Here is a 132,738-nt window from a genome sequence, read left to right as displayed (position 1 = left end):
GTATGTTATGTCAGCATGCAAAAAGAACAATGATGACCCAACTCTCAGATATGCCTGTACTTATGGACGTAAACGCAGTTCGTCAGAATCAGCTGCTTATCTTCAGGACATAGATTCAGTTTCAGTTTGTAAAGGACAAGAGGCTTGACGGCCTGTGTTAGTCCTGGAAATGGTGGTATCTCAGTTGATCCAAGTTTATTTTGAAAGGGTCGACGGATGGAGCCTCAACCACGTGCTGAAATAATGAATTCCACTCGTTGATGATTCGATCAGAAAGTCGATAGTCAATTGATAAGTAGCTTGTCCTGGGCTTATGAACATTTCTGGAGTGTCCTCGTAAATTCTCTGTGAGAGTGATCAGCATTCTTCCGAAGAACATAAAACTTCTAACTCACCACTACAACCTAGACAAAGAAGACGATGTCGGTTATCTACGTATACTTTATTTCAAGTGAATTCATTGCCACTGTCAATCTGGATTTTGGGTTCGTGCAATAAATGTTGAGCTAAAAATCACCTCTGTTAGAACCGCGCACAAACATCCTTGCACAGAAGGATATATTTCTTTAGATCCGCAAGACGACAGTTGACGTCAAGTGAACGATTATATTAAGGACCGTTTCTACCGAGTAATACACCAACTTGTAGCTTACGATATCTGGATTCTTCAAGGCTTCACAAAGAGCTTACCAAGAACGATATAGCCAAAATGCGATCACCGCCGTACCAAGGTTGTTGAATTCACATACTGATTAGTTGATTCTAGACACTAAAATAATTGCTAGTCTGCGATGCAAATATGGAGGAACTATTATAGCAGCACCTGGTTAATGAATTGCCATAGGACAAACATTGACCAAACTTGTGCCCGTTTTCGTGAACTAAATCGCAACTCCTCAATGAATTATCTGCATAACCTTGAGTATGCACTAGGTTGGGATGACGTAATGTGGTGGAATTCTTTATATCCTCATGAATCATTTTACGAAATCTTCCTCCTTTACCACATTCGAAATTTGTATACTTAACATAGTCTAGCAGTAGATCCTTGAGAGTTGCGTAAGAAATCAAAATGGACTTTTCCAGTAAAGCCAGAGTTTCTAATAAGCTACATGCTTCTTTTCCGATGAATGTGAGAAAATGTGCCACAATATTAACATCCTCAACATCTTCCTTGGTCATAGCCCAGATTTCGAACCTTTCAAAGTAATCCTCAAAAGCATCGAAATCCGAATGTATATCCAACAATTCCATCACATGCTCCATCGCGACGTCAATGTGATCATTAGAAGTATTTGAATTATATTATAAAGTAAAAATTCCAGATAAAATGTATTTGGATCAAGAAGTACTAGATAAGCACCAACGAATGGACTGTATTGGGGATTCCAAATCAAGCATTCAACAAGTACAAAGGTATCATTAGTTCATTCAGACACCACAGATACACATGACGTGCGCCATATAGTGTTAGGAGTGCATACCGGACTCGACTGCAAGCCATCATTCAACTCTATGTAAGGAGTTCAGTTCTGGCGTTCAACGAGAAGGTTTCGCAACCACCATATCTTGAAGAGGCTGGTACCATGTCGAGCCCATATGGGTTATTCTAGCCTCTGTAGATAAAAGTCTTCTCAAGTCATCATATGACTGCAACTTATTTTTGTCTGAGTACAAATATTAAGTGACGCTTGATAAGGACGAATTGGCTCACTCGCCTTCTACACTATGCGTCATTTCGTTTCGCCTCACTCTCTGCTCTCCACTTTTTTCAATTCACTTCTCTGATCGTCTGCCTGGACCAACGATCGTGTGAAATAAACTTATTCGAAACCCACACTCGTATTCGACTTAATTAATTCAGTTATTCGCTAACGCGATTCAAGCCGATAATTATACACGAGGATAGCTTGAACTCGTATTTTAGTAGCGATCATCACATAATCTAATTGGAGTCAGATATCAGGTCATTAAATCCTTAACAGATTATTACGAAACTACGTGCCATTTTCTCCTGCGTACTTGTCTATCATTCATTTTTTAAGACTAGCAGTTAGAAATGTTGTTTGAAAACTGTCAATGCAAAGTAGCCCACACAGACTGAATAATGAATGTCACGAAAAAGATACTCATGGAAAACTGCCCATCCCTTGCTTATTACCATTTACACAGAAGCAGATATGTGACACAACCTGGCTTTTCTTGAGGTAGTTGATGGTAACTAGATACAAACAAGACATAACAGACATGGTTCAGTAGTGGTGCCGTCACATTTTGAACACGGAGAAGAATGTTCCCTCCATACACAAATAGTCTCACTAATGCTTTCTAAAGAAACATGAAAGTATTCATACAATCCGCATCTCATGGACCCAGGATCAAAAGAATCCCCAACAAAGAAGAGACTGCCTTGAATGAGACTCACGGTATGCACTCACCAACAGCGGCAGTGAAGATGATCAGAAGCGAAGGAGCGAGCGACAGGTTAGCTCGAAGTTTTTTTTAATAGACCAGCTCTATTTAGTCCGTTCAACATCAAGACGGCACACGAAAACCTACCCACATATGATGACCAACAGATGATTAAAAAAATTGCCAGGGCCGGCAGACAAATCAAAAATGACAAAGTAAAAGGACCACATAACAAATTAGCCAAGACACTGAAGTCAGACATAGAAGTAACTGCAGTGTCGTACCATATTTTGATAGAAAGAACAAGCACCAGTAGGTTGGAAAGAGGGATACTTCACTAAGATGCCGGAGAAACGAGACAATAGTAATTGTGAAAACTATAGAGGGATCATTATACTTCCAGTCCAATGCAAATTTTTAAACAGAGTATTATCAAATCGAACACGAGATTCAGTGAATGCCGAACTTAGCTATCAACAAAACATACTTTGTTAAAACCAGTCACGTAACAACCCAATTGTGAAACTTCTTATAGATGCTGAACAGCGAACTGAATTTAATGCATCTCTGCATTCCGAATTCCTTGGTCACAAGTAACACTTAGATACCTGGATAGGCGAAACTTGTGGAGTCATACTCGATTTTAAAGAGTTCTCGATATCATCCAAACCCAAAGGAACTCATATATGGGTCTGAACTTCAAAGTTATTCATAGGCTTCAGATCACAAATCCAATCCGGATGAGGACCAGCGTCAACTAAATATGCATTCTTTCATATTTTCCATCTTATATGGTTGTGGCTGGCTGGATAAAACCTCCACAGCTAAGTAGAAGCCTGAATTACAATTAACACCTTGGTGACACCCAGATGAGTTAGACTTTGGAGATGATCGCACCCTTCTGTTCGCTTAGCTAATTAATTACATGAGCTTGATTTCCGCAGTGTGTCTCTAACCCACGTCTGGCGTCTTTTCCTAGTTTCCTCTTCAACTGAAAGTTGATTTGAACTCTCTCACATTAGGTTGTTGTGGATGGTAGCTGGCCAACGCATATTGAGTATCTTGAGTCGACAGTTGTTTATAAGTAATTGTACTCTCTTGATATTGTTACTAGATGTTCTCCAAGTTTCAGCTCCAATCAGTTTCGGTGTTCGTATTGAAGATTCTTCGAAGTTGTATGACAATTATTTTGAGCTCCATATGTTCTTCAACTGCAAGAATGCTGCTCTTGCTTTGGCAATTCGTGTCTTTGCATCTGCATCATATCCTGCTTGTTTATCGATGATGCCCTCCAGGTACGAGGAAGTGTCCACCCGTTCCCCACAAAGTGTGATTGGATTGGTGCCTGCTGTGTTGCACTTCAGGATCCTGCTTTTCCCCTTGTGTATGTTGTGGTCTACTACTGTATAGGTTGACGCCACACAGACTGGCTTCATCTGCATTTGCTGGTGTGCATGCGATAAACGAAGTAGGTCACCTGCGAGCTCTAAATAGTCTAGTTGCATTCAAGAAGTCCATTGCATTTCGTGCTTCCTCTCAGATGTGGATTTGGCTGTCTTGCCTACTTTCTCTTTGACCGGCCTCCCGGGTTTGCAGAATTTGTCTGCTAGTTTCTTCGATTCGTCATATTATTGTTTCATACTTCCATTTAGTGTCTCTTTGACCCCTTTCCAATTGTCGTCCATAGTAGTTTCTTTTTTCAGTAGCCTTGTAGGAGATGAAACCTGTTATCGAGAGCTATCTTGAATTTGATGAGTTTGCCAATATCTCTAAAGAAGGCTGAATTGAACCTTTGTAGTACTGTTTACCCAGTTTTCAAGTGTTCCTTTAACTTCACTTTCATCTTAGCAACCACCAGGTAGATGGTGATCTGATATTATGCCAACTCTTCACCTTGTTCTCACGCCTTCCATTGACATTCTGAATTTTTTACCAATGTAAATATGGTCGAACTGATTCTCTGTACTGTGATCTGGTGAGATCTATGTATTATAGTTTTAATTACATTTACCATAAACCATCTAGCAACTATTCCTGTGCTGTATACTACTTATGTCTGCCGACATAAGAAGTGTAGATGTTTTGATTCCACCGGGTGGGTACGATTCAATAATAGGTGTTATCAAACTACAAATACTTGTGACATACTCAGAAGTATATAACATAAATCGAAAGTGGAAAATTCGGCAGAAAAAGGTCGGGAAAATCGAATCGACGAGAATGAAAACAGAGACTAATTGTCATGGCAATGAAGGAACAATGAAGTTTGAGACTAGTGATGGAGGATTTGCACATGAAGTACTGGACGTACGGTTTTCACATGTGTTGAAAGAACTCTGTAGTTCTCTGTTGAAATATATTTGGTTTTCTCCCATTGTGTTTTTGTCTACCACATCCCTTGGTCTCAGTAATTGCGCTCGTTTTTGTAGTGTCTTTGTATGTACATATAAATCTTGGAAAAACATTTTCCTGTTACTATTTCTGTCTGACACACACAATTGAATTGACTATTCTAATACGATAACTGCAACTTTCACCTAATACTTTACCGAATACGGCCATTGGGAAAAGTCAATCCGTAGAAAGAACTTGTTATCCAACTGCGGATAAACGGATGAATTTGAAAAGTTTCAACTGAGTATTTGCTGCAACAAAAATCTAACCTCCATATATACATAAAATTGGCAGTCGGAAACTAGTGATACCCAGTCGAGAAGATCGTAATTCACTTGAAAGACAGTAAATAATTACTTACGGTTATCTTTTCTAGCAGGTTTTTATCTATCTGGATAGTAAATTAAGTAATCCCAAGGTTAACCCAGTAATATTTTACAGCTTTGGGTTTTTTTTAGTTGGTGGAGAAGAATTGTAGCTCAGCTGGATTATTTGGGTGGGGTTTTATTCTCTGAGTTAGATGGTTTTATCGTGGAGCATTCACTGTTCTTCTGAACAACACCATCAGCACAAACGTCTACGGAAAATTGGCAGGTACTTGAAAACTTATTCTTTGAAGGAAATTAAAAACCCTAAAATATTTGGTACATCAATCGGATTCCAAATAATTGTTTTGTCTAAGATTATGGAGATATGAAGCAACAAAAATGAACTCGTGTATCTCATTCACCTCAGTCGAACTGAAAGTGAAGGATGTCACAGGTATTCAGTGTTTGACAACGCTTCTACCAGTGACACCTTCTAATATGATTTGTACCCACCGAGAGAAATCAAAAGACAGAGTCGAGGAGATCGGAAGAGTGTATTTGGCGATTACTAATATATCGGAATTCTCTGATCCAATCTGGCTAGCGATTGCGGTTGATGTTGAGCACGGCGTTGCCACACGTGATCTGGTGCGGATGCCTGACCGAGCGCCTTCAGCTAGATGAGTCCACTAAAACATATGGTCAGCATCCAATGTCGAAAACTTACAGGGCTATTTATTTTGGGGATTTATTTACCGCTACAAAAGACTGTAAGCTCCGGTATTAAAATTGCTTGAGTCAAGAAAATTAATACATCGTGTGAACGAAACCTTCGTCATCATCAAAATGAATGAATTGAAGAGTATCGTAATTTGATCAGTTTTGTCTAATTCAGTGTATTATTAACAACAAAACATGAGCTGGACGGCATTCTGTTACTCTCAGTTTTGTTAATCGCTAGAAGTGGCTAAGTAAAACTTGAGAATCAAATGTGTCAGAGAACAAGCTCCACAGATGAAATTATTAACTACAACAGCAAAGATTCTGAAAGTCAGCTGCTCATAGACTTTATTCAAAAGGCGGAGACATACTTTAGCACGTCAGCAATATGGTGATATGAAGAACATGTTTTTCAGAAAACCAGCCCTTCATGCAACTTCATCAATAAACTTCTTTCATGCTTGTAAGGCGAAATTAGATCAAATGTGAAAACCAACAAGCGAATCGCCATACCATGTATGAAGGACATACCAGAAGTTGCAACATGATTACTCCAAACATTAGAAATAGGGGTAGTATATAAATAAACAAATCACTCAATCAAAATAAGTCATGAACAGTTGGTAGGTTTACTGAATATCTTGAAGTTCCAGATAAATCAATGATGGTGGACATATCTTCTAATACAATGACAGGTAGAGACGAATTCATATTTTGTAAATGAGGAGCTTGTGTTTAACCTGTAATCAAAGTTTTGTTACTATATTCTGTTATTCATTTCTGAACTCGAAGTTGGATCTAACACTCAGTCCGTAGAAACAAAATGATTCGTAAAACTAAAGCGCTTAACTGATTATGGGGATCCAACACTCTTTTTTTCAACCCTATGAAAGTTGTATTGCACTGCAATATATAGAAATAAAGAAAACAATTTCTTCTCTATAATCATAGTGGGAAGTGATGAAAAACTTAACACTAGCGGTCAAGTGGCTATGAATATAGAATTAAAATAATCGTAGTACTAAGATTGTTCCTATAGTACGTCGGAGGATAAAAACATTCTGCTCACTCGTTGGAAACAGTCTTGCGTAATTACATGTTTTTAGACTTTGTGAGGAAAGTCACATTCACTGTTTTCATGTGATATGATGTTTTTACAGAAGTGTAGGACTGAAAGCATTGCACCCTGCAATTCGTGCATAGAAGAATGAATAGAGTGCAGAAATGATCTGATCACCGGCTTTTACGGGAAGCTATCTTCTAACATTGTCCTCATTTTTTGTCGATTAAACATTTAGGCCAGTGGGTTAACGACTGAAGTTCTATGAAAGTTACCTAGTTAAATTTTAAAGTCCAATGAACATCATATTTTACAGACAAATACAATAGTGATAATTACAGGCCCCCAGTTCTTATAGTTTTCAAGAATATTTTCCTATTGTTAATATTCAAATAGTTTGCGTGGTAAAACTAAAACTGAAAGGTGCAGTAATGTACTGGAATAACTAATTTTGGTTATTACTGTTTTCCACAAGTGAAATAGTCGTTGTAGCTCTTAATGTCTTGATTAGGTCCTTGATAGTGAATATCATCTCCCCTCAAACGACAGTTGTCTGCTTCAGACTATGGACGAAGAGTTGAGCAAGATCATAAATTGATTGAGGACAGACACTAAAACCGTTGATTGCTGGCTCGGTGGTCTATGGGATAAACGTCCACGTGCTAGACCGAAGATCCCGGGTCCGAGTCCTGCGTGCAGACCGTGGGGGCACACTGCTGAGGAGTCGTGCACTATGACCGAAACCTCGTATTTTGAAAATAGTGGTGGAGAGAATACCAAAAATGTATGATAATATTGATAAATATCGATGTTTCTGCACTTTAGATCAGTGCTACTGTCTAATAGTTTTATCGTAAAGAAGAGAGTAAAGTTTGTAACTTCTGTTGCCACTATATTTGCAAACAAGGTGGTTGTCTGTTACTTTTGGTGCCAGCAGTCTGTGTAAGAAAAAATAAACTGTTTATCGTTTTCAGTGTTATCCGAGTGTCTTGGAAGGAGGTCTAAACATTTATACGTTTCAATGTATGGGCTAACAAAAGTTTTGACTAGTGTTGAGAGGAGCTCATGAGTCAGCTTGAACAGTCATCTTAGAAGGGAATGAGAAATATCATTGCCTTAGACTTTAGTTTCTTATTTGTCGAGTTTAGTCTTCAGTAATAAGGATAGGAGGTCTATCGACCTATATTAATCCTTGCAGTTTGTAATACTGTGGAGGTCCAAACTCGTTTTGAATATATTAACAGACGGTGCTGATATAACGTGTTCCGGTAGAGAATTCCAGTAATTCACTACTCGGTGCGAGAGACGGAACTCCAGACGTAAACGGTTTGCTCTCGGTTTTCGAAATTTCTTCGAAAGTCCTCTCAAATGATCGGTCTAATCTCAGTCTTCAGTAATAAGGATAGGAGGTCTATCGACCTCACAGGCTTTCTACCAAATAGGCACTAAGAATACATTATGCTAACGTTCAAGAGATTTGTCGGCATTATAGGAAGAAGACACTACACGCCGTTCTAGAATGCAAAAAATATCGTTTGGCACTTTAGGATATTGAGCTTCATTACCATTGTTGTTAAGTTAGAGACAATCTAGTGTGTTGAATTAGATTCCTTGTTCGGCCAAATAGGTTTTCTGCACATTCCCCCAGTATATTTCCAGGTATTTTATCGCAGCGCAACAACTCTTCAGAAATAAGTTTCTCTTGCCTACCCAACGCCTGCTCAGTTGTTTCTTGACTTATCTGCTTACTATCGTTATTAGTGCAGTTCATAGAACCTGTGGAACTCCTGACGTCTGGAACAAACTTGACGTACGCCCCCCCCTCAAGGTCATAGTTTACAGCAAGCGCTCTACGAGTCTACTTTATAACAACCATAAACTTAATAATTTGGGAAGCATACTGTGAGCCAACAAATGTTGTAATTTGTAGATCATGCCTGTAAAAATGGCTTGTACCTGCTCATGCAGAAATATATTATTATACTATATTATATATCTACAACTGAAGAACATCTAGAAGCCAAAACAACTGTCAAACATCACGAAAGTCAGAATTTCCAATACAAATGTCAAAACAGTTCTACTATATGGGGTGGAAACCTGAAGAACTACGAAAGCCATCATCCAGAAGATACAAGTTTTGATTAACAGTTGTCTACGCAAAATACTTAGGATCCGCTGACCAGACACTATCAGCAACCACTTACTATGGGAGAGAACAAACAAGATCCCAGTGGAGGAAGAAATCAGGAAGAAGCATTGGAAGTGGATGGGACACACATTGAGGAAATTACCGAACTGTGTCACAAGACAAGCTCTCATCACTTGGAATCCTAGGGCCAAAGGAGAAGAGGAATACCAAAGAACACATTAGATCGAGAAATGGAGACAGACATGAGAGGGATGAACAAAAATTGGATAGAACTGGAAAGGAAGTCCCAGTGCCGAGTGGGTTGGAGAATGCTGGTCGGCGGCCTATGCTCCATTGGGAGTAACAGGCGTAAGTAAGTAATTACGTAATATGGTAATGCGGATAAATTTACGTCAAGTTCAGAACTGGGAAACTGTGATGGCTATTACTGTTAGTACATGCACACCATTGAAGTAAAATTTTGGTATATATGCACATAATTATGCAGTGTGAACTCTATTTAGAGAATTGCATTAGGTTGTGACAATGATTTGTATTCGGGTAAAAGATCAGCTCGTAAATTCTAATAATTCTAAATCGATAACAGAATTTAAATGACTTTCTAACTAGAAAACTTGGGATATTGAGGAAACTACATGTATTGTCCTAAAGTTAATTAAAATGTAGTAAGCTAATATTAAGAATTAAATGCACAACTTCTAGTTTATTTTTCTGAGTTTAGTACTCCATTTAGTTTCATATTGAATCGGATACTAAACAGTTAACCGGTTGGAAAGTCATAAAACATGGAATACTATTCAAAAGACGGCTTGCAATCTTCTAAAACAGTACCACTTCCAAGTGTATGAACTAATGAAATATGTGAAGTGCATACGATAGGTCTATTTTATACACCAACAGTGTCTAAATGGTGAACAGGTTAGGATTAAGTATTATATGGATGATGGACTAGCATGCAAATTCCATTGCTAAAAGATAACCAGACAATCTGAACTTTAAATGTAATGATTAAGACTCATTGTTCAAATTCTACCCAACTCAAAGACATGATCGAGCAATCGCTGTCGAAAACCAGCGTGCAGGTATACAGAAGTCTTATTGAAACTAATTGGTGCAATAGTATCACTGTTAGCCATAGGTAGGAAACAATAAAGCAATACAGGAACTATTACGATATAGAAAAAAAAACGTCAGAAATAAAGTAACCCATCAATAATAATGTTTTGAAAACTATCCAGCGGTTACAAGTGCATGTATATTAGAGAATCAAGACAACATATAATCCACCTGACTCATTCATGTTAATGATGTAGGGAAAAGTCCGCCATCACCTCTGGCATTCAAGGGCAGTGATTTTAAACAGTGGTGACTTCTAATTTATCCCTGCCTTCATCTAGTTCTATCTGTCTTAGGTTGGACTATTCTGTGTTTTCTTAGTTAGCATATCAACACGATTTCTAATTATCACAGAATTTTAGTGCTCTATACAAAACCTATTTAGCTTCATGCTACACTCTATATTACAATATAGAGTGACACCGCACACTTAAAAGCATCCTATTTAGCATGTTAAACATAGTACGAGTTACTAAGTAAAGTTCATTTCATAGTCTTTTATATTGTTATTCATAGTTTAAAAAAACGAAAAAAAAATCAATCTTGTGAATTTAATCAAGCGTCCAGATATACAACTGGTTCAATTTTATGAATATCTAATTGCACTGATTTCCAATGATTGAAAGATGTAACTTCTAGGTTTTAAACATAACACGTCATTACTCACATAATAATATAGCTTAACTTAGTTATAAATCACCGTAAATGTGTTAACATTGTAAATATTTCTGCAAACTAAAAGAAACTGTGGATCTGATGTACCACCTTTATGTTTTGAACCATTTCGAAAGCGTCTAGCTGGTACCAAATAAAAAAATGTTCACCTAGATGGTTCCTTTATGTTCCTATGATCTACCGAAACATAAAGAAATCTTAGAACAATGGCATCGTCCGTAAATCTGGATGTGATATATGTGAATAACATTTGCAACATTGTAAGTAAGCATTACAAAAACATCGACCTTGTGAATTACCTTTAACAAGACCTTACTTTACCATCTAGGAAATCATATCATTTATAACTTTATCCCTGTTTATTACAAATATTACTAGGATTCAATTAATATTCACCAACTGAAGTGATAAGTATCAGCTTAGTGACATTTATTTGACCATCTTTCTCAACGATTTTGTTGCATTGAATATTATTAGTTATATAAAAGGAGGTTAGGATTAGGAGTTACAGTTAAAGCGGGAGAACGTTTTGTAGTTATATACCAATGAATATTTAAGTAGATAGTTCTTTGAAGTTTAAATCTTAAAAACTTTTAAGTCACTTGGAAGATTCATGATCATGTAAAAGTGCTATGCAGATTTTAATCCTAAATTTCTCCTAAAATTTTTTCTACGAAAAATTAATCATCAATAAATGTAGTATATACAAGCACATTTACATGCTAAGATTCGAATATATTTCACATACAAAAACCAGATTCACACAGAAGCCCAAATACGAACATGATTAGACAGATGTTTAGTTAAGAATTGTATTTACGTTTGCAAATTTTAGTGTTTACTTGAAGAAGCTCGGTTTATGTTTCGAATAGAAACGTCACAACAATAACAAGTTAATTTTGATCAATCAGATTTCAAAAGGTCAGGTTTCATATAGGCATTATAGAAAATATGTAGTTACTAAATATGTATTATATGAATTATTCGTGTATTTCCAGATTTGTTCAGTTCGGCCTAATTATGAACGATCGAGATTATTTAAGTTCGAACGAAACCTATTAAGAACACGATAGAGGCAGCCAGTATACACGACTCTTCAATAATAATCCTTAACGATGGTACCCAAAAAGAAGGCAGCAACGCCAAACACTTGATATTTGCGAAGACAAATTAGAAAAGAACAACCACACGTTCTTGAAGTACATGGGAAATCACGTGGTGACAACTAACCAGAATATTATTTATTTTTAACACATAGATATTGGTACAATGAGGCACCAAATACATATACACCACACAGATTTCATTTTATATGTGTGAGGACTGTGATACTGCCCTGGTGCCCAAAACGAAGCAAGCACCGGTTCTCGTCCGAACCAGAATATAGCAAATATCATGTAAAAAGATGTGTTAGAAGAAATTGTACTCGGGTTATCATTACGTCACATTTGCTAGCAAAACTGGATAACCCGTAAACACCTCAGCAGTTATACAGTCAACACAAAGATATGGTAGTACAACATTGAAACATATCAAGGGATGACTAGCCGAATAATTATATTTGGCAATGACAAAAGTCATTTGCCGTTTATTTTTTCTTAAAGATAAGCATCCTTCGTACATAGTTGAGATTAATGAGTTTTGACAATCAGTCTTTCAGCATCACTACTATATTATTACTTTTAAAACATTACTAGTTTGTATACTATAATGAAAAGAATTTGAACTTTCGACTTTCTTTGTCTACAGTGTGATGAAATTTAGACGTGTACTATTCTAAATAATTAGATGTACAACCAACTGTTCTTTTCGAGAAACCAATGTAACCCGACTGGATATGTTAACAATAGTCTTTACTTAGATTCTTAATTCAAAGTCAAATGATAAAACTAGCAATTGTAGGTTGACTTTTATTAGACTTACTATTCCTTTTGAGAGAAATATAGCTGTGCAGAAAATTGACTGGAATACACATTTAGATATTTCTTAACTACAGTATTATTAATTTTTGAAGTAGCACATCCAATTAATGAATAAAACCGGATAATTTGCGTTGTCTAACAAATTAAAACCACTTTATAGTGTTACTTTATGAAGTTTACACTGAAAGACAAATCACTTAAACTTAAAAAGAATGCGACGTGAAGTTAACTAGACGAAGATAATAACAGTCCGATAAAAATTAAGCAAAACTGATATGTAAACAGAAAAATGAAATATTTAAACGACAGTCTTCGATTTTCAAATCCTAATTCGAGCTTAATAATCAGGAACATAATAGAGCTAAGTAATATTAGCGTAAGTAGGTAACAAACACACGTATGGTACTAAATTAGTTACAAAACATTACAAAAAGACCTTTAATTAGACAGATTAGCATAAGACTTTTCCAAAAGATCTTATCCCTCAGATTTTTGAAAATTCATAGTATGAATGACCAACAGATGACCCTGATTATATTCCTGATTGAATTACTACGGTTTTCAAGAAACATACCATAAACTGTTGATATGTTTTTAAGGTTGTGAATAGTTTCAAGCGTCCCTCATCTGTTAGCAATAAATACACTGTATGAAGATCTGAGGACAAAAAATCATTCCAATCAACTACGACCCCAAGAATTTAATCAACCGAAACCATCCACAAAGATGACCTTTGAATATCAACCAACAATTCAGAACATCATAGCTAAAGATACAAAAAAATCTCTACTCACAAAGTATTAGAAGTGAGAGTATCAACGATAATAAGATCAATTAGGTGTAGAAAGAGTAAGACAGTTTACGAAGATTTCAACACTCCGTACAAAAAGTGGATATTTCTACACCGTTACGTAGGATTATCACCTATCTCCAACCACTGAGTATGACAAATCCGTGGAGTCTTAACGGATAGTTTGTACCCATCTACTTAAGTTCAATTTTCACTTTAAAAATTAGTGTAATATCTTGACTAAGCCGCCTCTAGCTTACCACTATAACAGACATTACCCTTGAAGTAAACGGCGATTCAGAAGATGGAATTCATGTCTCAACCACATCAACTGAAGACTCAGAACCTCTTTGACCGATTTGCACTTTTTACCTAATACATTATGACTAAAGTCGGTTTCATTCATTCGGTGGTCTCAGCATACGTCAGATATGTGAGAACTTAATGACAAATATAAGACAATCTTTTATTTTCCATTACATAATAAAGTATAGATCACTTAGAAGATAGCATATTACTAATTCGTGTTTACACAGAGAGAAAGCAAATACACTCAAACATAAGCAGAGTCAAAACAAGTAATTTCGGACGACAGATAAGAATCTGGATTTTGAGATAGACACATAAACAAAATGTAAACCGATCACGTCACTTACCAATGTAAAGCGGAAGTATTTAGAATTTATTACTACACAGGTTTGTGAAGACCACTTAGTTTCATCAGACTGATCTTAGACAACTATTGAAAACCAAGAACCAAGTAGTTGTTCTTTCTACTACTTAAACTAATAGATCCCGGTTCGAAGGTGGTCTAAAGGTTGGGTACTCCTTGTGATACTTCAAGATTCTGGACCTGATTCTCGCAGGAGGGATTGTGGATACCCACTATCACGGAATCGCATACTAGGACAAAAGAGAAGTCCAGTGATTCCTGGTTTTTAATTATTGTCTACCTAGAATTGGTTTTTGATATGAACAATCGTCTGCAATGCAAAACTCAATAACAATACTAACACAGGGTAATTAATAAAAAAAAGAATATATACGTAGATGTATTGTCTCATATAGTCATGTATATATACATTAATAGACGCATGCCGATCATCATAATCGTTATTGAAACAAAAGAAAACATGAGAAGAAACAAAATACCAACATTTGTAGAAAATAAGGCAATAATAATAACTCACAATAATGATAACAAATACATAATATTAATTTTTCACAATCCCTAATTATATACGTTATGCATTTACAAATTTTTAAAAAAAAAACAAAATAAGATGAGGACACACGACAGAAGAAAACAAATTGTTCTATTCGCTGAGGGCTGACATAGAAACACATCAATTAACGCACAGATAGATGCATGCAAATCAAGTGTAAAGACTAGATAAGGTTCAGACAAGCAATAGAACATTAACCATTAAAAAGAAACATTTATTATCATTATTATTGATTCTATAAATTAGATGAAATACAATGCATAATAATGGTGAAAAAAGAAAGCAAGAAAGAAAAATGCAACAGAATAACATGCACACAAACCTGTCTGGCTAGCAAATGTTTTATGGAACATAGAACGATACGTTTATGAATTTACTTTACAAGCTCCTTAAAAAATGGATGTCATCTTGTAGAATATAGTTTGCTATGCATTATTTAATACTACTTTTGCACTTCTTTTGAGGAAAACGTCAAGAAAGTGAACATATATATATATATATACATGAAAGAGGGAGACAGAAAGACAAATACAAAACAATTATGGAAAAGACAGAAAATTGAACAATACAAAAATCTAGACTAACAGAATACTGCTCAAACTCAGAATATACAACGCGATCACAAATATCCAGGTTAACCCGCTCAGCATTACTAGACGGATAAGGAAACACGCTGAATGATATTTGTCATATAAGATAGGCGTAAAAAAGTATAATAAGGCGGATAGGAAGATAGGAGATTTACAAATCTTAAAAAAGCATAATAACAAGATGTTTGTGAAGAAAAAAAACTGACCGTTTGCTATCAATCAAAGCATTCGATTGAATAAAATCATGTACAAATAGTGAATAATAGCGACAATAATAATAATCACTGAAACTGTTCGTAGGATGACCATCAGTATCAAAAAAGAAAAGATAACCAAAGTAGAAAGGTATTTTATTTACTGTAGTAAACATTATTAGTGATTCTTATTTAAAAGGTGGTACATAATGACAACAATTGCAATAGATACAAAAGTTGTAGAAAAGGAAATAAGTAGGGTAGTGTCTCAAACAAACAAACAATTACATAGTGGTGTGTTAGATTAATATTAATAGTAGTCAAACGTGTTTTATATTGGCAACCACGTAGACGAATATAAATATTCTAAAAAACCACACCAACTAATATTATTATCATAAACAAAAACCATTACCAGTCACAAGATTACTTATTAGGGTGTAGTCTACGTCTAGAGTATACGCAGAAACATATATATTTATATACAAGAAACTGTGAAAATAAGTTCAAGAGAAAATTATACAAAAAGGGGGAAATAGTACAACGGTGAATATCAGATTAGATCGTTATATATATATGAAGGATATTAGGTGAAAATGAAAAATAAATCACCCACCAACATATCTCTTTACTACAAGAGTTTATGAAATAATAATAATGAAAAATAATAATAATAACTGACAAATGCAATCCAATAAATACGAGAAAATTATTAATTTAATAAAAAACAAAACAAGAAAGTACATTTGAATAAATTACAATAATAATAGTTAGTTAAATACAATATACATACATAGATGACTAACTTCATGAGTATGTCAAAATGTTATAAGCTTTTTTTTTCCATTTGAACTCATCATCACTACTATTACTACTGTTGTTGTTGTTGTTGTAAAGCCTGATGATGAGCTACTTGTTGTTGATGATGGTAAGCTGCTGCCGCCATAAGACCTGCTTGTTGTTGATACTGTTGTTGTTGTTGATGATGATGTAAAGCCATAGCTGCTACAGTTGCTGTTGTTCCTCTGGAAACAATTGCTGCATTAGTATTAGTGACGCCAGTATTTCCAGCCGCTGCAAGCATGAAACCTGGATGTTGCTGTTGTTGTTGATATAATGCTGCAGCTGCTGCATTTGTAAATGCAGCCAGTTGATAATTATTCACTGTTCTATTAGATCCTGTTGTTTCTTGTTGTCCAATTAAAAAATGAGCGGATTGTTGAACCCGATTGAGTTGTTCCTCTTGAACTGAATTAACAATTACAGAGGTGGCTGGTGTACTACTACCACCACCAGCAGTAGCAGCACTCGCAGCATTAATAATAGTACCAGTGGTGTTCGATGACATCAACACCCCGGAATGTGGATTGGCAATTGATGAAGTTTGCGAAACTCCTGCTACAGCTGCCACTGCTGCTAATCTCTGTTGATGTTGTTGCTGTTGTAACAATAGCTGTTGATGTTGTAAATGTTGTTGTGCAACAGTTTGTTGAGCATCAGCCGCCACCTGTGAATAACCTGTTACTAGTTGTAATTGTGTAGCAGCAATCGAAGAATTGTTCTGAGCATTAACAGCATTAACGTTGCTCTGCTGCTGCTGTTGTTGTTGGACAACAGCAACAGCTGCTGCAGCTGCTTGTGCTTGCGCTTGAGCAGCAGCTGCTAATGCAAAACTAGTTGGATCAGTTGAAGAAGCCAGAAACAAACCAGCAGCCATTCCTTCCTGTGGATGACAAAAGAATGTAGTTGGACCAGACGGTGTTGCAATAGTACCTGCCGAGTTAACATTACCACTAACCCCAGCAGCAGGGAAAATAAAACCATGCGCTGCTTGTTGATGAGCTGCCAAAGCCACAGCCTGTTGTTGTTGTTGTTGTATTTGGAATTGTTGTGTTTGATTGACAGTTGATTGATTACAATTACCATGATTAGAGACTGCAACTAAATGTGTTCCGGCGGCAGCGGCAGCCGCAGCAGCTGCCACTGCATAGTTAGCCTGTTGTTGTTGTTGCTGCTGTTGTAAAAGTTGTTGATGTTGAACAACTGCTGCTTGTTGTTGTTGTTGTAATTGTTGGAGTTGGTGTTGCTGTTGTTGTTGTTGTTGTTGTTGTTGTTGAGCTGCAGTGGCATGAAATCCAACAACTTGAGGGAAAATTGTTTGACTAGTCTAAATAAAACAACACAATAATAAAAGAATGTTACAAAATCAAATTTAAGTTCTTCAATAAATATCATTAACTGTTAACCTGAATTCTATTCAGTCTTTATTTGATATTTTAAATAAATAAATAAATAAACGAATTCCTCAATAAGCTATCTATTAAAAGTGTAGAAATATCACCAATTAAACTACTAATTATAAATTCTATTGTGTGTGTTTATTAATTATAAAATTTACTTTCTATCTTTATCATGATGTAATTTTTAAAAAATCTTTGACTCAGATTTGAAATAGGTAAAATGTTTTATAAAAACTTCATTTTTATGTTTGATCAATATATTTTATTGAGACACATCAACATCGGTACAAAGAGGGATCAAAATATATATGCGCCACACAAATAATTGAATTCGTATGTGGGCTGGGATACGAGCCGAACGACCAATCAGAAACAAATGGTTTTCTTAGGAGGCCATACTTCGAGCCTTCGACTTAGAAGTCTAGTCCATAAGGCAGTGAAGCAATATCGGGAGATGCGATCCCATGGTAGGCAGTGATCCACAATAGGTTCATATACCATTTGTTCCCTCAGGTGAAGCGTTGATTTGGAATCAGGTTCTTCTAGTTACCCTAAGTGAATCCTTTGTATCCACAAACCAGGTTAAAGAGCTTGACATTCCCTTTTTGCCCTTTTCATTATGTAAACAACAACCTCTCTGAGAGAAAGCAATGAGTATGACTTTTTTGGCGGTGGCTATATACGCTTGGTCATACGCGAGCATTACGACAGCCCAGGCTCTCCTTACCCTAAGACGTAACAGAGCATTGAGCGGCCAATAGATATATTCATTTATTTATTTACAGGTTTTCTTAATTTTCACATTCCATGTTATTAGTAATTTATTAGCAGTTACATTTTACATTAGAATAAACAAAGTTATTGCACTGTTTTTTCGCCAGGAAAAGATTATCCCACTTATTGAAGCGGTGTATCTCAGTGATTAAGACGTTTCGAACACACCAATGAACTTGCTTCAATTTGGGTAATTATATAGTATAATTACATTTCATCATAGTTCCAATATGGTTTGAGGTCTACTAAACAAACCTATACTTGGTGGATGAGTAATTAATTTGATTATTTCATTTACATAAATTGAGATCGAACAAGTGGGAATCTACACCATAATTTTAATACGGATGATCAAAAAGTAGAATTTTATAAGTACTTATTTTTAATGTTACGAAAAAAAGACGAATGCTAATAAACATATCTTCGAGAGTTATAATCAAGTTTAAAAACACTCGCATAAGTATGACATTAAAAGAAAGACATTATATATATGTATATCATTGGTATGGACAGTGATTTAAAATAATATAGAAGAGAACATTTAAAACTATATCAGAGAATATTCAGTTAGATGAGATATGCAACACAAAATGATAGATGACTTTTTCATATTTCTTAGGATTTCACTCGTTCAAGTCAAGAATGATTAATAAAATAAGATTCTATAAACTTTGCAACTTTTATAAAATTAGGTTAAACTAAGTTAGTAAAGTAAGGGTTAGCACAATTGATCTGAATAATAATGCAGCAGTTATATTTCTAAATATTTTTGAAACATATATCGTTTCAATGCACATTCAAACAATATTCGTTTAAAAATAACAAATCAATTATGAAATTAGCAACTTTTGGTAAAACATAGAATAGAAAATAAATATGAAGATCCAGAAACCTGCTCGACAAACAAGAATGATCTAACTGAATTCAAACAATATAATTTAGTAAGCCAGTATCCAATATTTAAACGACTTTCGACAAAAAGAGAACAATATAAACAGTGAAATGATTAGTACAACAATATATAAAAAAATGAAGTAACCAAGAAAATGAACCTATAAAAAACTGATTGATAGATAAGTTTTATAAAATATAACACATGAATAAAAGAAACTGACCAATGGATGAGCTTGACCGGACTGATTTGGGGCAGCTATATGAGTCAATACCATCATAGGACCTGAAGGTGTGGCTACTGTTTTCAATTCAGGTTGAAAATGAATTGAAGTCTGTGTAGGTTGAACATTAGTACCTTGTTGAACACCATTAGATGATTGTGTGACCGTGATTGATTGAGCAAGAGCTGGCATAGCAGCCATGGCAAAAAATTGTTGATGTTGTTGCTGTTGTAAGGCGATTCCTGATGGATGCATTGCTGCTACGGAAGCTACACTGACACTTGGTAACATGACAGTTCCAGTCGCTGCTTGTTGTTGTTGAACAAGATGATGATGAGCAGTCATTGTAGGAAACATTAGACCAGAAGCATTAGCTGCAAAAATCGGATGAGTTGTTTGAGTCATACCAGTAGGTGCTAGTGAAACAGTTAGAGGGGTGAAATTAACTGCAGATGATGCCGACGTTGTGGTTGCAATCATTGAGACTGGAGTAAACACAGTAGTTCCACTAGTGATCGATGCTATTTGATTATTTATTTTGATATCGGATTCCGTACTATCATTTTTTCGTACACCACTAACAGTTTTTCCATTATGTGATCTATTTATAGCCATATTGGTGGGAATATTATGTGAATTTTCCACTGATGACATTGCCACTTTAGTCTCATTATTGTTAGACTCAGAACTATCAGTTGTTGACTTTGATTTTCGTTTAGATAAACGCAATGGCGCAGAGCCTAAGAGGACAAGATTTACAGATGAAACAAGTATTGAACTTCAAATTTATAGAAGTTGAAACTTTTCAATTCACTAATTAACAAGACGTGCAAGAATATAATAGAAAATTTTTTCCCAAAGAAACATATATAATGGTCTAAAAAGCCTAGAAGTTCCTACTTCCTGAACGATTTCATCATTTTAAAAACGTTTATTTCCAAGCAATCAATAGTGACTCGTAAAACAAGGATTTGATAAAAATAAGCATCGATTCAAATTGTTATAATTAATAATACCATGATAAAAAAAAATAACAGAACGAAGGATAAATACTAGTAATATCAATGATTGTAAAATACTAAATGAAAACAATATCTTTTGGAGAACAGAAAATTAAACCAAGAAACAAAATATATAAAACAATAGCAAAACTAAAGATTGGTAGGTACAATAAAAATATACATACATGTGAGTCGTGGTAACTGATTTTAAACAATGTCATACAATGTATCCCAACATTGAATTATGAATATTATCGGTGTAGGAAACGATGTTTTTCGTCATCTACATCTACGCTTCAACAGATTGCAGACCCGGATGCAATCAAGGATGAATTCTACCACCAGATAAGTGTTCTTGGGCAGGAAAAGAGTTCGACATTGTGGTGTCTGTCAGAGACTTGAATGCTCAGGCCGGGCGTCTAGGCACAAAAGAGAGTCGTTTAGGTGGTCGATGGGGACTTATTAGTCGCAGGTCACATAACGGGGACCGTCTACTAATATTTTTTGCAAACCACAACCTGTTTCTGGCTAGTACTAACTCCTTGGCCAGTTATCGCCAATGTGCCACATGGAGCCCTCCATCTGCATCTCAAGCCAGGACTCGGATTGATCACATCGCGATCAGTTACGCTGGCGTGGTTGTGTACAAGACTGTCGCTCATTTTAGAGTAACTATCTGGACTTTGATCATGCCCCTGTTCGCGCCAATCTCACCTTACTTTTCAGTGGCCAACATAATCACCGCCCTAAACGGATCGATGTAAGCAAATTGGCTGCAGCTTTGGTTGCAACTAAATATCAAACCGAGCTACGTTCAAGACTAGCTATCAACCCACCGAAAAGTATAAATGGGCATTGCCTGCAACTGCACGACTCAATGAAAATGGTTAGTAAAGTCGCTTGTGACTTCGCAAAACGTCCCACTTATAAACACTGGGTTTCTAAAGGCTCCCTACAACTCATTGAAGCCCGTTGGTCTACTACAGGTGACCGCGAGTTTGATCACAAACGAAGTGTTGCGTAATAAAATTTGATACAGCTTGTGTAGGGACCGAGAAGCCTGGTGGTCGGAACGTGCCAATGAATTAGAAGCAGCCACGGCATCTGGTAACAGACGGAAGCTCTTTCAACTCACCCGGATCACTGGCAGCAAGAAGTCTGGTGTGAGCTACACAATCTGTGAAGCTGATGGAATGCCGATCAATAAGATTCACCAACGTCTTGGACGACGACCAGTTTTTCCAAGAGCAATTCAACTGGTCATCTACCCCGGCGACATCGATCAGACTGTCCTACCTCCCGTGGCCTGTGATGACTGATCCACCTAACGAATGCAAATCCACAAGGAACTCCAACTCCTGAAGCGTTACGTATCATCAGACCCAGACGAGTTACCTCGAGCCATTTTTAAAGGTGGTGGCGATCTTCTGGTTAAGGAACTGACCGAGTTGTTAAAAATTGTCTGGGAATAGAAGTGTTCCGATATCGTGGAATGAGTTGATAGTTGTCCCTATTTTTAAAAAGGGTTCACGTCGTTCCTGTAACAACTATCGGGGATAAGTCTACTTCCGATTGCATTCAAGCTATTGGCTTCCGTCATACTTCGTAGGTTGTTCAAAACCTGAGAAAGATTGACTCGCGAGGAGCAGGCTGGTTTTCGTTCTGGTCGAAGATGTATTGATCATATCTTCACTCTCCGCCAAATGTTAGAACACTGTCATACTTATCAAAGGCCAACAATCGTAGTGTCTCTTGACATCAGGGCTGCCTTCGATTCGTTCTCTGGGATTGTCTATTAAAGAGGGGTGTGTTTAAGAAGTTTACTAACATCGGTGACAGATTTACTGTTTGCCTGTGAGATCTGGCCTCTACGAATTGAGGATATCAGGAGACCTTTTTCGACCCTTATTGTCTCCAAAAATGTTAACATTATGTTAGTACGGAGGTTCGGCATCGTGTGTTCAGACACAGTGACGACAATACAACTGGTATCACCATCTTGAAACACCGACTTCAGTGGCTTGCACATGTTCTACGAATGTCATCTCAGAGAATTCCACATCATGCATTATTTTCTGACACTGGGAACGGTTGGAAAACGGAGAGGTGGTCAGCACACTTGGTGTCGTGATATGAAAGAAAGCTGTTGGTCCTTCACGACTCCCTGGTTGGGATCCTAGAGATGGTACAACACGATGGCTTAAGACATTATCAGACATGGCTCAGAATAGAAGCGAGAGGAGATTCTGCTGTAACCCTTCATAAAAGTGAACGTAACTTCGTTAACTGGAATTTTTTCTGGTTTTATTTTTGTTAACTGAACTGTTTCTCCCATTATTATTATTATTATTATTATTATTATTATTATTATTATTATTATTATTATTATTTCGCTCCCATACACTAATTTCTGTTCTTTCTTGTCTTATACGCACTTTACATTCGCTATCTCTTCACAGCTCCATTGTCAATATGTGGTGCCCATTTACACTAATATTTATATGTTTAAATAAATAAATATGATATTTTGGAATAATTTATGTCATAGAATTAATTGAAAGTAAGTCTTTAGCTATGGTGCAATTTTCCTCCCATTATGACTGACTGATTTACACTTGACACGCCCGTAGCACGATGGAATGATATTTTCATCGTAGAAAACTTTATATTTCTCATGTAAGCCAGTAAAAACGACAGGTAACGAAACATACCTTCCATAATGGATTATAATAGAGTAAACAGTTTACCGCTTCATTTTGGTTGGTTGTCGTGTGCAGGGTCAAAATTGCACATAGGTGACAACTATTCCAACCATCACAACCTTAACGACCGATTTATCGTTTTTTATAAGTAACCTTAGTGATATTCACTAGAATCTTAAAATAAGTGAGAAACTAATTACATGAAAATATAACTAACCTGGTGCTTTCCGTTTTACTGCCATATTTATCCCAACCCCTGGTTCACCTTGATGTACTCCACGAATATGTCTGTTAAGATCAGACTTTTGAACAAAAGGTTGCTGACACTGTTGACACTCAAAATTCCTAGCTGCACGATCATGATGTTTCAAATGGTCTTTAAGTTTATCTCTGATAAAGGAAATGAATTGAAGATACGTAAGTGAATACTGGAGTCATCCGCGCGTGAAGCCGAATATATGTTAAGAAAATTTATGAGGAAGACAATCCGTAATTGGACTGAAGACTATCTCAATAGATTTCTTGTAATTGTTGGCAAATGTTCACTATATTAAGACCAACAATCACGTGAAAGATGACTACTAACATTATCCAACTGTTTGAACTTTCAGTTTTAATCCGCAACTAAAAACAGACAAGCTTTCAAAACAAATGAACCACAACATTTTTAAGTTTTACATGTTACTGCACAGACCCACTATGATTGTAACAATTCAGTTAAACCCTACGATCAACTTCAGTTGACCGTTGAGTGAGTAGTTGAAATATGAATTAATCAGTAGTATTCAGAGGTTCTTGGAACCTCTGACTTTCAAATTTGTTGAAAGTTGAATTTTCCGACTCAGACATTCATTAACGTTGTGGATGGACGCTGGGCAAATGAAAAGTAGGTAGATGTACATTTGAATGGTTCCTTGAAATTCCTAACACATCATATCTGTCGTTTGGTAGGAGTAAATTACGGTTTTACCTTTTCCATAAGATATTGCTGAAAACTAAACATTTTAATCTTTTAACTTTAGATAAGTCTAAACTGTTATCTAGCATATCACTGCAAATTTTTACAGAGCTGAAGGGGAAACAACATAATCAATTACGACCCCGACAACTTTGATAAGCAGCTGAAGAACCTAATGAACAACTCGTAGAGGATGATCACAAAACATTTTAAGTGATTATTTTTGCAGTATTACTCCTATATTTGTCTAAAGCTTACCATAGTAAATGTGTGGAATGAGAGGATGGAAAATTCAAGATAGAAATTTTCAACTTCTTTTGTTTATGGAAAGGTAGTTTAGGTATAAATGATGATAGAGTTATATAGTTAGCTTTGATCTACACTTCGTGGTAGGGTTAGTGATACGTTCTGGTCGCCCAAACTGAAGTAGATAAATGTGCACTTAAACTGGCGACTCTTAAATCGAGAGTAAAGTGCTCTAACTCATAAATCATTGCTTCGCCTCAACAGTTAAACGATAAAACACCTAAGAAATAAGACTATTTGCGCTAAAATGAGCCTAATAGTGACAAAGAAAAAAGCTGACTTACTTGCGGGAAAAAGCTTTACTACATATATGACAAACATGAGGTTTTTCAGCTGTATGGATAGACATAACATGACGTTTAAGCTTGTCTTCTCGTACGAAGCTGCGACCACAAGTGTCACACATATGTTTTGGTTCTTCATGCATAACTCGATGTTTCAGAAGTAAAGCCTTTTGTGAAAACGCTTTATTGCATGATAAGCATAAGAATTCACCCTTCACATCCGTTTTATTCCAGTTATTAGGAGAAGCATTAGACAAGCTTCTGGATAAGTGATCCTCTGAACAAACTTCACCATCTGAAGATTCGTTGGCCACCAAAGAGTGATGAAAGCGAACGCGATCCTGATTATTACCAAAAAACACAATAGGTATTTGATCCTAGATTATTGACAATAATTCAAGATAACAAATGTAGCTTTAAAAAAGTGTTATTTCTAAATATTTAAATTACATGCGGTAACTAGAACACTAATATGCAAATATATGGAATCACTTGTCTTGTTAACGACATAAACGGACTTAGAACTTCACAATATTATTTTTCATAGGTAAATATTGAGGATTTGTCAACCTATTTTAATATTAATTACACCTTTTCACATTATTTCTGTAGTTTTTTTACTATGTACTGAGACAGGAATTTATGTTCTTGGATAAAATCATTATTATTATTATTTAAACACATAAACAATGGTACAATGAGGCACCAAATATATATCAGCCACACAAATCATTTGGGTTGTGTGAGGGATGAGATACTGTCCGTGTGCCCAAACAGAAGCAGGAAGGATAAAATGACTTTTTAGATTTTATTATATGAAGTATCAACACTACGAACAATGTCGATAAAATAACAGTATTACCACCGACTACGCTATAACGCCATAACTCCCTCTTGAGATCAAGCCACATTCTGAAATTGTAAAATTTGCGCACCGTTGAAATCGGCATAAAAATACATGTATTTTAGACAGCTGGGGTAACGTACTTATCTAAAAATTAACTGAGTTCACCATCTCAGTCGCGATGATACCTTTAAGGTCCTACATAATTATCAATAAAAAGCAGCTCCGTTTTATTCTAACGTATTTGCGATGATCGACGATATCGATAACCTGTATCCCTGATAAATAGAATCAATTGAGAGCACTTATAAAATAAGATTCGGGTGAGTTGATATGGTTATATAATGTAAAATAGGTTAGCAGGATGAAACAGTGCACTACTGTTGAAAACTCGGCAATTTCTATAATTTATTTTAAAAATTAAACTAAAAAATAACTTGGTGGATTGAGTGAATTTAGACATTAACACCAGTGGATGCCAGCTTAGTGGTCCAGTAGGTTAAGCGTTCGCGCGCGAGACTGAAAGCCCCGGGTTCGAAACCCGCGAGCAGGATCATGTATGCGCACTGCTGAGGAGTCCCACAATGGGACGAAACGGCCGCCCAGTGCTTCCAGGTCTTCAATGGTGGTCTAACATCAATCGGTTCATGACCTCGATCAAGATCTTAACGATTTTCACAACTCCTAAACTGATAATAAATATCAATAGGAAATGTGGACCTTTGAACAAGTATCGAGCAGCTTCACTTCGCGAAAAAATATTTATTATCTATTTATGTATGCATCTAAACATTGGACCCGACCGTTGTTGCTACCTTGACGTAGTGGTCGGGCTTGCCTATCGTGATGAAGCAACCGAGCTATACTGGCTGGAACAACCGTTCCTCAAGGTCCTACCATGTCAGACAGGTCGGTTGAAGAGCGGTAAGACTAAAAGCAACAAATTCAAAGTCCGAAGGCGAAGTCGTACTGCTGACTGTACAGAGGTGTGACAATGGTAAGGTGTTTCCTTCGGACAACCAGCATGACAGCGATGCTGCCTTCCCATAAAGAGTGGTGAGGTTAGAAATGGTCGACCCTAAAAATGCACACCTCCACTTTTTCCCACGGATATCCGTCTCTGGCGGTAAGGTCTCAACAAGTACGGAGCTAACACAAAAATTACCCATAAAAAGGTCATGTGTGGCCGACCTCAAGCAGTTGTCCCTTGGGTTCTGCGGTCATGCTCTCAGGTCACTAAGACCACCTATAATCCGATTTCCTTTTCAGGTACTTCGAGAAGAACCCTTCCATGGTATGGGCAACCGGGAAGTGAAAGGCACCAGATGGATATGTTCCACACAGATCATTCAATTTGTGTAAGGGCTTTGATAGTACTCATGCATCCACACCGAAGCACATAGTTTTCTTAGGGAACCCCACACCCGGAGCCTTCGATATAAAGGTCTGATCCACAAGACAGAAGAGCATCATAAGGAGATGCAGTTCGATGGTAGCCGCTGACCAACGATTGGTTCATACGCCGTTTGTTCCTTCAGGATCCTGCAGCTCATGTGTAACATTCGTCTGGGATCAGGACTTTCCAACTCCTCTCAGTAAATCCTCCATATCCACCTACCCTGTTAAAGCGATGGGCTGCAGTTTTTCGTCCTGTCAAATTCGTAAACAACACCCCTTCGCGAGGAGACAGTTTGTAGGACTTCCGTGATAGTGGCTGTATACGCGTGACGACGTAAGGGCGTTTCCAGAGGAAGAGTGGACTCTTGCCACCCTAGGCAGTACTAGGGCATCTGAAGGTTATAATTTCGTCAGTCAGTTACAACGTATGACGAAGCACATATATGCATCATTTCAAATCCCCCCACCTCATTAGCACAACAAGATGAAGTTACTTCAATGGTAGTAATATATAAAAGAAAGATTGTGCATAAGGATATAGTACAAGAAGAAAGAATTAATTGGTAGAAAGAAAGATAAAAAAGCAACTTTCATCTCACAGTTCAAGGGAAGACAGAGAGTGTATACACCTACACCATTGTGATTGACTCTGAGCTATGCTACCCAGAATCTCTAATCATTGGTTACGATAGTCGCGCGAACCCCAAACAAGTAGTCTGCATCTACCAACACGACTCAGACCAGGAGTTAGTGACTTCAAGGATTGATGCCACGTTGTAGTTTGCCCACCCCTAAATTTCTTCCAACCATCCTCAACACTAGTCAGCATTACACGTCGTGGTAATCGGAGTTCAGGCATACGCGACACGTGGCCCAACCATCTCAGTCGATGAAGATTCACTACTTCATCAACTGATTTACTATCATTTCCTAATACCCTGCGTCCAACCTCACTTTTACTTACCCGGTGATGCGAGCAATATTTCTAAGACATCTGTCGTCAAATACTAGCAGCTTACGAGTATCTTCTGCTCTTAATGGCCACGTTTCGTAGTCGTAAAGTAGAACAGGACGAACTGTCACACAGTATACTCGTCCCTCAATTAATAGACGAATATTTTGACTTCGCCGTAAGTGACGTACGTTGGTAAAAGCCAAACGAGCTTTTTGAATCCGTGCTGAGATTTCGTCCGACACCAAACCATTAGCGCTGGTCAGACTTCCAAGATAAGTGAAGTTATCGATGCATTAGACTACTTCACTCCCTATTCTTAGTTCAGGTGTTGATGCAGACTAGTCCTGGAGCAACAAGTTGTTTAAAAGTGCATAATCCACTCTCGAATCAGTGGACGTGGCTTCGACTACTGGAGTTTTTACTTTTTGGAAAACTTCGCAATTGTTGCACCAAAGTATTTAGAACCACAGCGAATTCCAGACCCCGATGTATATTTTTCAATGCTTGGTGTTAACAGAACCAGTTTGAAATAAATTAGTGATATTTGGTAATATCATATGCTTATTAGTGCCTCTGAAGACTAGATTGTAACCATGAAGTAATTTTATGTAACTGTAAAAGTTCTATTCCTCAAGTGAGGAAAATGAGAACATGAGCACAAATACAAAACGAAATCTGAAGCATAGGAAACAAGATCATATAAATACGAAGAATTTTATATGCTACTACTTCGTTTTGAAAAAAGAACTTAAACTCAACACAAAGGATATCCAAAAAGTTCAATAACATTTAGCATCAAAATTTAAATCTAATTAACTCACTGAGTTTTTGTTAGTATTCACAAAGCTTGTGTTGCACAAGTCGGGATTAGAAATATTCATCTGTGAATTACTGAATTCATTATGAACTGGAGCTAAGCTTAAACTATACAGACGATCTGTTCCTGTGCCTTCTAAGGCCGGGTCAAGAGTTAAAGATGGATCAGGTTTACGATTACCAGCTAGTGCATACACCACATCATCAACAGCAGCAACTGCAGCGGCCGCATAATCAGCATCGTTATACACTTTTTCATCGTCTTCTCTATGAGATGAATGAATAGAAGGAGAATGCCCACTGGATTCAACTGGATCTTCTAAACTATCATTATGGTGCTCCAATGTGAGGAGTAAATTTCGATCTTGATTACTGATCTTAGTCTGAGCATCATCTTTTGTTGGTGACTCAGAAATTATAGAAGCCTTAGTAAGTGGAGAACTTTCAGATTCACATGGCTCTTTGAATGTGGAGTCTTCTACTAAAGGGGAGACAGATGTAGCTGTCTTAAACTTCTTATCGTCATCAGCAGACTGAATGAAACAATCATCTTTCTGAATCTCTGTTTCACACTCGATGTCAATAGAACTCTCGGCAGACGCCACTACAGAAGATATAAGTTTCGTATTTGCGGAGAACTGAGTTGTTGTTGCTTTGACACTAATTGATGACTCGTGTGGTAGTATCACAGAATTCGTATTATCGTTTACGTCAGAAACATCAACGTAAACATCAGGGAAATCTGGTTCGGCAGAACACATGGCAGATGTTTTCGAAGACACTAACTCGCCACTATCTGTTGAAGAAGGAATTTTGTCTGAATGAGAAATACATCTAAGGTCAATGTTCACTACTGTATCGACATGAAAATTGTCGGAAGTTTTTAAAAAGTACTCATCGTCAACAGCTGGTAATGAAGCTGAGTGTGATGAAATAACTTGCTCTAAATCCATTAAATTTTCGTCTGTCGCTTTAGATACAGAATCGAAATTGTCATCCGTAATTGCACATTCTTTTGCTGCCTGAATATTTGGTTCACAAGTAGTAGTATTTGCCCAGTTATTTGTAAGATTATCCGATACATCTGTTACATTCGCTGATGAGCAGACAGTATACTCCTTTGATACAACAACAGGGCTGAGAACGGTTGTTGCGGTATGTTCACCAATTGGTAAACACGAGGATATGGTAGTATGGCCAGATGAGTTGCATTCTGAAATTATTTTAGGAGAGCTTAGTGGCACACATGAAGTATGAACTGTATCCTTTAGAAGTAAAAGATTTGAATTAAAAACCTGATCGTCATGATTTTGACGAGTTATATAACTGTCCATATGCACAGGCGGTGTATTTGGTGGGGGGAAGTGAGAAACTGATGAGAGAGAAGAATTTGTACGTTCATTCTCGATAGAATGAGATTCGCAGGATAAACTATGGTGAAGCATATCGGACGTATGTCTACCATCTAAATGTGTCCGAATAGGGGAATGAGATCGGAATGTTAGAGGAGAGCTGCATGGAGTAGAAACACTGGAGGATAACAAATAATTAGTAGACACAGACTGTGTTGTGTGTGTTGGGATTAGGATTGCAAGAGGGTCATCGCTATGTGCATAGGGCGTTCTTGACAAACTATGATTCGAAACTAACATAGGAACACTATTTATTGAGTGAATGACCTGAGTTTGATCGCAAACACCAACTGACATTGGTCTGCAAGTGATTGTGTCCATAAGTCGACTACTTCTTGAATCAGGTGGAGTGTTAAGTCCAGAAGAAGAACGAACTGACGGTGAACCTTGATGAACCCTGGAGTCGGCAGCCGCAACAGCGGCTGCTGCTGCTAGGAGTGAACGTACATCTTCGTCATCATCGACTAAGGGTGACACATCAGGAGAGTGTTTAATGCATAAACCAAGATCGTCTGTGAACGGCAACAAACGATTTGAAGAATTCCCAGGCGCTATTGTGGTCAAAGAGAGGGACGGTGTGAGGTCGTCCAAGACATTGGAAGCATGTTCTGAACAGGTAATTCCCAAAGATGTTGGGTGTGAATATTTTGAAGAACCCGGCTGAACAGACCCAATATTGACATCAATGTGGACGGTATTTGTAACGCCACTTTCAGTGACGGAAATAGAGGTGGGTACCTGTGAAAATTTTTAAGTTGGTTAGAACTTTGAGTAGAGAAAAGCGGTTCAAAATACTTAAAATTAACTAATTTAACGGAGGGAAAACGTACAACTTACGTTTATTTCAGTATTTGTATCTAAACGAACAACCCAACTAGGAGTAATATTTTAAGTTCTACTAAACTTAACACATATATAACAAATTGTGTTCTGAGGTACAAGACAACATCAAAAAATTTGGGTGAGGGAATCTGGTTCAAACAACATATGTAAGCAACAATCGTACAAAAATATTAAAAATTTTCATAACTATGTAAAAACAAATGTAATAAAATCCTTACTACCTGGGCGCGGGTACACGCAAATAAACATCGAGATCCATAAATTGATAATATGCCATTGCTTAATATTTAACAGATTAGAAAAAGGAGCACGTATATCCGTTATGCAGTTAATATCAACACGGTAAAGGGAAACAACGATGAAAACCAAACATTAGTAATATCAATGATTGTAAAATACTAAATGAAAACAATATCTTTTGGAGAACAGAAAATTAAACCAAGAAACAAAATATATGAAACAATAGCAAAATTAAAGATTGGTAGGTAAAATAAAAATATACATACATGTGAGTCATTGTAACTGATTTTAAACAATGTCATACAATGTATCCCACCATCGATTATGAGTATTATCTGAACTTCAAACTGGATGTTTGCACACCCGCAAACGACTAAGAATAATTATTAATGACTTTATGGAGTGAATACGTTTGACAAGTCATCTAACCATCACAACCTTACCAACCGATTTCCGGATTTTAGTAAGTACCCTCAAAATAATCTCCGTAACATTAACTCAGCAGTTTTAGAATATACCATCAATATTTTTATATGACCACAATTAAATACTAATTTTTACATATATCCCCTACATATCGAGATCGTGATTCCATACTACAATATAAAGCAAACGGAATAAACCAAGAACTGTACGCACTTTACAAGGCATACGTCTACATCTGTCAGTCAATTATTTACAAAGTAGGACCAGGTACATATATGCATCATTTCAAATCCCCCCACCTCATTAGCACAACAAGATGAAGTTACTTCAATGGTAGTAATATATAAAAGAAAGATTGTGCATAAGGATATAGTACAAGAAGAAAGAATTAATTGGTAGAAAGAAAGATAAAAAAGCAACTTTCATCTCACAGTTCAAGGGAAGACAGAGAGTGTATACACCTACACCATTGTGATTGACTCTGAGCTATGCTACCCAGAATCTCTAATCATTGGTTACGATAGTCGCGCGAACCCCAAACAAGTAGTCTGCATCTACCAACACGACTCAGACCAGGAGTTAGTGACTTCAAGGATTGATGCCACGTTGTAGTTTGCCCACCCCTAAATTTCTTCCAACCATCCTCAACACTAGTCAGCATTACACGTCGTGGTAATCGGAGTTCAGGCATACGCGACACGTGGCCCAACCATCTCAGTCGATGAAGATTCACTACTTCATCAACTGATTTACTATCATTTCCTAATACCCTGCGTCCAACCTCACTTTTACTTACCCGGTGATGCGAGCAATATTTCTAAGACATCTGTCGTCAAATACTAGCAGCTTACGAGTATCTTCTGCTCTTAATGGCCACGTTTCGTAGTCGTAAAGTAGAACAGGACGAACTGTCACACAGTATACTCGTCCCTCAATTAATAGACGAATATTTTGACTTCGCCGTAAGTGACGTACGTTGGTAAAAGCCAAACGAGCTTTTTGAATCCGTGCTGAGATTTCGTCCGACACCAAACCATTAGCGCTGGTCAGACTTCCAAGATAAGTGAAGTTATCGATGCATTAGACTACTTTACCAAGCGGGACTATATTATCTTTGTTTTCTAAGTCAATAAGTGGACCTCCTGATAGGAAATCGATTCCCGACGAAGACGTTATTTCTAGCAGTAGGTCTATGATGAGCCACAGATGAACAAAGTTAACAAAGCCGAACTAATTCTCTTCCTATCAAGGTTTTGTTAATCATCAACTAACCACGGGTAATGAGACGCACAAAACGCTCTCAGTTGCTTTATTTTCTGTAGCCAGATTGTATTCGCGTATTTAGGGGAAAATAAACCCTAGATATTTTTACATTACTCAGGACAGGCAAAAAAAGACGTATTTTGACGAAGCACTTGCCAATAATTCTATCTTGTGTGAGCTTACAGAATGAAAATCAATTTGTGGAAAGTTATACGACTAAACTGTTAATCTCACTAGTTTGTACATCCCAAAACTAAATAGGGAAAGTAGTTTCTAGGCCTGATACGTAGCTTATCCAACTTCGACTTCTCCATGAGTTGGGGGCTGATGTTAACTTTTTACTCTAAGTATTGAGTAATAGTCAATGAAGAATAACTGGGGGTGAGCTAGACACTTCTGTACCAAAATATAATATTGAATAAAGCCATCAATAATAATAACGTTTAATCTATCTAGTGCTAAGGCGGATCATGGTTTCGTTTTTCTTCACGATGTTCCCACTAACAGCTTCGTATTCGCTTACAACGAAAAGTAAGTGACCCAAAAAAAGTGTTTTGAGAACGTTAGTGGATGATTAGAACCCGGATATGCAAACAACAAAATTATACTCCTGTATATACATGCAGCATTGACGGCTGGTAGCAATCTGACATATTTAAATTTTGAACTTCAGGAGAATGCTATATCTCAAATCGGCATCGGAAATTAGGTTGTTGTGAACACGAACTCATATCCCAACTTACGAAAAACAAATCAATGTCAGTTAGGTTGAAATTCTGGCATAGTAAATCAGTCAATGTGAACACTATTCACGAAATTTCAGTACATTTTTTACGATATTCTGTTTCTTTGGCAAACAGTCTAAATATTCTAATCCTTTTTTATTGGTATGTAGTCGACAAACTTAGTGTTTTCGAATTGATTACACTGAGTTAACGAAAAGTTGTTTCTCCAAACTAGTGCCTTTAATTGGTAGGATAGGGAAAAGACAATGGAATAATTTCGTTCACGGTATTGAAGACGGAGTCACGAATTACTGGCACAGTGCACGGACGTATCAAGGACTGTTCACAAGTATACTATGATATGCAAACGTAGAAATACGATCCTTACTATTCAACCTAAAAAACGGGTATTTAATGATTACATAAACGACCAGGGACTCGAACTGTGTAGTAAAGTCAACAGCTAGAACCACAATATCTGACAAGCAAATTTAGTTGGTGATAAGATTTATCTTTTATTTGATGTATATTGTCAACTGTTGCACTTCGTTTAGAGATAACGAAAAAACATTAATGGATCTATATATCATCACCAAGGTTTGATTTAACACTACCAAATGAATTTAGCATTGGATAGATTGTAAATAATAAAGACGATGACTTATCTGTAACATCCAAATGAGTGGGAAATAGAAATACTGATGTTTCGTGGCTTATTGTACGTTGATTCTTCAGAGAAAAAATTTGATTATTTATTTGTCCTCTAAAGAATCGATATGCAGCCGCAAAATGTCCGAGATTCAACCTTCAATGAAATATTACAAGCATATTACTACTTTTATTAATGTTGAGTAATGTTCAGAATATATCTCCACCAAGATTCGAATGAACTCTGTTGTGAAACCTTCAAATGGATAGGTTCAGATTTGCTTAATATTTTGGAAAGTAGTTAATAGTGATGTGTGCCAACGAAGTTCCAACTTAAAATCCATGAATTTAGTGACGTTCATGCATATTATTCACATGAAAGTGGAATCTTAACGACAGTCGCTTATGTGCAGTTTGGTTAAATGATACAGTAAGAACTAATAAAGATGTAGATAAGCTCGTTGCCTTTTTTCCATTTCTACCTGTCCCCCACTGACTGCAGCCCATACTAATCAAAAGATGAGTTTGAAAAAAGCTTTCTCATATCTTAAAGAAAGCTATACTCACATGTGGTAATCGTAGCTCGTGGCTTCAACCCCGAAGTATATAAGGTAAATGAAGCTAAAACACGATTGGGAGCCTTTTTGAGTCCCAGCCTGCTGAGCAGATAATAGCAACCACTTCATTCAAATTATTTATTTTAACACAAAAATTGGTAAAAGGAGGCACTGAACACATATGCGCTATACAAGTCACTTGATTTGTGTGTGGGCTATTATACAGCCCGGGTTCCCAAACCGAAGCAAGTGGTTTTCTTAGGGGACCACACCCGGAGCCTTCGATCTGAAGGTCTGATCCACAAGGCATTAGAGCATCGTAAGGAGATGCAGTCCGATGGTAGCCGGTGACCAACGATTGGTTCATACGCCATTTGTTCCTTCAGGATACTGGAGCCCATGTGTACCATTCGTTTGGAATCACGGTTTTTCAACTCCCCTAGATGAACTCTCCATGTCCACCAACCCGGTTAAGGTGCCGGACATTCGCTTTTCGTCCTTTCAATTTTGTAAACAACAGTAATGCCACGAGAAGGCAGTGATTAGGACTTCCGTGGTAGTGGCTGTATACACGTGGCCATATGAGAATTTCGAGAGGGAGAGCGGACTCTCCCCACTATCGGCCGTACCAGGGCATTTGGAGGCCACTTCATTCAAATGTGCTTATACAACCGTTTATTCCTGATCTAGCATTAGCAACGATACAATGACATTAATGGAAATTCTTGAATTTCAAGTTCAGAATCTGCGATTGAGGTCTCGGCTGAAACCACACCACATACGCCATACCAACCTCCGCAAGCCACACAATAAGCGATCTCATGAGGACCAATAACGTCTTCAGTTACATCACGCACTTCATTCGCTCATATCGCTATGGATTAAGTTGTGCGACAAAGGCTGGGTTTAAGGGGGACGGTGGTGAGAAAATGCCAATAAGACAGTTGAAGATGATAAAACAAACAAAAACATGGATTCCAAAGACTAAAATTGAGTACATTAAATAAGCTTAAGGTAAGACTAAAAACATGCTCAAAAATCATGTGCCAAGTAATTGAAAAGTGACGTGCAAACTTATTTCTCTCAACTGCTCATGACATTTTATTATTTTGTGTTAATAATTTGCATATAAGCATGTCATTTTATTAAATGAATATTTTCCTCTGGTAAGTGGTTTTGTCGTTGTTATAACTCTCTCTCCTTTACGGTAATGACCCAGCTATTCCTATTGCTTTGTATTCTTGGACACCGATTCACTCGACAAGTCCCCAAATCAGAACACGGTTGAACAGGAAGGAGATTATATTCCAAATAACAAGGTTAGATGGAAGTAAGAAGCAAGTCAGAAGCACAATAGGGAAAACGTCAGTATATTTATAGTTTTTACATAAGAAGATTCCAGAGTATTCTCCAACTATCGACTAGTGCTGATTGGATAAGAATCAGCCAATCAGCGTGCACCAAAGCAATCATACATTGAGCATGCTTTAATCTAGTCTATGTCCCGCTAACACCTCCCCTCTGAGCAGATTCGTAGGATCTGGTGCTAGGGTCCAACTGCAACCGAGTGACTGGCCTGTGCTTTCGATTAGTCCATCGTCTAGGCAATAAAGAAGTATCACTCTTTTCTTGCACAGAAACTGATGTGTCTATTCCCGGCGTTTTGATTTCAAAGGTGTCTAGCAGAACATCAAGAGGTAATCGATATTGAATCTTGTTGCTGGCTATCGAGGTTGCTTTCAATTGGTTAGCATGACGTACCCAAACTTCCGAGCCAACTGACACCTCGTAAACCACACTCCCCTTCTTTTTCAAGATCCGACCAGCTGTCCATGTAGGATGTTTCCCACGATAGTCCATAGCAAGCACTTTTTGTCCCACCGTGAACAATCGTCTTTGTGCCCCATGATGTCGGTTAAACTGATTCTCCATCGATAGGTTTCGTTGGGGTTCAATAACTGGCGTAGGACGGATGACATCGAAATGTGTTCGTATCTTTCTGCCAAGTAGAGCTTCTGCTGGAGAGACCCCGTTAATTGTCTGAGGGTTCGGTGTAGAGCGATAAATAGACAGGAACCTCTCTAAGATAACTTCAGTGGTCCCTTCCCCTTTGGATTTTTAGAGCATTTTTAAATTTACTCACAAAGCGTTCCACTTGGCCATTTGATTGGGGATGGAATGGAGGTGTTCGGAGGTGCTGGATTCCGTTCTGCCGACAAAATTGTGAGAAGATTTCGGACGTAAACTGTGTTCCGTTGTCACTAACTATCAATTCCGGGATTCCAAAACGACTGAATAGTTGACGTAGTTTACTGACTGTGCAGCTTGCAGTCGGGTGTTCCATGAGAAAAATTTCTGGCCACTTGCTATATGCATCAACCACCAAAAGGTAAGTTTGTCCATGAAGTGGACCAGCAAAGTCAAATGTATACGCTGCCACGGTAACTGTGGTATTGGCCATGATTGCAGCTCTGCTTTTCGCGGTGCTTTTGTTGCTAATGCACATTTGGTACACGAACGGGATAGCTGCTCCAGTTGGGTGTCTAAATGCGGCCAGTATACATAACTTCGTGCTAGTGCCTTCATGCGATTTATTCCAGGATGTCCTGCATGCAACTGTTCAAGCACTGCTGGTTGTAGCTTCTTGGGAATTATGACACGTTCGGCAAACAGCAGACAGTCATCGATGATTGAAAGAGAGAGTCTTCGCTGGTAAAACTGTTGAAGCTCTGTGGAATAGATTTTCGAGGGCCACCCTTCTAGGTGGAACTTTCTAACTTCTTGTAGTGTTGGGTCTCGAAGCGTTTCTTCCCTGACTTCATCTGACGACACTGGAGTGTTTCGAATGGCACCTGCCACTATACTTCGTATTTCTGGGTCTACTGCTGTGGAGGCAATGATTATATCCTCTGGTCCAGGATGTTGAACTCCAATTAATCGGGAGAGAGCGTCAGCTTGACCGATAGTATTTGTCGACTGATACTTGATATTAAAATCATAACTCAGGAGCATTGTTGCCCAGCTCTGTAGTCTATTAGCCGTATAGACAGGGATTCCTTTCTTAGAACCAAAGATTACAATCAAAGGTTTGTGATCTGTCAGTAGAGTAAATGTACGACCATAGAGCATTTTATGAAATCTTTTGACTGCGAAAATGATTGTAAGAGCTTCCTTTTCAATTTGGCTGTAGTTTCGCTCGGCTGGAGTAAGTGATCTAGCAGCATGGGCAATTGTCTTTTCTGATTTATCCGGAAACACGTGAGATATCACTGCTCCAACTCCATGACTAGAGGCATCAGATGCAACAACAATTTCCAAGCTGGGATCGAAGTGCGTCAAAAGAATCTTTGAGCTGAGCATTGATTTGACTCTGTCAAAAGATGCTTGACATTCTGCTGACCACTGCCAAGGTTTATCTTTCGATAGTAATTCATTTAGGGACCTCTCACTCGATGCATTTCAGGCAAGAATGTGCTGTAATGACTGATTAACCCCAAGAAGGATCTTAATGAAGAAACATCAGTTGGTGCAGGCATCTTCTGAATGGCTTCGATGTTGGCAGGGTCTGGTCGGCGACCGTTCTTATCTAAGATAAAACCAAGGTATTTGATCGAATGCATGAAGAAGATACATTTTTCCTCACGTAGTTGGAAACCATACTCCAACACTCGGTTAAGGACTTGGTGTAGTCGATCAGAAAGTTCACTGTCAGTTGAACCCATAACTATGATATCATCTAGATAAGCTGCTGTACCAGGTATACCTGTTAGCATCGTATCCATTATTTGCTGAAAGATGGCGGGTGCGGTCTTGATGCCAAATGGTAGACGGGTGTATTGAAATAACCCTCGATGAGTGTTAATGGTCAGAAGCTCTCTACTATCTTCATCTACTTCCACTTGGAGATAAGCATCAGAGAAGTCTATTTTCGCGAAGCATGTCCCACCATTAAGCTTGGCGAACAGGTCTTCAGGAACTGGTAATGGATATTGATATACATCTAATGCAGCGTTTAAACCGGTCGAGAAATCGGCACATATGCGTATAGTCCCATTGGCCTTCTTAATCACTACGATCGGTGCGGCCCATGCAGAGTAGTTAACTGGTCGGATTACACCAGCCTGTTGCAAGCGATTAAGTTCCTGGTCGACTAGCTCAAGAGCAGCATATGGTACAGGACGTCTCGGGCGAAAAATAGGTATGGCATCTGGTTTTACTGGTAAGTGCGCTTTCATCTTGGTACAGTGGCCAAGGCTATTCTGAAAAACAGAGGCAAACTTTCTTTTCAGTTTTTCTAGTAACCTTTCACCTGTCTTCTTTGGAAGTACTGGGGTGTCCAATGATGAACACGATACGTTACAGATACTGTTAATTGGTATATCCATTATTCCAAGTTTGTCTAGCATATCTAGACCAAGAAGATCAAGGTTCGGCCGTTCTGTTAGGTAACATATTCCTGTACAGTTAGTTCCATTGAAGGAAAATTCACACTGTAATTCACCAACCAGTTTTAGCACACCACCTGATGCGTTTTTAGCCGTTTTCTTAGATGGCTTCATTGGCGGTTTACCCAGCAAGTTATACGTTTCTCTAGACACTAACGTGATATCTGATGCCGTGTCAATTTGAAGACGAGCTGATATGCCGTTTATCTGGATGGTAACATACTTTCTCTGAATGTCATAGTTTGTTTGAAAAGCAGCTACCAAAGAAAGAGATTTGGACTCGGCTGATTTCACATGTCGAGGACGTTTATGCTTCTTCTTAGGCTGAGACGTACGCTTCGGTGGACAATGACCTTCTTTATGTCCACGTTTGTTGCACGCCTGACATTTATGCTTCTTGAATGGACAGAATCGGGCATAATGCCAATCACCGCATAACCAGCACGCAGTCCTTGGTTTGTTACGAGTTGTTTTAACCTAGTAATAGTATTTACACTACCGCAGGTTAAATTAGGATTTACCCGTTCAATCAACTCGTTGTCGTGTCTGATGCTTTGTAGACGCTTACACTCATCTGTCAATGTTCTGAGTGTGACGTTTGGGTCTTGATCCAGTCGAGCTAAAAGTCTCGTCCTGATCTCAGCATCTTGTGGTGACTGAAGAGCTTTGATGAATATTAAGCATTTAAATTGGTCATCAGTCAACGAGCGTAACTTGAAACGTTCACATTCTCTGTTGACAATGTCTGCTAGAACACCATATTCATCAGCTTCGCGTTTCACCAAATTTAGACACCGATATCGAATACTAAACAACGAGGATGACTCGCCGAATATCTCTGACAACTGAAATACCGTCTCCTCGAAACTGAGCTCTCGAGGTAACTTTGGCAATATATGGTCAGCAAAACGTGCATGTTCATTGCTTCCCAACTTACGTACCAACAATCGGGTCTTCCACGCATCGTCTTGGTTACAGAATTCTGTTCTAAATGTATCTTCCCAACGTTTGAACCACGTGAGAAAAGTATTTCCACTTTCGGGATCATAGATGAATTCTGGGATGCTGCTAGCAACTGCATCACAAGACGTACTTGAAATAGCATGTGAACTCGAGCTGTGAATGTTGAGCTGTTGTGTCAGGGTCTCTAACAACCGCATTTGTGCATCAAGTTGTGCTTGCTGTTGTTGTAGTATTCGGTTAAGCTGGTCATCTGATATGGGCATCTTGAATTTGTTTTCCTTTTTCCCCGTCGCCACTGTTATAATCTCTACCTTTCTTACAGTTTATGACCCAGCTATTCCTATTGCTTTGTATTCTTGGACACCGATTCACTCGACAAGTCCCCAAATCAGAACACGGTTGAACAGGAAGGAGATTATATTCCAAATAACAAGGTTAGATGGAAGCAAGAAGCAAGTCAGAAGCACAATAGGGAAAACGTCAGTATATTTATAGTTTTTACATAAGAAGATTCCAGAGTATTCTCCAACTATCGACTAGTGCTGATTGGATAAGAATCAGCCAATCAGCGTGCACCAAAGCAATCATGCATTGAGCATGCTTTAATCTAGTCTATGTCTCGCTAACAGTCTTTGAATTCAAATAATTTAAGTTTACTTCAAAAATTCTGATGAGCAGCAAACACTTAGACACACATTACCATCTATTGAAAATTCTTTTTGTTCATTTTAACGATTGGAAATTTATTAGCTCACTGATTAAAACCCTACTTCATAACATTTTTAACCTGAGATAGACTGACACCATTTCCAATCAACTGTAAAAGCAGCAGTGATTTGAACCAAAAGATCAACGAGTGTCAAAAGCCTTTACTAATTTAAATGGTACTTAAACACTCGCTCAGCGAGCTCGAAGAAAGAAGAGGAGAGAAAATGACTTTCACACGAATAAATAAGTTTGAGTGGGAAAAAAAGCGAGATAGAAAAAGAATTGGACATAGATAACGCTAGATAACTGTTCAAACTCATAAAACAAATAGGCATTGAGACTATCCCAAAAAAGACGACATTGTGATTGACTATCAGTGGGGATTGATACATGCCCACTAACTTTCAGAGATTGAAAAGCTCATGTCTACTATGGAGCGAGGGAGAGCAGTATGAACCGATAAGTTGACAACAAAGTGGGATCATAGAGACTCAGCAGTTAAGTCAAGCGAGATACTAAACAGTTTGGGAACTGGATGTAGTCCCATCAAAGTCCCAGGTACCGACCCTGCTTCATTTGATTCGGTTAGTTCCTTATGTGCAAGTACGTGGTAATGACTTTCAATACTTACTTTTAAACTTGATTTCGACCACCGGCCAACACACTCTTAAAAATGATCAAACTTGTGATGAATATTGAGGAATAAGCTCTAGGTTAAAATTTTAGCCTACATGTTAGCGGGACATAGACTAGATTAAAGCATGCTCAATGCATGATTGCTTTGGTGCGCGCTGATTGGCTGATTCTTATCCAATCAGCACTAGTCGATAGTTGGAGAATACTCTGGAATCTTCTTATGTAAAAACTATAAATATACTGACGTTTTCCCTATTGTGCTTCTGACTTGCTTCTTGCTTCCATCTAACCTTGTTATTTGGAATATAATCTCCTTCCTGTTCAACCGTGTTCTGATTTGGGGACTTGTCGAGTGAATCGGTGTCCAAGAATACAAAGCAATAGGAATAGCTGGGTCATAAACTGTAAGAAAGGTAGAGATTATAACAGTGGCGACGGGGAAAAAGGAAAACAAATTCAAGATGCCCATATCAGATGACCAGCTTAACCGAATACTACAACAACAGCAAGCACAACTTGATGCACAAATGCGGTTGTTAGAGACCCTGACACAACAGCTCAACATTCACAGCTCGAGTTCACATGCTATTTCAAGTACGTCTTGTGATGCAGTTGCTAGCAGCATCCCAGAATTCATCTATGATCCCGAAAGTGGAAATACTTTTCTCACGTGGTTCAAACGTTGGGAAGATACATTTAGAACAGAATTCTGTAACCAAGACGATGCGTGGAAGACCCGATTGTTGGTACGTAAGTTGGGAAGCAATGAACATGCACGTTTTGCTGACCATATATTGCCAAAGTTACCTCGAGAGCTCAGTTTCGAGGAGACGGTATTTCAGTTGTCAGAGATATTCGGCGAGTCATCCTCGTTGTTTAGTATTCGATATCGGTGTCTAAATTTGGTGAAACGCGAAGCTGATGAATATGGTGTTCTAGCAGACATTGTCAACAGAGAATGTGAACGTTTCAAGTTACGCTCGTTGACTGATGACCAATTTAAATGCTTAATATTCATCAAAGCTCTTCAGTCACCACAAGATGCTGAGATCAGGACGAGACTTTTAGCTCGACTGGATCAAGACCCAAACGTCACACTCAGAACATTGACAGATGAGTGTAAGCGTCTACAAAGCATCAGACACGACAACGAGTTGATTGAACGGGTAAATCCTAATTTAACCTGCGGTAGTGTAAATACTATTACTAGGTTAAAAGTTCAGAAGCCGGTAACAACTCGTAACAAACCAAGGACTGCGTGCTGGTTATGCGGTGATTGGCATTATGCCCGATTCTGTCCATTCAAGAAGCATAAATGTCAGGCGTGCAACAAACGTGGACATAAAGAAGGTCATTGTCCACCGAAGCGTACGTCTCAGCCTAAGAAGAAGCATAAACGTCCTCGACATGTGAAATCAGCCGAGTCCAAATCTCTTTCTTTGGTAGCTGCTTTTCAAACAAACTATGACATTCAGAGAAAGTATGTTACCATCCAGATAAACGGCATATCAGCTCGTCTTCAAATTGACACGGCATCAGATATCACGTTAGTGTCTAGAGAAACGTATAACTTGCTGGGTAAACCGCCAATGATGCCATCTAAGAAAACGGCTAAAAACGCATCAGGTGGTGTGCTAAAACTGGTTGGTGAATTACAGTGTGAATTTTCCTTCAATGGAACTAACTGTACAGGAATATGTTACCTAACAGAACGGCCGAACCTTGATCTTCTTGGTCTAGATATGCTAGACAAACTTGGAATAATGGATATACCAATTAACAGTATCTGTAACGTATCGTGTTCATCATTGGACACCCCAGTACTTCCAAAGAAGACAGGTGAAAGGTTACTAGAAAAACTGAAAAGAAAGTTTGCCTCTGTTTTTCAGAATAGCCTTGGCCACTGTACCAAGATGAAAGCGCACTTACCAGTAAAACCAGATGCCATACCTATTTTTCGCCCGAGACGTCCTGTACCATATGCTGCTCTTGAGCTAGTCGACCAGGAACTTAATCGCTTGCAACAGGCTGGTGTAATCCGACCAGTTAACTACTCTGCATGGGCCGCACCGATCGTAGTGATTAAGAAGGCCAATGGGACTATACGCATATGTGCCGATTTCTCGACCGGTTTAAACGCTGCATTAGATGTATATCAATATCCATTACCAGTTCCTGAAGACCTGTTCGCCAAGCTTAATGGTGGGACATGCTTCGCGAAAATAGACTTCTCTGATGCTTATCTCCAAGTGGAAGTAGATGAAGATAGTAGAGAGCTTCTGACCATTAACACTCATCGAGGGTTATTTCAATACACCCGTCTACCATTTGGCATCAAGACCGCACCCGCCATCTTTCAGCAAATAATGGATACGATGCTAACAGGTATACCTGGTACAGCAGCTTATCTAGATGATATCATAGTTATGGGTTCAACTGACAGTGAACTTTCTGATCGACTACACCAAGTCCTTAACCGAGTGTTGGAGTATGGTTTCCAACTACGTGAGGAAAAATGTATCTTCTTCATGCATTCGATCAAATACCTTGGTTTTATCTTAGATAAGAACGGTCGCCGACCAGACCCTGCCAACATCGAAGCCATTCAGAAGATGCCTGCACCAACTGATGTTTCTTCATTAAGATCCTTCTTGGGGTTAATCAGTCATTACAGCACATTCTTGCCTGAAATGCATCGAGTGAGAGGTCCCCTAAATGAATTACTATCGAAAGATAAACCTTGGCAGTGGTCAGCAGAATGTCAAGCATCTTTTGACAGAGTCAAATCAATGCTCAGCTCAAAGATTCTTTTGACGCACTTCGATCCCAGCTTGGAAATTGTTGTTGCATCTGATGCCTCTAGTCATGGAGTTGGAGCAGTGATATCTCACGTGTTTCCGGATAAATCAGAAAAGACAATTGCCCATGCTGCTAGATCACTTACTCCAGCCGAGCGAAACTACAGCCAAATTGAAAAGGAAGCTCTTACAATCATTTTCGCAGTCAAAAGATTTCATAAAATGCTCTATGGTCGTACATTTACTCTACTGACAGATCACAAACCTTTGATTGTAATCTTTGGTTCTAAGAAAGGAATCCCTGTCTATACGGCTAATAGACTACAGAGCTGGGCAACAATGCTCCTGAGTTATGATTTTAATATCAAGTATCAGTCGACAAATACTATCGGTCAAGCTGACGCTCTCTCCCGATTAATTGGAGTTCAACATCCTGGACCAGAGGATATAATCATTGCCTCCACAGCAGTAGACCCAGAAATACGAAGTATAGTGGCAGGTGCCATTCGAAACACTCCAGTGTCGTCAGATGAAGTCAGGGAAGAAACGCTTCGAGACCCAACACTACAAGAAGTTAGAAAGTTCCACCTAGAAGGGTGGCCCTCGAAAATCTATTCCACAGAGCTTCAACAGTTTTACCAGCGAAGACTCTCTCTTTCAATCATCGATGACTGTCTGCTGTTTGCCGAACGTGTCATAATTCCCAAGAAGCTACAACCAGCAGTGCTTGAACAGTTGCATGCAGGACATCCTGGAATAAATCGCATGAAAGCACTAGCACGAAGTTATGTATACTGGCCGCATTTAGACACCCAACTGGAGCAGCTATCCCGTTCGTGTACCAAATGTGCATTAGCAACAAAAGCACCGCGAAAAGCAGAGCTGCAATCATGGCCAATACCACAGTTACCGTGGCAGCGTATACATTTGGACTTTGCTGGTCCACTTCATGGACAAACTTACCTTTTGGTGGTTGATGCATATAGCAAGTGGCCAGAAATTTTTCTCATGGAACACCCGACTGCAAGCTGCACAGTCAGTAAACTACGTCAACTATTCAGTCGTTTTGGAATCCCGGAATTGATAGTTAGTGACAACGGAACACAGTTTACGTCCGAAATCTTCTCACAATTTTGTCGGCAGAACGGAATCCAGCACCTCCGAACACCTCCATTCCATCCCCAATCAAATGGCCAAGTGGAACGCTTTGTGAGTAAATTTAAAAATGCTCTAAAAAATCCAAAGGGGAAGGGACCACTGAAGTTATCTTAGAGAGGTTCCTGTCTATTTATCGCTCTACACCGAACCCTCAGACAATTAACGGGGTCTCTCCAGCAGAAGCTCTACTTGGCAGAAAGATACGAACACATTTCGATGTCATCCGTCCTACGCCAGTTATTGAACCCCAACGAAACCTATCGATGGAGAATCAGTTTAACCGACATCATGGGGCACAAAGACGATTGTTCACGGTGGGACAAAAAGTGCTTGCTATGGACTATCGTGGGAAACATCCTACATGGACAGCTGGTCGGATCTTGAAAAAGAAGGGGAGTGTGGTTTACGAGGTGTCAGTTGGCTCGGAAGTTTGGGTACGTCATGCTAACCAATTGAAAGCAACCTCGATAGCCAGCAACAAGATTCAATATCGATTACCTCTTGATGTTCTGCTAGACACCTTTGAAATCAAAACGCCGGGAATAGACACATCAGTTTCTGTGCAAGAAAAGAGTGATACTTCTTTATTGCCTAGACGATGGACTAATCGAAAGCACAGGCCAGTCACTCGGTTGCAGTTGGACCCTAGCACCAGATCCTACGAATCTGCTCAGAGGGGAGGTGTTAGCGGGACATAGACTAGATTAAAGCATGCTCAATGCATGATTGCTTTGGTGCACGCTGATTGGCTGATTCTTATCCAATCAGCACTAGTCGATAGTTGGAGAATACTCTGGAATCTTCTTATGTAAAAACTATAAATATACTGACGTTTTCCCTATTGTGCTTCTGACTTGCTTCTTGCTTCCATCTAACCTTGTTATTTGGAATATAATCTCCTTCCTGTTCAACCGTGTTCTGATTTGGGGACTTGTCGAGTGAATCGGTGTCCAAGAATACAAAGCAATAGGAATAGCTGGGTCATTACCGTAAGAGAGAGAGAGCTATAACACTACATGATAAGCAAACGCGAGAATGAGGTTTATGGACAGCAAGCTAAACAAAAACTAGGCTGTTTTCAGACCACTGTGCGCATCTGCTGTTTGAAACTTTACCCTATAGCAGGTTTTAGGATACATGTGCACTAACTCTTGATTTGAACATTATTCCCTGACCTAAATGCGACCTCCAACCCTCTCGATCGAGAACCTTTGCTGTAAGGCTTTACCAAATGTGTCAGATTTCATCAGACCCAGACTCACTAAGACCGGTTAAATCAAGTAACTAGTGCACTCAACTACTTAACTTCTGAGATCAGTCTAGGCTGTGACGCAGACATGTGCAAAAGCAATATTTGGGGGGAAAGAAATGCATTTAAAATATCCTTTTATTATTACTCAGCGCTACCAAAAAACTCTGCACTTCGTGACCATTTTTATCAAATAATACTGTCACCTGGGTATTTAAATTCGATGCACATTTGTTAAATTGGTCTCTGGGAAGTTTTGTTTTTACAAGGACATCTACCATAAAATCTAATAAGTGGTGAAGAAAACTGTTACTCATTAATTGAGATATACAATTGGTAGTCCTCCATAACCTGTTATATAGCCAACAGTGTTCGATTAAAATGTCTTGAGCCGCTTGTGAAGCGAGATGTCTATCCGTCTATTTATTTATTTAAACACTGAGAGTGACTCCTTGGATGAAGTATTATCTAGTGTTAATCTGACACTATTCTAGGTCGCGAATACTGGATCTAATATAACGTGACTAGTTTTATTGTCGTATTAAGGTATTATCGTAGCATACTTGACAAAAATATTCCAAACCAACTGTGATATTGAATTCATATGAAGGTATCTGAAAGATATTTGCTGTTCGATGTCATCAATTGTTCACATGACTAATGGAAAAACTTAAGATACCTTAAGAAACAAACTTAACAAAAAACGTAAAATTAAGAGAGAGAAGGTAGAAATAGATTAATGGACCGAATACATAGCATTTAAAATTACTTTTCAAATCAATGACTGGGCCTAGTTCAAGTTAGTTTTAAATAGGACGACCTATTTTATTTATTTATTTATTTTAACACAAAAATTGGTACAAGGAGGCACCGGATACATATGCACTATACAAGTCACTTGATTTGTGTGTGGGCTGTTACACAGCCCGGGTTCCCAAACCGAAGCAGGTGGTTTTCTTGGGGGACCGCACCCGGAGCCTTCGATATAAAGATCCAATCCACAAGGCAGTGCAGTACAATGTGGAACAAATCACTTCACATTACATTGTGAATATGAAACATGGTCTATGACTTGTGTAGACTGCAAGTTGGTGATTATGAGCGATCATTCAGTTTCAACTTACTAAACCTACTGATGTTACTCATTATAAGAAAAATGTCAAGATGTTTGATAATGGTGCAGTAACGTCTGATAAGCGAGATAATTATGAAGAAACTCAATTGAGACAAAGAAATGGAAGAAAAAACAGTAGTATTTTAAGCAGGTTTACTGGTGACTTCGGTACGATGATAAACTAAGTAGTTATTACTACCAGTTGTTTAATTCACTCATTGTGTATGGACGAATATATTCAAGCTACGAAGTCGACATCGATGTAATTAAGGATATACTGCACTCGTCACGTGGACATAAGGTTTTTTTGCGGTAAGCACAGCGAAATATTTCCTGTCATTAAATGATAGCCAGCTGGTACTATCACTAAAGTATGGCCTACTAAAACATGCTTAAGTGAAGTTCACTGTCAAAGTATTTTCCACGCACAATACATGTATAACACCTAGATCCGTTGACTAGTGCAACCTTTAACTCTTAAGTAGACAATGATAGATGATTTTTGATAACACGTGAGTTGACGTTATGGTTAAATTAGATAAACCATTTCAAGGCAGCAGTGGATAAGTTGCTGAGTAGTATTTTCAGTAGGGATAGTGACAAATTTAAAAAGTACCAAAAAATCTATATGTAGAGCCTTGATAATCAAAGGTTAACAAAGAGAGGCTAAGACTGATAAACACTGGAAAACGTCTACATCTGTTACGCCCAACACGTATCGGCAGGACGAAATGACGTTCTACGAATGGGAAGGAGCCTAATCTTTGAGCGAAATATCCTCCTGCCAGTCAAGCACAGAATCGCAGTAGAGGTTTTGAAATACACTTGACAGCTTATGAGAAGTCTTAAACATAGTGAACCTAAAATGACGATTGTGTGGGGTTATAATTAAATACAGGTTTGATAATAACGTTTAACATGTGTAATAACAAATCACCATTAAAAACAGCAAATGAAGTAGCTTACCGAAAAAACCGTCTCCATTTACCATCAGTCCTTGGACAAACTAAAACATGCTAAACAACCCAGTTTCACATGAACCACAGTGAAGAGCAAAAAACTACAGGGAAAGAGTGAGTAATTCCCGTTTGCAGCAGTCAAAATATTTGTTAGTGGTACTGCACTTAGGGTGCACAGAACGATCCTAGTACATAATATACAAAATCCACATACATGAGCAAATGAGAAAAGTGGGGACCAAACTGCGAGCTATGTATTCGGCCGCACTATTTAAAACAATTTTCAACTTTCAAGCATTTTAGTGCCAATTTACAACGGCAAACCGGAATGATTTTGTCGCAATTTTGGTATTGATATGTTCAGTTTTTTTTGTGCTTTCCAAATGATATTTCTGTGAGTTGTTTGTTTCATCTTATCGTTGTTATGAAATCAGTGATAGTCAGTACTAAATTGTCTTAAACTTCTGATACAGAATAAGGAAGTCTTTATTCTCTAGTCTTCAGCACTACGGATTGTAGGTCGACATGGATGTGTTAACGTTTGGTGATTTTTTCCTGGTGATAATCCAGTTTCTCCAAGAAAGTGACCGGCATGATTCTAAATATTAACTATTCGGCGAGAAAATGAAATCCCACCATGGATTTATTAGAGCATGGTTTCAAAGCTTCTTTCCGTTGCTTCAGAGATGGTTAGTTCTAGATGGAGCAGAAATATAGGACATGTTAACGCACAAATCGTTATGAAAGATAGCGAATGTCAATTTAAAGTCATCTCGCATTCTGCGATAAGATAGAATGTAGAGGTTTAGGCATTTGAAGAACTCATAGTATGGCGGTTTGTAACGACTTGTCACTAAATTAAATCTGACACGCCTGGCACACTCCAGAGGGATAGCATCGATAGTAAGTTACGATAACACTCGGAAATCTTTGTAGGCTATCTCACTACAGTTTGCTACTTATTTTAAGCCATGACTTCTTTTACTTCCAAGGTCTTTTGTTCCTGTACTCGTGTAAACAATGTACCATCGATAGTATACTAGTAACCGCTACCGTGTCCGATGTGCATAAGCATACTTTTTCAAGTCCCAACTTTAGGACCATCTGGCTAATTTATCTAGATCAGAGTAGAGATCATGATGATCAAGCTCATCACTTATTATTCTCTAGATTTTGACACTCTATAAACAAAATTGTTGACAAATTCAATAGTCTTGGTAGTTAAATGACATAGAGAAGATAGGGGACTCAAGATGGTTTCCTGGGGTACACTACCACTGACTAACTTTCAGTCAGATAGTGTCCCGTTTACCCCATACTGTCTTCACCCACAGAGGAATTCTCTTGCTCACTCTTGTGATGGATCTGTTATTTCAAAGCTTGAAAGCTACTGCATAAGCCCATAGTGAGAAACTTTATAAAATGCTTTACTAAAACCAATGAATGTCTCATCGAAAAAAACCCGTTATTTTGGGCTTCTGTTCAATTATCTCTTGCAATTAGTAAGTTTTTTTAAGAATAGAATGCTTATTCCAAGACTCGTGCTGCTCGGAAGTTTGACAGATTTCATGATCATACGTGACTTAATAAACTGAAATATTTTTTTCCAGGTATCTTAACAATTACGCTGGCTAGGCTGACAGGTTAGTGCTAAGACTTAAGTATAGGGTCAACTGTGCCACCCTTCTACCCCTTAAAGAGTTTGGGAGAGGGACGTGTTGAAAAGCATCGTCAGTGATTCTTAAATGTGTTCTGTCAGACATGATAGTAATCATGGATGTAGCCTATCAAGACCTGTTGACTTACAAGATCTGAGGTTAACGAGGAATAAAAAAAGCCCTCTCATCCACGGGTGTTGGTCCTATAGCTGGCATCTCGGTGGTTCGGTGTTGTTAGCAATAGCAAGAGAGTAAATCTTGCTAAAATAGCTTGATAAATTCTCAGCTCTGGCCAAATCTGACACAACTGAACAATAAAACCTGGAGATATTACCAAGAATGAGTGATGTCTTCAGGTCTACTTGAATCAGTGACATTTTTATGAGTATAAACCTATGTTTTATTGCCTGTGAATAATTGTGTTATTATTATAGAATGTCGCGTATTCATCATCGACAAATACGAAGTAAAATCTGGCAAGTTTAAATTGTACTGACAGTCTTGAGTTGATAAATCAAAATTCATATGACATCTCATGCAACCTGCCGATGTAAAGGCAGGGATTAACAAAGCAAGGGCCGCATTCTTACAATTGAAGAACATATGGAACTCAAAACAACTTTCAACCAATATCAGAAGTCAGAATCTTCCATATCAACGTGAAGGCAGTTCTACTGTACGGAGACGAAACTTGGAGAACTACTACAACCACCATCAAGAAGGTGCAAGTATTTATAAATAGTTGTCTACGCAAGATACTCGACATCCATTGGCCGGATACCATCAACAACAGCCTTCTCCGGGAGAGAGCAAACCAGCTTCCAGATGAAGGAGAAATTAGGAAAAGACGATGGAAATGGATAGGACATACATTGCACGAATCGTCATACTGCATCACGAGACAAGCCCTAACTTGGAATCCTGAAGGGAAGCGGAAAAGTGGACGACCAAAGAACACATTACGTCGGTAAATAGAATCAAATATGAAAAGGATGAATAGGAGCTGGAAGGGATTGCCTAGGACAGGGTTGGATGGAGAATTCTGGTCAGCGGCACATGCTCCTTCACGAGGAGTAACAGACGTAATTAAGTGAGCCAGTTAACAATAGGAAACGTCCGTAAAGCAAACAGAGAAAGTGCTTCAAAATTAAGCACATGCAACAGAGTCAACCATTTTACAAAATGTCAACCAAAGTATGGCCTCCCAATGTGACAAGCGCCATAAAGACAACGTTACAGAAAACCAGGATAAATGTCATTAAAATATTCAGCAACATCAAATCAACTGTTAGAATTCAGAATTCCTGAAGAATTTGGTAATGACAACTGCAAGTAATCTAGGAAATGGTAACAGATATACAAAAAGTACAGATAACGACTAAAAAATGCACGCACAACAGGAATTAAACAGATTATTTGTAAGAAAAAGCAGGATCCTACAAAAACGGACCTTATATAAAGTACTTCAAAGTGTGGTGGATTTTTTGTGACCCACTGATCTGACTCCGGTTTGATCGAACGATGATGTCAACAGAATGTACATGCTGGCTACCCTAGTATACAGTTATCGACTTAGTTTACTTTAGAGAATAACGGGATAAAATTGTTAAATATGAACATGAATTTCGAATATGTATGTTTCATACGCTCGTCTCAGAAAGACGACATGAGAAAGGAAACAGACCAGGAAAGACAAAATCCTAACTCACATTACTACTCATTAAAAGCCTTAGTATAGTTCTAAATTGATGGTGAATAATGTGACAAAGAGACGGGCATTGGATGAAATAATAGGTGATAGATATTGTAGCGTGGAGTCGAGTCCCAGTTGACTATGAACACCGCTACCAAGAGACACGTGCCAAAGAAATCAGAAGGCGGATTAGAATCAAGTTTATTCAATCGGCGATCTCGTGGTATCGTATGAATACCAAGATCGTGCCGAGAGATGGTACAAGCGAAAGCAGGAGAACGGAGTACCTGCGAACAAAGCCAAAAACCGCGAAACAATGACGGAAGGTAATGGAAGCACAAAATGGCTGTAATTAGCATGGTTAAACAAAAGCACATTAAAACAAGCACTGGTACAGTTGGTTATAATGATAATTGTTTATATTATACCAATCGTGTACTCGTGATAAGTCACTACAATATAAACAAGTAAACAAAAGGCACATAAGCCTAGGAAAACTGGGACATAAAAATAAGACGTGTGTTGAAGATCACGATTTTTCATGAAAACAATAAAGTTATTATCCGATAGTTATATGCTGTCTGAGTTATCAATGTCTATTCAGAGGCTAGGGTGAGTCATGTAAGTATGTATAATCACTAGACACTACATTTTAAACTACCGTCATCCAATCTCCATTTCCTGAGTTCACCTAAGTCTTAGGCTGTTACTGATAATTGTCTGCTGCTTTCCTTAATTTTTGTTAGTCAATTTTGCTTGCTTAAAGGGTCAACGTTATAGTCAAGCTTTTGCTCTCTTCCATTACTGAAGCATGGCACAATAAAACCAAATTCTAATTTAGGCAATAAAGTTTATTCGCAAATTACAACTAGTCGACTCAGATGTCTTTTCAATAATAATTATAACAATTACAAAACAAACCCTCAAATTTCTAGGTTCTCTGAGCAAAAATTCCCAAATACCAAACCAAAGGCAAAGTGAAACCAAAATGTCTGAGATCAGAGATAAGAGCAAGCATGTTCAAAAGTTGAGTGAAACAAATGTACTCAAAATTACAGTGACATTACTAATATTCAATATAACAGTTTCCAATCAGTCAAATGTTTTCACTTCTGTAACAGACATCGGTTCACTTTTCCTCATGTTTGGTTTTCCAACTCTTTCTTTTCACGCTACTCTTCATAGTATCCTAGTGCACAACGTATATTTTGGATTGATGCAAACGGCTACACTGGTAGACAGCTTATATGTTACTGTTAATTAAGGGATAATTGGGAATAACTGATTTTGAAATGTTTTAAAAAGATAAAAATATTTATTGTACGACCAAAAAGTTAATTTAAAATGCTGCTCTAGCTAAGCTGCAAAACGTACCGATTGAGCGATAAAGTAATCCGTATTATTCAATGAGCAGCCATGAGTGAAGTCAGGTAAAATTCACAATTTCTTACCCTCACACTAAAATTCAACACTAAGTTTCTCAAGCTTGAAAGCCAAAGTTAGCAAAGAACTGGCTTATATCTGATGCCATCTCGTGATGAAAATCGTAACCCCGATTCACAAACCTGACTGAAAACTCCAGCTGAACGCTTAATAACTAGCCATGATCTTTTCGCATTATAAATGATGTCAACTGGTGACAAAAGCTCAATAGATCTGACAAGCTTGCTCACCCATCACCCTCTCAAACCAGCTGCCTATGATGCATTTCACATTAATTACCACGGTTATCATCACAGCATAACCAGTAACTGCTTCTCATCTCCCTTATTATCATCTCCATTTCCCCCTTACCATTTCGATTCCGTCTTCTTACACACCATAATCCAAGTGATTATTTATTCTTAAATCAATCATCCTCCCTTAGCATATGAATTATCGCTTTATTAATTTCAAACTGCAACCAAACAACCTCCTGAATTACAATGCGATGGATGATGGTATCCAGAAGACCTAATTCCCTGAGAAAAACGTAATAACTTAGACTACAATCCACGAATAACTACCGGACTGACAACAACTAGTTTAGTCTACTTCCCGGACTGCCACCGATTGAATATAACCAAATGCATGGAGCCGTGCCAAAAAAACAAATAGCGGGGGCGTATAATTAGATGGTTTGTACAAGCTTTTAAAAAACGTTTTATTGTATTAGATGAGAAGGTAGTCAGTTTAGTATACTGGCTTGTCAGCGGTATGCTTAACTTTATCATTGGAGGTCGTTAGTCAGTGCGTCTAACCAATTTGAATTGCCTCGCTGGCACTTCTAACAGTGCCTGTCAAGTCGTTTTAGTACCGTGGTGAGTTTCATAGATTATTTTTAACATATTTCGAGGTGGCCTTGAAAAACCTCAGCCACTAAATGTAGTAGTTGCTATCACTTAAGTGTCTCTATAAGGTCGTAATAGGGATGCAAATTGATGTGAGCAATTAGTAGTTATAGTTAAAACTCAGGGTTACGAACCGGAGTTGAGGTTTACATTGTGTACCTACATTAGATATAGTGCCAAAACGGACATTCTGTAGCTATACGGTTAAATGATCATTCAACCAAGGAATTCGGATTATTTGCTAAAATCCAAGACTTGCTATCACAGTAGTGACTTATTCGTATCTAAATTGTGATCTTGCCGATTGATACTGTCGCCTTATTGTCTTTATCTTCATGATACGACTTATATTTTATGGGGGTTGGCAATGTTTGTCTTGCACGGCCTCAGTATATATATATATATATATATATATATATATATATATATATATATATATATATATATATAACGACTTTCTACCATAACTTGTCGGCAATACATTAACAATCGCATTGGTAGCTATTAAGAATTTATCAGAAACCGGATTTGAGTTCAGTATGTACCAATTACGTAGTCATATTGTATAAAAAGGACAGCATGTACTATTCAAAGCACTATTCTATGTAACATTCCTGGAGAATGTGGATAACGTTCGCACTACCTTAAAAAGAGGCTGAGACTATGATTTATGAACAACCTTTGAGCGAATTTTGTGTAGCCTTAATAATGCTTACTTCCAAAATTAAATGAGGGTTATAAATTAGTCTGAAGAATTAAAATTACGACTTGGAGTTGAACATTAGGGTTAGGAATTTGAGTTGAGGTTTTTACCACAAGCTGATATCAAATATAATTCCAAGATGCTATTTAGCTATATGGATGAATTTCATTCGAGACGCCAGACCTATTTTAAATTTGGTTGTAAATAAATAATAAATAATATTAAATTTGGTTGGTTTGTCCATAAACTATAGTCTCACCTCTTTATATGATATCACACCACCGGACCCATATAATAACCACATGAGTCTATGGGACAAAATGAAACCAACCTATCGACTCGGCCTGTAAAGTAAAATTATCCTCATTCAAAATCATTGTTAGTGTAACGGTTGCTGAAAATATGTGTCAACTGTTAAGTTATCGTCTTCTTTGAGTTGGTTCTGTGAAGCTTGAATTTGTCAGGATTAATGAACTTACCAGTGCTTATGGGGATAAAAGTGAGTCCAGTATGTTAGTCATCCTGCTAGTACTATCGTGAAATTTGTTCTGGGTAGTTTTCCCTTATTGTTGCCAACGGTATGCGAACAATTAATTGTAGTCATCATGGAATATGTAACTACAACGAACCCAGTTTTATAAAATTTTACCGTGGTATTAAAGGGCTGTGTAGGGGTGGCTTTGTCGTTTCATCACTTTTTGGTTGGGGTCTTCAAAGTGGCGTAGCTCTGGCTTGAGACGTTATCAAGTGTGGCTCAGAGTTGAAGTCAGTGGTGGTCCTGCTGTAGTTTTTCCCACATCTTTCGTGAAAATGAAAAGATTTCCTTTAACTGAAAGAATTCTACTTAGTTGTATTTTTGTCATAACTATCTTCTATTATAATCCATTCTCGTTTACTTTTCTGATCATTTGTTTATCCGTCCGTTGTCTCATCCGTCCTAGTGACTAATTTTTTTGAACGCTTCACTACACTCGACTAGTTCCCAGATCAAAAATGAAAAGAAACGTAAATACATTCCACAGTAAACAGTAAGTGGTCAATATAATTAGAAAATATATTCATATATATGGGTATAGCAACTTAAACCTGTGTACATACGTACCAGGTTCGACTTTGTGGCTGACTAAATTATATATCTAAGTTTTATATTGAAAAGTTCTGTGGTTTTTTGCAGCTTGTCCGCTAGTAGTGACTGAAAATGGATCAACTGATGCACTGAAATGTGATCCTATTTGAAACATAATTTGGTGAATTCTCAGTCATGCTAATACCATCTGTTCACAATTTCATTGTATTACTTGTGCGGTGTATATTTATTTTGGTTCTTATTTGTATTGATGTATTCTAAAATATAGGTGTTTTATTAGGAATTTGATTTACTTTCTGGTACTTGGATCTTTTAGAAAGATTTCTTGTCACTTGTTTCAGTTGCTATAAACTTTCCAATGTCTGAGCATTGAAGTAAAATGGAAATACCTGTATCTGACTTCTGTTTTGGAATTACTTGTAAGGTTGAACAACCAATGGGGTTGGATGGTGTGATCTGCAAATCATCAAATGAATTCATATCAAATGATTTAAACATTGGACTTGGAAACTACATAAAAGGTGGGTGGTTACGTTTATACTAGTGCAACGGATTTACCCATCAACACGTTATAAGAAACATACGTATACATAGAAAATGTTTGAGAGAAATATACTGATGCTTGTTATGTAATCAGACGTAATTTGTGTTACATGATCCGTCATCCGTAGGCTTTCTCAAAAGTCATGATTCACTTTTATGTCAGTCTGTTCATATCCGAAAGTCCATTAACTTATGACTACTAACATCACCGGTCACTGTTCAACCTCATTGTGCCAAATGCATGAGTCAACGTCAGTAACAATAACTTACTTTTAACGTCAACAGCTTTATACAAGTTTGTTGAATTAGAAAAAAACTATCAAAGTATTTAGCGACTCGTTGATAAGTACTTACGTCAGTAAATTTAAAGAAGGCCTTATAATCCATACACAGCTCGTTCTGCCCCCAAATGCCCTGGTACGACCGATAGTGGGGAGAGTCCGCTCTCCCTCTCGAAATTCTCATATGGCCACGTGTATACAGCCACTACCACGGAAGTCCTAATCACTGCCTTCTCGTGGCATTACTGTTGTTTACGAAATTGAAAGGACGAAAAGCGAATGTCCGGCACCTTAACCGGGTTGGTGGACATGGAGAGTTCATCTAGGGGAGTTGAAAAACCATGATTCCAAACGAATGGTACACATGGGCTCCAGTATCCTGAAGGAACAAATGGCGTATGAACCAATCGTTGGTCACCGGCTACCATCGGACTGCATCTCCTTACGATGCTCTAATGCCTTGTGGATCAGACCTTCAGATCGAAGGCTCCGGGTGTGGTCCCCTAAGAAAACCACTTGCTTCGGTTTGGGAACCCGGGCTGTATAATAGCCCACACACAAATCAAGTGACTTGTATAGTGCATATGTATCCGGTGCCTCCTTGTACCAATTTTTGTGTTAAAATAAATAAATAAATAAAATAGGTCGTCCTATTTAAAACTAACTTGAACTAGGCCCAGTCATTGATTTGAAAAGTAATTTTAAATGCTATGTATTCGGTCCATTAATCTATTTCTACCTTCTCTCTCTCTTAATTTTACGTTTTTTGTTAAGTTTGTTTCTTAAGGTATCTTAAGTTTTTCCATTAGTCATGTGAACAATTGGTGACATCGAACAGCAAATATCTTTCAGATACCTTCATATGAATTCAATATCACAGTTGGTTTGGAATATTTTTGTCAAGTATGCTACGATAATACCTTAATACGACAATAAAACTAGTCACGTTATATTAGATCCAGTATTCGCGACCTAGAATAGTGTCAGATTAACACTAGATAATACTTCATCCAAGGAGTCACTCTCAGTGAGTCTGGAGTATAATTCAGTTAGAGGAAAGAAAATCATATTGAATAGTCAGTAGGCTAAGTGCCTGTTTGTCCAGTCATATTTTACTTTCAATACCACATATCAGAATTATTATTGTTATCTTATTGTTTTGTGGGTATTTGAACGTCACCCACACATTTTTACTTGTTATATTGTGATCAACAATACAGCCATCTCATTTACCGTTTATCTCATTAACTTTATCACAGTAAGCTAGTGTAATGCTGTGAAGTGACCTAATACATGTTTGTGCTAGGTCGACAAAATATTCTATTATGTCTGACACTTTTAATGTGAACCTCAATTCGGAGATAAAAGGGTAGGAATAGTTGCATGAATATTAGTAAAATACTAAAAAAGGAGTGGGTTGAAATAAGTGAGGTAGGGAATAACACATTGTATATGGCGTAAGTGTGAATGCATTGTAAATCCTAATATTAAGTGATTAAAGCGAATCGCCAAGGAACCCTAGGCTTGAGTCTCGTGCTATATGATGCTCCTTAGTTGCGACTAGAATGGCTCAGTAGTAATGGTATCTGTCACTGTGACACTGATTGACCTGGACTGGAGTCCAACAGGAAACATCAGTCCCACCAAGAATGTGCAGGTAAATCTTACGGATGTCGAGTGGCAATTCACACAAAAGTCTGATTCATGGTTTCTTAACGATTTCGTGCAATCAACTAACATCAGAACATAGTGAACTTGCAAGTCGGGATTAAAGCTAGTAGATACATTGTAAAGATGATCATTCTTAACAGACGAGAAAAACATGTTATTAGCTACGCACCGTTCAGTGACCGCTCATTATTAGTAATAAATCCATCTTCAATTATAGATAACAGTTACGTTATTGACTATATTATCTATCGTTTGACTATATATTCTGCATTCTTATAGATATATTTGTTTTTAGCTGAAGAATGTAATTATGATAACATTATGGATGACAGCCTAATAGATAATAAGTTGGGAATTTTACGAGATAATCAATCGTTGTATTTGGAGGATAGTTTTAAACGTAAGTTTTACTACAGTTTATTACTTTCAATAATTTGTTGAATTATATATAATTATTATCAAGATACTTATACATGTTTTAGGGGTTTGAATAATTTAAGATTGTACACTGCTGCTCGATTGATTATGAGTTCTGAATAGATGAAAAATTGGTTTAGAAACAACAATATTTGCAATTCAGCAATTCAAGAATAAGCGAAATCTATCCAGCGATTCAAAGGTTAATTAAGAAATATGATCTAAAAATTCTTACAGAAATTAACTGTGTCAAAATCCTACGGAAATACCCGAGACCATGAATTTCGTGAAGACAGCTTTGACCATAACTTTTGGACGACTGAAACAATTTCGCTCATTTCTTCCATTCTGTTCACTTTGGGAATATGGTGTAAAGCTGCTCCGATCAATCAAATATAAATATAATACTTTACTAATTTTTCTAATAATCCTCTGAAAAGATTTGATCTTAAAACTATTTTACTAAGGTATTTTAACTGTTTACCTGTATCATTAAAGTATTATTCTAAATGTATTCAATGTTGGTCATTCAAAATCTTTGTTAAGTTATATCCAATGAAAAATGAATCTATCAGTAGATTTATCTTGACTTTAATTTTTACAACAGTCTTAATGATCCGTATGTTGGATAAATATATTGACTGAACTGTATTTAGAAGCTTTCTGCATCCTTTCTGTTGGTATATGTATATTAGTTTCATCATCTATGGTTTTAATGATTCACATCATGGATAGATTTATTTTTGTTTACCTTTTTTCCTCAAATGAATTTTGCAAATCTGATTATTACGTTATTAAATTCTTTAGTAACATGAATATAATATTGTATGATCCACTTTTATAGATAAATATAACTCTAATGATGGTCACATTGTTAATGCTCATAACCGTATTAATGGTGGTACAACTGTTAAGCGACATCAAATTTCATCAGTACAAGATTCTGAAAAGGGTAGGTATAATCTTGAAAGAAACACACTAACTAAATTGTAGTTTGTTCATCCTTTGAAAATATTCTTCACATTGAATTTACAGTGTTCATTACTAAATAGAACTGTTAATGTGTGAATTGTTGATTACTGAATCTGATGTAATGTAGAAAGTTTACAGAGTTCATTCTAGTTGTAAACTATGACAACTGATATGCTCATTAAGATACGTATTTATTTTTATGTGTATTTTATTAATCTCTAATACACGTCAAAAAATAGTTTGGTAATTCACCTTGATAGTAATCTTTATTGTAGGAGATTCTCTTTTTACCGTTCTTTCAAATCACCCATTGTTCTTACAGTGGATTTCCTAAATTAATTCTTAATATTTATAGGAGTGAAACTGTCGTGTGGTTTTTGCAACAAGACGTCTTCAACAATTACTGGACGGGACCGTCACATTAAAAGCATTCACAAAAGTAGATAACACATTTCTTGTTATTTGTTTGCTTTTTACACTTAATAGGTTGTGATCATTTGTTGCTTCAATGTTGCCACAGACTAAATGTTGTTGATTCATACTTCTTTCTTTAAAAGTCAGGTTTTGGGTTTTTTTAACCGAACCTTGCAATGATAGATGGTATCACACTAGATTGTATGCTTAGAATAAATTGCATTTGTTTCCACCTGTCTGTTTTCATTTTAATACCCATTTTTCCACAGTGTTCATTTTGTATTATTTTCAATAAATAAACAAATTTTCCTTATAAAAAAACAGTGCATCTACATCATTATACCTCACATTCTTTTGAAGATTTAAACCAAATGCTATTTTCTCTATAGTAAACAGTAAGATACAATATGTGTCTCAAAAGGGCATTAAAATTTTTTTAAATGAGTTGGCGGTAGTGGGTGTTGTATCTTGATTTCCTTCTTTTTCGGAGGGGTGGGTGGTCGGGGTTCATGGTCATGGACACGGAAAATAATAAAAACCAAGCTATCACGATCTCAATGAAATAAATGGTCATTAGTTCACTCTACATACTACAGTTGCTATTTTGTTTTTGGCATATCGCGACTTGGGGTACTTTCTACATAAAAAGTCGAATAATTAGAAGTCTCAGTGATTTGATATTGATTGATTCTGTTTATCTGATCCAATGGCTGGGAAACGTCATTTAGCGACTGAATGAAAAACACGCACTCATTTTATCAAGTACTAATATCAGTAAATTTCGATGTAATAGATAAACAACCGACCTTTTTTTGATGTTGCACAACTTATAGATACACATAGATTACAATAAAACAGTCCGGTTTAGAAATCAGTTAACAAATAGGGACCTCGTATCAGAAAATCAGTTTATTATGCAGTTCGATTCCTCTGTGATTGTAATTTAACCACCTAAACTTTTTCTTCAGACTAAAAGCATATGGTTTGGATGCTTTTATGAGAAAACGGAAAGCGAACGTCCAATGTTCTAACCGGGTCTGTGGATACTGAGGGTCGACGTGGAGCAGTTGAAAAATTGATTTGAAAGGAATGCTGTACTATGAACTCTGGTTTCCTTAATAAATGTATGGTGTACAAATCGATTCTGATCACTGGCTACCCTGGGAACTGTATGTCTTAATGTGAATTAGATCTTTAGGTCATATGTCCCGATAGTAATCGACCTAACAAAATCACTTATTTTAGTTTTGGCGTCCAGATAGTATCCCAGTTCACACAAGTGATAACAGATCTCTAATGTTAACTCAGTCATGATTGGCTTGCAAAATTTCATAGTCTTAATTATTGTTTCTTTTCTCATTAGGAATAAAATATTCATGTATTAAATGTGACAGAAAGTTTTCAAGTAAATTCCATTTGATTGAACACAAGAAAGTTATTCATGAAGGTGAGTTATTGTGGTAATTATCTTTTGTTTTATTTTATTTGAACACATAAATATCGGTACAAGGAGGCTCCAGGTACATATGCGCCACACAAATCAAATAAGATTTGTATGAGGGCTGTGATGCTGCCCGGGTGCCCTGAGCAACGCAGGTGCTTTTCTTAGGGGCCACACCCCGAGCCTTTAACATGAAGGTCTGATCCACAAGGCATTAGAGCATCGTAAGGAGATGCAGTCCGATGGTAGCCGGTGACCAACGATTGGTTCATACGCCATTTGTTCCTTCAGGATACTGGAGCCCATGTGTACCATTCGTTTGGAATCAGGGCGTCCCAACTCCCCTAGGTACATCCTCAATGTCCACCAACCCAGATAAAGCGCCGTAGTCTCACTTTTCGTCCTTTCAATTTCGTAAACAACACCCCTTCGCGCGAGAAGACAGTGAGTAGGACTTCCGTGGTAGTGGCTGTATACACGTGGCCATATGAGAATTTCGAGAGGGAGAGCGAACTCTCCTCGCTGTCGGCCATACCACGGCATTTGGGGGCATTGTGGTAAATATGATGTTGTGTGCAACATACCTTCTCAATAAGTCTCTACAAAATTTCTTTTCGACTATTTAGTCGCTGACGAATACCTCTTAACATCTTTTGATTTGTTCACATAATATGAGGTCCCGAAAACCTTTTATTTTTTACTGGTATTATTTGTCTTAAATGATTAATTATATTTTGAGAAATCTTTGTGTTGTTATTCTCATAGGTATTAATCTTTCATGTGATGAATGTGACAGGAACTTCACTACGAAATCCCAACTAACTAGACACATAAAATCAATTCATCACGGTATAGTCTTTTTTTATAATCACACAATTACATTTACGTGTATTTTGTGGATTTTAATATGCCTATACACCCTGTTTTGAAATAGCTTGAGTTGTTGTGTAATAGACTAGGCCATCTTTAAATGCTTCAGGAAGCTCTAAAGTGATTCAGTTTGTTTATCCATCATTATCATTGTCTGTGTTTGAAGGTTTATATTATAGTTTTATTTGAGAGTCTCAAAAGATTTCTTGCCAAGGTCTCCAGTCACAAAACCGGGAAATGTTATTTCCAAGTAGTGTAAAACAGAAGCTTAGAAACATCTAAGAAATGAAAAATCGTTTGTCTTGTTTTTAACTGGATATTTACGTAGGACGTTACTGTGGGAGTGTTTTGGAAATTTCTAAAGATCAAAGGTCACACATAACTCTAAGTGTCCTCAATTTTCTGTACATATTCCAACCTTGAAATCAAAATGTTACATTTCGCACCCGTTCTTTGTAGTTCCAGTTGATGTATTGTAGTTTGGGGTTACAGGTATTGACTGAGAAGGCAGTAGTAAGCTCTCCTTTGTTGCACTTACCAGGGTACATTGTGGTTTATTACAGTCAAGTCCGGTTTGAGTGTGCAAAACGATAGGACTTAAGGTTGAATTTTTCATGTCATGTAACATTATGGTGTAGTAACCTGTTTCGTTGGAATATTTCACTGAAAACACGTCTCGCAAGCTGGTTGGTTTTCTCGAATTCATGTGTGTCTATGTACTTGCGTAACTTGATAATGTGATGTTGGTTTCTGGTATAGAATGTGATTGAAGGTGCGTAAGGTATCTGTGTATCTATCTTTATCCAGTTTTCCCAGTCTATTACTCAGTCGTGTGTTTGTGTTTATCTCTCGGCCAATGGGGAACCTAATTTCTCATATACATCAATGATCAATATTTACTCGCTCAAACCTTTTTTCTTGCAAAATGGTTATGTTTATTTAAAGTATATGTGTTGTAAACCGTTACTATACAGAAATATATCTTGCTCTTCTTTAGGAATAAAATATCCATGTAGTCAATGTAACAAAAAGCTTTCTACGAAATATGATTTATATGTACACAAAAAAGTTATTCATGAAGGTGAGTAACGTTCGTGATAATATTGTTTTACTATAAAGTTTTATTGTATATCATTCTAAATGGATTAATTTAAACAAATTCGCTGTAACTCTTCGTCCTATTCCAATGGTAGAGTTAGACAAGACTGATCAATCTCACCATTCCTTGTTAACTTTCCTACTGATGATGTTCTAGAAACAGCTCTAATAGAATTAGGTGGTGGTGGTGTAGATCTGTTACTTAGACTTTGGGTATAAGGATGACATCGTTTTGAGATGCGATAATACACAAACTATGCAGACCTCACCCAATCAGTTAACAGTTAATGTCTACTAGTACGGCATGTATCTTGGACCCTACAAATCTAAATTGCTTCTACAAGACTGACATAGACACCTATGGTTGCACTCACTATTTCCAGTAACCCATTAGAAGTAATTAAGAAGCTTGTGTAGATATGTGACTGCTAGTAATTGCGTCATAGTTGAGGCTAATCTCTTTAGTAGTACTCACTTTCACTCTTTTTTCTTAACAGCTCCACCTCTGTATTCGTAGGGCACATTCTACTTTTTGTACTCAATTGTACCAGATTTGTGTGCCTGATTAGATGAATAAAATTGAAGTAAAATGATGCGATTGAAAATGAGTACTAAGATAAGAGGACGATATCAAGAAACCACTAATTAATCAGTGTAAGTAATTGTTACTTAGGTGTAATATTTTAACTAATTATAGGGACGGATCGAAATTCCAATGGTTCTACACATGGTGCGTTCACTTTAAATTCGTGGTTTTGTGGGTGGGTGAGGGTGGCAATAGTCACCCGATCCCATAAAAATGTTTTCATATTTATTTATTTGAACACATAAATATTGGTACAAGAAAGCGTCAATATATATGCGCCACACAAAACAATGAGAATGGGAAGAGAAAAAAGGTAAGAAGCGTGAAAGAAAAAACGAACAATAGTGACCAGATTAGTGTAAGGTAGTGTTATAATAATAATAATAATAATAATAATAATAATAATAATAATAATAATAATAATAATAATTGGGGAAACGGAAAGGTACAATCAGAAATCTTTCAGTTAAGGAAGATACAACCACTTTTTATGAAGAAAGTAAAAGGTTACAGCAGGATCGCCACTGACTTCTATTCTGAGCCATATCTGATAACGTCTCTAGCCACTGTGTAGCACCATCTCTCGGACCCCAGCCAGGGAGACGTGAAGGACCAACACAGACCAGCCCCTTGCAGGTTTTTTTTCATACTCCAATACCATGTCATACACTGACCACCTCTCCACTTTTTCCAACCAGTCCCAGAGTCGGCGAATGATGCACGACGTGGAATTCTCTGGGACGACATTCGTAGAACATGTCCAAGCCACCGAAGTCGGTGCTTCAAGATGGTGAAACCAATTGGATTGTCGTCTCTGTGCCCGAACACGATGCAGAACCTCTGCATTACTGACATGGTGTTGCCACTGGATGTCAGCAATCCTTCGAAGACAACGATGATCGAACACAGTGTCGTCTAACATCCTCGACTCGGAGAGGCCAAGTTTCACAAGCATAGAGCAGAACTTTTTGGTGGAGTTTTGTTCTCTGAGCTGGATGGTTTGGTCGTGGAGCTTTCATCGTTCTTCTGAACGACATCATCAGCATAAACTTCAGATAGAAGTGAAGTGTTCGAATTTCTCCATATGTGTTTCACAGCTTGTTCTGTGCACCTCGATGTTGATTGGTTCTTATTGACCTTAAATTTGTCATTGTTTACTTCTTTGTTTTGGTTGTGTCTCCCGTTGTGCATGACTCTTGATTGGTTGGTAAATTGGATTGATAGAGCAGAAGTGCTCTCACTGACGCGTTGTAGATCCGACCTTCTACAGCCAGACTAACATCACGAAGGCGCCAAAGATGGCCCACATTGGCATAAGCCGCTCTGGCTTTCACTAAACGTGCATTGATTTCATCACTCACGCCCCCACCAGCACTTATGCAGCTACCTAGGTACAGGAACTTCTCGACTACTTCTATCTGCTCACCATCCAGGGTGAGTACAGGATTAGAATCCTGCCAGTCTTGTAGAAGTAATTTGCATTTCGAAGGTGCAAAGCACATACCATACTTACGGACACTGATTGCCAACTGATTAAGTGCGGATTGCATGGCTTGGGCATTATCGCACAGTAAGACAATATCATCCACATACTCAAGGTCGAGAAGTCTTTCTCTAGGCAACAGGTCCACGCCGCCATTACTTACATCCATCAGAGCTGTTTCCAGAATGTCATCGATGGCAAAGTTGAAGAGGCATGGTGAGATTGGGCAACCCTGTGTAACCCCACTGCTCGAATGGAACAATGGAGAGGGTTGGTTGTATGCCCTCACTCTGCCTGAGGTGTTTGTATATAGGGCTTTTAGGATGTTAATAAACTTCTCAGGCACACCCTTCTTCAGTAGAGAATCCCAGAGAACAGTCCTGTCCAACGAATCGAAGGCAGCCCTGATGTCAAGAGACACTAAGATTGTTGGCCTTTGATAAGTATGGCAGTGTTCTAAAATTTGGCGGAGGGTGAAGATATGATCAACACATCCTCGACCAGGACGGAAACTAGCCTGCTCCTCGCGAGTCAATCTTTCTCAGGTTTTGAACAACCTACGAAGTATGACGGAAGCCAATAGCTTGGACGCAACCGGAAGTAGACTTATCCCACGATAGTTGTTACAAGGAACAATGTGAACTTTTCTCAAAGATAGGGACAACTATCGAATCATTCCATGACGTTGGTGCACTCTCTAGCTCCCAGACCTTTGTAAACAACGCCGTCAGTTCCTTAGTCAGAAAGTCACCACCATCTTTAAAAAGAGCCGGAGGTAACTCGTCTGGGCCAGGTGATTTGTAGCGCTTCAAGAGTTAGAGTTCCTTGGGGACTTCCGCTTCATTTGGTTGATCAGTCGTCACCGGCCATGGAGGACAGGACAGTCTGACCGATGTTGTCGGAGCATCAGGCCAGGTGAACTGCCCATCGTCCAAGACGTCTATGGATGTTAGTGATTGGCGTTCCGTCATCCTCGCAGATTGTTTCGCTCACACCAGGCTTCTTGCTGCCAGTGGCTCGGATGAGTTGGAAGAGCTTCCGGTAGTTACCAGATGCAGGTGCTGCTTCCAGCTCATTAGCACGCTCCGACCACCAGGCTTCTCGGTCCTTACACAAGCTTTGCCCGATTTCATTACGTAACAGTTGTTGTTTGTGGTCAAACTCACTGTCACCCGGAGTAGACCGACGGGCTTCAATGAGTTGTAAGGAGCCTGAAGAAACCCAGTGCTTATAAGCGGGACGTTTCGCGAAGCCGCAAGCGGCTTACTCGCCATTTCGATGGCGTCACGCAATCACAACCAATGCTCATCTATACTTTACGGTGGAATGGTAGTTAGCCTAGAAACTAGCTCGGTTCGGTACTTACCAGCAACAGAAGTTGCAACCAGCTTGCTGACATCAATCCTTTTGTGGCGGTCACTTCGTTGGCCACTGAAAATTAAGGTAAGATTGGTGCAGACCAAGGCATGATCAGAGTCCAGATAGGTACTCCAAAAGGAGTGGCAGTCTTGTACACAACCACGCCAGCGGTAGCTGATCGCGATGTGATCAATCTGAGTCCAGGCTTGAGATGCAGAGGGAGGACGCCAGGTGGCACATCGGCGATGACTGTGCCGAAAGTTAGTGCTAACCAGAAACAGGTTGTGGTTTGCACAAAATATTGATAGACGGTTCACGTTATCTGTCCTGCGACCAACAAGTCCCCATCGGCCACCTAAACGATTCTCTTCTGTGCCTAGACGCCCGACCTGAGCATTCAAGTCGCTGGCTAGTACTACAATATCTGTCGAATGCATTTTCTGAAGAAGAACAGATAACTGGTGGTAGAATTCATCCTTGATTGCATCCGGGCTGCAATCTGTCGGGGCATAGGTGGAGATGACGAAACGACATCGTTTCTCACGCCGATTTCTTCTCACTTTGATGGAACTTTCTAATCTAACAGTACATAACCGACTGTTAATGGGGATCCGATCGGTTAGTGCTGCCTCAGCTCTAGCGCTTAGTGCGACACCAACGCCAGCAAGACCAGACGAAGATGCCACAGGATCCCCGGATAAACACACGCAAAAGAAGCTTTTTGAAGCGACAGATGGAGAGCGAATTTGTAGTACTTCACCAGAGTCTTGAATACGGGTCTCGGATAGACAGCAAACATCAATATTAAAACTTTCCAAAGACATAACCAGCCCTATCTGTTGTTCAACCTGCATAAGTGTGCGAACGTTGAAGGCAGCCAGTTTGAATAGTGCACGCGGTTTCAGAAAAACTGCTTCAGTATTCGAATTTGGTGGTAGCATACAATTTTCAACCGGACAGTGACTCGAGAACGTTTAGATAGAGTCGAATTTCCACCAAAGACGAGCTGCTGTATAAGTCGAAATATAAGGATACATAAAGTGGGAATAAAACAGAGTGAGTAAATGACGTAATAAATAATAATAATAATGTGAATCGTTTGATTGTAAATCGAAGCGAGAATAGAATTTTCAGTAAATATCGTCATCTTCATTTTATTTGTGTGTGGGCTGTGAAACTGCCGGGTGCCCTGAGCAACGCAGGTGCTTTTCTTAGGGGGCCACACCCCGAGCCTTTAACATGAAGGTCTGATCCACAAGGCATTAGAGCATCGTAAGGAGATGCAGTCCGATGGTAGCCGGTGACCAACGATTGGTTCATACGCCATTTGTTCCTTCAGGATACTGGAGCCCATGTGTACCATTCGTTTGGAATCAGGGCGTCCCAACTCCCCTAGGTACATCCTCAATGTCCACCAACCCAGATAAAGCGCCGTAGTCTCACTTTTCGTCCTTTCAATTTCGTAAACAACACCCCTTCGCGCGAGAAGACAGTGAGTAGGACTTCCGTGGTAGTGGCTGTATACACGTGGCCATATGAGAATTTCGAGAGGGAGAGCGAACTCTCCTCGCTGTCGGCCATACCACGGCATTTGGGGGCAAATAATAATGGCTAGCAGTGGAATTCAGGACGCAAGTCTTGTCCTATTTTGGACTCGTCAGCTGGATGTACATGCATCCCAGAGTTAGTGTTCACTCCGGGACTCAAACCCAGTACAGTTCGCTTCAAACGCCATCGCGTTATCCATTCAGCTACTGAGTCTTTATAGGCAGATAATGCAAAGAAACGTTTTCATACAACCATCTGTTTGTATTTTCTCTCAGGCATAGACTGGTCACTGCAACCATGTGGTAGGGTATTTATACTGAAATGAGAGATCTAAAAGCGGAGGTTCGTGGCTTTAAACATATTTGTTCATATTGTTTTGAAATCTGTCGTTGTCGGTATTCTATATGATCCCTAAACTTCTTAAACAATTCGTCTTTGTAACCGTTACTAGATAATGTCCCCAACGGTGTATAGACTAGAAGACGAGTACTAAGTGTTGATTGCATTTTTTATTGCACGACGCGCAGATCACTAAAATCACAGGCACACGAAACAAGAATGAAAGGCTAATGCCAAAAAGCAAGCGAGTGCGCGAGTGAAAATGAATGGGATTAAAATGTACATATATATACATAGGGAAATGAGTGAATTGTCGAATCTGTTAAGCGGCTAACATTAAAACTAGCAGAATGAATATGTGCGTAAGCGGTAGGCAATGCTCAAGCATATATGTTCATGCAAGCGCAACAATAATAAAGGTACAATGATATAGATAAGTTGTTATTGTACGAATGATTGTCCATTATAAATAAGTTAACAAAAGGGCTTAATCAAATTAAATGTGAACAAACTCGATCGCACGTATGTTGCTTTAAGTCTACTACACGAACGGTTGTTCATTCACTCATTATTTCTCTTGTATGTTTATATTATTTGTGTTGCAAATTACTAATACAAATATTTAAACATTGGTGTTAAATATGTATCGGTACATTTAGTGATATGATTAATTGTTTTTCTTTCATTAGGAATAAGACATCCTTGTAATCAGTGTGATAGAAGGTTTGGATCTAAATCCAAATTAAATGATCACATAAAAGTTGCTCACGAAGGTAAGTTAGGTTATGATGATGATGATGATTGATGATAGTGACGGTCTACTTTGAAATTGTGTTATGTACCTTCTAATAACATCATTATTGAATGTGAACTTTTTATTTACATCATTTTTTTTTATATATCTCTTCTACTACAAATAATTAAGCAACTTTGATTGATATTATCGCACAGAAAGTTTTGCTTGAGTAGCTGTGGATGTAGGTATAACACTCAGATTTCACTGATTAGTTCACACATTCAAGTTCCGTAACTCCTTAGATATAGGCACTTAATAAGGGGCTAAAATTCATTTTATGACAAGATGTACATTAAATAAGCATGTTACTGCTGTTCATCAAGGTATGATTGATTAAAATATCATTTAGTAGTTTCCCTATAATGACTTTTTAAAATAAAAATTCAAATCTGATTTACATTATTCAACTGATTCAGATACACAGCAAAACACTGAATATTAAGTAGGATTTCCGATGGTTTTGAGGTCCCAATGCTCTTTTTTTTCATCGAATATGTCAACTGTTTTTTTTGTTTCTGAGTCAATACATATGATCGTTTCATTATCTGACTTAAAATTTGTTTTCAGTCAACTTTGGGCATATGTAGTACTCAGAATATGTGAGATGATCTGTTTTCATTTGTACTTGTTCCTACAGGTATAACTTTTCCATGCGATGAATGTAGTAAAATATTCTCTTCGAATGGCGCTCTTTGCAGGCATCTACAATCCGTTCATCAAGGTAATGATTTCTTTGACAAAGCATTTTTATTTGTAAGATTTTTTCAGGTTTTAATGTTCTAATCTTACCCTGTTCGTTAATTCTGTTTGTATTTTACTACATTTTTTCGACACTTTTGCTGTATAAACCAAGGATATATTCAATAATACAATAAACCAACGTTATGACTTCGTTTACCATCAGTGACCAAAGTGTGTTCTAAGATTCTAGTGTCGATTTGTGCCTCTGGTTCGAAATAATAGTGTCTCTGTTGCCTCAGATAAACTGTTTGTGTCTATCGGCTCGGTTTCATCGTTGGACATCCAGTGTCTTCCTCTAATAAAAGTATTACCAACGTATGAAGATCGTTTTTGCAGTTGTCGAGGTTGAGTCACTTTATTATTCAAGTTGCTTGGAGATAATAGGTGTTTAGATACCGGTTCTACTTTCACTTAAGTATCCTACCCACTGATCTAATTTAGATAGAATAAATAATTTTTCCATTTGCTTGTCGCATATTGTCTCATTCTTGTTATATACATCTTTGATTAGTGTAGCTCGAAACACGATTGGCGGGTAACTTCGGATATGTACTTCTAAAGGCAGAGCTCTAACTTGGTCGGAAATACGTTGTCTTATAAAATGTTTTGATAGTGAACATCAATGCTAGTGCCCTCTTTCTTACTTACTCATAGTTCTCGGCATTTGTGATCGAGAGATCTGTACGGATTATAGCTTCACATAATCCTCCTGCTAGAATGTACGAGAATACAGCACCCGAGCCATTGTTTAGTGCCAGTCACATCAATTATTTCTTGTTTTTTGTTACAATATGTCACTAATAATTTCGAACTAGTTATTTCCTTGAGGTTATTTTTAATATTTTACCACAACACTAATCTTCAAGTACAGACGAATCCAGTGACAGACTTAACAAATTGAAAGATTGTAGAGCTTCCTGAAGTATTTAAAGATGATGTCTGGTCTATTGCACAGCAACTCAAATGACTGTAGAATTGAAACTGGATACCATATCAATTTTTTCTCCTGAAGAAAACAGTATCTTACGTCATGCTTTAAGTAACTGATGACTAGAAAAAGACCGAGTTATGTCACATCTGTTATATCCTCATTAATAAACCCTAATTGTGGTTATAAAAGGGAAATTGGTGGAAATCGCATACATACTGATATTTGAACTAGACTGATTGCTGCAGCCGCGATCTTCTTACTATCAACTCAAACCATATAGTATTCGCATTCAACTAATTATTAAACGGAATCGAAAACTGCACCAACATCTAACAAATTATGGACGCCATGATAATAATCGCGGTACATTCGGTCGTTCAGTTACAATAACACACCCTTTAAGAAAAGCATACAGTTATTATTTACTGTTATAACTTGTCATTTGAATGCTTATTGTCTTGGCTCTTTTAATGCTACTTTTTGTATCGGGTCGTCGCTGATTGTTGTGTCAGAAACACTTATCACTTATAATCGGAATGAGGGACCTCTGCAATTCCCGCGATACAAACGTAAGAACACAAAGACTGGTATAAGTGATGATTTATTAACCCAAAACAATATGACGACGACAACTCTAGTAGAAAATACACTCATTTATATATTGATTGTACACCCATTTTGATTGATAATTACGATGAAATCACATATATGGAAAATACTTAGAGTTATAACAAATCACAGACTGAGCATAGTTCATGTCAATGGAATACAAGAATATCGCATATTATACAGAATAAAATATCATACCAGACAAAAAAATATTTGCCGACTCTGGGACTGGTTGGAAAAAGCGGAGAGGTGGTCAGTGTATGACATAGTATCGGAGTATGAAAGAAAACCTGCAAAGGGCTGGCCTGTGTTGGTCCTTCACGTCTCCCTGGCTGGGGTCTGAGAGATGTTGCGACACAGTGGCTAGAGACGTTATCAGATATGGCTCAGAATAGAAGTCAGTGGCGATCCTGCTGTAACCTTTTACTTTCTTCATAAAAAGTGGTTGTATCTTCCTTAACTGAAAGATTTCTGATTGTACGTTTCTGTTTCCCCTATTATTATTATTATTATTATTATTATTATTATTATTATTATTATTATTATTATTATTATTATTATTATTATTATTATTATTATTATTATTATTATTATTATTATTATTATTATTATTATTATTATTATTATTATTATTATTATTATTATTATTATTATTATTATTATTATTATTATTATTATTATTATTATTATTATTATTATTATTATTATTATTATTATTATTATTATTATTATTATTATTATTATTATTATTATTATTATTATTATTATTATTATTATTATTATTATTATTATTATTATTATTATTATTATTATTATTATTATTATTATTATTATTATTATTATTATTATTATTATTATTATTATTATTATTATTATTATTATTATTATTATTATTATTATTATTATTATTATTATTATTATTATTATTATTATTATTATTATTATTATTATTATTATTATTATTATTATTATTATTATTATTATTATTATTATTATTATTATTATTATTATTATTATTATTATTATTATTATTATTATTATTATTATTATTATTATTATTATTATTATTATTATTATTATTATTATTATTATTATTATTATTATTATTATTATTATTATTATTATTATTATTATTATTATTATTATTATTATTATTATTATTATTATTATTATTATTATTATTATTATTATTATTATTATTATTATTATATATCATCATCATCATCATCATCATCATTATTATTATTATTATTATTATTATTACTATTATTATTATTATTTTTATTTTTATTTTTTTTTTTATTATTATTATTATTATTATTATTATTATTATTATTATTATTATTATTATTATTATTATTATTATTATTATTATTATTATTATTATTATTATTATTATTATTAAACTACCTTACACTAATTTGTTCGTTATTGTTCTTTTTTTACGCTCCTTACCTTTTTTTCCCTTCTCTTCCCATTCTCATTGTTTTGTGTGGCGCATATATATTTGATGCCCTCTTGTACCAATATTTATGTGTTCAAATAAATAAATAAATTAACCCAACCCGTATTTGGCTTCTCATTATTGCAGTCGCACAAACGGGAATAGCCTAGTTAATATACGGAGTTAACTGGAAGATTTATGTTCAGCGCATCTTCGTACGATCGAACCGAAATCAGATATTGTGCTACAAAAGTGGTAAGCTCGACGTGATAGTAAGGCTTATTGATTCAACAAAAGAATGGCTGAAGTTCGGTTTGGTTTGTGATTGAAAAGGTGAAAAACGACGAGTGCTGTGTACAAATGCGACGAATGAACATTAGTTGCATAACAAGAGAATAAGTCCCTACTCCCGTGGGTATGACTTCAAATTTATGTCTGATAGCGTTGCCAACGTTGATGTATTTCCGACCATTCTATTATAAAAGTGCGGCAGATTCGCTCGACTAGAATGGCGATTCATGTACATGCGCGTGTCGTTAGACCTCCAATTAGTGGGTTTCAGGTTGTTCGATGTACGGGCAGCTAGTAAATACGTCAGTTATATATGACTTGTGATAGCCATATATCCCCAATAATGAACGGTAATGAATAAGCCATTGGCTCAACCACCATCTTTTGAGAAGACAAGAGTCAGTTTGCATTTTTCACTGTCTCAGTCGATGGATGTTTTCTGAAAAATACCTAGATATTGTTACGGTGCTCTTAAAAATCCACTATTCAGTGTTCGAATAATATACCGCCGGAGTTGATGGTACACACATTTTGAAAATTCAAACTAGCATTCGTTTTAAGATTGTTTTTCTGTTAATCCAGTTCCGAATTTTGATAAATGATGCATTTCCCATCTTGCCACTTCTTTGTGGATTAGATCGTCAGATCGCGGGCTTGGAGAAATATCTCTTATGAACACTACCTGATTGTGTTTAAGTATCCGGTTAGTATATCAATACCTCTTAAAAATATGAAAATGAAGATAGTAAAATTATTAATTATCAACATCACTAATTCTTTCCCGAAATGGTTATGTTTATTTATGTGTTCTGTAAACCTCCTATTAGATTACCTTATTTACTGATTCTTTTTTATTTGTTTAAGTACATTTACGAATTTTAATAATTTTGTTTTCACTAGGAATAAAATATCCATGTAATCAGTGTGATAGATTATATACATCTAGATTTCATTTAAATGAACATTTGAGAGCTAATCATAAAGGTAAGTTATGTTAGTGTGATATCAGTGTTCTTCAATGAAATCGTATACTACATGTATTCCTATCAAATCATCATTGAGGATACACTTTTCATCCACGTCATTATTACTTGTTTCATTAACTTTCAATAATTTGATTACTTTAACCGACCTTACTTCCTTATGAGGGGTGTCTCAACATGTTAACCATTCTGATTGTCTATCGTCTGATGTGCTATGACACATATCAAGTTATTGATGTTATAATAGGATAGAAGTTCTCTGGGTATCATAGTAATCATGGCTTTTGTCAAACACTACCCTTGATCCAGTAATTTTTATTTCTAGTCTTATTTAGTTTGAAATGTTGCTTCATAATCATCCAATTTTCTTATACCTAATGTGCTAGAACTTTGCCGGTCATTGCGTCTCACAGAACATTCGGAAAGCCATCACATTCCGTTGTATCGTGAATTAAATGAAATAGATAATTTGTATTAGTATTGTATTCAGACTCAGTGTTCTGGAAGTATTGTTTGTCTCAAAACTAAAAGGCATTAAATTCCATTTGTTTCAGGAGTTGTAGGTGTCCAAGTGTACATATATAGGTCAATTTTCATTGTGTATGTCAAGAAATAGTATTAATAAATATTTAACAGTCAGATTTAGCTGGTGTTGGTTGCTTGTATCTTCCCATCACTGTGTAGGACTGCAATTGATCAGTCTCTTGTTGGCATATGTGCATCCTGTGCAGGTTGCCTCGATATTGCCTTAAGTCACAAGCTTTATGAGCAATGATCGATGGTAGTTAGCAGTGGAATCCAGGACGCGTATTTCGTATGTCCAACCAACGACTGCCTCGACCTACGTTGTTTTATAGTCTAAGAGAAGGTTGGAATTAAGCTAGGGGCGGCCAGGCCAAAAATGGCACAAATCCCTGGTTAGGATCCCCGAAACGATAGCCACCGATCGTTAGAGACCCTAAATGACATGGCTCAAAATCGTCTGCAATGGCGCAGGTACATCCACTCTTTGTATTCTCCCAACTTCTGATTTGAATTCTTCGTGTTCCTTTTTTTCTTTTTCCAAACTTATTTCACTAGATTATACTCCTTGAATAACATCTTCAAACCCTAATCTTTTCGATTACTGCTTATACTTTTACTACCTCTACTACTACGTGACTTGAATCGACAATTGTATCTCTGTGCTAATGTGGTATGGCAACTCGAACTGATGTGCGTACGTACGAAGTTCTACGTTGTCACTAACTGACTGATTTTGTTCTATTTCGGTCTCGTCAGCTGGATGTACCTGCGTCGCAGAGTCATATAGTGATAATTTATTACCATCCACTAGTATATTTACTGATTTTGTTTAAAGAATTGTTTTACTTTTTTTAATGACATAGGTTTTAGTAATTCGTATGATTTTTTTAATTAGGTGTAAAATTTACCTGTGATCTGTGTAACAAAGAATTTGCTTATAAAGTAGGCTTAGATGAACATAATAAGAATATTCATGAAGGTTAGTCTATTATTGTGCTTCAAATTTTTATGTATGTATTTTGTTGAACTTATAATGATGATTCACATATAATTCTTCTATAGCTTCCCCAGAATCTAACTTCTTAACATATGTAGATATGAATCTTCTGGTACGGAAACTGTTTGAGTCGGTTTAGTCATCTAGATAGAATCTCAGCCTACACAGAAATACTATGATGAATACTTAAAAGATTGATAATGATTAAGAATATTCTTTTCAGGTCCTGAAGTTATAGAATTTTGAATAATATTTTGCTGTTTTATGTGAATAAACTGTTACTGAAAGATACATTTGTTGTGACTTTATGTCCGGCTTTTTATCACGTGGTTTATTCACCAATCAAAATACGACTTCTACAATCTTAGCACTGTGCCACATCAATGACGTTGGACCGGTATGAGCAGCCTAGCGTCCTTACTGGTCCTATGTCCGCCTAGCCCATCCACTTGAGTCCAGAATTCCAATATCAGCTTCCACTATGTGAATCATACATTTCAAACATACTGTGTTTATATATCAAACAAACAGACCGCAACGCTCCATAAAATAGGAAGTAACATTTGTACATTTGTATTTTAATGAAAATGACTAGTGTTGGTCTTCAGTGTTTTCTACAAGTAGAATGTGCTTTGTAGCTCTTACTATCCTGTTGGAGTACTTAAATTTCAATTGCTGTGATTGTTTTCACTCTTCATACCATAATTATAGTTCAAGGTCTTCTATGGGAATGACTGTTCTTTTTTTCTTATCCTTTTCTCTTTTGAAATGGTTATGTATGTCTAGAATGATATGTATACTTCCAACCTTTAGTACATAATCACATTTATTCCTTTTTAATTTGTTTCATAAAAATTTACCAGTATTCATACTTGCTTTTTTTCATTAGGAATAAAGTATCCATGTGACCAATGTAGTAAAACGTTTTCGTCCAAATGTATGTTAAATAACCACGTGAAAGCTATTCATAAAGGTATGTTTCGGTTTTGAAAGAGACGTTCTACTGTGAAACTGGTACGCCTCATACATTCTCATCAGAAAAATTATTTCGTGTATGCTTTTCATTTGATTTGTTTTAACATGTTTCTTCGATTTCTAATGTTTCAATCAGTTAGTAGTCAGTTTTAATACTCTGCTTCGAATGTATTACTTATATCATGGGTTTCAGTTGTCACGCCACATTTAGCGCTGCACGACAAGACTATCTAGACCAATTCTAATGTAGTGGTAGTAGTCAAAATGATAAATAATAGTTGAAAAGTTTTAGGTGTGGAATAAAAAAGTATTTAAAGACTTCAGGACTTTAGAATCTAAGGTTAAGAAGAAATGTAAAAACACTTGAGCCATTATGATCGATTCTAATCCATGTCTGCGCACCCACTGGTTTCGGTAATCGTTCATACCACGAGCAAATAGTCTACACCTACGTACATGGCTTAATCCATTTGGTAATAACCTCATGGGCTGATTCGTTTACGTTTGTCATGCCATATCTTTCAGCCTACTTTTACACCGTGCAACATCGTCCATCGAAGTAGGAGCTTTCGAGCATACATAATACATGTCTCGACCACCTGAGTTAATGAAAACTAATTACCCTGAATATTGATATCGAATTTGTATAAGTATATATTTTGTTAATTATTGTTTTTTTCCTCTCTCACTAGGAATAAAACTCACTTGTAAACAATGTGATAGAAAGTTTAATTGTAAATCCAATCTAAACTTACATGTAAAGTCTGCTCATGAAGGTAATTTCTATTGGTTGGTTATACTTATATTCTATCATGAAATCGTATTTTACGCGCAGTTTCATCAAATATTAATTATACACATCACATTGAAATCACTCTTCATGTTTCTTGGACTTTTAATTATTTGGCAACTCATATTGATAATATTCCACTGGAAGCTCTGTTTCAGGAAAGATAAATTGGTGTTATAGTAGGTTAAAAAACACAAATTTCAACTACTAAATCGTAGATCGTAATCCTCTCTCACCTTTCATTTGGTCACATATTGTGAAGCTCGAACTCTTAGGAATCCCTTATTTTTTAGTTGGATTATCATTTTAAATAGTTAAACATATTTTACCAAATCTCAGCTTTCTCGGTTCTTATAGGTATATTTTTCCAATGTGATGAGTGTGATAAGAAGTTCACTGCGAAATGTCCACTAAGTAGACACATACAATCAATTCATCAAGGTATAGTCTTTTTTTACAATCACACAATTACATTTACTTGTATTTTTGTGGATTTTAATATGCTTATACACCCTGTTCACTAATCCCATTTTTATTTCACTCTGTTTTTTTATTGACGTTTTCTTACTATAAGAAAAGTACGAGTAATTAAATTTTTGAAAGGTATGAACTACATGATTATAAGATAATGGGAAATGAGCTTGTTCAATAAGGAGGGATTCTTTTGAAATTTGTTAGAATGTATTGATAAATCAAGGTATTCATATTTTTACTAGTATATTAACATTATTGGTTTGTGGCTAGTTGTATTACTCGATCGTATAAATTGAAGTATGTTGTTTCCTCTGTAAGGATCCTTAAAATTTGTAATCCAAAGTGTCTAATCGATGATGGATTATAATGGCTTTATGATTCAGTTTACCATGGAAACGAGTGATTGAGTAAAGTCGTATTCCACTGATTCTTCTGTTGGTTTTTAATAATAGATCTAAGTTACTTTTTAATTACAAATGATTGAGATTCCTCTAATGCGACCGGTTTCCATCGAGCAGTTCAATAATGCGGTAGCTGACACACAACACTTCAATAATAGTCGGTAAAATCGAAGGAACAAAAGGATAAGATTGGAGTCATGAAAGTTATATACATCAATCATGCTTCCAATTTACTTTTCAGATTAAGATTTATTTTTTATTTTGAAGTGAAAAATGATGACCCATGAATGGTGTTGTCACATGTCAGTTTGTTTGTTTATTTAACGTCTCACGGTATTGAATCTCAACTTGAATTCTGTACAATAAACCGATGGTTTGAAATATTGATTTCTAGTTGGGCCACTCCATATCATAGGCGTTGAACGAAATGTGGTTGTTGGAACGTTCTTGGATTACGTAAACATTTACTTCTTCACTGAGTAACACTATTGATTTGTATAATATGGTTATGTCTTTGAAAATTAATAAAATATATTTTCCATCTGAACTGATATGTGTTGGTCTGTTGACTAACCCTCTCAGGAAACTTTTGCATCATTATTTACTTTAATATGTCTATACTGCCTATAATTTTGTTCCATTAGATGAAAAAGCTCCCAAAAGCTAATATCTGAAAGTAATTATTAGTCACCCTCTTTATGTATCTTTTCAGTTGGCTTTCTGATTGACCGAAATCAATTGGTTTTAACCTATGTTTACCTCGACTCGCTCGCTTCAATAGCTGTATGCATCCTGGAATTTGTAGTCGGTTGTACACTTTACATGACAAACACACTATCTGTTCATTATCTTATCGTTTGAGCGGAGCAATACAGTGTGAAATATTATGATACAGTTTATCAGTCTCACAGAGAACAATTTAAACAAGTCCAACTAGCAGGCTTATATGATAAGGTTTAATCTAATATATCTAAACACATTTGACATCCTACCAATCTCAATCCTTAGTTATTTCATCTTAGATCCATTAGTCACTGATGTTGACTATGCAGTTGGCTTTCTATTGTTTATCTCATTTTTCCTATGTAACGGATGATCTCTTTCACAGAGTCATTATGGTCTGGTCTATACACGCAAGCTTATTTTACTATGATTCGTAATTGAAATGAATTGATCTATTATCCTACCAGACTTCTTATTTATTTATTTCTTTTTAGGAGTGAGGTTTACTTGTGGACAATGTGACAAAAAATTTACAAAACAGAGTACATTAAATGATCATGTTAAAGTTGTCCATGAAGGTATGATTAAAGAAAATATCAAATATGATTTATTATTTTTACTATTTAAAAAAATATTTTCAGCATGCAGATTTGTGGTGATTATAGTATTTTCACAGTTGAATCCACAAGTCGATCTAAGCTAGACCATCATTAAAAATCTCAAAGTACTGAATGGCCGATCCGTCCTATTATGGGACTCCTCAATAGTGCACATTCATGATGCCACACGCGTGACTCGAACTCAGAGCCTTCGGTTTAGCACTCAAACGCTTAACCTCTAGACCACTGAGAAAACGTAACCAGTGGAGACAGTTATCCACCTCAGACAATGGATGGAGGGTTGAGCAAAATTATGAATTTATTGGAGTCAGACATTAACGTCATTGGATGCTAGCTCAGGGTTCTAGAGGTTAAGCGTTTGCACTGGAGACTGAAGGTCCTGAGTGCGGGATGGTGGGTGCGCACTCCTGTAGACTCTCACACTAGAATGAAACGACCATCCAGTACTTCGGGGTTTTCAATGATGATCTAGCGTAGATCGATTCGTGAATTCAACTGTAAAAATGTTTGTTTATACATATTGAATGATAAAATATTTTCACTATTAAACTAATTCAAATAGACTGTTAAATAGTAATTATCATGTAAAATTCATTTAAGATTCCACTATCTTATTACATAGAATATGTTAACTGTTTAGTCTTTCAATTTGTCTTTCAATTAATGCACATATGAATTTTAAAACAATTAGTCCCTTTGATAAATTTCGATAATGATATTAGAAGACGAAGATTATCAGAACTATGTGATATATTAACGCAATACATTTCGAACAATCTGGTCACACATATACTTGTTAAGAGCATTTATATATAAAAATAAAAGGTCAACTAGACAGGAAACGGGGTAAGAGGAGATAAGGATAATAATAAGAGTAATAATAATAATAATAATAATAATAATAATAATAATAATAATAATAATGTGAACACAAAGCGAAACCTAATCACTCTGGATAATAAGTCAATATTACCAGGGTAGGTTTAAGGTAAGAACAAACTGTTTTTGAACACATAAAGGGGGTTTGAATTTTCGTATGGCTAAGGCTTCAATGAACCTTAGTATACGCCCTTTTACACTTTTATACAGCACTACAAAAGCTGAATTTAGATCAATCTTGTGACCTGTTTCAATTATATGTTTAGCAATAGAGGATGATGGATGTTTATCCTCTGCTCTTATTGGGTCACTTGATTGTATTTGTTTCTGAAGCCATTTGGGTACATGTTCACTCACCCTAATGTTGAGATCACGATTACTCCTCCCTATGTATGTGTGACCACACACACATTTAAATTGGTAAACACAGTGGGATGTGACGCAATCGTTTCCATGTACTTTAGGTTTTGAATGAAGCATGCACCTTGTTCTTTCTTTGATGATGACCTTTGCTGCGCAATAGGTTTCACTGATGACTGATTTAAGTCGTTGTTTCAGTAAAAGGCTATTTGAATCACCTCTGAATGGTAAGGTGATGTAGACAGGCTTTTCTCTACCGAGGCTACAGTAGGTCTCGTTGAACCATGGACTGCCTAAAATTCACAAACCTAATGTTCCTTTACGTCCAATTCTATCAATGTGCAGATCACCTACACATAATCTGGCTAAATGGTTAGCAAAGTTGTTGGATCCTATTCGAAGACATCTGTGTAAGTATTCTCTAAAGGATTCTTTTGAACTGGTAGAGAAAAAGCCTGTCTACATCACCTTACCATTCAGAGGTGATTCAAATAGCCTTTTACTGAAACAACGACTTAAATCAGTCATCAGTAAAACCTATTGCGCAGCAAAGGTCATCATCAAAGAAAGAACAAGGTGCATGCTTCATTCAAAACCTAAAGTACATGGAAACGATTGCGTCACATCCCACTGTGTTTACCAATTTAAATGTGTGTGTGGTCACACATACATAGGGAGGAGTAATCGTGATCTCAACATTAGGTGAGTGAACATGTACCCAAATGGCTTCAGAAACAAATACAATCAAGTGACCCAATAAGAGCAGAGGATAAACATCCATCATCCTCTATTGCTAAACATATAATTGAAACAGGTCACAAGATTGATCTAAATTCAGCTTTTGTAGTGCTGTATAAAAGTGTAAAGGGGCGTATACTAAGGTTCATTGAAGCCTTAGCCATACGAAAATTCAAACCCCTTTATGTGTTCAAAAACAGTTTGTTCTTACCTTAAACCTACCCTGGTAATATTGACTTATTATCCAGAGTGATTAGGTTTCGCTTTGTGTTCACATTATTATTATTATTATTATTATTATTATTATTATTATTATTATTATTATTATTATTATTATTACTCTTATCATTATCCTTATCTCCTCTTACCCCGTTTCCTGTCTAGTTGACCTTTTATTTTTATATATAAATGCTCTTAACAAGTATATGTGTGACCAGATTGTTCGAAATGTATTGCGTTAATATATCACATAGTACTGATAATCTTCGTCTTCTAAGCACATATGAATATTTGAATGTTTCACTAATAATTGTTTTGAGTCTACTTTTGAACGAATGAGAACTGTTTGATTTATGAGGGTAAATACTGACCACGTCTGATTCAATATCCTTTAGTTTTTCACCAGTAAATTATTCCTTTTATTTTCCAGTTCAATAGATTGTTGTAAAGATTAATTAAATATGATGAAGACAGTTTTCTTAATTATTGTTATATCCCAATAAGAATACTGAATCGTAACTTTTGGGATCCATTTATGGACCATTACTATGCGTATATTTTTATCGTATGATTGTTAAATAACTAAACCATTCATATTCATGTCCCTCTTATTATGAGCTTTATTTTGACCTATGAACTATTACTATACAATTTACCATTCTTGAATTATGCCCTGTCTATTAATCACTCACTACCTCCCACATTCACAGCCACATTTGGCTAAATCTTGTACAAATGTTGTTTCCTATGTTATAGTACGATGTTGTTTGTCTGGTTGGCATTATAAACCGAGTATATTTTCCTTGAAAAAGCTTGGACCAGATTCTCAGGCGAAACGTTGGATTTACTTAAAATTCATTCGCTGAGATTTTACAAATATATTCTTAATAAACCGAGTATGTTTGAAATAAATGATTGATATTGCAGAGGCTGAGATTGGTGTTCTGGACCTAGCTGACTGGGCTAGGCAGGAAGCAGGACCGATAAGTACTCTACACTGCTCACACGGGTTTTAGGCGTCATTGACCCGATCGATAACTCACTGTTCTCTAGTTGATGGTATTATCACGTTATACATTAAAAGGGCACATAGGCCACAAGTTATAAGAATTATGAGTTGAAATCTTTTGAATAACTTTTGAAAGAAAAAATTAAGGAGACATTAGATAATGGTTTTTTTCCAATTTGTCTGAGATTTAAATCATTGCTCTTGTATTGATGTTATCTGATCGTTATAAAACTTAGGAGATTGTTTCTTCTATTGACAATTACATATTTTATTTTGTAACTGGAAAGCATAATCCATAACTCAATGTCATTATTTCATCTACGATTAAATTAAGTGTCTGAAGTCGATCTATGTATGGCGATGTTGTAGTCAGGTGTTTTTGTTTATCTTTTCATCTTATTTTATTAAATCTTAATGTTTCTTTCCTATTATATGATGAAAGGAATTCAGCAGATGCATTATTCCTATTTTTGTTATCATTATCATTACTAGCAGTATTACTATTATCATTACTGTTACTGCTAAAAGCATTACCTTTCTATCTGATTCGTGTTGATCTTTCAGTTTGTCGAACAATCTTCACATTCCTTATTTTAGGATTTAAATTTGCCTGTCAGCTCTGTGAGAAATCATTTTCAACAAAGAAGTATCTTAGAAAACACGTGAAAACTAATCATGAGAGTGAGTGTTATTTCCAGTTCATTTATATTTATTAAGTATTTATCAACTAAACTGAAATGCACATTGTTCTGAATTATATAGACTTTCTATTTTGATTAAATTTCCAATGCATTGTAACAAACATTTATTATCTTCACTGAGGATACGATGCCTCACTAGTCACAATTTCTTACTGGAAGTTTAGTAGAGCAATTACTCGCAAGGAATTTACAAATATGCCCCAAACCAGTGACGTATTTGATGATTGTAGGGATTTATTTAGCTTGATTTTCACAGTTTGTTTAGGAAACCGCCTTGAAATAAACTGTGAGCAATTCAGTTAAAGCTCACCTTTTAACACTATGAATGAGAAAGACGATCGCACTTCAGTACTCTTTTTCTACTTTTTCCGATTGAGGTCATGAACCGCTTGATATTAGACCACCGTTGGAAACCTGGAAGGACTGGACGGCCGTTTTGTCTTATTGTGGGACTCCTCGGCAGTACGCATCCAGGATCCCGCTCGCGAGATCTGAACCTAGGGCCTTAAGTTTCGCGCGCAAATGCTTAACCTACTGGATCACTGAGCTGGCATCCAATGGTGTTAGTGTCTAACATCAACCAATCCACGTAATTGCGCGACCATCTATTGTGCTGAGGTAGATACCTGTCTCTACCCGACACGGATTAGCTCTACCGGTCACGGCTTCTCACTAGAACTCTGATAATTTTCTCACGAAGCTAGTCACTAGTGAGCACATGTTAATTATCAGTGGATGAGCATTGCTGAGCAGCCCCACAATAGGACGGAACGGCCGTCCAGTGCTTCCAGGTTTCCAACGGTGGTCTAACACCAATCGGTTCATGATCTCATTCAAAATGTTAATAATCTCCACAACCTTCTACTTTTTTCGTGAGATTTTCTGAAATATTTTGAATGTGTAACATTTTCCGTGATTATCATTTAATCTATCTAAATATTCATCTTTTAAGTATTCTGTTTGACTATTGTTGAATTTCTAGACACAATAGTTGTCGTAGTCAGTGTATCCATTTGTTTCATTGTTTAAGTATTTTGATTTCTGTGGCTTCCATGAATTAATTGCTGATTAGTTTAGCGCAATATGAATGAAATGTGAATACATTCAATTTATCCATATATTCACATATACTTTCAACAAACAACATTGAATGCTTAACTGATAAAGCGTCCACTCTTCTTCAACTGACTCTTTGAATTATGGATTTTGTAACGGTCCTGCTCATTTGATATATATATATATATATATATATATATATATATATATATATATATATATATATATATATATATGTATGGTGGTATTATTGATGTATTTTATTCATTAGTTTTATTTAATTTTAGATTATTTTCTGTGATAGTCTGTTTTTGAAATGAATTTATTCTTTTAAGGAGAAGAATCTTAATTGGACCAAACGGAAGATGTCGTTTGAGAAAACTCATTAATAGTGAATTCTTTCTACATTTCGCGATTTTTTAGTCATAAGTTGTCTAAAAATTTATTTAATGTAAGTGTGTGAAACTTTAATTATATACTTAACTATGTATTATTATTTATAATATGCTTGCAAGAGTGTTAGTATGACTGTTATTTTAGTGTTTCAATGATAAGTCTTATATATTTAATGGTTTTCTGGAACATTAATTTGTCACTCGACCCAATAATACCACTGAATACATTTCGAAATTACTTTGACCGAAATACTGATTTGGACTAATAATTTTATGATTTATGGAAGATTTTTAGATGCATCTTACTGAGGAAAATATAAACGGGATATATTTTTATGTACAACTTGTAGTGTTGGTGTCATTAAAACGTATAGTAGAAAATGATGTCAAAGCATTGAATCACTGTGATATATATATATATATATATATCTGCTTTTTAATTAGTATGTTCTACTGTAGTTACATAATGCATACTGATTATGTAGGGAAATTCTTTGTTTGAAAATCTGCACTGAAATTAATCTTATTATTGATCGAGATTTATTTAATTGTATATTTAGGTTTGTGATAATCAAGTCTTTTTTTACCATATTCCAAATGTAATGATCAAAAATTACTACTGATATATGAAGCTTTGAATTTTACCAACTTCATTACTACTATTTGAAAATGAGAATGAATGATTTGATCTAGAACAACAATGATAGCTTCACAATTAGACTGTCAAGCTGAGAGGACGCAATACTACGAAAAGCATCCATTTGATGAGCTATAAATCATTTGAATCATTTTAAGTTTCTTATTATTATCATCATCATCATTTATTGTTTGTTACCTTACTACTCTGAAATCAAATGCTGTTTAATAAACGAATATACTAAACTAACTGATATATTGGAATTGATAACATGCACATAGGATTTATCCCCGAATCTCCAATCAAATAGATATTTTGTTTATTATTTATTTTTTTATTTATATATTTATCATCATTGTACAAATAAAGTGATTGTTTAAAACAATTAGATCCTTTAATAAATTTTGATTATGCGATGTGATTTATTTGAAAAATATCTGCCGAGTCTTTATCGACGTTCAAATTTTCTGTTATACAAAACACTACCAGCCATAGATACAAGAGCTAATTTGGTGTCCGCTATCTGACTCCATGATGAATAATGTTCATTGAACGCCATAACAATCTAATGTTTCATTCCACACATTATACTAAGGTTAATCCCGTTCGGGCAACAACGTTGCTATAAAACCAAATACGAAGTTGTGTGAGTGTATTTCAGTCAGACAGCAAGACCGAAAGCGCAGCATAGATAGGTATTGTGCCAACTTCATTTAATTTAAATGTGATGCAAATTTATAAGCATGAAAGAAACATATATGCATACACTTAAGATTATACACATATGCTCATGGCCGCACGTATGTATGACTAAATAACAGGTTGTAATGATTTATCCGTCGAAAGAAGGGTTAATCGTGTAGGCGTATGACAACGCTAGTTATAATAGTATCGACGTGAACGGCAGAAAACAGTCAAGGAGTTGTGTTTTTCCACGAATAGTAAGCTCTTCTTCCAAAGGTGGGTAGAGAGATTGTGACATTCTCAGTTGAATGGTTAAGAACTAACGGATGACCTTGTTGTAGAATTGCAATTCTATAAATAAAGTAGTTATTTAGCTCCTTATTTTGGGTATGGCGGACGAAATTTCGCGAAGGGGTGAATAATAATGGCGTGTTTTGAGAGTGGTAATCGACGGAGTAAGTGCATCTATGCTAGGAAGTAAAGATTGTTTTTAGCAAACTGTCAGACAACCAGTTGGGAACAAGGTAAAATGTGAGTAGAGATGCGAAATATAAATACTATCTAAGATAAGTTGTGGGTTGTCTACGTTAACCGTCTAGCAAGTGTTAGTACGACACTGCGATTAAAATGATGAAAGGCAAGAACTGATGCGCGTTATTGTTCGTCGTGTAGTTAGACGCTTCGATAGTTTTAACAGTCCTGAACTCAGGTTAAAATCTGGTGTGAATGCCCATGGTAGCCAACTCTGGTCTATAATTGCATGTTCGTTATCGTGGGCCAGCATTGATAAGGGTCAGAAAAACGAAGTATAATACGGATGGTTCAGAAGAAATGGCGATTTGGCAGCTAAAATGTTGTTTCCCCAGTTCCTAAGGAAGATTCACTCACTTCAATAATGTAGACCCTAACCTAAAAGATAACTGTCTTTTAGTCCATAACTATGTAGTAGTAAAAAGTAGTCTTTAAAGAGGTCGGGTTAGAGATTAGGCAGCCTCATAAATGGCTGTCAGAAATCAAGCAGACGCATTTTAACAAACTTTAAAACGAAGGTCGGAGAGCTGTATTATCTGAGTCTTGACCCGAAGATCTGACATCTGAAGCTACAGTTGGTTGAACTTAAAGCAGGGGTAGATATCGTTATGTCACTATTAAGGATATTGAGATTAGCCTAAACTAAAATTACTGAATTCGGTGGGGATCCACTTGGGTTTTGAATGTTCATGGAAGGACAATGTAAACGTTGAGGACTGAGTTAATGATGACACCTAACTCTACATGTAATTGTTACAACATTGTGAAGTTATAGCAAGGATGATATAGAATATTGCGTCCCATTTGAGAATAAGAACTCTACACTAGGGTAATCAGCGCTTTACTTAAGTAATTTGGTTGACTTGTTGACATTGCAGTGGCATTCCTAATGTAATTGTTAAACGGTCCTTCTTTTCATCAGAGTGACGTAGTAGGTTTGCAGAAGCTCATATGAAAAAGTCGCCAACTATGAGACAGCTTTGTTACAAATGAAGGGAATTCAGACTTTAAATGTTCTAAAATAAAAGTAGTGGTGATGAGACTTCCACACAGGGTACATACCAAATGGACAGAAGCGGTAGACGACATCCTGAAAAAAGGGTAGAGACCGTATTTCGTTAATTGTTAGAGTTTGTGGAAAAGATTGCGTCACTTGCTACAAATACATATGGAGAGATCGCGCGCGGAATCTACAAGGCCCAGACAATGCCACCGAATGGCCAACCAGCTTCTAGTCAACATATCTATATTCTCTGACAGCGAATAAATACTAGATAGAAAAGCGACTAAATTACCTATCTAAAAGATTATTGAAAGGAGAACATCATCCTAAGCTGTAAATTATTATATTAGTTAATCGTGAGTGTAAGGTGTATTTATCCCGATTGGTGCAAGCTGCCGAGAGAGAAAGGCATTTTGTTCCACATCATCCTGTGCTGAATCATAAAAAGCCAGGAAAAGTTCGAATAGTGTTCAGCTGTGCTGCCTAATCATGTATCTCTGAATGATTGAATACACTTAAGACCAGATTTAATAGAAGTATTCCTCAGACTCAGAAAACTTAAGATTGGGCAATCAGCAGACAGAGAGGAAACGTCCTTTCAAGAACATCTGCCTGACGAGGATGAAGAAGTTCTCGACTTCTTGTGGTTCTCAGAAATAATCTTGACTCAATTCCTGATATTAACTGTCTTGTGCCGTTTATGATTTTGGACGTATGATCATCGGGCACTATGATTTATTCGACAAGAATACGAGCTACTCTTCGACGAAAATTCCACGTGTGTTATTGTCTTGTTTCTGTAGAAATAGTGTCTGAGGTCCCCGAGCTAGCGGATAGTTTAAGTCAACTTGTAAACCTCTGGGTTTTCCGAAAATATAGGTGTGTCAGTAATGAATTTGATGCTCTAAACGATGTCGCTGTGGAAGGCGAATCGGATAACTTCGTTTATATTTCAGGTTCGAAATAACGTATACATAGGACTTTAGGATCTAAATTTACAATAACTGAAAGGTAATGGCGACTAAGGCTTTGGTGCTGATCAGTCGGTACTTTCATCACATTTTCCATAGGTTAGCTGCCGTGTGCAAGCATATTTGGAATGGTAAGGGTGAAGAAAACAGATATGAATGTGTTATGGAATGTCTTCAAACAGGTGCTGTGCACTCAGAAGTAGCATTCAATCCGAACCGTAGTGATCTCGTGGTGGATTTAATGGGTTTAATAGACAGAAGAGGAAATGGAAAAGCAAATCACAGTGATAGTAGGTCTAATTTCATCCGACAGAATTCTGAATTTCAAGATATACGAGTGAGTGGGACACAAATAAGTTTAATAATGTTGCTGCATCCAGAGGATTACGATAGCATTTAATCCATCCATTGGGTAGGTATCGCGTCCTAATATGTGAGAAACTGATACTTTCGGTTGGACATATGTTGGTGGGAAATTCTATAGAGTAGGTTTCGTGTCTAAATCGATAGTTTGTTTATCTCTTGAAATTTTTCCTTGTTTCGATAACTTCTGCACCGATATTTTGATATTCGTCAATTTTGTTCAACTGAACCTTCAGTCTTTTAGTCTGAGTAGGATGTGTTTTTATGATTTCTAGATACACAGAGCATATCGTTTTGACTTACCGATGCCGGTTACTCTCCACATTTGTTTGTTAGGTATATTTTGAGTTGACACCTAAAAAAGTAGGGATAAATGGCAAGTGTTTCTCTTGGAAGCCAGTACTTGGTGGATGTTCGAGGGATTGTACTGAATCCCGTAACTTTGTTTATGTATGCAAATGAACTCTGGAATATAGTTGAGTCCCAGGTGTTGCTTCATGCTGATGATGTGAAAATTTGGCGAGAAATAACAGGAGACGTAGATGCATATGCAGTTCAGAAGGATTTAGATGCTATAGTTCTCTGGTCTTAGAGATAGTCGGTGTTTGTCGACGCAGCCAAGTGTGCCTCAGTCAGTCAGCTACAACGTTGGACCAGGCACATGTGTGTGTCTGTATGAAAATGAGGGGATCGAAAGGTAGATAGGTACAACATACGAGAAGATTTGGTGCTCGTTATCGGTTCTTATAATGAATTCGTAGTAACGGTGAGTCATGATCATCAAACCACGTCCCACTAACGCGTGGTGATAGCTGAGTGGTTCACAATCGTATAGTTTTTATAAGGATATTTATCAAGTTGGATACCAACATGTTCAAAAAGTGTACACAACCTTTATGAGATCTACCTTTGAAAACTGCACTCAAGCTGCAAGCCTCTATTTCAACGGTGTTGTGGATATTTCGAAAGTGTATAGACAATAGCTACTTGCGCTATCCCAAAACTCTGGGTTTATTATAGTCCGAGAGACTAGAGAAATTGAACATCTTTACTCTTCCCTACTGCAGATTAAGAGATGGTGTGATTTTGGTGTCCAGAATACTAAGAAAATGATTCTGTACTTGATATGTCCTATATTTTTCTTTCTACTAAGTCGGGACAACTTCAAGGGAGAGTGCAAAAGACAAGAACGAACAGACAACACGAGGCATACTGGTTTCCATGCTGAGCCACCAAATTCTTGAAACTTGTTACCTAATGAGGTGATGTCCTACTCTCTAATTGAGTTATTCAGGTGAAGACTAAACATTCTCAGACGCCTACTAGAAAAAGGACTAGCACAGACCAGAGGCGTTCTTTCCTTACTACACAAATCTGAATCTAATCTGAATGTAAATGTAGATCATTACCTATCCATTGGTAATAGACACGCCGAGCCGTTAGTCGAAAGACCCTTACTTTCTGTTCAGAACTAGCCGAACTATTTGAGTGAGATACGTATGACCTCATCTGAATGCGATAATCTAAAATAAAAATTGTAAAATAGTCTGAATCTTACCTTGCATAGTTCCTGCCTCGAGTTTCAGCTTGTTCGAATCTCCCCAAATGCTGACTGCTGCTTTCATTGTTGAAAGTCCCACTCCTGACACTGCACTTATTGGGGCAGTTTTCACTCAGGAACCTCCTCTATACAAAGAACCAGACCAACATAAAGAGTCAACAACCCACCTGCTCACCGTGGGCTTCGATCAAGACGATGTGCTTAAGGCTCTTAGCACCTCAAACATGGAAAAGTCAGCAGGACCAGATGAACTACACCCCAAAATCTTGAGACATATTGCACAATATACCACGACCCCACTGACTGTGATATTCAATATGTCACTTGACCAAGGTGTGTTACCTATGGACTGGAAAGACGCAATCGTCACTTCCATACATGAAGAAGAACCAAGACAACTTCCATCGAACTACAGACCTGTAAGCCTCACCAGTGTTTTCGTTAAGATATTGGAAAGAATAGTCACACGGACCATAATAGCATTTATGGAAGCCAATGACTTGCTAAACATAGAACAACATGGTTTTAGGAAGGGTCTATCTTGTGCCACGAACCTCCTTATAGCAAGGGAGTTTTGGATAAAAGCGCTAGACAACGGAAACTCAGTGGATGTTGTCTACATAGACTTCAGTAAGGCTTTTGACAAGGTGCCATCTAAAAGACTGCTATTGAAGTTGGAAACCCTCGGTATTGCAGGACTTCTTTTAAAATAGATTAGGGATTTCCTAGTGGGTCGTCGACAGAAAGTAAGAATAAATTCCAAGTGCTCCATCTGGAAACCAGTACTTAGTGGGGTACCTCAAGGTTCCGTCCTAGGTTCTTTGCTTTTTATAATGTATTTTAATTATCTCCCAAGTATAGTACAGTCTCCAATGTTATTATACGCTGACGGTGTAAAGATCTGGCGAGTAATAATTGGAGATACAGACGTATGTGCTCTTCAGGCAGACTTAAATAATATGATTAACTGGTCTAAAGGGTGGTTGATGCCTATCAACGCAGCAAAGTGTGTCTACATGCACTTTGGGGATTCAAAGGTTGATAGGTACAACATAGGGGAAGTGCCATTACCCGTAGTCCGGTCTCATAAGGATCTAGGGGTGACAGTGAGAAATGATTCTGAACCTAAATTATTCTCTCTTTTTCTCCCTACTAGATCGGGACATCTCAGAGAACATAGCAGGCGAGTAGAAAGGCCAAGAACGAACAAAATACTCGTGGCATACAGGTTTTCACACCAAGTCATCAATACTTGGAACCTACTGCCCGAAGCAGTGGTGTCCGCACCTTCAATTCAGTCTGCTGTGATAAGGATAGTAGGTTGGTGAACCTGTGTTAATCCTGACAGATTGTCTTCCAGCGAAGGTCCAGTTTCTCCTTGAAAATATTCACTGATGGGGCTGATAACACTTGTTCGGGTAAGGCGTTCCAATCATTGACTACTGGATGAGAAAAACAGTACCCCACTTTAAGTTTATCAGATCGCGGTTTATGTACCTTCTTTCTATGACCTCGGAGATTATTAGTGCTGGAGGGAGCAAAAGGATGAGACATATTAACACCCAAATCATAAGTAAAGATACGAAATGCCAGTATAAGGTCACCCCACGTCCTGCGACGCGACAAGGGGAAAAGGTTTAGGGGTTTTAAAAGCTCATCGTAAGGGAGTTTAAAAAGACCTTTCACTAATTTCGTTCCCACACGCTGGACACACCCAAGTGAGTTAGTATCCTTGACCAGACATGGGATAGCTGCTTGGATACAGTACTCCAAATGTGGTCTTATGTAGGTGGGATGTGAATTTCGAGACAATTCCTCGTCAAAAGATTTGAACGCTCGGCAAAGTGACCATAACGCACGAAAAACTTTGACAGTGGCTGCGTTGCAATGCGTAGTTGCTTTTAAGTCATGACTTATTATTACTCCTAAGTCTTTATGCTCTTGAACGCGTCGAAGAGGTTTACCATCAATAGTATAATGTTAACCATTACCATGACCGATATGCATTAGCACACTCTTCCTAGAATTGATTTCTAAGCCCCAACCTCGAGCCCATCTAACTAAATCGTTTAAGTCAGCTTGAAGATCCAAATGATCGGCCCCACTTTTTATTGTTCTTCGGATTTTAACGTCATCCGCAAACAATAATGCCGACAACCTAAGCAGCAGCGATAACTCATTACCGTAGAGAAGGAAGAGTAGAGGAGCTAAGATGGTGCCTTGGGGTACACCACTTTTGACTCTTTCAAAAGAAGACTGGACACTCACAGAAGCATATTAGTAAAGGAATAACATAGGCCGTAGGCCTTCTGTCCTTACTACACAAGTCTGAGATCTGAGTCTGAATTTTGTTCACTTGTTGGGACCTTGGCACTTCGATCAAAGTAATGAAAGTGGACGACCTTGAGCAAGGGAATTTAGATGTGGCTAGTGATAGAAGTGAAGTATGTGGACGAATCAGTCAGATCTTGGTGTGCAGTGCGTTCGTATGTTCTTGTAGCAGGTTGAACTATCTGCTTCTAGTTTCGAACCAAAAATTGTTTTGATATGAGAATTGTGCTGTTTGTGATTCCCGAGCTCCCAAGTTTGGGGAAATTATGTAATAGTTAGAAGTATTTAAATCATTATGCGAACTACGAATTCCCGAAGTAGTGCAATTTACAGAGAACAGAACTAGATAAACCCAAAGGAAAATGTTACATTTAATGTTTGATATCAGACAGTCATCAAGTACAAAAGAATCAGCAGTTCATACAAACACTATAGATTGTTGCCGATTGGTTTCACTAACGAAACTACACAATACACTGTGTGTGCTTGTTGGGTCATCGATTCACCTTTTATTTTGTCCATTTGTTTCCCAACCATCATGTTACTCTGCATACTCCTTTAGTACACAACGTACCTCTTGGCTAGATGCGAACCTCCGCAATTCTGTTTTTGATGGGAACTTTATTATTTCATATGTAAAGGCCCGTTATTCATTTTAGAACTGTGTATCAGCCATGAATATAACAATTTTCTTGCACAAATCGCCTTGGTATTTTTCGTGCCTGCTGAAAGACGGCTCGAGGTGAAGGATCTAGGTCGCTCATATTCTTTACTTCCACCCGATTCTCAATTGAAAAGTTATACAATTGTAATTTATGGACACTTTTAACATGAATTAAGAACCGATATACGTGTGAGATGTTAGTGTACTAGCTATAATACAATAATGCTTGTTGACCATTATGAGGAAATGAATTCCACGCCAAAAATCTGTGTGGTTCGTTTGTTTTTTAGTTCTGGCACTTTTCACGCTCTCTACACTTCTAGGTTCTGTCACGTGTTACTTTTCACATTATGCCAGTACATAACATGCCTTCATACAAGACACAAACGCTTCATTTGCCTAATGCTATTGGATGCCTTTTCTTAGGGGCTTAAGGATCTTCCATACGTTGGATCAACGTATAACCGATATCTCTTTATTGCGACCTGGGTTTACAAAACAGGAAAGGATGTATTCTGAAGAATAATCCTTTTTCAGGACTCAAGGAGGAAGAAATCCACTTGACTTCAAGAACAAGACTAAGTAAACTCAGTGACTCAGATTGTGAGAGAAAACTATTAGTATACTAATCCATCGGTAATTTGAAACTATCAGTCACAGCTTGTGATACCGAACAACTGTGAGTCTATCGGTGGTTGAAAATGTTGGAAGTTGAGTTATCAACTTCATTAAAACGTCTTCCTAAATTAAGTTTTGCTAAGATTAGAAAACCTTTAAGTGTCAATGGTGCTAAACAGCAACTAAACATTTCATTATATTTGGAGTAACGATGTTACTTGAATGTTATTGTTATCAGTAGATATTTTATAAGTAAAAGGGATGGTAATCTTGTGACCGAATTTAAATTAGGGTGGGGCTAGTAGTGATTTTCGTTATTTGAAGTTGAAACCTCTATGCGATATATTTTCTCGCTAAAGAGCTGTTCTGCCATTTGTTGTAGTTACCACATATTTCTATGCATTTGAAAATTGAAGTGAAATGGAGATATCTATGTTCGATCCTTGGTTTGGAATAAATTTTAAGGTCGAAGAACCAGTAGAGTTAGATGACCTAGTTATAAGGTCGTCACAGGAATTAGTCTCAAAAGATGTAAATGTTGTTCCTGAAAAATGTATAGAAGGTAGGTAACCATTATTATTATCATTATATTTGTGAGATTCGTATTTGTTCATCGTCACTCGTTACTAGAAACCAACATGTAAGAACTTGTTTGTAGGAACTATACCAATGTTCGGTCCTTAATTAATTTTAATTATTGTCACATGAAACGTTACTTGTATGCTCTTCAAACGCAGCCATGTACTTCCATGTCGTTTTGTGCATGTTCACAATCTCATTAATCTATAACTATACGTAACAGCACCGCACTCTGACCCCCCACTGTTCATAAAGTAATTCATCTAGGTCACTCACGACAAAACACTGATGACCTCGCCTGTATTCTAAAATTTCATTGATTTCGAGATAACTATTAAAACATATACTCACTTCTTGTTAAGTACTCAACAGAAATTGGTCGTCACCAACAGACTAGGAAAACACGATGTTAGTTGTAAGCTACTCAACGATCAGTAATTGTTAATATGTTTTAAGTGATATCGTATAAGGTCTTCAGCTGTTGATACTTTCGTGCTCTAAGCTAATACTCAATACTTTGAACGAGAATAATTTTATCTTCTTCTACCCTGCTCTTTAATCAGAGTGAGAAGTCCAGTTCTTAGTAAAAAGGCTTTGTTGATGAAAACCTAGGAAGAATTAACTTACATTTAAGTTAATGCAGTTATAAATCGACTCATTGATTATAATTTATAGAATTTCATCAACTGAGTAATTTTCACTGAATAAGGAATCACAATGAAATAATAAATACAAGGGGAAATGCACTGGAAATCAAACAAGTGCTGTGTTTGAAGAGATTACGAGTTCACCTAATCGGAGAACGGAACGAAGGCTCTGTGACACAATGACAGGAAAACTAGCTATTCCGATGCATCCAAGCACAGCCAACTAGAGAGAGAAGTCCAAATTCTGAGGAGGGAAACATATTTTGACTTTTCATCCTGTCATATCAACAACTAGCAGAATAGTGAATAACCGGTACTAGCGAAAACAAATCGAAAGTTAATTAGTAGGACCCATTCTGAATAAACAATTGTAATTAAAAGGAGTTGACTGAGTGAAAATAATCCTAAATCGATTTATAGATTGATTTTTTCCACATTGCATTTGGGGATTTCACATCCCTAACAACCATAATTGACAATCATATTGTTGACTGCACTAGTTATTATTCTGTATTTCTATAAATTGTCACTTCTGGTTAGTGGAAGACCATAATAACCCTGCTGATGTTAACTTGGATATATATATATATATATATATATATATATATTTAGTGCGAGTCATTATACCTTTTCCCAGTTGATTATTTATTTTATTTATTTGAACACATAAATATTGGTACAAGAGGGCACCAGATATATATGCGCCACACAAAACAATGAGAATTTAAAGACAAGGAAAAAAACAGTAAGGAGCGTGGAAGAAAAAGAGAACAATAACGAACAGATTGGTGTAAAGTAGTGTAATAATGTTAGTAATAATGGGGGAACGGAAAGGTACAACCGGAAAGAATTCTTTCAGTTAAGGAAGATACAACCAACTTTTATGAAGAAAGTAAAAGAAGGTTACAGCAGGATCTCCACTGACTTCTATTCTGAACCATATCTGATAACGTCTCTAGCCACTGTGTAGCACCATCTCTCGGACCCCAGCCAGGAGGACGTGAAGGACCAACACAGACCAGCCCCTTGCAGGTTTTTTTTCATACTCCAATACCATGTCATACACTGACCACCTCTCCACTTTTTCCAACCAGTCCCAGAGTCGGCGAATGATGCACGACGTGGAATTCTCTGGGACGACATTCGTAGAACATGTCCAAGCCACCGAAGTCGGTGCTTCAAGATGGTGAAACCAATTGGATTGTCGTCTCTGTGCCCGAACACGATGCAGAACCTCTGCATTACTGACATGGTGTTGCCACTGGATGTCAGCAATCCTTCGAAGACAACGATGATCGAACACAGTGTCGTCTAACATCCTCGACTCGGAGAGGCCAAGTTTCACAAGCATAGAGCAGAACTTTTTGGTGGAGTTTTGTTCTCTGAGCTGGATGGTTTGGTCGTGGAGCTTTCATCGTTCTTCTGAACGACATCATCAGCATAAACTTCAGATAGAAGTGAAGTGTTCGAATTTCTCCATATGTGTTTCACAGCTTGTTCTGTGCACCTCGATGTTGATTGGTTCTTATTGACCTTAAATTTGTCATTGTTTACTTCTTTGTTTTGGTTGTGTCTCCCGTTGTGCATGACTCTTGATTGGTTGGTAAATTGGATTGATAGAGCAGAAGTGCTCTCACTGACGCGTTGTAGATCCGACCTTCTACAGCCAGACTAACATCACGAAGGCGCCAAAGATGGCCCACATTGGCATAAGCCGCTCTGGCTTTCACTAAACGTGCATTGATTTCATCACTCACGCCCCCACCAGCACTTATGCAGCTACCTAGGTACAGGAACTTCTCGACTACTTCTATCTGCTCACCATCCAGGGTGAGTACAGGATTAGAATCCTGCCAGTCTTGTAGAAGTAATTTGCATTTCGAAGGTGCAAAGCACATACCATACTTACGGACACTGATTGCCAACTGATTAAGTGCGGATTGCATGGCTTGGGCATTATCGCACAGTAAGACAATATCATCCACATACTCAAGGTCGAGAAGTCTTTCTCCAGGCAACAGGTCCACGCCGCCATTACTTACATCCATCAGAGCTGTTTCCAGAATGTCATCGATGGCAAAGTTGAAGAGGAATGGTGAGATTGGGCAACCCTGTGTAACCCCACTGCTCGAATGGTCAGTCAGTCAGTCAGTAACAACGTAGAACTTCGTACGTACGTACATCAGTTCGAGTTGCCACACCACATTAGCACAGAGATGCAGTGATCGATTCAAATCCCGTAGTGGTAGAGGTAATACGAGTATAAGCAGTAATCGGGAAGATTAGTGTTTGGAGATGTTACTTAAAGAGTATAATACAGTGAAATAAATTTGGGAAGAGAAAAAAAGAGACAAGGAGGAATAAGGAGATCAAAATTTGGGAGAACACAAAGAGTGTATGCACCTGTGCCATTGCAAACGATTTTGAGCCATGTCATTCAGGGTCTCTAACCATCGGTTGCTATCATCTCGCGGTCCCCAACCAGGTAGTCTACACCTACCGACATGACTCAGACCACTTGTCAGTGACTTCATGGACTTGTGCCATGTTTTGGTCTGGCCGCCGGAGGTAAGTCATCTAGACTCAGTGATTTGTAGCGCTTCAAGAGTTGGAATTCCTTGCGGAGTTCCGCCTCATTTGGTGGATCAATCGTCACCGGCCAGGACAGTCTGGCCGATGTTGACAGAGCAGCAGGCCAGTTGAACTGCCCTTCGATGAATTCTACACATCGTCCAAGACGTCGATGGATGTTAGTGATTGGCGTTCCGTCATCCTCGCAGATTGTTTCGCTCACACCAGGCTTCTTGCTGCCAGTGGCTCGGATGAGTTGGAAGAGCTCACGGTAGTTACCAGATGCAGGTGCTGCTTCCAGCTCATTAGCACGCTCCGACCACCAGGCTTCTCGGTCCTTACACAAGCTTTGCCCGATTTCATTACGTAACAGTTGTTGTTTGTGGTCAAACTCACTGTCACCCGGAGTAGACCGACGGGCTTCAATGAGTTGTAAGGAGCCTGAAGAAACCCAGTGCTTATAAGCGGGACGTTTCGCGAAGCCGCAAGCGGCTTACTCGCCATTTCGATGGCGTCACGCAATCACAACCAATGCTCATCTATACTTTACGGTGGAATGGTAGTTAGCCTAGAAACTAGCTCGGTTCGGTACTTACCAGCAACAGAAGTTGCAACCAGCTTGCTGACATCAATCCTTTTGTGGCGGTCACTTCGTTGGCCACTGAAAATTAAGGTAAGATTGGTGCAGACCAAGGCATGATCAGAGTCCAGATAGGTACTCCAAAAGGAGTGGCAGTCTTGTACACAACCACGCCAGCGGTAGCTGATCGCGATGTGATCAATCTGAGTCCAGGCTTGAGATGCAGAGGGAGGACGCCAGGTGGCACATCGGCGATGACTGTGCCGAAAGTTAGTGCTAACCAGAAACAGGTTGTGGTTTGCACAAAATATTGATAGACGGTTCACGTTATCTGTCCTGCGACCAACAAGTCCCCATCGGCCACCTAAACGATTCTCTTCTGTGCCTAGACGCCCGACCTGAGCATTCAAGTCGCTGGCTAGTACTACAATATCTGTCGAATGCATTTTCTGAAGAAGAACAGATAACTGGTGGTAGAATTCATCCTTGATTGCATCCGGGCTGCAATCTGTCGGGGCATAGGTGGAGATGACGAAACGACATCGTTTCTCACGCCGATTTCTTCTCACTTTGATGGAACTTTCTAATCTAACAGTACATAACCGACTGTTAATGGGGATCCGATCGGTTAGTGCTGCCTCAGCTCTAGCGCTTAGTGCGACACCAACGCCAGCAAGATAAACGTACCTGAATTCTGAGTTCTGGATGCATGCAGATTTGGTTTAGGAAGAACTATGTGTCGACTATATGTTTACTAGTCTGAAGCTTCTCTCATAAGTCAAGTACAGATGAAATAAGTTGAATAAGTTGTTTTTCTTTTATTTTGACGAAAATACTGATTTTTAATTTTTTTAAAATATTTAGATTCTTCACTTATATCACGAACGATCGACTTTTAATTTGTCCGGTGTCAGCAGTTTTAACTGGTTTTCATTTCTACAACTGTTTTGATGACTTAACTCATGAGTAGATATACAAACCGAATCTCATTTTGTTTCGTTCAGAAAGCTCTCTGAACTTCTTCAAAAAGCTAAACGTTCAGACATAGTACTCGTAGTAGGTGACTTTAATGCCCAGATAGGTAGTTTAAACCAAACAGAAAGGCATTTAGGTGGGTATTTTAGTATTCCGGCACAACGAACAGATAATGGTGATCGTCTGCTGCAACTGTGCTCAGACAATCGTTTATTTTTAGCACACACAAATTTTAAGCATAAGGAGAGACATCGTCTAACATGGCGACCCCCTACACCAAACCAACGATGGACTCAAATAGACCATATTGCCATCAGTCATCGTTGGAGAGGGTCGGTCGAAGATTGTCGCTCATTCTGGCGTACCTGCTTTGACTCCGATCATGCCCTAATACGGGCACGCATCTGCTTGCGCCTCACTGGACGCAAAAAAGCCACATTAAAAAGAACAATTAGAACTGAATTGAGTGACGAGAAAACCAAAAGTAGGTTCCAGGATCAACTGAGGTCACACTTAGGTAGTTCTGAAAATGAGGCTGACTCAGATGCTGCTTGGAAAGACATACAAGCATCTGTAGAAACAGCAGTGACATCTATTAGTGATTTAAACCACAGAGTTACAAAGAACCAATGGATTTCTTCAAGGTCTATCGCACTAATGGATTCTCGCAAACTTGTCCCATCAGGTTCTGAACACGATGCAGAGCGACAACAAATCAGGTCTAGGTTAAGCAACAGTCTAAGAAACGACCGTGAGCAGTGGTGGGCAACGAAAGCAAAAGAGACGGAAAAGGCGGCGACTATAGGGAACACAAGACAGCTTTACAGACTAATAAAAGAAACTGGAATTAATAAGTCAAGTGTAAGTCGGACTTCCGGAAAAAGACGACACCCTCATCTGCTCTCAGTCCAGACGTTTAGAACGATGGGCGGGATATTTTAGAGGACAGTTCAGCTGGCCTTCAGCTACTCTACAACTACCCTCCATTCCTAGACAGGGTGAATGGAACATTGAAGTAGGTCCCCCAACTCTAGCAGAAGTTCAAAAGGCTATAGTTAATCTGAAACGAGGAAGGGCAGCTAGCCCAGATGGATTGGCTCCAAATGCAAGTTGTTGCTTCAGGACTGGTCTGCGTCAACACCTGAATTAAGTATAGGGAGTGAAGTAGTCGAACACGTTGACAACTTCATTTATCTTGGGAGTCTGATCAGCCCTAATGGGTTGGTGTCTGACGAAATCTCAGCACGGATTCGAAATGCTCGTTTGGCTTTTGCCAACTTACGTCACCTATGGCGAAGGCGAGATATCCGTCTATCAATAAAAGGACGAGTATACTGCGCGGCAGTCCGTTCTGTTTTAATTTACGGCTGCGAAACATGGCCATTGAGGGTTGAAGATACCCGTAAGCTACTAGTATTTGACCACAGATGCCTTAGAAATATTGCTGGCGTCTGCTGGGATCACCGGGTAAGTAATAGTGAGGTTAGACGCAGGGTATTAGTGAATGATGGTAAATCAGTTGATGAGGTTGTGAATCTTCATCGACTGAGATGGTTGGGCCACATGTTACGTATGCCTGAACACCGATTACCACGAAGTGCAAAGCTAACGGGTGTTAGAGATGGTTGGAAGAGAATTAGGAGCGGCCAAACCAAAACGTGGCATCAGTGCTTGAAGACACTAACCTATAGTCTGAGCCATGTTGGTAGATGCAGACCACTTGGTTGGGGTCCGCGTGACTATCGTGACCAATGGTTGGAGACTCTTGGTGACATGGCTCAGAATCGATCACAATGGAGTCGGTGTATACACTCTCTGTCTTCCCTTAAACTAAGAGATTAAAATCGCTTCATATCATTCTTTCTACGAACTAATTCTTTCTTTCTGTACTATATCCTTATTGCAATCTTTCTTTTATATATTACCACCATTGACTTAACCACTCCTGTGAATCCGGTGTTCATCTTGCTGTGCTATTGCGGTATGGCAACCTGGACCGATGCATATATGTGCCTGGTCCTACGTTGTAGCTGACTGACTGACTGTTTTTACTAATCTCTTTGTCGCTATATATGTAAATTTTACATGTAGCGTAATTATGATTGACACTAAACATCAAACATTTGTGCGTATTTGTTTTTATTTTCATGACATGTTTGTTATATAAATCTAGCAACATGTTTATTAACTATTTAGTTACGTAACCACAATCTTTCGTGATTTTCGTAGATGAATGTGATTCCGATAAAGCTCCTGTTGTTGGCAATCTCGTTACAGATAGAGGTGTGGTTTTTATCAGGACAAATCAGAACCCTATCCGACAAAATTCTGCAAAGGGTAGGTGCCTTACGTTATTCTAATATATTGAGATTGCAAATCAAACTCACCCATGAAAAAGCATACATCTTAAATTTTTTCCCCACCTATTCGACGTGGTTTATTTGTCGTTATCTACAAATCTGAAAGTAAGCATATATCTAAAGAAGTGTTTGTTCGATTAGTTGTACTATGTGGCGTGTTTAACGGTACAGTTTTATTGCTACTTCTGTTAAGATTTCAAAGAAGTAGGATATTTCCATTTCGTGGATGGAATTTTCATTTTCGACATCCCATCTTACTAATGATTTATTGTGTCCATCTTCTTTGAAGACTTTTGTGAAAAAAGTCCTTAGATTTGATTTTATTGGTAACCATATTCTCTGACAAATAGAGCCATTATTGAAGGATCAAAAATTATTTACGTTTCATTTAATACACATTATTCTTGCTTCAGTAGTATCAAATCGTCTCCATCGACTCAACATAGTTTAGATAACGATGTACTAAACTTGTATACATGAGAGTAAACATCTTTTTGCGTAAAATATCGTAGTAGATTGATGTTAACCGAAGCACTCTGTGAAAAACTTAAGGATCGAATATATTATTTTCACCATTATCTCAATTTGTGAAGAACTATTGACAAGCAGATAGGAATATATATGTTCCGAATTAATTTGAGACCCTTGATCATTGAGGACTCATAGCTCTATACAGATTGAACATAAGCGATGCATGAAGGTATCACAGTGAACACAGTACTTTCAAACCATTGAGTTGGCATCCATTTCTCCTTATTTTCAGCTTCAAATGATCTACGGTTACAAGTGTAAATATAATTCAATTTTCATTGTGTATGTCAAGAAATAGTATTAATAAATATTTAACAGTCAGATTTAGCTGGTGTTGGTTGCTTGTATCTTCTCATCACTGTGTAGGACTGCAATTGATCAGTCTCTTGTTGGCATATGTGCATCCTGTGCAGGTTGCCTCGATATTGCCTTAAGTCACAAGTTTTATGAGCAATGATCGATGGTAGTTAGCAGTGTTTGCTCAATGTTTAGTATTACAGACTCATGTATTGATGTTATGACCAATGATGAATGTTTACGTTTGGTGTATGTGAGGTAATGATAGTGCTTACCTAATTTTGAATCTTATTCAGTAAACGAAAGTTGTAGGAGTATATACTAGTGCGATAGAGTTCTAACTATGCTCCAAAGTTTGCCGGATTTTCCTGTTACCTTCTGATGTGATTTAGAATTTATATCAGATACTCCATTCCATAAGCTTGAACTACTTCTTGACTGGATTTTCTTTGAGGTTTTATTCTTTTGTAAACAAGATGATTTAATTGTAAAATATTGGCTGTTTTGGTGGGTAACGTCAATTATTCTTCTGTGCAAGTTCTAATTGTAATGCTCGCCTTACCCGTTTGTCTCTTGACATTTACTTCATATCAAGCAGAACACCTATGATTGTAACATACTACGGCGTAACCAGTTTTCAGAAAATATACATTCCTTACAGAACCTGTTCACCGATCTGTGCTAGCTTCAGTTTTCATAACTATCCGTGTTATCTAAGTGTGTGCGTTTCATTGCCGTCTCCAACAAATCGAAAAAAAGTTTGATAATTTATTTCGATAGTAATGTTGATGGTAGGAGGTTCTGTTCTTTTTACTGTTCTTTTAAGCCGCCTATTCTTACAATTTATTTACTAAATCATTTTGACGTTCATAGCAATAAAATTGTCGCATGATTTACGCAACAAGGATCTTTCAATAGAAACTACTCGTCATCTCCATATTAAGACTGTTCATGAAGGTGAGTGGTGTTTCATTTCCTCATATATTTGTTTCATGTATTGAGTTAATTTTGATTGTTCATTGTTGTTTTTGTCTGAAGATTAATGTTTCTGTCTGTCTATATTTATTCTGTTGATTATTTATTGGTGAAGGATATATTATAGGGTTATTTTACTGCTAAGGAAAACACAAGAATACTCAAATTTTTATCAACAATGCTGAAATCCCTCCAGAAACGATAACTGCTCGCACGTTTCTTCTAATTCAATTTTTCTCATCACCTTTGCCTTTTTCTTATTGGTTGTCATTGCTTTTAGTTCGGTAAATTTTTGTATTTCATGGAAATCATGAACTGACCAATGTTTGGTCACCATTGAAAACCTGGAAGCACTGGATGGCTGTTTCGTCCTGGTATGGGACTCCTCAAGAGCGCGCATCCACGATTCCGCACGCGGGATATAAACTCAGAACCCTCGGTCTCGCACATGGACGCCTAACTTCTAAACCACTGAGCCGTCGTCCGACGGTGTCACTATTAAGCTTCACTCAATTCACGATGTTTGCGACCATTTTCAATTGTCTTCGGTGAGTAACTGCCTTTCACCCGACACGGATTTGACTCCACTAGTCACAGCTTCTTGACTAGAACTCGGAGGATTTCCTCTCGAAACTAGGCACTTTTGAGTACATGATACTTCCCAGTTGGGGCGCGCACAAGGCCGGGGATGCTGGGTTTGAATCTTGCTCACGGGATCGTGGATGCGCACTCATGAGGAGTAACATACTAGGATGAAACGACCGTCCAGTGCTTCCAGGTTTTCAATGGTGGTCAAACATTAATCAGTCCATGATTTCACTGAAATTCAACAATCTCGACAACCCCAAACTGGAAATTGTTATATGCTTGAAGGTCATGTTTTGTCACTATAGGTATAGAGTTATGCCGACTCATTTTGTTCGGCTTGTCCTACCTCGAATATCAAGTTCTACACAATTCATCTGATTCCTGTGTCAGCCATCGGGTGTTAGTTAATGTTTTGTGTAAATTGCTGTTGTCGATCTCGAAAAGAACCGATCTTATTAAATGGACCCAGTCGTTGTCACTTGATCAGTAAGTACCATAGGCCCCTATTGAACCCCATTAATGAAATACAACACTTAAAATATTGAGTAAATAAAATTTTTGAACAATAGTCTTCTGCGTTATTACGTCTGTAACTTTATGAGAATTGTTATGTTTGCTTTTGTAAATATGAACTAATGTCATGCACCATTTCTGTTGAAAATAGTAAATTTAGCTTCTTAATATGTGATATTTAGTTGCAAATGTCATTCAAATAATTTTAATACTTATTTCGTGGTACTGTGGTGGTTTCGGGTTCCTATTTTAATTCCTTTTCGGAGTTTTTAACGTTGAACGCAATTGAAAATACGAAGATCCAAGTCATTAGTCTTCTTTTAGTAAATTTTCACTAGTTCTCGCCTTATCATTGTATGTTCGCTTCATGAATGTGCTCCATCATCTTTGATTTGTTCTCAGTATATTGCTACTCGGAATATTTTTTCCATAAAATGTCAGATAATTAGGAATCATCTCGCTTATTTCATGTTTGTTGAGTTTATTCATCGAGTGAGTGGTGAGTAAACTTGTTTTAATGATTTAATGAGAAACTCAAATTACCGAATCATTTTAATAAATACAACTCCAAAAGGCAGACGGTTATACTGAAACAACCCACGATGAGTATTGATAGTAAGCAGCTCTCTTGATGCTTCATCTACCTCCACTTGCAAATAAGCATCAGCTAGATCCAGTTTTGCGAAAAACTTTCACACATTCAGCATAGTAACACAGATCTGCGGGAACTGGCAAAGGATAATGATGCTGTTCCAGAGCTGCATTGAGACCTGTAGAAAAGTCAGCACATATACGTATCGTGCCGTTGGCCTTCTTGATAACAACTATAGGTGCTGCCCAAGCAGAGTAAAAAACGGGCGTAACAACTCCTTGTTGTTGAAGGCGATTCGATTCTTCATCTACTGTTGGTAATGTTTCATAAGGCATGGGTCTCTTTGGACGGAAAACAGGCTTAGCCCCAAGTTTCAACCGAAGCGTTGCTTTCATGGCAGAACACCGACCCAATCCAGGTTGGAAAATAGATGAAAACTGTGTCATTAGCTTCTTCGTATATGCTTCAGGGTCATGTGGATGTTATACCAGGTGGCATATTGGTATTTAACTGGACATCAGCTAAGTTTAGCTGGTCGAACCAATCTAAACCAAGTAAATTTAGATCAACTGGCGTTATATAACATACCCCAGTAAACGACCAATCTCGGAAAGTAACTCTACATTCCAATTGTCCTAACAAGCGAAGGTAATTACCATATGCAGTACAAGGCTTTTGTGTTGCAAGTGGAAGTAGGTGAAGCAACAAGAAAGTTGCTTACTATCAATACTCATTGTGGGCTGTTTTAGTATAACCGTCTGCCTTTTGGAGTCAAGACTGCCCCATCTATCTTTCAGCAACTAATGGATACCATCCTATCAGGTATCTCGGGCGCCGTGGCTTATTTCGATGATATTTTAATTGTTGCGACGACATTAGAACAGCTACAGGAACGCACGACATTGTTACTGCTACGCATCAGCGTCAACGGGTTCCGGGTACATCAGGAGAAATGCCAGTTTTTATTGCAGTCAATAAACTATTTGGGGTTTATTTTTGACGCTGACGGCCGCAGACTAGATCCTGAGAACACTCGAGCTATCAAACTGATGCTCACTCCCACTAATGTCTAGGCACTACGTTCCTTCATGGGACTTGTTGCCTATTATTCAGCGTTCGTTCCTTCGATGCATGATATTCGCGCCCCATTGAATCGTCTGCTGACGAAGAACAGCACTTGGAACTGGACTAATGAGTGGGATGCGGCGTTTTGTAAACTCAAGTCTATAATTAGCTCGGAATTGTTGTTAATGCACTACGATCCATCCATGCCGATCTATGTAGATACAGACGCTTCAGCGTATGGCCTAGGTGCTGTTATTTCACATCAGTTTCCAGACGCGTCAGAAAAAGCTGTTATGCATACATCCCGTACACTAACCCCAGCAGAAAAGAAATACAGCCAGAGAGGAAAAGAGGCTCTTTCACTTGTGTTTGCTGTTCGACGTCTCCACAAGTTTCTGTACGGTCGGAGGTTTACGCTTCTCACAGGTCACAAGCCTCTGCTCGCAATATTCGGTCGAAATCGGGCATTTCAGCCCATTCTACAAATCGTCTTCAGCGATGGGCCTTGGTACTTTCGGGGTATGATTTCAAGATCCAATACCGACGCACTCAACAATTCGGTCAGACACATGCTTTATCACAACTCATTAATCATCATTTGGCGGCTGAGTAAAACATGGTGATCGCATCTCTGTCAGCGGTAGACCACGCGGAATGTTATCTGACAACCACAATATGGGCATTGCCGGTGTCTGCAATAGACACACGAAACGCTTCCAGGAACGACCCAATCATCAAGATTGCGATGAGCTATGTCACCAACGGTTGGTCGTCTAAGAAGTTTGATGGTGACATGAAACAACTTTATCAGTGGCGGGATTCACTATGCATTGTAAACGACTGCTTGATTTTTGGAGAAAGAATGGTTGTGCCAGAGTCCCTTAGCGCAAAAGTGCTGAAACAGTTCCACTTTGGTCACTCGGGGGTTAAACGAATGAAATCCGTAGCCAGGAGTTATGCATACTGGCCCCTAATGGATCAACATATCACTGAGTTGGTTGGAAAATGCATTCGGTGTCAGCAAGCGGCAAAAGTGAATGCCAAAGTCCCGCCAGTTTCATGACCACAACCTGATCATCCTTGGTCCAGGATACACGTCGACTTAATGGAACTATGCAGTTAGTTGTGGTTGATGCCCTTTCAAAATGGCTAGAAATCAGCCTTGTAATGCCGCCCACAACTAAAACAATACAGCCCCTTACTGAAATTTTCTCCCGAAATGGCATACCAGATGTAATTGTATCTGACAACGGGTCGCAATTTACCTCTAGCTAATTCCAAGCTTTCTGTCAACGGCTAGCCATCAAGCACTTACACTCGCCACTATACCACCCGCAGTCGAATGGGCAAGTGGAAAGGTTTGTGGATGCGTTTAAAAGAGCATTGGTTAGGTCGAAGGAGAAGGAAACACCAGCTGACGCGTTGCGAAATTTCTTGTTCGTTTATCGAAGAACACCAAATGAGACGGTACGGGAGCGAAAATCCCCAGCAGAAATCCTGATGGAAAGAAGACTGATAACGATCCACGGCCCGATGCATCCGAGTAATGCATCAACACCAGTACAGAAAAAGTCTGAAGAGCAATCCACATACGAAGTGGGATGTCCTGTGTTTGCCCGTGACTACAGAACAACCCATGGTCCATGGACAGAAGCGCGAGTAGTCAGAATAGGCCGTGTCATGTACGAAGTAGAGGTAGGAGGCGATAGATGGTCACGCCATTGGAATCAGATGCTCAAACGGTTAGCTCCAGACCGCCCATGAACATCCTGCTTGATACCTTCAACTTACTGATAGCCCCAACACGAGAAAAAGCCCAATTACAAGCTGATCTCCGCTCCAGAAGTTGGCCTCTCCGACAGCGGTGAACAGCAGTCAAGATGCAAGTTGACCCCAGAAAAGTACGCTATTGAAAAGAGGAGGTGTGTTGAGGACGTTAGATCCCCAGAATTCACTTGGAAAAGGTCCTTATTTTGTAATTTTATTCTGAAAATTTGAATTTTATGTTTTCGCTCCAAGAGACTCTTAGTTGGCCTACAGCTTACATTTCCCACTCGGAAATCCTTGACTGTCATTGGTTGACGGATTTTTTTAGTACGCTGTTTTGTGGCTTTCCCAAAGGCGTTTCTATCACTTTATAATTAAACTTGATTTGTGTGCTTAGGACCTCGTATTTTCTGGGTGCTTGTAGAATACATTCTCTACGCCTCATCAAGACTTCTTGATCTAGTTAGCAGGGTCGGGAACAATGGATTAGTATAGCCTATCGTGTCACTGTATCTTTGACCTTCGTTCCGCTTGCCGATTAAGGTGAACTCGTAATAACATTCAAGCATATCAGTGAATTTCGTTCAAACACACAAACAATTGATTATTTATTGTTCACCTAATACAACATTTGCTTGTGAATACAGATAGATTACAATGTAAAGACATGATTAGAAATTGGTGAGTTGATGAGTTAATGGTTTCGGAGAATAATAAATCATTAAATGTATTTCGTTAGATGTGCATTTGGGATTTTCTGTTTTTTAAAAAAGCCAAAATGATTAGAAATTTCAGTCGACATAAAATAACATGTTCAGTTTATAGTAACAAATTAATGTGGTACGGTTGAAGGGAAGTTGACTGTTTTACGAAAGTACTGTTGATTGTCATTACATTGTAAGGTGATTTTAGGAAAATAAGTGAACGAAGAGTGAGCGTCTGGCACTCTTATCTGGTTTATATTTTCAAAGGGTTCACCTAATGTTGGAAAACACTTATCTGAAAAGAATGGTATGTACTATCGTTAGGATCATGAGAGAACGAACGTAAGTATGTTTTCTGATCACTCGCTATTGTGAGATTGTATCTTCTGATGTTGCTTCTCTGTCTTGCCGAGTAGACGCTTTATATCAAGGATGCAGAGAGTGGTGGTCTGAGCAAATCACCTGATTCACTTTGCGGATACCGGCAGTATCCTAGCTGATACATGCATGCAGTGATCAATAAACATTTTGAGGTCTTTGAGTCTCGAGTTGTAAATAATATTTTCCTGTTTTTATAGTCTAAATAGTTCGCACTGTTAGTTAATGTTATGTCCCGATAAGAATAATGAATAGTAACTTTTGGGATCCATTTATGGACCATTACTATGCGTATATTTTTATCGTATGATTGTTAAATAACTAAACTATTCATATTCATGTCCCTCTTATTATGAGATTTATTTTGACCTATGAACTATTATTATACAATTCACCATTCTTGAATTATGCCCTGTCTATTAATCACTCACTACCTCCCACATTCACAGCCACATTTGGCTAAATCTTGTACAAATGTTGTTTCCTATGTTATAGTACGATGTTGTCTGTCTGGTTGGTATATAAACCGAGTTTGTTTGAAATAAATGATTGATATTGCAGAGGTTGAGATTGGTGTTCTGGACTTAGCTGACTGGGCTAGCCAGGAAGCGGGACCAATAAGGACTGTAGACTTCTCATACGGGTTTACGCGTCATTGATCCGATCGATAAGTCACTGCTTTCTAATTGGCGGTATCATTACGTTATACATTAACAGGGCACACAGGCCACAAGCTATTACAGGTAATTAATTTATTTGAACACATAAATATCGGTACAAAGGGGCACCGAATACATATGCACCACACAAGTCACTTGATTTATGGGCTGTGATACTGCTCTGGTGCCGAGACTGAAGCAGGTGGTTTTCTTAGGGAACCACTCCCGGAGCCTTCGACTTAAAGGTCTGACCTACAAGGCAGTAGAGCGACGTCAGGTGATGCAGTCCCATGGTAGCCTGTGACCGACGCTTGGTTCATACGCCATTTGTTTCCTCGCGATCCTGGAGCCTATGTGCACGATTGGTTTAGAATCAGTTTTTGGCAACTCCCCTAGGTAGGTGGACGCGGACATCCGCTTTTCGTCCTGTCAATTTCGTAAGCAAAACCCCTGTCGCGAAAAGGCAGTGTGTAGGAATTCGTGGTACTGGCTGTATTAGCGTGGCCATGTGAGAACATTTGAAGAGAGAGATAGCGGGCTCTTCCCACCCTCAGCCGTACCAGGGCGTTTGGTGGCATGCGCTGTTGAGCTATCACTCAGTTATGTTGTAATGTGTAGAAAATATTAATCTTTGACGTTACGTTTCTGTATGAGTCATTTGGAGGATGTGGCTCTAATTGTCTTGTTAACGTACTTAACTTTCAATCACCGTGTGAGTTTTCACTACCTATACAATCAGTATGATTAAAAGTCTACTATACTAGCGGTTGTTCGTTCGTTCGTATTCTTTCTCTTGTGAAATGGACATATTTAAATAAAATGTACTGTAAACCTTTCTTATATGATCCTACATATTGATGTTGAATTTATGTTAGTAAGTTTACCACCTATAATAATTATCTTTTTATTCTAGGAATAAATTATCCTTGTGGTCAATGTGATAGAAAGTTTGCTTGTAAATCCAACTTGACTCAACATATTCAAGTTTTTCATAATCGTGAGTTGTGTTGATAGTAATGATATTTAACTTTGAAACTGTATGCCGTATATTCTCATCAAATCATTGTTAAATAAGCATTTTTTTACTGAAATCATTTTTACGTTTATATTCAATTATATTTCCATGTACTTTGCAATATGTGTTAATCCAGACTAAATATGTTATGTAGGGATACGGGATTTGTGGAGATCGTCCTGTTCGATTGTATTAGGTTTCTAATCGAGACTGATATCAATTGGAAGATCACTGGGAACCGTGAAGCGTAGTAGATCATTGTTTGTTTACATTTTATGTGTTCTTTACTGTACATTCACACAAGTTCATATAAGATCGAATCCAGTACGTCTAGGCTTCATTAGTTTCATGGTTTATGTCGTAAACGTTTAATGGTTATCATTTCAGTTGTTCAGATTCTAGTGACTAATGTCACTGAGTACTCTATTGTAATAATTGTTTTAATGTAGCTTATTCATCATGTGCAGAAACAAAAACTAATGAATTATCATTCCAAGGAATGCTCACAGTGATGTAATATTTCTTGTTGGATACACTTTTTGAATGGCTTAAATATTTCCTCGATCGAAGCAGTAGCCCTGTTAATGGAACATAAATTACTTGATTGAATGTATGAGAAGTTGGCGCTTCTCTAGGTGTAGCAGTATCCGATGTTCTCCATTTTTTAAAAATCACTGAAATTCGTTCTCTCAAGTCAATTTTCGACCTTTCCATTATGTTTATATCATTTAGGTTTGTTGCAGCTCCATTGATATCTGATGTAATCTCACAACTGCCACTTCAATTACTGTTTTTTTAATGTGTTAGGTCGCTTATCCCCACTGCCTTTTTTTATCTCTTTTACTTTTGTCACTCAGCATTGCTTGCAGTCACTGCGTACAATTTTCGTTAGTCTACCTTAGAGTCGTCTTCGTTTTTCATCGTTCTCTGAGTCTAAAAAGATATGTTTTCGGGTATCTATCAATAATGTGGATGCCACCGAAATCCACCGGTATTTTTGTCACCTTGTGATTCAAGTTGCTGGTGAAGATCACTGGAGTATTTGCTATTGTTTTGATTGGTATCATATCGAGCTTTCTCAAAATGAACCTTTTCTTAATGGTCAACTGAGTGGGCGAGAGTTTGTACGTGTTTAAGAGTGTCCTTGAGAATCCTCTTATTGTGATACTAGTTTTTTGAAGCCTGACTCGATGATACTCGCACAGTTTAAAATCCGAACAGGCTATTAATAAAAAAATCGTTTTTTGATTGATAGAAATATTAAGAAATAATACATTTCCCAATACGCTATTGTCTCTTGAATTTCATGTCATCAGAATTTTTACTGGTCGAATTGTAAAGATTTTACTTAATGTTGTTTTCTAAATTTCGAAACATGTATTGAGAAAGTTAGAACCTTTGAAACTAGTTTGTTTATACTTTTACTGTATAATTAGTGAATAACTGAACTAACATATTTCCACATTCTGTTTATTGTAATCTTCCGTTTGAGTCATTAACTATTACTAAATGTCTTATTATTCCCGATTTGTTACAGACCAGTTATTTAAAGCACCCCGCGTTTCGCTGACATTTTTGACCTGTTTGTGTATATCTGTAATTTTCTGTCTTATGGTGCGATGTCTGGTATCTCATGAGTGCTATGGCTAGAATCTGGGATGGATGGTTGAAATAAGATAATAGTAGGAGCTTGGTTGTAGTCTTCTCTTTTTAATTCAAGGCTAGGAATAGAAGACGGCATATTTGTCGGGGAAGCACTCGGGGCGGAAATTATTTTAGCTCACGATTAATTGTGTCGATCAGAACTTATCATTAACTAAGACTGAGCGCGCTAGGCTATGGGTGGAATAGCATACTCAGAGTAGAAAAGGATTATGACCGAAGTTCTGATTGGCGAACCCAAAAAGTTATATTAGTTCGTTTCGCAGACATAGCAGTAACCGACATAACATTCATCTTTAGAGTAAGAGAGGTCTCTAGTCCGGCTTGATGGTTCGATGCATCATGCAATTTCTCGTCTTCCTTTCTTAACTATGGAAAGACGTTATTGCATAAGTCATGACGATGGCTACTGGCTATTTTTAGGTTGCATCAACTGGCATCAGTTACTTAATGTTGTTAAGTTGACTCTCAAAATCGGTGTGAACACGTGACCACGGCGTCTGTGGTTGTATCCTTGGTTGTGAAGTCAGTTCTGTAGTATGCTTCCCAGCTCGATAAGATCGGCTGCAGTGTCTGGCTTAATTCATGATCTTTTGGTCTATTCTGATCCGTTTACTTATCGTTATGCTATCACCTTGATGAACCTTCATTCGATTGGTAAACGTTAGCCGTGAATGAATAACGGACAAACCGTGTTTTTTTTTGTTAAAGGTTATGTGATTCACCGGTGTGTGGTTTTGTTTGCTATCTATGGTTTATGTATTTTATAACTTATTGTCATGTCAAGTCTTGTCGCGCTTTTATTATATGCAGTCTTTATTATTGTAGCTCGAAACACGTTTGTTAGGTAGCTTCGAATGTGTACTCTAAAAAAGTGACAAATAGTACGCTTGGAGGAAATCCTATGTATATTGTGATCCATCAAACAGGTAGTGTACCTTTGTAACTGGCTTACTGAATGTTGGGAAATTCGTTTTTTGGAGCCAAAAATGGTTAGTTCGGACTTTGTGACTTCCGAAAATACAAAAATATCGACCAAATACTATTTTATGAACCTTTCTGATCAAAAACATGTTATTTAGTGCTTCGTTTTCTATCTGTTTATAGTTCTTGTTTTCAAGTGTTATTATTCATGTCGTATGTGTGTCTGTACCAGTGTTTTTAAGATTACGATAACACAGATACCATGCTGATATAAGATTTGGTCACTCTACATGATCACAGATACGAAGTTCGTGCTTCAATTTTGTTATCCTCTATGTATCAACTTGATTAGCTAATCTATCACAAAATAAGTTTTCATAATGCTTGAACTAGGAATCAAAAGTAATGTTATCATGCGGATCAAGATAAGAACTGCAATACACCATAAATGATTTGTTGGTTACTCAATTCAGGGTGCATTAGAGCTATATTAAATTTGTATAAGTACATTTATCGATAACAACAATAATAATGATTTTTTTTTATTAGGAATAAGATATCCATGTGTTCAATGTGATAAAACGTTTACAAGTAAATCTCATCTAAATAAACATGTGAAATCTATTCATGAAAGTGAGTTATGATGGTGATAATGATCTTTGACTTGCATATATATATACTAACTCTAGACCGGGTAATATACTGCTCACTGGTCGGATACACTGCATGATTAAATTATTCGTTCAGATGACGTAATACGTAGACTACATGCTATCCGACTGAACGATTAAGAGCCGAATTATAGGCCAGAAAAATTATTCATTCACTCGAATTACAAACTGTCATTGCTTGAAATCCAAGTAGACATCTTAAGTGGATAAGTTTTAAAAGTGGAACATTCTTTTGTTACGTCTACTTGTTATTTGTCTGCGCTCACTGGCCAATGATTTGTTACTGCTGTTACTTGACAAATTTAACATATTTATAATATCCCACAGAGTATAAAACTGAGTGTTTGACGCTTCGTGACTTGGTGTTGGTTGCTTCGTCACTTAACTGATAACCGAATCAGGTCAGCTGAGGTTTATATAGTACAGTGAAATAAATTAAACATTTAACACTAACATAGATGTCTCTACTGATTTTACGTCATTCAGGAGAAAATTGATCCTAATTAAGACGTATTTGAACGCATTATTGTGTGAGTGATTGTGAGATATGTCGTATTTGCATTGTGGTCTGTTCAATTTGATGTGTTCATGTTCAATAATGTAAGATTTCAACAAGTAAAATGGAGTTCTTGTCAGGATTGAAATATGTGTGTAATCAGTGTAGTGGAGAGTTTACATCTAAATTTTATTTAATTGAACATATGAAAGTGATCCATGAGGGTGAGTTATGCTAATGATAATGGTATTTCACTACTTAGTTGTGTGCTGTATACGTTTTATCATGTCACATTCAATGCCTAATTTAAAATTAAGTCATTTTCAACATTTCGTAAACTTTTAATAAAACTTTGTGACCTTAGACAGGGTTGCCCAATTTCACCACTCCTCTCTAACTTTTTCATCGATGATATTCTGGAAATGCCTCTAAAGGGACTAAGTAATGATCTAGATCATCTATTTCCGGTCTTGAGCATGTGGATGACCATCTTCTTACTGTGTAATTATAAAAAGCCGAAGTATATCTCTTTTAATCGGTTGGTAATCAGTGTATTTAGGTGTGACATATACTTTACACCTAAATGCAAAATATTTCTGAAAACTAACTGGAGGTTGTGCGTGGCCTCACTGTTTGTGGTGAGGCATTGGAAATAGTGAATAGGTTTTTGTATCTGTGTACTTCTGTGAATACTGTTGGTGCCGTGGTAAAAGGAGATAAATTTACTCATAGGGAAAGCCAGAGTGATGAATATCAATATGACCCATCTTTAGCACCGTCGTGTTGATTTGGCTGTAAAAGAATGTTGTTTACATCGTGTCGGTGAAAGCAGTCTTACGCATGGTTATATACTGTGGCCTCATCAAGTTGAGGTTGGATAACTCTTTAAGGCAGTAAAGCAGCGTTACAACCTCGTCTATCGCGAGAACGAGTGACTTCATTATGTTCATGCACCATTGATTGTTCTAAGATTCTAGTGCCGATTTGTGCCCCTAGTTTGAAATGATAGTGTTTCTGTTGCCTCAGATAAACTGTTTGTATCTGTCGGCTCGGTTTCATCGTCGGACATTTAGTATCTTCCGTTAATAAAAGCACCACCGACGTATGAAGATCGCTCTGCAGTTGTCGAGGTTGAGTCACTTTATTATTCAAGTTGCTTGGAGGTAGTGGGTGTCGGGATACCAGCTGAACTGAATAGTTTCAGTAACAACTTGGTTTTTGATTCTTGTTTCCTTGATTAGTTGTAATAACTGTCTTTTGTTGTTTATCGTCGCCAAAATCCAGTGGTTGTTAGTGAATATGTGATTCAAGTTGCTTGCCGATGGCGATGATTGTCATATTTACTAGTGTTTGAAAAAAACCCGAACTTCTTCAAAACAGACTTTTCTATCACTAACCAAACGGGAAGATATGTTGATATTTAAATAGTTGCCAGTGTCCTCTGGAGTTTACCATTCAGAATATGAGTTTTAGAGCTCTTGATTCGACCATACAACATTTTATGAAACATTTTTATTGCGAATGCATTAGCCAATGCTTCCTTCTCTACTCGCTCATAGTTTTTCTTAGCGGTCTTTATTTCTCGATCTGCGCACATTATGCTTTATTTGGGTCTGTTCCCTACATAATAAGTATAACTTCAAGTCTACTCATAATTTTTCTGTTGTGAAATTGACATGCTTATTTAAACTTGTTGGTGAGTTCATAAGTATTCCTTGGAAAAGTCTAGAGGGGTCTAGAAAGCTCTTGGAAACACTATCCGAGTAGAAGCTCAGAAATATCTAAAAAGTAAAGTCACGTTTCTGCTTGGATATTTGAATTTACTGCTACTACACACAACATGGTTCCAAAGACTTCCAGAAGCACCCAAGGTTTTGTGTATCTCTATAATTAACATCGTTTTTCAGTACATAAACTAACCTTAGACGGAAGCGTTCTCTTCTCATTTTGCACCTTTTCTCTTGTTGTCGATTTGCCTTGTAGATTTAGTTTAGAGTTATTAGAAGCGGCTAGAAAATCGAAATTAGTGTTCATCTACCAAACTTATCAAAATTACATTTGTATTGTTGTATGCCATTACTAAATAACTTCAGATTGTCATATTAAATTCGCTTTTAAAACATTTACTAGTGTTAAATAATTGTTTTTTCTTCTGATTATTATTAGGAAAAAACTATCCATGTTATCAGTGTGGTAAACAATTTGCATCTAGATGCAGTTTAAATATGCCTGTAAAAGTTACTCATAAACGTAAGTTTTGGTGGTGGATAATGATTTGCACTACTATGAAACTGATTTACTGTATACATTCTCATTATTTCATATTGAATCACATTATTTTACATGTAAATAAACATTAAATTTCACGACCACTGCGCTAGGATCCAACGTTGTTAATGTCTAACTTCAACCAATCAATGGTATTGCGCGACTATTTTCCATTGTCTTTGGTAGATTATGCAATATCGTAGATTGATTGAAGTTATGCATTAACACCGTTGGATCCCAGCTCATTGGTCTTAAAGGTTATTCGTTCGTACGAGACCGAAGGTCTTGGATCTGAGTCCCGCGTGTGGGATCGTGGATGCACACCGTTGAGGAGTCCCACACTGGGATGAAACGGCCGTCCAGTGCTTCCAGGTTTTCAGTGATGGCCTGGAATTGATCGGTTCATGATCTCAATAAAAATCCAACAGTTTCCACAACCCTATACTCATAATTAAATTTCACGTTTACTTTTATAAAAATCCAAAGCTTTATACAATTTTATTTCTTTGTTAACTATGAAGTAGCGATTTTCGTGTGTAAAACACTCAAATTTTGAATCATTTTTCTTGTTCACAATTAATGTACCATGGTAAAAAGTGTTGAGTGATATATGTTATCATAGGATACGGGACTTCTAGCTTTCATAGTGTAAACGATATCATACAATTTTCTTGTCAGGTTTACCCGTGGTATAATTTAAATACCACAAGTGTTGACAAATCGTGAAGTATTAGTTGTTTTTGTTAGTGAGCCCTTATTTATCGAACCCCTTTTTGACTAAACACTGAATTAAGGTGTTTTCTGATTTTGGTTAACTGTCTAATTGTTTTATTTAAAATACATTATTATTATTATTATCTTGACCTATGAAGTGATTAATTGTTGATATTTTTACCTTTATTAATTGTGACAACTGGTATCAATAAGGATTTATGAAATTTATACATGTGTATATATGCTGCATTTAATCTGTAGACATTTTTAAGTTGTTCGGTCGATATCAGAGACTGTTGAATAGTGATTACTGTGCTAGTTTCTCAGCAGCTTCATTGTAGAACAATTGTGTGATATATGATGTGTATATTTAGCATATTTTTTTATATAGTGACAATCTATAATCATTTATCAAATGGTTTGTTTTCTTGTTTTATAAATTCTTATTATTTCTTTCACTAGGTTTGAAATTTACTTGTAATGTATGTAACAAAGAGTTTGCTTTTAAAGGAAATCTAAATAGACATCACAGGAGTATTCATGAAGGTTAGTTTTTATGTAATTTTTTTTCGTGTTCACCTTGCGTACATATGTATTAATGTTGGTCCTATTCGAAGGTTTCATTAAATAATAGAGAATCCTGGAAACAATTTTCTTTTGGAAGCAACTACATGATAAAACCATTTCATTTAAGTGAATAATGTGTCAAAGTACACTGTAAAAGATGAATTTTATTAGTGTCTGAATGAAAAGTAGGTATGACAATGAATGGTGAGATTGTACATAAATCATCCTTGACAATTGATAAGTCTTCTAAGTGAACTCTTGCATCAGTTTCCTAAGCTTTTCTAATAACCTCGGGTTCGAAAAGGAGAGAAGTGTACAAAAACACTGTACTCCGAGGTTAGTTTATGTACAGAAAATCGAGGGTGTTTATAGTATTTCAGACGGCCTTGGGCTTCTGGAAGGTCCTGAAACCGTACTAAACATGGTAACAGGATAGGTAATCATTCAATCAGGAATGTAACACGTGACTTCTCACTTTCTACATGTTTTTCAGTAACTTCAGTTCAACGCTGATTGGGTAAAATGTTTTCCAGTGTTTTTAACGCCCATCTGGACTTTTTTCAATGAATACTTTAGATCGTTCCAACAACAATATAACTTTTATACGTTTTACATCTTAGGGTTTCCAATCATATTCTCCTGTTGTTAATGTTCAACATTTTTGTGTGGTTAAACAGATGTAATATAGTGTATGAAAGTGATCAGTGTTGGTTGTTTTCTATTTTTATTTTTGATTCGTGAAATAGATATTGAAGCTTTTGTTGTATTGTCAAAGTACTTCATTATGATTGTCTTCATGCCTTATATAATACTCATTGAATTAAGGTCTACTTGAATGGTTCTAGTTTTCCATATAGCCTTTTATTCAGATAATATTTTTCTTAAAAACAATTTAATCCACTCATATATAACCTAAAATAATACTGGTTATTGAATTTATACAAATATGTTGAATATTGTTAGTAGTTATCACACTGTTTTTCTTCATCATCAGGAATGAAATATACATGTAATCATTGTGATCGAAAGTTTACAACAAACTCTGATTTAAATGAACATGTAAAAGTTATTCATGAAGGTGAGTTATGATGTTCTCATTTTACATTTGAAACGTTTTCACATTTTCTTTCTACTTAAACGTATGACAATTTTCATCGATTTCATTAATTAATAAGTAATGAAATGGTGTTCTATAGTATAAAATATAAGATATCCAAACATTTTTTGATTAGATTATAATTTATGGACAACCTTTGAGCGACACTAAAGTAATCTTGAGAGTGTCTATCTACTTACTAGGGCTAAATGAGGGTTATAAAGCAGTTTAAAGAATAAGGATTATAATTTAAAGTTGATGGTTAGAGTTAGGACTTAGATTTAGGGTTTTCATCACGAACTGATATCAGATACAATGTTAAGACACTATTTAGCCAAATAGGTGAATGAATTTCGCGCCAAAATCTCAGACGTGTTGTCGTAGATCTTATTGGTTCGTTCATAAATTATAGTCTCGCCCATTTTTTTATCATTCACATTTTCATGTATTATATTTATCTTGTCAAATAAATTGCGTTATATTAACATAAGGGAATTTTAGATTTCATGATGAGGACAGTATTTGTTAAATACTGAATGCAAGAACCATTGGTTGATATTTCCAATTTCAGTACAGTTGTAATATTGCACGATAATCATTCATAAACTGTTTCAATTTTGATATGATACAAAATTTCTGGTTATTATTTCTTACTGAAAAGTCAAGAAATTACCTCATACAATAACTTGCCCCCAGATGCCCTGGTACGGCCGAGAGTGGGGAAAGTCCGCTCTCCCTCTCGAAATGCTCTCACATGGCCACGCGTATATAGCCTCTGCCAGGGAAGTCCTACTCATTGCCTTCTCGTGGCGGGGTTGTTATTTACAAAAATGAGAGGACGAAAAGCGAATGTCCGGCGCTTTAACCGGATCCCAAACCAATGGTGCACATGGGCTCCAGTATCCTGCGGGAACAAATGGCGTATGAACCAATCGTTGGTCACCGGCTACCATGGGACTGCATCTCCTTACGATGCTCCACTGCCTTATGGGTCAGACCTTTAGGTCAAAGGCTCGGGGAGTGGCCCCCTAAGAAAACCACCTGTTTTGGTTTGGGCACTCGGGCAGTATCACAGCCCTCACACATATCGAATAAGATTTGTGTGGTGCATATGTATTTGGTGCCTTCTTGTACCAATATCTATGTGTTAAAATAAATAAATAAATACAATAACTTAGTGAATTCAAGTTATTGTGATATGACACCCTAAAAGTTTACATTTTTTTCAGGTTTTTATTGATTGATGATTATGCGACCTTATTTTCAGATTGTAGAGTTTGGATAAGACATTGTGGAATTCAAGTTATTTTATCGTAATGCTTACTGATTTGTTATAGTGCTGAACTGTCAATCTCTCTGAGTGTCTTCATTTTTCATACATTAAGTTACATATAAGGTTTTTCATTTATCAATATATTTATTTAAATCATATATGTGTAGTTTGTAAACCAATATTATATATGTTATGATGGGAAGTGTCCGAAATCTGATACAGATGCACGATATCCTACTCTCTAACCCCCCCCGCCTGACTACTTAAGCGAGAACACAAGAGTGGCCCAGAAAGTATATTAAGCTACCGAACAATATACATGAATACTCATTTATATATATGCGCCTTTACCCTTTAAAAAATCAATCGTTTTCTTAGCCGCTATATGCACTTGTCCTTCAGGTCACTTCTGATCGTCATCGTGTAATCTTCACGTTTGGTCATGTCTGACTCGTTTACTATATCAACATCACTTTAAATATTGATATTAAGTTTGTTTAAGTAAATTCACTAATATTAACGATTATCTTTTCATTAGGAATAGTATATCGATGCGATCAATGTAATAAAAGGTTTTCATCTAAATCCAACTTAAAGGAACACCTGAAAAGGGTCCATCCAGGTGAGTTTTGATGATGATAATCATATTTCATCGTGCAATTATATGCTGGATTACACTTTCATCATATCATAAGTTAACTTATATTTTTCATTTAAATCACTTTTCTATATGAAATAATTAATTTATTGCCTTTATTCAGTGTTGTTCCATTGAATTGCTTAGCTTGGAGAATTATGAGACTATCATTTATTGCATAAAACATTCTGAATTCATCTATTGGATCACATATTCAACTCAGTGATCGACACTATTAATTCAAGCACATTATGTAAATTTTAAAGTCTCATAAATTATTACATTTCTGTTTGGATTATCTTCTTGAATGATTAATTGTCTGTTTTGTGAAATGTTATCAAGGAGTATTACTCAATTTTACTCATATGACGTGCACGAATAGCAACATCGATTGGTGATTGTCGTGATTAGCGTTAAATGAAAATGTAACAAAATTTGATTTAGTAGTAATAAACACATTTAACATTCTACTAACTCCAATTCTTAGATATTTCATCTTAGATCCATAGTCACTAATGTTGACTGTCCTCATAAATGTTCCAGTGAATAAGCAAAGATGGATAGTGGCTAGCAGTGGAATCTAGGACGCGCGTTTCATCCTAGATTCTACTTTTAGCCACTAACCATCTTTGCTTAAAAAGCTTGTAACTTAAGGCAACATCGAGGCAATCTGCTCAGAATGCACATGCCAACAAGAGACTGATCAATTACAGTCCTAAATTACAATAGGAAGATACAAGTAAAAAACAACACCAAGTGAATGTTCCAGTGAATGTTTATCACATTTTTCAGATGATATGTGTCCCAGAATCATCATAGGCTTATTTTACTATGACTGGGAATAGAAATAAATTGATTTATTATTCCACCAAACTTAATAGTTATTATTTTTCCTTTTGCAATAAAATATACTTTTAGGGGTGAGGTTTGGTTGTGAACAATGCAGTAGAAAATATTTAAAAAGAAGTAAATTGAATAAATATGTTATAATGGTTTATAAAGGTTATGATTGAGTAAAATATCAAATATTATTTATTATTTTGTTTTTGTAAGAGATTTATGTAATATAGATAAGAGGTGGTTAGCAACGGAATCTAGAATGAGATCATGAACTGATTGATGTTAGATCACCATTGAAAACCTAGAAGCACTGGACGGCCGTTTCATCCTGTTGTGGGACTCCTCAGCAGTGCGCATCCACGATCCCGCTCTTCTGGTTTTAATGTCTTCCATTGACCTGAATTTTTTTTACTGATGCAAATATGATCTATTTGGTTCTGCGTGGTGTGGTTCAGTGAGATCCATGCAGCTTTGCGTATGTGTTTATGTGGGAATATAGTGCCGCCTATAACCATTTTGTTGATTGCACATAGATTAGCGAGTCTCTGACCATTCTCGTTCCTTTCTCTTAGTCCATGATATCTTTATACCTGGTGTTGTCCATTTCGACTTTGGCGTTTAGGTCTCCCATCAGGATTGTCAGGTCGCTATGATTGATTGCAGCCTCTCGTAAAACTGATCTTTATCGTTGTCGTTGCTATCACTGGTGAGTGTATAATAATGGGTAAAATTCATTATGATTCCCTACTACTATGTTTGGAGGGATTTTTTGATGATCCTGAAACCATGAGATTCACATCCTATAAATGGATTTCGTGCTTCTTCGGACAATATCAGAGCAACTCCCTAAGTGCGTGGAGCACTTTCCTCTTCTTGACCAGAGTACAGCAGCACTTCTCCCAAATCTGTCTTTTTTGTCCTGCTTGAGTCCAATGGGTTTCGTTGATTCTGAGGATCTCCAAGTTGTATCTCCTCATTTTCGTAGCTATTTGACTGGTCCTCCCGGCCTCTTACATTGTCCGGATATCCCATGTACCCACGTTAATTGTTGCTCTGGTTGTTAGGAGGGGCATAGGCCTCATGAAGCCCATGAAGCATTATAATTCTTTATTCAACTCAGAGGACAGAGTTTAAATGGTTTAAATAGTTTATTCTGTTTAGCGTTCTTTTAACAAGGTTGTTTTGTATGGGATCGGTTTGCAGACCCCACGCCCAACCCTCCTCCTTTGTGTGGGCTTGGGCACGCAGTAGTCCTAGAAGAGCTACAGGCGGAGTTGATGTATTGTATGTGTTCCATATTTCTGTTAATCTTAAATATTATCTGTGGTGATTTACTTTAAAAACCAATTCTTTTTAGGAGAAGAATTTTCATCTGTTTAGAACGATTATATAATCTATTGAAGGATGTCGACTGAAAGAATCTTATATGCGAAGGTAATTGAAATTAACTTAGATGTGTAAATGGTCATTGTTAAATGTGATGTGTGAAAATAGTATATCGGTATGACCGATATTACAGTATTTTAGCTGGTTGATACACTAATTAAATGAATATTTATAGGATTTATGAAAAGTTTTCGAATGTCTTGATGATAAACTTCGAAAACATCCTTTTATTATTTTTAACTTCAAGTGTTAGTCTCGTTAGACTAATTGTTAAGTTGCTTTATTTATAAGGATTATATTTTCAATGTGGTGAATTGTTGTTTTATACAACAGTGAACTGAAGAATTACGCCAAAATCTCATCTCAATTAAAAAGATTTAAAGAGACAAAATTTCTAACTAGCTGACTGACTGTTATAACTTGTCAATTGAATGCTACTTGTTATATCCGGTTGTCGCTGATTGATGTGTCGGAAACACTTATCACTTATACTCGGAACGAGGGACCTCCGCAATTCCCACGACGTGAAAGTAAGAACATAAAGACTGGTATACGTGAAGCTTTATTAATCCTCGAAACACGACAACGACGACGACCCTAGTCGAAAATACACTCATTTATATATTGATTGTACACACACTTTGACTAATAATTAGGATGAAATCATATATATGAAAAATAACAAATCACAGACTGAGCATAGTTCATATCAATTGAATATACAGAATAAAATATCATACCAGAAGACAAAACAACTACTACACTGAATGATCACCACATTGAAGCAGAACAGAAGTAATCTTGAACAAAACTCATAATGAGTAAATCAATCGAATCTTGACTTTTCTTCTCATCATATCACTGACCATATTAAGAAATTCTATTTATCTATTGATGGTTTACTGTTATTGAGTTATATATCACATAATAGATGGCTAAAAGACGAATGTTACAATTGAATCAATGTTTTCTCATTTCTGTTCTTTCTAGTAAATGTAACTGTAACCTTTTAAACCTAAAGGTTTTTACTTGTCATTACTCACTGTTTCACTCTTATTAATTATTGATTTTGAACAATTTGGAGGTGAAGTCTATTTATAGTTGTATTGTTTTTACTGTATAACCTATATTTCACGTTATCTCAACGGTTCATACTTACTTACGCCTGTTACTCCTAATGGAGCATAGGCCGCCGACCAGCATTCTCCAACCCACTCTGTCCTGGGCCTTCTTTTCTAGTTCCATCCAATTCCTTAATGTGTGTCCTATCCACTTCCAGCGCTTCTTCCTGATTTCTTCCTCCACTGGGGTCTGGTTTGTTCTTTCCCACAGTAGGTTGTTGCTAATAGTGTCCGGCCAACGGATCTGGAGTATTTTGCGTAGACAACTGTTAATAAACACTTGTATCTTCTGGATGATAACTTTCGTAGTTCTCTAGGTTTCTGCCCCATACAGTAGAACTGTCTTGACATTTGTATTGAAAATCCTGACCTTGGTGTTGGTTGACAGTTGCTTTGAGTTCCAGACGTTCTTCAGTTGTAAATATGCTGTTCTTGCTTTGCCGATCCGCGCCTTCACATCTGCATCAGATCCACCGTGTTCATCAATGATGCTGCCCAGATATGTAAAGGTTTTTACATCTTCATAGATGTCCGCTGTATCCCGTGCTTCTCTTCAGATGTTGATGTCTTCATGATCCAGTCGATCACCAGGAGAAAGAGGAAGGGTGAGAGTAAGCAACCTTGCCTAACACCGGTCTTCACTTCGAACGACTTTGTCAATTGTCCTCCATGCACGATTTTGCAGTTTAATCCATCATAGGAATTCTGTATGATATTGACTATCTTCTGAGGCACGCCGTAGTATCGAAGAAGCTTCCATTGTGTTGTTCTGTCCACGCTATCAAATGCCTTTTCGTAGTCAATGAAGTTGATGTAGAGCGATGAATTCCATTCAATTGATTGTTCAACGGTTCATAATATCCCTTAATTTTATAATGTGTCATGCATATTGTGATATTTAATTGTCAACAGCTAACTGATGTTCCCTTTTTTTTTAAACTTCAGTTATCTTCATTATTTAGTGACTGGTGTTTGAAGTCTTCGTTATCTGACCGTCAGGTGTAATGCTGTTGCTGAAAGAGAAATACTCCTTTTCTATACAACCATCATTAATAGAATGAAAAATTTAGTTTCTCATTTAATTCAATAATTTATTTTTCTTCATTGTATGTATATCAAATGTATCTTTTGTATAATATTTATTATTTTTATTTTATATAATCTTGATTGTACAGATAAAGTTATTATTTTTACTGAGTTTATGGGTACTACTTTCTTTTGTTTACATGTGCGCCTTGGTAACGTATACAATATTCTTTCTTATTTTATAAATCCATACAAATTATATCGTTTCAAAGTGTAAAATAAATAAGCTGTATTGATTTTCAACTAACTATTTGATCAGGTACGACTTTTTGATCTGACGTTGTTAATCGCATTCGATCGTACAACAGTATTAATCCAGGAAGTAAATGAAATTAATAGAGATGAAGAGAAATGGGAGTCAGATTCAGCTATGATTGTAATAGATTTGTTGATCGCATTATGTATATATAATGTAATTGAAATAGAACTCAAATATTTGAAATTGTGCCAAAAACCAAACCCCTAATTAGTTATGCTGAATATAGTTACTTGAATATCAATCATTTCCACAAATAATTTCTCAGTAAGTGTGTAAACATTTTTGGCATGAACATTGTAGAAATAAATCTATTCTTTTTCAAAGTAATAAAGAGACTGTCTTTTAGATCAATTGGTATAATCCAGTACCTACTTACAACATTTTTAGTTCATGTAAAGCGAAATCATTTTATTCTAAATCCGCTTTGTATAGAAATCACTAAGCAAATAAATTTTTGAGACTGGACTGATTCGCTAAAGTTTGTTTATGAAACAAAGTCAGTTCTGTCGTTCGTACGCTTTATCGACAATTACATCCCTTCGGATACTTGAAAATTCTCTCATCAGTGGTACTTGTACAATTTAATAATTGTTTTTTACATACTTAACTACATAGTTTCAATATATTACATATCTTTGAGTTCGTTCTATTCTCTGTTTCCAGTTCAGGTTCGGACTTGATTATCAGAATACGAGCTGGTTAGCTCTTGGAATTACATTAACTACTATGAACACTTCGAAAGGTCATAGTGGTATCAAGAAGGAAGCTATTATTATACCTTTAGATATAAATTCAAATGCTAATGTCTGGGTATTATGTAGAGTTACACCTGTTGCTCCTCGTAGAGAAGCATAGGCCGCCCCCCAGCATTCTTCATCGAACTCTGTCCTGGGTAATCCTTTTCATATCTGCTCCCAATAATCGTCTCAGTGTCTTCCTTGGACTTCCACGTTCCGTTCCCCTTCAGGATTCCCACTTAGTGCTTGTTTCGTGATTCAGTTTGATGATTTGTAATTGTTGTACGGTGATGGAATGGTCAGTGCTTTGTATGCAGTTAATCGTGAAACAGAATTCTTTCTCAATTACTATCTAATTTCTGTGTTGTATGAAATAGCACGTGGGTTATTGAATTTCGACTGAAATTCTTGTGACACATTGATATAATGGCAGTAATTTGATTTGCTGAATGGAGGAATATTGGATTTAAGATGGAGGACAGTTCACGCGCATTGTCATAATATACTGTGTTGTGAGAATTGAGACAGCATTGTGCAAAATCTATTCAATATTATGTTATGTCCATTCATTAAATAGAAGACAAATGAACACAGATCTTTCATGCAAAATGAACAGTGATTGATCGATCGTTTATACTTACAGCATATGAAATGAACTTGACGATCTGTGACAAACTGTTACTATCATTACCTCCACGCAAACGAGTACACAAGAAACATTCATCACTGAATGACATCTAATATGTTGTATAAGCACATTGAGAATTACCAACGATTGTGTGAACGTCACTCACGTATCTGATCTACTTTCAATTGAGATATGAGTTGGGAGTTCAAACTCATCTGTTCACTTAAAATCTGTCATGATATGCGTACTAGGGGTATTGAAGTGTTAATAATTGATAAATTGGTTAGTTTTACTCAAACTGGTTTAGTGACAGAGAAGCAGTGATATTTGGCATTGTATATGTGAGGGAATAAGAGAATGGTGTGAACGCGTGTTGACACTGTCTGGAATTAGATAAGTTTCCAATTAAACGATGATTGACATTGTCTGATAAAAACAAGAGAAGGGTTATCGGTTCAGATTAATCACCAGTAAGTAAACTGAACTATGCATGAGTGCCAAAAATTCAGTTAATTCAGTGTTTATGAGAGTTGAGTTGAACATTGATAATATTGAAACATTGTTATATTTGTGTCCTATGTAAGGTGAACTGACGTCTTCTTCTTCTTCTTGTTCTTCTACTTCACATTAATGATAAAATTACGAAGAGTATGTTATGATTTAGCATCACACGATATTGAGATCTAATGACTGTTCATCATACAGTTTTGTGAAAACACTGCATGCTTTGTACAATTGTGACCGTATCAAACATTTTTGACGAGATGAAATTGGCGTACATTTCATCTCTATTTGACCTCAGATTTCTGAGTAATTCATGAACTTTTGAGTCTGTGTGTGAGCCAGTCACATTTATCTTAAATAGATCTTTATTTCTACCACTGCACTCATACAGCATTACCACCAATTTCGAACTGTTAAAATTGGTGACTTAATTTAATGTTTCCAACTATGTGAACGACATCACATCAGAGCAATCTGGATTCGAGACTATTTCGTGAACAATTGACATATCAATTGATTCATCATAGTATTGAATATGGATTCTACATTGCATATATGATTTGTGAGAGCACTCGACATGTGCTACAATGACATCTGAAATGTGATCAGAATGTGACTCATTTAAAACATAATTTTCACATTGACTAAGAGTGAATGTATTGTGATGATAAATAACATTTGATATGGGACCATTAAAACAACGATTACGTTTGGCTCAATTATTGTGATGTTGATTTCAACAGAATATTATGAACAAATCTATTCGTAATTAGTTGCAATTCGATTTAAAATTGATAGCGTGGTTGCGAATGCACTTGTGTGGGTTTGTATTGAGTAAAAGTGTTCGGTTCTGTCCTGTTGTTGAAACATTTCTAGGGAATTAACTTAAGTGCGAACGTCGTTTAATCTGAATAAGTCATAGAATCTAATGAACAGGGAAGTCTCATTTCCACTTAAATGCAGTGACAGAATGATATCCATATTTTTTGTTGACATCAGTCATAGATGTGAGGAATATGAGCCCGAGTGATATGACAAAGTGAATAAATAAATAGGATTTCTAGATAAGGCGTAACAAAACAAATGTCAGTTACCGTATGTGCTTAGACGATTGCTAGACGTTGTAACAAGAATGATCACTTGCTAGTCTGAATTAATCTCAAGAGATGATAAGCGTCTGTTAAATAATTGGACATTCACAAACGCGAACCTTTGGTAACGTAACGTTGCGATAGAGAAATAATTTTTATCTGAGTAAAGTATTTTAACTAAGCGTGAGTGTTTAATGATGATGACTAACAGAGTTCAATGTGAATAGGTGAATTCATAGTTTATTAAATATGTGAAATGCAAAGTTACTTTGGCGATCACACTATGAATTATAAGTATTCGCAGTATAAGATATTATCACCAATCTCAACTTAGCAGGTTCGGCCTATTGACTTGTTTGGAGATCTGTACTTAAGGCATGTATTTTGTTGATCCAGAAAGATTCAGATATGTCAAGTCTTCATGAATAACTATTTAGAAATAACTTCAAATCACCACACAGTTCTATGAATCCTAAGTATTTTCAAGCAAAAGAGCTGCTACATACATTTGAGAGCTCTCAATCATATTGTTAAGAATTTCTGTGGTAGACACAACTTGGAAACTGACAAAAACTTTCTGATTCGTGTTATACATAATGTAGCAGCTTCTATGCTATTACTTGTTTTATACGAATTATCTTAACTTTTGGACTGATAAATTAATTCAATTTTTTACAGTCATTCTGTCATTGATGTAGGTGGCAATGCGGATTTATGTATCTGTCTACTTACTTGTTTATATCTCTTTCACTACCATAGATGCTGAGTTACGTTTGATAAAATTGAGTTGGTTATTTCTACCAATCAAGTTGACATGCATTTCTTTCCATTTCTCATTGTTTGCTTGCACTATCGAATGTCTGAAATATACATTCTTTCAACACATTCACACTTAACCTTTGATATCTAAGGAAATTTGTTAACAGAATAAACAGGAAGTCAAACAGGACATATATTTCATTGACATTATTATTATTATTATTATTATTATTATCTTTCGTCTATTAGGGAGTTAACCTCCAGGACTAAAATGCTAAGTGATAACGCGACAAAAGCAGTTAATTCAAATACTTCCTATCGGATATTCTTCATGAACTGGGAGAAAAAATACTATTTCGAATAAGATTGCATTTGTCACTGTCTGTGCTTGCATAAAAATCAAGTATGTATCAAGCTCCAAGATATACGACATTTCATACGAATGTTTGTGCATAACTACAGACATTAACTGTAATAGGGAGACGGTAGATTAGTGATCAAGTTAAAACAAAGAAAACCAGAGAATTACAATAAATTGTGGTCCAATTCTTTCCAGCAATGAATGGAAATGTCAAACAAGATCTGATCTATTAGTTGATGATGCAAAGTACAGTGTTAGAGACTGTAACATCAGAAATTTGGGTGAACATAACTGTTCAGATTCTGACAGCACAAAGAAGAGCTACAAAACGATAATCGTCTCGTCATTTAAAAGTCATTCTCAATAGATCGCTTCGTCTTCATTAAGTGACATGAAAGTGATATGTATAATTTGACAATAAAGAATTCAGAATTACGTTTGACAGGCTCAATGAATGCAACACTTTCAGAGAGGATAGCAAAGTTGAAATTATCCATAGAAACTAAACATAAATAACAGTTTCTGTGTTAAATTGTCACTCATCTGTCGTCGTGTTAGACACCCAACATGTGTAAAATATTTGCGTTGTTGGATAGGTAAAGTAGCTTATACCTTTCAGTATCCAGTTGACTTACCTTATCGAATGGGTTAGTCATATGACCATTTCCTTTACTGTGCAATGATAATCGACATTTAGTTCTTAGTATTCTAATAGCTACATTCATTTTTCATCAAAAAAATCGGTTTGTTATGAGAAGGAAAGCGGAAGAGTTGTGGTTGATATATACTTCTAACGAGAAAGTAGACAACAGAAATAATAATGAAAAGAAGAAAATTTCTTTCTAATGTCAGATAATTCAGGTTCACTTGACCGACCAAGTTACTATTTGCATTTTAATAAATGTGACTAAATGATAGACACAATGTTTTACTCATTTAATCACTTGTATGCTATGCAAAGTTTATGATTGGCTGTTGGAAATATACCTATCTTGACGAATTTGTTCATCGTTCCATGTTTGATGTGCGCACATTAAGGTTCTGTCGAATATGTTTTTGTAACAAAAATTTGTAAACAGATAAAAAAACTATGGGTATAAATAGTATTCACCTCATACGTGTCCTCATATTTTCGATATTTTTACTTTATAGGGTAAATGGTAAATCCCTTGATATGGAAGTGAATAATTGAAATAATTAAAGGAATTAAACACATCCACATATATTCGAACTGTCTACGTTTGATACATGTT

General features: G+C 37.1%; 3 protein-coding genes across 5 annotated transcripts; 2 read left to right on the top strand and 1 right to left on the bottom strand.

Moving 5' to 3' along the window:
• Positions 1-13,313: 13,313 nt before the first annotated feature.
• On the bottom strand, positions 13,314-49,360 carry MS3_00008583 (uncharacterized protein). 2 transcript variants are annotated; one of them, XM_051216919.1, is made up of 6 exons: positions 46,791-49,360; positions 28,958-36,263; positions 24,940-25,280; positions 23,609-23,781; positions 19,689-20,428; positions 13,314-17,726 (listed from the first exon to the last, which is right to left on the bottom strand). In XM_051216919.1, the coding sequence occupies exons 2-6, from the start codon at positions 30,683-30,685 to the stop codon at positions 16,431-16,433; spliced, it is 4,278 nt and encodes a 1,425-aa protein (XP_051065551.1). In that variant the 5' UTR covers positions 30,686-36,263; positions 46,791-49,360; the 3' UTR covers positions 13,314-16,430. The 2 variants fall into 2 exon arrangements, with proteins under 2 accessions (XP_051065551.1, XP_051065550.1); XM_051216918.1 differs by having other exon boundaries at positions 24,940-25,316; positions 28,958-31,102; positions 49,104-49,360.
• A 5,263-nt stretch (positions 49,361-54,623) lies between these two features.
• On the top strand, positions 54,624-87,298 carry MS3_00008582 (uncharacterized protein). The gene is made up of 19 exons (XM_051216917.1): positions 54,624-54,747; positions 56,909-57,088; positions 59,358-59,462; positions 60,324-60,431; positions 60,807-60,890; positions 62,229-62,312; positions 63,072-63,155; positions 64,174-64,257; positions 70,279-70,362; positions 71,023-71,106; positions 75,302-75,385; positions 76,805-76,888; positions 77,796-77,879; positions 78,574-78,657; positions 79,029-79,112; positions 80,764-80,847; positions 84,692-84,775; positions 86,187-86,302; positions 86,807-87,298. Exons 2-18 carry the CDS (start codon positions 56,947-56,949, stop codon positions 86,198-86,200), a joined length of 1,461 nt encoding a protein of 486 aa, XP_051065549.1. The 5' UTR covers positions 54,624-54,747; positions 56,909-56,946; the 3' UTR covers positions 86,201-86,302; positions 86,807-87,298.
• Positions 87,299-94,367: 7,069 nt separating this feature from the next.
• MS3_00008581 (uncharacterized protein) lies at positions 94,368-130,864 on the top strand. Of its 2 annotated transcripts, XM_051216915.1 has the most exons (11): positions 94,368-96,171; positions 103,191-103,298; positions 105,023-105,106; positions 112,304-112,387; positions 115,541-115,624; positions 118,325-118,408; positions 119,603-119,686; positions 120,702-120,785; positions 122,615-122,698; positions 124,911-124,987; positions 127,006-130,864. In XM_051216915.1, exons 1-10 carry the CDS (start codon positions 96,030-96,032, stop codon positions 124,931-124,933), a joined length of 861 nt encoding a protein of 286 aa, XP_051065547.1. In that variant the 5' UTR covers positions 94,368-96,029; the 3' UTR covers positions 124,934-124,987; positions 127,006-130,864. The 2 variants fall into 2 exon arrangements, with proteins under 2 accessions (XP_051065547.1, XP_051065548.1); XM_051216916.1 differs by lacking the exons at positions 119,603-119,686; positions 120,702-120,785; positions 122,615-122,698; positions 124,911-124,987; positions 127,006-130,864 and having other exon boundaries at positions 94,368-94,440; positions 95,992-96,171; positions 113,263-119,193.
• The last annotated feature ends 1,874 nt before the right edge of the window (positions 130,865-132,738 follow it).

This window comes from Schistosoma haematobium, chromosome 6 (genome assembly GCF_000699445.3).
Source record: "Schistosoma haematobium chromosome 6, whole genome shotgun sequence".
Lineage (NCBI taxonomy): Eukaryota > Metazoa > Platyhelminthes > Trematoda > Strigeidida > Schistosomatidae > Schistosoma > Schistosoma haematobium.
Note: the sequence above shows the minus strand (reverse complement) of the source record. Positions and strands in the feature narration are given on the sequence as shown.

Bases quoted from the DNA above. Each gene is read 5' to 3' on its own strand.
- MS3_00008583 (XM_051216918.1), bottom strand. The intron at 23,782-24,939 runs GTAAGTCAGCTT...TTCCTTTATCAG, and splicing joins AGTAAAGCTTTTTCCCGCAA to AGATAAACTTAAAGACCATT. The intron at 20,429-23,608 runs GTTAGTTATATT...TTGTCCTCTTAG, and splicing joins AGTAAAACGGAAAGCACCAG to GCTCTGCGCCATTGCGTTTA.
- MS3_00008582 (XM_051216917.1), top strand. From the start codon at position 56,947: ATGGAAATACCTGTATCTGACTTCTGTTTTGGAATTACTTGTAAGGTT. The intron at 62,313-63,071 runs GTGAGTTATTGT...TTATTCTCATAG, and splicing joins CAAGAAAGTTATTCATGAAG to GTATTAATCTTTCATGTGAT. The intron at 63,156-64,173 runs GTATAGTCTTTT...GCTCTTCTTTAG, and splicing joins CATAAAATCAATTCATCACG to GAATAAAATATCCATGTAGT.
- MS3_00008581 (XM_051216915.1), top strand. From the start codon at position 96,030: ATGGAGATATCTATGTTCGATCCTTGGTTTGGAATAAATTTTAAGGTC. The intron at 105,107-112,303 runs GTGAGTGGTGTT...TTTTTATTCTAG, and splicing joins TATTAAGACTGTTCATGAAG to GAATAAATTATCCTTGTGGT. The intron at 122,699-124,910 runs GTGAGTTTTGAT...AATTCTTTTTAG, and splicing joins CCTGAAAAGGGTCCATCCAG to GAGAAGAATTTTCATCTGTT.